Source organism: Euleptes europaea, chromosome 17 (assembly GCF_029931775.1).
Source record: "Euleptes europaea isolate rEulEur1 chromosome 17, rEulEur1.hap1, whole genome shotgun sequence".
NCBI lineage: Eukaryota > Metazoa > Chordata > Lepidosauria > Squamata > Sphaerodactylidae > Euleptes > Euleptes europaea.
The window spans coordinates 48,639,820-48,779,880 of NC_079328.1; the positions used below are offsets into that span (position 1 = coordinate 48,639,820).

At 47.6% G+C, this 140,061-nt stretch overlaps 4 protein-coding genes and 2 non-coding genes across 8 annotated transcripts; 1 reads left to right on the plus strand and 5 right to left on the minus strand.

The window, feature by feature from the left end:
- Positions 1-3,965: 3,965 nt before the first annotated feature.
- On the minus strand, positions 3,966-27,550 carry KIAA0513 (KIAA0513 ortholog). Of its 2 annotated transcripts, XM_056862212.1 has the most exons (12): positions 27,153-27,550; positions 20,237-20,336; positions 17,949-18,022; positions 16,890-16,960; positions 15,675-15,876; positions 14,877-14,917; positions 14,387-14,471; positions 13,221-13,298; positions 12,709-12,738; positions 6,894-6,974; positions 5,329-5,423; positions 3,966-4,067 (listed from the first exon to the last, which is right to left on the minus strand). In XM_056862212.1, exons 1-12 carry the CDS (start codon positions 27,506-27,508, stop codon positions 4,018-4,020), a joined length of 1,263 nt encoding a protein of 420 aa, XP_056718190.1. In that variant the 5' UTR covers positions 27,509-27,550; the 3' UTR covers positions 3,966-4,017. The 2 variants fall into 2 exon arrangements, with proteins under 2 accessions (XP_056718190.1, XP_056718191.1); XM_056862213.1 differs by lacking the exon at positions 12,709-12,738.
- On the minus strand, positions 15,228-15,299 carry TRNAA-AGC (transfer RNA alanine (anticodon AGC)). Its single transcript has one exon. It is a non-coding gene; the product is annotated as a tRNA-Ala (tRNA).
- Positions 27,551-66,107: 38,557 nt separating the features above from the next.
- On the minus strand, positions 66,108-85,474 carry FBXO31 (F-box protein 31). Of its 2 annotated transcripts, XM_056862207.1 has the most exons (10): positions 85,117-85,474; positions 79,634-79,705; positions 78,909-78,995; positions 75,850-75,926; positions 73,951-74,118; positions 73,299-73,373; positions 70,955-71,064; positions 69,286-69,439; positions 67,982-68,343; positions 66,108-66,330 (listed from the first exon to the last, which is right to left on the minus strand). In XM_056862207.1, exons 1-10 carry the CDS (start codon positions 85,457-85,459, stop codon positions 66,108-66,110), a joined length of 1,671 nt encoding a protein of 556 aa, XP_056718185.1. In that variant the 5' UTR covers positions 85,460-85,474. The 2 variants fall into 2 exon arrangements, with proteins under 2 accessions (XP_056718185.1, XP_056718187.1); XM_056862209.1 differs by lacking the exon at positions 78,909-78,995.
- Positions 85,475-89,831: 4,357 nt separating this feature from the next.
- On the minus strand, positions 89,832-89,904 carry TRNAM-CAU (transfer RNA methionine (anticodon CAU)). The gene has a single exon. It is a non-coding gene; the product is annotated as a tRNA-Met (tRNA).
- Positions 89,905-94,763: 4,859 nt separating this feature from the next.
- On the plus strand, positions 94,764-100,059 carry MAP1LC3B (microtubule associated protein 1 light chain 3 beta). Its single transcript, XM_056862214.1, has 4 exons — positions 94,764-94,916; positions 97,585-97,640; positions 98,284-98,390; positions 99,591-100,059. Exons 1-4 carry the CDS (start codon positions 94,877-94,879, stop codon positions 99,763-99,765), a joined length of 378 nt encoding a protein of 125 aa, XP_056718192.1. The 5' UTR covers positions 94,764-94,876; the 3' UTR covers positions 99,766-100,059.
- A 4,749-nt stretch (positions 100,060-104,808) lies between these two features.
- ZCCHC14 (zinc finger CCHC-type containing 14) lies at positions 104,809-139,384 on the minus strand. Its single transcript, XM_056862204.1, has 13 exons — positions 138,798-139,384; positions 131,595-131,718; positions 119,437-119,510; positions 116,180-116,251; positions 115,828-115,937; positions 113,083-113,177; positions 112,921-112,975; positions 111,696-111,978; positions 109,884-109,975; positions 108,414-108,541; positions 107,660-107,800; positions 106,143-107,585; positions 104,809-105,221 (listed from the first exon to the last, which is right to left on the minus strand). Exons 1-13 carry the CDS (start codon positions 139,359-139,361, stop codon positions 105,166-105,168), a joined length of 3,237 nt encoding a protein of 1,078 aa, XP_056718182.1. The 5' UTR covers positions 139,362-139,384; the 3' UTR covers positions 104,809-105,165.
- Between the last annotated feature and the right edge of the window lie 677 nt (positions 139,385-140,061).

A 140,061-nucleotide genomic window follows, 5' to 3' on the forward strand; every position in this document is an offset into this window, starting at 1 on the left:
AGGGACCATAGCGGAGTACAAAGAGTCCACCCTCCAAAAATAGCCATTTTCTACAGAGGAACTGATCTCTGTAGTCTGGAGATCAGAAGTAATTCCAGGAGATCTCCAGGCCCCACCTGGAGGTTGGCAACCCTGTGCTCTGGTCATATATCAGTTAGATTACTATAATGTGCTTTAGGTGGGACTGCCTTTGAAAACTGTAGGGAAACCTCAGCTGGGCCGGTCCAGAATGCAGCAGCCAGATTATCATCGGGGTGGGATACAGGGATTGTATGTGCTGAATGATCTGTATTTGCTCATCCATTTCTGGGCACAATTCACTCCGAGGCCCTAAATGGCTTGAGGCTGGGATCTTTTCCTACTGCCCAGCTCACCAGAAAAGAGATCCTTCTCCTAAATCTTCCTCTCTATGCTCACATCTGCAGAGGTGAGCTGGACGGCAACCAGGCAAGGGGCTTTTTCAGCGGTGGCCCCATGCCTTTGGAAAGCCTGCCTTTTGCCAGGCATCAACCTTAGTGTCCTTTAGGCACCACACCGAAATATTTCTCTTTTCCCAGGCTTTAAACTGAGATCAGCTTACGGGGTTTGCTGTCTACACAGACAGATACCCTGGCTTCCTTCTCTTCCCCCCTCTGCCTCCCACCAGGTTTTGGGTGAGACAGAACCGAATTCAAGTTTGTCTGCTCAAGTCAGAAGATCTTAATTGTGCTGTTGAGACACAAACATTGGCCTCCAGGAGATAAAAGATTGCTGCTTCATGCAATAATGTTCAACCAAGCCTGAAACGTCGTTTTTTCAAATGAAAAGCATCTCTGGAAGGCGGCACTTTTGAAGAGAAAAGCAGGTGGAAGGGGAAACGTCTAACCCTTTCCCCTGTCAGCTACTTCTCCATTATAAAACCAAAACACAGAATTCAGGTGGGGTTTTAGAAAAGGTTTTTATTTCACATCTTCATTTCCCAGTTCCTTTCGTCACCAAACCTCCACGTGCTCTCAAAGCACGTTTTCAAACAGCAATATTCGACAAAAGGGTACAATCGCACAGCCTCAGTACAACACATCAGTCGCTGAACAACCGCACCTGACGCACCAGAACGTGGCAACACACAGTATCAAACAACGGAACTTGGATGAAGAGAGATATATCGATCATCATATATAATATGCATATATAAAAATGTCAAATAGAGCATTTTGAACTCCAGTGAGAGCCACAAAACGGATGGTAACACTGAAACACTTGGTCTGCAATTATATTAGAAGGGTTCAAGACTTTCAAGAAACCATGGACATTTTTCACTGCTAGATACTGCTAAGAAGAGAAACAGCATGGGGAGGAAGGAGAAACATACACAAGATGACACATTAACAAAAATCCAGCAGAAGAAAAGGAACAAATGGATATGCAGCTGGAGATGCCTGCCTTTCGATCCCAAACAATAAGGTTGCTTGAAGAACGAGAAAAACAGCGGACTTCCCCCTTTCCTGTCCCCTGCAAGAAATGCAATACTATACCAAAAAAAAAAAAAAAAAAAGCATCTCAAACCAGCAGTTCTTGGAGATGCAATAAATACGTCCACTTCCACGCAGACAAAATTCATTCTTGCTCAGTGACCCAGTTCGGAACAGAGACCGTGGTCCCCGTTCCCATGTGGCTCAGAGTTTTCTCCCTCCAAATTAAATAATGGAAGTAGGGAGAGGAAAGTTCACATCGGCACACGTTACAAGAGTCCTGGAAGGAATAAGGTTATCACCACGTGACGATATGCATAGAGTTTAAAATATAGCCCTGGAGCCTTCAACAGGGTGGAGACAGAGAAAGTTTTCCCCAACGGGCAGTCAACTTCCAGATGGGAATTCAACTCCTATTAAGCCACACGTTCACGCTATTTTGGCTGCTGCTTCTGTGTATTTGTTTTGCTTTGCAACTTGAAAGGGAATGGGCATTAATCCTGCCCTGCTCTGCAACAGCTAAAAGATCCTGGCAGGATCTCTGGGGATCCCAGAGATGATTAAGGGTTGCCAATCAAGTTTTCCAGTGCTAAACCTGGCAAAGGTGTTTGTGTGCCTTTAACAGCAGCACCAAAAGGAGAATATCAGCAGATACTGCTTCTCCCATTCCTGGAACTCCTAAAAGTATAACCCACTCTTTGTTTCGGAATTTGTCATATCAAGGCAGGTTTACGGAGCTGGGATTCTGTAAGCTCATCCTGTCGGATACATCCAAATTTTTGTTGTGATTCCTCTGGCCAATCAGGTCTCTTAGATAATCCTTTCCATGGCACACAGAGACGAGCTTCAAATGAGATGCCCTTTTCCCCCTACCATGTCCATCAGTTGGCTATCAGTTGGGAAAATATAACAAGCACCTTATATATAGTTTAACTTTAGACCAACCACAGCAGAATCTTTCACGCCCCATGGAGTGGAGAAGAATTTCTAAACCTGCTCTTGGGTACCCTCTACTGGACAGAAGGGAAGTTACGGGTGTATGACAACAGAACCAGTCCAGAGTTCCTCAACACACACACACACACACACACACACACACAAACACGAGCAAAACAGCCCCTTTTTCACTACCACTCCCTCCAAGGAGCCAAGCAGTATACAGTAGGTAGCTACATATTTGCATTGTACAAGAAGTCACTGAATAACTCTGGATTCACACACACCAGCATACTTTGAAACAGTATCCAAGACTAAGTTCAAACCACCTTTTTTTTGGGAAGTACAGTGAAAGAGGATTAAGTTGCCACAAACTAGAGTTGAGGCAGAGGGCATAATTAACCACATCCTTTAGGATGCCTTGGCAAAGTGGGTTCTAGCAGGATGGGCCAAGAGGTGATCCTTAAATGCCCACATGGCTAGGAAAGACCTCCGCTCATGTTTAAAAATGGGTCACGTGAGCACTGGTTGGATTCCTGCGAAGGTGGTCACAGGCCAGCATACTTAGGGAGAAAGCTACCAAGGGCACCCCTGAATTGCCTTGCCTTTGCTTCTGTTTAACCCAGGCTCAAAACATGGCAACACCTCACGGTTATTTTTTCCCCACAGGTTAACCTCTCCAAAAACACCACGGCAAAGACACCAGAAGATTTACATATACAGAGAGAAATGTAATACAGCTCTGAACGAACACTGTCAGAGATATGGAGTTGGGCGCTCCAGAATCAGACCCTCCCTCTGCTTCTAGCACAGATCCACCTGATCCTTTGGAAAGAAAAAGAGCTCCAGACACTCTCAACAGCTCTGTCGGGGCTTTTCAGAAACTTTTTCACAGCAAGGGACCGGGCAGGAGAAAGGTCCTTAGCCAAAGGGGCCTTAAAATATCCCTGCAAACAGACACACACGTTTACTCTGTAGGAAGGATATGAAAACAGTTGCAAGTGGGGCCACCCTTTGGACTCGCCCCACAGAGTCTCCAAACCCAGGGCACATAACAATCCCCACTGCCTTCTTCTACCAGGAAGAACTGCACCAGCTCACCTTGTCTTCTGAAGCCCTGGCTTTCTCCAGAGGAGATGGCTACCCTTTCTCCCCGTCCCTCGCACACATTTTCAGGCTAACCAGCTGTTTGCTATTGAAAAGGGAGCAGCACAAGCCAGTGAGAAAAGTTTGGCCACAACGCCAGGGGAGGTGGACTCAAAATCCCAGCCTCCCCCCTCTACACAATCTCCTGCAGTTACTTGCTCTGTCTGCCTCCCGGACAGAAGATTCCCCCGGAATACTATTCAGATAGTTCGATGTGAGGAGGCTTTAAGGAAAGGAGGCGGCAACAAAACCAGGCGGGAGTCTTGGATGGCCGAGCTCCTAACATCTATGGGCTGCCCAGTGCAGCTCTACACAGTTGGATGATGATCATGCAGGTTTATTGCAGTAGGTTGGTTATTTTTTTTGTTTGTTTGTTTAAAAGCCCATCTTTGCTTTCCAGCAGTCCCAGGCGGGCTTCTTCCACCCGTCCACCCTCGCTGGCTTCCGCGCTCAATTCCCAGACGCAGCAGGCCAGCTTGCGTTGCTACTCGGTGGCCATTTGTTCGATGTGGTCGCTCAGGAGCTTGTACTGCTCTGTAAAGGGAAGACACAATGGGGGTTGCGGATGGATATATCTACAGTTTAGGAGAGATGTGATGGGAGGGTCTCCCGAGGACAGGAAACACTCAACAAGCTGCATGCAATAAGGGTCAGGCTGACTGTTAGGGGAAGCAACAGATTCTGAATAACAAATAAAACACAGAAATCTGGTGCAGAGTGGTAAGCTGCAGTACTGCAGTCAAAAGCTCTGCTCACGACGTGAGTTTGATCCCAACGGAAGTTGGCTTCAGGTAGCTGGCTCAAGGTTGACTCAGCCTTCCATCCTTCCAAGGTCGGTAAAATGAGGACCCAGCTTGCTGGGGGTAAAGGGAAGATGACTGGGGAAGGCACTGGCAAACCACCCTGTAAACAAAGTCGGCCTAGTAAACGTCAGGATGTGACTTCACCCCATGGGTCAGGAATGACTCGGTGCTTGCACAGGGGACCTTTACCTTAGATACGTTTTACCACCAGGGGGTGCCATTGAGTGTTTGCTGTTTTACTTTCATCCTTTATTGAGATAAGAAAATATTCCTTTTATTGAGCAAGGCAGAAAAAAATACAGGCATGAAAAAGTTAACCCTACAATTACTGTGAGGATAAATACGAAAATGATCAAAGTTCCTAGCATTGCTTAATTATATTATAGCCATTTAGGAAGTCCGGCACGAAAATGATTTGAGCTGCCACTGCAAAAAGTACATTGCTGCTAAAAGGGCACCAGGCTGCAAACTTTTCAAAAAACTTTGTGGGAAGATCTTTTTTATCCATAAGTAGTACCAAAAAAGAACAACTCCTCCCAAACTTTACAGGCGGGTGGCAAATCAGGATTGCTAACATGATATAAACCTTGCAGGTTTAGAGCAGTTGGGAATCTGGACCTCAATGTGGAAGTACACGTGCAGTGGTTCAGACAGCAGGAAACGCAACGCTGAAAAATGCATTAAAATGACTAACTTGGGTGGCCATATGTTGCCTTGCCAATGTAAGTACTTGTGAGCAGGCAGATGTACACAGAGAGAGAGAGAGAGTATTTTGCTTGCACGGTAGTGCCACAGAATCCCTCACTTCTTGGACTCCTTTGGACCACCTGGTTCCGCCAGAAGTCTACAGCAAAGCCAAGTAACCCAGAATGCCGCTCCCAGGTCCCCAAACCTCTGTCCCTCTTTCCTCTTCCTTCCTTTCGCCTCCACCTCCTGGAGCTGACTCAGCATGAAATACACACACAGAGAGGATCTCCCATCCCTACTCCTACCTTCATCCAGATTGCCAATGACCGCCTGCTTCTTCAAGAAGTCATTACAAAGCTTCTTGTTCAGCCCAAAGGCCAGCATGTTATGGGTGAAGGTGCTGCAGCAGAGAAACACACACAAAATGACCATAAGAAAGGCTTTGCTGGATCAGGCCCAAAGGTCTGCTCAGACCAGCGTTCTGCTTTGAATAAGACTGTTTCTGGTGGGTAGCCCTGTTGGTCTGCAGTAGTTAGAAGAAGAGTTGGTTCTTATATGCTCATTTTCTCTACCCTTTTAAAGAGACTCAAACTGGCTTACAATCATCTTCCCTTCCTCTCCCCACAACAGACACCGTGTGAGGCAGGTGGGGCTGAGAGTTTGGAGAGAACTGTGACTGGCCCAAGGTCACCCAACTGGCCTCATGTGGAGGAGTGGGGAAACCAACCCCGTTCACCAGATTAGTGTCTGCTGCTCATGTGGAGGAGTGGGGAATCAAACCTGGTTCTCCAGATTAGAGTCCGCTGCTCCTAACCACAGCTCTTAACCACTACACCACGCTGGCTCTCTAGGTAGGGTGAGAGGGTTCAGAGAGAACTGTGACTGGCCCAAGATCACTCAGCTGGCCTCATGTGGAGGGGTGGGGAATCGAACCCGGTTAGATTAGATTCCACTGCTCTTAACCATTATGCCACTCTGCAAGTCCAGAAACACCGTAAAGACCAACAAGGTTTCCAGGGTATAATTTTCAAGGGTCAAGGCTCCCTTCGTCAGATACAGAGAGCTTTGACTCTTGAAAGCTTATATCCTGGAAACTGTGTTGGTCTTTAAGGTGTTAAGGGACTCAGATCTTGCCTCCAAGAGTGAAATTTCAGAAGTTCCTTTTAAAATCCTAATATGTAAAGAATGCATTAAGAATTCAAAGTGTGGTATTAACTCAGTGACTCTTCCACCAATGCTGTAAGGCGCAGCAGTGTTCATAAGACTCTACTGGCTTACCCGAGGCCGTCCAAGACGGAGGCCGTTTATGGAGTCCCAGCTAGTGACAACTTCTCTACTGTTTGCCTCTCTGCTGGTAACTTTTGTGTTTCAATGCTGACTTTTTTTTTTGTCTCCGTAGATTGTTTTGCTTGGTATAATATTTTTCTCCAATTTAGATTTTTTGTAGTAATAGGGGTATGGAGCAACACCTGTTTTGTTATTTCAAATGACTATACGTTTAAGTTATTTGTAGTCTGCCTTTCTTGCTGAGTCTCAAGGCAGATTATGTAGCATCAGTCAATGTAGCCAGCAGGGTGGGGCATCCAATGAAGGACCGTTGCTCAGTGGTAGAGCATCCACTTGGCCTGCAGAAGGTCCCAGGTTCAAGCCCCGGCATCTCCAGTTAAAGGGACTAGGCAAGTAGGTGATGTGAAGGACCCCTGCCTGAGACCCTGGAGAGCTGCTGCTGGTCTGAGTAGACAATACTGACTTGGATGGACCAAGGGTCTGATTCAGTCTAAGGCAGCTTCATGTGTTCATGTGACCAGAGGTGGTTTGAAAAAGGTGCTCTTTGCAAGCGAGTGTGCTCTCCTGTTCCTTCCGAGCTTACCCCAGCTGTCCAAAGGTGATATTCTCATTGAATCGCAAGCTGTCGTCCCGCTCTTCCTGAGTCATGTGGCACCATTTCTCCCTGAAAATAGATGAAGCCGGAAATCAACACACAACACACATGTATGTGTGTGTGTGTGTGTGTGTGTGTGGTGTGTGTGTTTATTCAGTCTCAGCCAAGATAGTAGACATTGCTGAGAATAGGAAAGAGTTGGGGTAACAGTATGCACAATGTTGGTCAGTACCCTCTTGTTCCAAACTGGACAGCAGACCACGAATGGCAGGTGCCCCCAGGCCAGGTTTGTTGCGTGGGCTTTCTGTTGCCAACTGCAGATTATATGCAGGAACTTCTCTCATTACAGCCACAAAGAATTAAAAAGCCAAAACCCTAAATCTGCCTTGCATTTATTTGCTTGATTTTATGAGCTGAATGCATTGCATCTGCGGCGTCTTTCAGATCTTGCAAAGCAGCCAAAATCTCTAAATGGATTTCTCTTTTTCTCTCCAAATAGGACATGTATCTGTGAACCTCAGCCATCAACATAATCCTTCTACACACAATCTATCTATAAATTCAGACAGGCTTTGCAAAAAGGGAGGGAAGCATTCATGCAGCCAGGGAGGCAGTGGCGGGGGGTGGGGGGAAGGAAAGAAAAGAAGTCTTACTGATCGCCTGTTCCGATTCTGCTTGCTCTCTCTCTAATAACCTGATCGTGATTTTTTGGTTTGTAAAACTGAGCAAACCCCCTACTATTTAAATAGCAGTTTTGTAATTTGCAAGTGGTTTGGCGTCTCTCTTTTTCTGGCCACGCCAGTCCTGTGAGGTAGGCCACACCTACTCCCATTTCAAAGAAGGCGGCTGAGTGACTGTGGCTTTCCAAAGACCACAGAAGCTGTGTTCAGAGTAGAGCGGGGATACATAAAAATATCAGAAGACCCCTGCTGGATCAGACCAGTGGTCTATTGAGTCTAGCATCCCGTCTCACACAGTGGCCAATCAGTTCCTCTGAAGGGTCAAGAAACAGCGCATAGAGGCTGAGGCCTTTTCCGACATTGCCTCCTGGCACTGGGATTCAGAGGTTGACTGCCTCTGAACATGGAGGTTCCCTTTAGTCACCGTGGCTAGTAGCCACTGAAAGACTTCTCCTCCATGAATCTGGCCAATCTCCTTTTAAAGCCGTCTATGCCTGTGGCCATCGCTACATCTTCGGGCAGCAAATTCCATATTTTAATTACTCATTGTATAAAGAAGTTATTTCATTTTGTCTGAATCTACTGCCCATCAGCTTCGTTGGATGCCCTCGAGTTCTAGTATTTTGGGAGAGGGAGAAAACACACACACACACAAGACTCCTCAGTGCCCCAGCTCACAACTTCTTTAGAAGCAAAACTTATAAGAACCCAAATTTGAAGAAGCTGCTCAACCCTGAACTGAGCAGTTCTGGTCCAGATTTTACATGCTGTGATCAAAACCTCTGGGCAAGCCGGTTCATACTCTGGCACCAGGCCTGGCCACGAGCAAGTAGCCAGAGACCAAATTCCTTCAACCACCATAGCAGCAGAAAGCAGACGGTAAAAGCAGACAGCAGAGGGTTTCCCCAAACATGGAGCAGTTCCGTGATGCATGCAAATAGGTTTAATTATTTTAATTTGATGCACAATTGCGACTAACAAGGAGAAAATTGCACTTTGACCAGCATCCGGATTGCCCTGTTCCTCTGAGGTTTTCATATTTTCATTAGGTCCCCTGACCGTCTGACTGTTCTTTAATGAAAACTGGCCTACGAGCTGCATTGAGATATAAAGAAAGCACAACTGTCCATGAACACCCATTCAACAGTCAGAGGAAATCTTGCAACAGCTGCACTTCCCCTATTGAACTCGAACCAACTGACTATCTGGGCTATGCGTCCCAGTTGTGACAGGGGGGCAGACATCTGGATTCCTATGGAGTTACCGCTACAGGGCTATTAACTCTACACTCTGCTCCCACAGCCTCCAGGCATTTCTTATAGCAGCCTGGCACTATGTGTTAGAGATACAGGAAGCACCCTATCAGCTACTGATAGTTCTCATGTTAGGTGTTTACTCTTTCTGGTAGCAGGGAGTTCCACAGGTCAGCCGAACACCAAGACTTATAACATCCTCCCTGTTTTCGTTAAGAAGTTAGGGTTGCCTTCCAACACATGCCGGCCCCTCACCTATTATTTCATTACAGATAGATAAGTGCCTTCTGTTTCTGTTTCTCCATCCTCTTGCACCTGTATAATGCAATCCCCGGCATCTCCAGTTAAAGGGACTAGGCAGGTAGGTAATGTGAAAGACCTCTGCCTGAGACCCTGGAGATCTGCTGCCAGCCTGAGTAGACAATACTGACTGATGGACCAAGGGTCTGATTCAGTATAAGGCAGCTTCATGCGTTCATGAGTTCATGTTTTCTCTCCCCCTTTCGGATGGCGTTTCCTGGTATTTTCTCAGCCACTCTTGAAGTGGACGGCAGCCCACAACACTCAACATTCTTCTTGCTCTTCTTTGAACTCTCTCCTCACGCCGGACTTGAAGGGGGAAGGAATTAGAAGTCCATGTACCCTCAATGCTGCTGCTGCTTTGTTTCCGAGAGTCCCCCCCAACCCATGGGGAGGGGATATGGCTCAGTGGTAGAGAAACTGCTTGGCCTGCAGAAGGTCCCAGGTTCAATCCCTGACATCTCCAGTTAAAGGGGCTAGGCGAGTAGGTGATGTGAAAGACCTCAGCCTGAGACCCTGGAGAGCCGCTGTTGGTCTCAGTAGACAATACTGACTTTGATGGACCGAGGGTCTGATTCAGTATAAGGCAGCTTCATGTGTTAGGGGAGGGGCTGTGGCTCAGTGGGAGAGCATCTGCTTGGCATGCAGAAGGCCCCAGGTTCAGTCCCCAGCATCTCCAGTTCAAGGGACCAGGCAAGTAGGTGATGTGAAAGACCCCTGCCTGAGACCCTGGAGAGCCGCTGTTGGTCTCAGTAGACAATACTGACTTTGATGGACCAGGGGTCTGATTCAGTATAAGGCAGCTTCATATGTACTTGTAGAAGTTTCCAAACACTGGGCCCTCTACTCGAGAATTGCACTGGAGGGTCTTGAGAGAGGAGCAATTCAAGAAAGGGGCTAAAGACCTTTAAACCCAACTAGAATTATGTGGATTTGTGTTAAGTGTAACCAAGAACGGAGGTCTAGAGTCCAGCAGCATGTTCAGCAAAATCAGTTGACGGCGCCCGTCATGGGCTACTGCAAACGGCGTTTACCCAGAGGGGAGACAGAGGCAGCATTTCTGAATGCCCCAGAAGCTTAAAAAAAAATTCCCTTCATACATCACAGTAGCACATCAAGGCAACAACGAGGTTCTAATGCACTGCTTTTCTAAAGGCAAGAACTGCGCGTGCGCACAAGCGTTAGGAAATACCATCTTCCGCCTGTACGATCTCAGTTCGGGAAGGACTCTACCATTTTGCTGAGGATCACATCTCAGACACTTGAACTTTTTGTTTAAGCACGTTAAGAGGAGGAAAAGGAAAAAGAAGGGAAGGACAGGAAGAAGGAAGTCAGTGGAGGAGAAGCAGCCAGAGGAAAGGAAAGGCAGGCGAGAGGAATGGCAAAGAAGGAGTTGCCCCGGGTGGGAAATCGGAGGGTGGCAGGAAATTCATGGGGGCCAACTTGAACATAGAATCATAGAGTTGGAAGGGACCACCAGGGTTATCTAGTCCTACCCCATGCACAATGCAGGAATTACACAACTACCTCCCACACACAGTTCCAGTGACTCCTACTCCATGCCCACTAGATGGCCAAGATGCCCTCCCTTGCATGATCTGCCTAAGGTCATAGAATCAGCATTGCTGACAGATGGCCCTCTAGCCTCTGCTTAAAAACCTAGAGGCAAGGAGAGCTCACCAACTCCCGAGGAAGTCTGTTCCACTGCAGAACCACTCTAACTGTTAGAAAATTCTTCCTGATGCATAGACGGAAACTCTTTTGATTTAATTTCAACCCGTTGGTTCTGGTCCAACCTTCTGGGGGAACAGAAAACAACTCGGCACCCTCATATGACAGCCCTTCAAGTACTTGAAGATGGTTATTATATCCCCTCTCAGTCTTCTCCTCTTCAGGTGAGGTTGCAGGTGGGCCCAGGTGAGGCTGCACATGCTCGGAGCCTAATCCCTCTGTTGCCCAGATGAATGCATAAAACCTGACCTGGAAATCTTTATAAGAGGTCAGGGAATACCAGCTGATCCACCCTGGTCTATTACGGTAAGGCGGCTTCCTTGGCTGGTGTAGCTGACCTTCCCTTTCGCCACATGGAGGTAACGTCCTGCAGTGCCATCCTTTGCAACCTGGGCAGGTCCAGAAACAATCCAATGCCCTGCAGGGGTTTTTCTCCGCCTGCCCCTTTGGAGCTGCTGCTTGAAGTGCATGCAAAGAGCAGCCTTCCGTCAGACAGCATCAAAAGAGAAATTCATCCGCACGGGAGGACAGGGAAACAAAACACGAAGCCAAGCAGATAGTCACAAGGGGAAGGGGAGCGGGAGAGCCAGACAGCAGATATAGTTAAGTTCAGATGGTCAGACAGAAATGGAAAGGGGGGGAGGAGAGGGGGGGTTCGGCAGGGCCATTGAGCAAAAAGGAAAATCCGGGAAGGGACAAGAGAGGACAGAAGAACCGGGGGGAGTATAGCATCTAGAACCTTTTATAAGTTGGAAAAAGCCTCTTTGCGTCCAAAAACGTACCATGCTTGATGAGACCAAATTCTCTAAGGACTTTTACCCAAGATTTTGCAGGGTTTAGACAGCGCTTAAGCAAACTTTAATACAACCTGCGTAGCATCCAGAAGGTGGGATTGGCTGTTGTCAGCAAGGCAGATTTCGGCTGAAGCCAGACAATAATGTTTAAGAGGGCTGGGAGCAAGCAAAGAGAGGCTTTGAGTGCCACAGGGCATACTTAGACACAAATGCACACCTTACAGCTTACATCTCAGTAAGGTTCACTCATTGCAGCAAATGCAGACACATCCTGCCTTTACATGCGTACGTCTTGTTTGTAATAAAGAGTCAACCTGCGTTCAGTGCCCAGATAAGTGTGGGGTTTGTATCAGCTGTACACGCACTGACTGTAACATGATAATTGCTCAACGCACAAAGATCCAAGTGTACACTGTCGGTGAACCTTATGTGCGTTCACTGTAACTTGTGAATAGGGCTGGCGTCTCATCTGTTCAAATACGTTTTGCAGGTTTTGAAGCAGCAACCGAAGACGCTGCAAAATCTGATTCTGATGACTGTTTTATGTGTAAGAAAGAGCTTATAGTTAAACTATCACACTGTAATCTGTTTTATCTGATAAGTTTTTATATTTTATTTTATATGATATTATGTTGTGTGTTGGTTACTACATACAATATGTATTCATTAGTCTTTGACCGCAAATAAATTTATATATATATTCATATTCATAGTCTGGGATCCAGCCCTGTACATGTGAGCAAAATGCAGACAATGACTTTTCTCAGCAGTTCTGTAGCTGGATGATGTACGCATTTGGATCCACTTTTCCATTCATCTTCCTCCAGCCTCTTTTTGTTTGGCTCTAGCTGAAAACGAGGCCCTGGGTTCAGATCCTGACTTCGACCAGAGCGCTTTCCCTCTAATGGGGTTTTTGTCATGCAGGAGACACATTGCTTTGCAACTGCAGAGTCACATTTTTGGACCCAAAGCAGGCTGGCAGAGTTACCATTAAGGAGGAGAAGGAGAAGAAGAAAAGTAACCAAGAAAATGCGGACAGACACACCTGGTTTCCTCTTCCTCTCCAGCATTCCCTCTGGAGCGGCAGCAGAAAGAGCCAACAGGAGGTGACATGTTAAAGATCATGCAAGAAAGATGGGTGGAGAGAAAGACAGCATGGGAGAAGAGAAAAAGAGAAGAAACCGGAAGAGAAAGAAAGAGAGAGAAATTAGTTTCCGCCCACCCCTCTCCACCAAAACACCACAGAGTGCGAGGGGGGGAAGGCCTCCCTCCCCTCACCTGTGCTCACCCCATCTCCCTCTTGGATGTCCCTATCAAAACAAACCGCTGCGTGCAAAATCAACCTTTGGCCAAGCCTTCTCTGGAGTGCCTGGAAAGTTCCAAATTCTCGGCTCAGGGAGCTTTTCCTGCCAATCAGCAGATGTGAAACCCAAAGCGCTGGCTGACATCTCAGCGGGTCAAAAGGAAGCTTTGACAGATATAACGGGCAGGCAGTTTATCCGACCGCCTTCTCCTGACCCACCCCTCCAGGCCCCCAAAAGGAAGCGAGACTCCTACCTGGTGGTAGGAGACCGTTTCCGCCTCTCGCAGTGGACTGCATCAAAGAAAGCCGCGTTCCAAAATCTCAGAGTATGCCTGCAAAACGAGGAAGAAGAACGGGTGCTGGGGATTTGTCAGCCGAAATCTAGTACGCTTCTATCCCGCCGTTTCTCCAAGGAGCTCTGGCCAGAACACATGAGTCTCCCTTCCCGATTTTATCCCAACAACCACCCCGTGGATTAGATCAGACGGAAAGCGTGTGTCTGGCCCAAGGTCACCCAGTGAGCTTTGTACCAGCGGGACTTTGAACCCCGGAATCCAAGATCCTTGTCCAACATACAGGCAACGCAGGTTTGTGTTTAGCATATTTTAGGTAACTATTTTTAATGCTTGGAAAAGTTGGAATGGACCAGGAAAAGAGAAAGAGCCAACATGAGATGGATTGACTCTATTAAGGAAGTCACAGCCCTAAGTTTGCAAGAGTTGAGCCAAGCTGTTAATGACGGGACATTTTGGAGAACATTGAGAACATAAGAAAGGCTGGATCAGACCCAGACCCATCAAGTCCAGCAGTCTGTTCACACAGTGGCCAACCAGGGGCCTCTAGGAAGCCCACGAGCAAGACGACTGCAGCAGCACCATCCTGCCTGTGTTCCACACCACCTAATATAACAGGCACGCTCCTCTGATCCTGGAGAGAATAGGTATGCATCATGATTACTATCCATGGATAGCCCTCTCCTCCATGAACATGTCCACTCCCCTCTTAAAGCCCTCCAAATTGGCAGACATCACCACATCCTGGGGTAGGGAGTTCCACAATTTAACTATGCGTTGTGTGAAGAAATACATTAATTCATAGGGTTCAGAAGTGACTTGATGGCAAATAACACATTATAAGACTGCTGTTTTTAGTCAACGCTTGCTGCGCTTGGGGCTTTATTGCCTTTCCTTGGTTAAAACATGCCCCAAGAACTCTGTTGACCGCACTCTATTTTTTATACAATAACTATAGCTGAAAATCTATACCCAGGACCTTGACCAGGTGTGCAAATATTGCCTAAAGGGAATAATGGGCTAGAAAGGCCCAGGTGCTGCCAAGCCCCACAGATGAGGGGGACCCACAGATGAGGGGGTCCTGGGCTCTTGCCCAGATGTGCCAGATGTGAGCAGCCGGGCCTTACCAGATGGGCTGCTGCTTCAGGTGCATGTACAGGTAGATCTTCTCCCCCATCTTTTCTTCCTCCTCCTCAGGAGTGTACAGAGAAACTGCAAGGGAAGGTAAGAATAGGTCAAGGAGACTTTTGTACACACACATCAACAAAACAAGCAGCCCCCCCCCCAACACACACACACAGACACACAAAGCTGCCTTATACTTAATCAGACCCTTGGTCCATCGAAGTCAGTATCATCTACTCAGACCGGCAGCGGCTCTCCAGGGTCTCAGGCAGAGGTCTTTCACATCACCTTTTAACTGGAGATGCTGCTGTGGATTGAACCTGGGACCTTCTGTATGCCAAGCAGAGGCTCTACCACTGAGCCACAGCCTTTCATCTCAGCATGACAGCCAGGATTTACCCTGCACCGATCTCCAGAAGCCTGAACCATTGAGAATATTTTGAATACACACTTTTAAACACCCTCACACAGGGCCTCAGCAGCTGCGCTTACCTGATTTCTGGATTTTCTCTTTTGGCTTCTCCTCACCATCCCTAGAAAACATACAAACAGATGCCAATTAGGCAGGGAAAGCACGGGCCAAATGTGGAACAGCCCTCCCCACCCCACCCAGACTCAACTCTTTTCACAATCCTGGTGGAAAAGAGCAGATTCTCTGCCTCTCTGACCAGACAGGAATTAGTGGCGGGAGTCATTCTGGATCACATGGACACATGCAGCTGCCTGATACTGAATCAGACCCTTGGTCCATTAGGGTCAGTGTTGTCTACTCAGACTGGCAGCAGCTCTCCAGGGTCTCAGGCTGAGGTCTTTCACATCACTTACTGCCTGGTCCTTTTTAACTGGAGATGCTGGGGATTGAACCCAGGACCTTCTGCATGCTGAGCAGATGCTCTACCACTGAGCCACAGCTCCTCCCCTTCAGTGAGATAGAGGTGTGATCTAGCACAAGCTGCCCCAGACAGCTGGGAAAAGGAGGTGTCCTGGCTGCCACCCAAGCAACTTGCCAGCCGTTGCTGTGGGATAAACAGGGGGTGCCATGCTGAACTCCAAGGGTGAGTTCAGGGGAGGGGCTGTGGCTCAGTTGTAGAGCCTTGGCTTGGCATGCAGAAGGTCCCAGGTTCAATCCCTGGCATCTCCAGTTAAAGAGACTAGGCAAGGAGGTGATGTGAAAGACCCTTGCCTGAGACCCTGGAGAGATGCTGCCAGTCTGAGTAGACAATGCTGACTTGGATGGACCAAGGGTCTGTTTCAGTGGAAGGCAGCTTCATGTGTCCATGTAAGACTCACTCGTTTTTCTTGGCCATGGGAGATTTCAGCTTGGACTCGAAGCTTCCAAAAAAGCCTTTCATGTTCTCAGACTTGGTGTTCTTCAGGAGCCGCTCTGCAATGTCCTTCTTCTCCACCAGCCAGCTGTTTGCGGACTTCAGGTAGGAATCGATGCTGCCGGCGGGCTTCTCTTTGGCCTCGGAGGGCAGGGCTTGCAGCTTGCCTACCAGAAGACGACAGCACAGAAAGGATCAGAAACAGAAGCCTTGAACGTAGGATGCTGCCTCACACCAGGCCATCTGTCCTTCTGACTCCGAATGGTCTACTCTGAGCAGCAACAGCTCTCCAGGGCCTCAGGCAGAGCAAGATCTCTCACAACACCTGGTATTGGAGGTCCTTTAACTGGAGAATGAATCTGAAATCTTCGGTATGAACTACATCCTCTAACAGCAAGATAAAGAAGAGTTGGTTTTTATACCCCAATGTTCTCTACTGAAAGGAGTCACAAACCAGCTTACAATCTCCTTCCCTTCCTCTCCCCACAACAGACACCCTGTGAGGTAGTGGGGCTGAGAGAGTGTGACTAGCCCAAGGCCACCCAGCAGGCTTCATGTGTAGGAGTGGGGAAACTAACCCGGTTCACCAGATTAGAATCCACCGCTCTTAACCACTAACAATACCAATTACCAATAATTGGTATTGGTATTGGTCTTAACCACTAAGCCACGCTGGTTCTGCCTTTTAACAAATGTTCATATCTCCTAAAGATCAATACCATACAGATCCTAATTTTAACTCCTTTTTATTGCCAGTTTCCAGTCCTCATAATTGAAACTGAGATTTAAAAACAAGAAATGGTTAAAAACAGGGAAGTCAAAGCTACATCTCATTCATGACCATTCTGATATTTCATCAGCTTCCAAGAACTTGTATAGGTCCCCCCCACAAATAAATCCTTTCAACAAAACTGGAGGTGTTTACTACCATATTCTCTAACACTGCAGAACAAAAACGTCAGTCTGGCCAGCAACTGAATACCCTTTTCCTAGAGGCCATTCCGAGGTTCCTTTTTCTCCTCCGAAGATCCTAGGCCTCAAGATAAGCGCCACCCTTTTGCAGACAAAAGTATTTTCCTGACACATCAGGTGGTGAGATGGGGGAAGGTTAATCCAGAGGGGAAGGTGTGTTATGAACAAAGATGAGGTACTCAAAAGGCTGAAGGAATCGGTCTCTTACCAATATAGTAGTAGGTGAAGCACATGGTCATCAGGTTCTTCGCAGGGCTGAAGTCATCCATTTGATAACACCTGAATGGGTAAAAGGTGCAGAATAATAATATGAAAAGAGATGGTGTTATAAAACAGCATCAACTCTGACCTGGACAGATCAGGCTAGCCTGATCTTGTGAGATCTCAGAAGCTAAGCAGGGTCGGCCCTGGTTTGTACTTGGATGGGAGACCACCAAGGAAGCCCAGGGTTGCTATGCAGAGGCAGGCAATGGCAAGCCACTTTTGTTTGTCTCTACCCTGACCTGGATGGCCCAGGCTAGCCTGATCTTGTCGGGTCTCGGAAGCTGAACACGGTCAGCCCACAGAGGCAGGCAATGGCAAACCACTTCTGTTCATCTCTTGCCCTGACCTGGATGGTGAAGGGCTAGCCTGATATCATCAGATCTCAGAAGCCAAGCAGGGTCAGCCCTGGTTAGCACTTGGACGGGACACCACAAGGGAAGTCCAGGGTTGCTATGCAGAGGCAGGCAATGGCAAGCCACTTTTGTTTGTCTCTGCCCTGACCTGGATGGCCCAGGTTAGCCTGATCTTGTCGAGTCTCGGAAGCTGAACACGGTCAGCCCTGGTTGGTATTTGGATGGGAGACCACCAAAGAAGTCCAGGGTTGCTGTGCAGAGGCAGGCAATGGCAAACCACCTTTGCCCATCTCTTGCCTTGAAAACCCTATGGATCTTGGATGCTAAGCAGGGTCACTCCTGGTTAGTCCTTGGATGGGAGACCTCCAAGAAAATCCAGGGTTGCCACGCAAAGACAGGCAATGGCAAACCCCCTCTGAATGTCTCTTGCCTTGAAAACCCTATGAGGCTGCCATAAGTCAGCTGTGTCTCGACGGCAATTTCCACCACCACCATCAACCACCACCATCAGCACCTCAGCGCTGCAGAGATGTCCATTGCTCAGCATAAGCCAAAGCAAGTAAGAACCAGCAGGCAGGACCAGTTTGTACTGCAGGATTCTCCGGGTTGCTGCTACAACTGAGCCCTTTTTCATGTCTGGAGTTACTCACTCAAAGAGCACCACGGCAAAAGACTGCACCAGCCGGTAGAAGGTCTGCTCCGAGACACACTTGGAGTTGCAGCGCTGTGAAAACACAGATGGCAGAGAGCGTTTTTTTCCCTGACTGGTACCAAAAATATCCTGCACAGAACATGATGCTATCTCTTGCGCAAGGACTTCCCCACAGAGCACAAGAAGGAATCTCAGGGCCCATGCGTTTGTTCCGCAGAAAAGCGGTAAAGGTTTTCCTGGACTGAAAACTTCAGGATGCAGGTTGTAAGGCTGCCTGTCTGAATGCTACCCCTTGCAGGGGTGGTGTGTGGGAAAACTCTTCACGTGGAAGACTATCACGGCAGGGAACGGCTCACGTGGAGAAGCTGCTCTTTCTCTTGTGAAGGAAATTCAAACACGGTAAGAGGTACACATGAAGCTGCCTTTACTGAGTCAGACCCTTGGCCATCAAGGTCAGTATTGTCTACTCAGACTGGCAGCAGCTCTTGCATCTGTGCGAGTGAGTCATGAAGAAGAAGAGTTGGTTTTTATATGCCGACTTTCTCTACCACTTAAGGGAGAATCAAACCGGCTTACAATCACCTTCCCCTCCCCACAACAGACACCCTGTGAGGTAGGTGGGGCTGAAAGAGCTGTGACTAGCCCAAGGTCACCCAGCTGGCTTCATGTGTACGAGTGGGGAAACAAATCCAGTTCATCAGATTAGCCTCTGCCGCTCATGTGGAGGAGTGGGGAATCAAACCCAGTTCTCCTGATCAGAGTCCACCGCTCCAAACCACCACTCTTAACCCCTACGCCACGCTGGCTCATGAGAGTCAGAGCATTTATTTATGGATTTGGTTTATACCTTACCCGTCACTCAGAGCTGAACTACATGTTACAATTTCTAAAAGTTTGGGTCTGGGTTCCCTGAACCCAACTCATATTTCTTGCAACCACACAGCAGTTGCAGGGGATATCTTCTTTAAAAAATCTTTTCCAAGGGCTGGAAAAGGAACTGCAGGGGGAACGGGGTGGCAGAAGCCATTTTCCTGCATGAAAATTCCATGCGGCGGTGGTATTTTACCGATGTTGCCACTCTGTGTGCACAGATATTTCACATGGAACAGCAAAATTGGGGAGATAACTCCCCCCAGTATGATTTTCATGTAGGAAAATGGCTTGGGGGGGGGGGAAGCCTTTTCTCCGCCCAAGGTGCCATTCTGAGCCCATTTGGGCTGTCCTTTTTAAATTTAAAGAAGTCATTCCCCATAGTTGCTGTGTGGCTAAGGGGAACATGGGTTGGGTTGGGGGAACTCATACCCAACTCTTTAAAAATCGTGATGTACAGTTTGGCTCTCAGAGTGACTTACAATAAGGGGAAAAAACAGTTTCAGGAGGGTAGTCGTGTTGGTCTGCAGTGGAAGAGCAAGATTTAAGTCCAGCAGTATCTTAGAGACCAACAAGATTTGGGGGGGTATCAGCTTTCGTGAAAGGCCATTTATGCAGGGTCGATTTTGTTGCTCACTCAAAGCTCCTTTTTAAAAATCCGACCTTTAAAATGACTATTCACGGTTCCGATGCACGAGAAGAAAGTCCCCCCCCCCACACTCGCCTTCTCCTTCATTTGCATAGCCATTAGCCATAGACGTTTGCATAGCTAAACCAAGGCTGTGATTCTTCATGTGAATGCTTCGATGCGGGGGCGGAGCAAAGACAAAAGGTCGCGTTAAAGGGGCTCTTAAGAAATGCGAAGCAGGTATGCCCCGGCTTCACAGTGACGTCCGGAATGAGGGTTCAGCGTGAAGAAATTAAAAGAAATATGTGGGGCACTTCAGCCTGGAACGCGCTGCTATTTACCAAGCATAAACGGCCAAAGTTCCCTTCATCAGATATTTAAAAAACCAATTAACATTTACATAAAACTTAACTGTAATTAAGCCATACAATCAAAAGCAAGACAATTAAAACAAACAACAATTAAAAAGGCACCCGAGGGCACAACCCACACTAACGAAAATTTTTAATGAGCAACGGAAGTACCAAAGACACCCCCCCAATACAGCATTAATGCACTAGAAACCCGGGGGGGGGGGTGAATCCTGGCACATATTAAGTAAACCTTCGGGGATAATTTAGTCCCCCCCTTTAAGGCCCTCCAGAAAATAATTGTTTTAACAGATCTTCAAACGGCCACCTGGGTCTCCAGGGGGATAATATTCTAGAGCCCTTTCCCCGGTTTCATGAGGGGCCTTCAGAGAACATGACCCCCACCACCTGGCGATTCTGCTCCACGCATCTCCTTACCTGAGCACTCACGTATCTTGCAAACCATTCCCTGCCCTTTGCATTCTCCCCGCTGCAGAGTTCCCCAAACTTTGCCTTTTCCTCTTGGTCAAACTCCTCTCTGGAATCATAAAACAAAACAAAACAAAAAGATTCAGACGCATAAAGCTGAATGCCAGTGCAACGAAGAAAAGGAGAAAATGAGCCAGGAAGCTCCCTGTTCAAATCTTGCTACAACTACGACTCCGCTAGATGACCTTAAGGAAGATCTTGTTCCCTCTCATCCTCACTTCTGACAAATTCACCAAGCAATAGGATTATACAGCATTTTTGTTTTATTAGCAGCTTATTATTACAACAGAATATTAATAACTATTCCTATTATTATCAACAACACAGGGAGGGAAGGTGACATGGTATAGTCAGATCTCGGAAGCTAAGCAGGGTCGGTACTTGGATGGGAGACCATCAAGGAAAACTCTGCAGAGGAAGGCAATGGCAAACCACCTCTGTGACTGTGTGTGTCAGCTAGGCTGGGGGGGGGTTGTCTTTTCGCCTTGAGACAAGAGCTCTGCAGTCAATGGGGAGAGGGACTTGGAGAAGACCCTTGGCACTTTCCTCTTTGTGCAGCAGAACCAGCTGTTTCAAGCAAGGTGATATCTGCAGGGTGTCCTGCTTAGCAGGAAAAGAGCTGACCAAACTACCTAAGGAGTTCTGGTGAACTTGAAAGCGTGCCCTGTTCAGTCGTTTATTCATTTATACCCCCACCTATCTCCTCAACCGGGAACCCAAAGTGGCTGACATAGTTCTCCTGTCCTCCATTTTATCCTTACAACAAACACCCTGCAATGTAGGTTAGGCTGAGAGCGTGTGACTGGCCCAAGTTCACTCAGCAAGCTTAAATGGCAGGGTAGGGATCTGAACCTGGGTCTCCGGGATCCTAGTCCAACACCCAAACAACTACACTGGATCTCATTTTGGTTGGTCCTAACAAGAGATATGATGTGGAGAGCCAGCGTGGTGTAGTGGTTAAGAGCGGTGGTTTGGAGCGGTGGACTCTGATCTGGAGAACCGGGTTTGATTCCCCCACTCCTCCACATGAACATAAGAACATAAGAAAGGCCCTGCTGGATCAGACCGAGACCCATCAAGTCCAGCAGTCTGTTCACACGGTGGCCAACCAGGTGCCTCTAGGAAGCCCACAAACAAGACAACCGCAGCAGCACCAGCCTGCCTGTGTTCCACAGCACCTAATATATTCGGCATGCTCCTCTGATCATGGAGAGAATAGGTATGCATCATGACTAGTATCAATTTTGACTAGTAGTCATGAATAGCCCTCTCCTCCATGACTATGTCAACTCCCCTCTTAAAGCCCTCCAAGCTGGCAGCCATCACCACATCCTGGGGCAGGGAGTTCCACAATTTAACTATGCGTTGTGTGAAAAAATACTTCCTTTTATCTGTTTTGAATCTCTCAACAGCGGAGGCTTATCTGGTGAACTGGATTTGTTTCCCCCACTCGTACACATGAAGCCAGCTGGGTGACCTTGGGCTAGTCACAGCTCTTTCAGCCCCACCTACCTCACAAGGTGTCTGTTGTGGGGAGGGGAAGGGAAGGAGATTGTAAACTGGTTTGATTCTTCCTTACGTGGTAGAGAAAGTCGGCATATAAAAACCAACTCTTCCTCTTCTTCTTCTTTTGTACCAATAGGGCAACAAAGACACCCGAACTGCCGTTTTAGTGCTGACCTTAACGTGGGAAGGGCTGGAACTCCTTGCTTGGGAAACAGGCCAAGGCAGAATTAAAAGGAAGACAGAAAGAAGCATATTCCTGTGCTCGCTTCGGCAGCACATATACTAGAAAGAAGCATATTCCCAGGAGAAATAATCCCACGCAAGCTGTTCCAGCTGCCTTTCGAGATCAAGGCGCACACCGAGGTACTTCACAGAGAGCGTACACAATAAAGCCTTCTTTTCGAGAGCGGTTTCGCCCTGCCTGCTGTTTTCCCCACTCGGCCCGGCTTTCTTTTTGCAGGCAGAATTCCCGTCATCCCTCCCTTGTGGCAGCTTCAAGCCATTAAAGGGAGGTTGTGCAAAGTGCGAGAAGGCAGGGAACGTTCCCTAACCCAAATGGGCCCATGCTGCAGTGCGGGGAGGAAGGAAACGCAACGCGCTGGGCCAGCGTTGACATTCGATCATGTTAATTGGGGCCCGGGTGACTCATGGCTGAATTGCCAAATTTAGATGAATTATAAGAGCGCCGAGCAGCCTCTGCGCTGCGTCTGGGTGATGCAGCCTCAAAGTCCCCCGCGGCCACAACTGTTCACTCCAAGGAGATGGATGACTCACGGAGAAGCCGTGCACAGCGGAGGAAGGTTTTTTCCCTCAACCAACTGACGGCACTCAGGTGGTTTGCGGGGATTCGCGGGGATGGAGATGGAGGAAAGATCAACTCTGCATTCTCAGGGTTTACCCAGAACGACAGACTTTTACGCCTCTGAGCTTGCTATGAATGTTTTCCTGCAAACTCCATGCCCCCTCCCACCCCCAGCCCTTCTGTGGCACGGCACAGGTATTTCCAGTGGAGTAGCCGTGATAGCTATTGTTATTGTAAAGCCACACAAGGGGATAAAAATGCTGGGTTACATCAGTACAACAAAAAAATACAGCAAAATTAGGCTAACATTCAGGTAAGTGCAATAAGTGCAAATTGAATATATTCTCAGGTAAGAGAAAGAAGGATGGACTTAACTACCACTTAAGGAAGAATCAAACTGCTTACAATCACTTTCCCCTCCCCTAAACAGACACCCTGTGAGGGAGGTGGGGCTGAGACAGCTCTAAAAGAGCTGTGCCTAGCCCAAGATCACCCAGCTGGTTTCATGTGTAGGAATGGGGAAACCAACCCGGTTCACCAGATTAGAGTCCACCGCTCCAAAAAGGGCCCTCCCCTTCTGTAATTTTCTCTTTAAAAAGGGGGCAAGAGCGTTTCTTTCTTCCCACTGCATCAGAAGAAGTGAGCTCCGTCTCATGGAAGCTCATACTGGAATGAATGTTGTCAGTCTTGAAGGCGCCACTGGACTCCTGTTTTGTTCAGCACAGAGATCCCCGTTCCACAAGCAGGAAACAAGATGAGAATCAGCAGTTTGTGAAAGCCAGAGATTAAAATAGAAGCGCTGAACTCCTAGAAGGTTGCCTAGAAGGCTTATCTGGAAAGCTTGGCCCCCTCATCCCAGAAAGGAATGGGCTGGAAATGATTCTCTGATGGGAAGAAAATGCACTCTGCACATGTTCCAAACAGTCACACCTTGAACTCTGTCTCAAATTAGCGAAGTCCTGCCTTAAGGTCTTCCTGCACCTACTTACCTATTGACTTCACAGCTCAAAGTACAATTTCAACCTGTTTTGCTGAGCCTGGGTTAAACCCTCTAGCTGCTACTGCTTTTTCACAATATTCTGCTTTATTTATCTCTCGCACGGACTTCTGGATTGGTCCTGGGGGCAGGCAAACGAGAGTGGCCGTCCAGAACAATTTAAGCAACTGCTCTGGATTTGCCAAGCTCTCCCTTTAGATGCCAAGAAATCAGCTTAGGGCAAATCTGTGGCTTTGAAAAAGGACCGGTTTACACAGACCCCACCCCAGACCCCCCACCCCAGCCTGCTCTTTGGAGTCAGTCGAGGTTTTTGTAACCCTTGTGCACACAGTAAAGCTCTGCCCACCCCCACCCCCCAATACAGAATCAGAGAATGATAGAATCAAAGAGTTGGAAGGGACCACCAGGCTCATCTAGTCCAACCCCCTGCACAATGCAGGAAATTCACAACTACCTCCCCCCACACCCCCAGTGACCCCTACTCCATGCCCAGAAGATGGCCAAGGTGCCCTCCCTCTGATGAACTGGCTAAGGTAATAAAATCAGCATTTATTTATTTATTTATTAGGGGACTCAATGGATAGATCCAATCTTCTTGCTGAAGAACTCTGAAGTAATTTCCGCATAAGACCTGACATGATACCGGCCCTGTGCTCTGGCTTATGCCAGGTCACCACTCTTCCAGCCTCGACCTAGCCTCATAAAGATGCCCACCTGGACTTTGCAGTCAAATTCCAGACATATTATGACCCCCACCCGCACCCCTGGCAAAGGAAGGACCACAAATAGAATCATAGAGTTGGAGGGGACCACCAGGGTCATCTAGTCCAACCCTCTGCACAATGCAGGAAATTCACAACTACCTCCCCTCCACACCCCCAGTGACCCCTACTCCATGCCCAGAAGATGGCCAAGATGCCCTCCCTCTCATGAAGTGCCTAAGGTCATAGAATCAGCATTGCAGACAGATGGCCATCTAGCCTCTTCTTAAAAACCTCCAGGGAAGGAGAGCTCACCACCTCCCGAGGAAGCCTGTTCCACTGAGGAACCGTTCTAACTGTTAGAAAATTTTTATATATATTATTTTCAAAAATACATTATTTTTAAAATGAAAATTGAAGAATTCTGCACAGCCAGCGTCACACTTTCTGCCCTGAAAACCATGGGAGGGGGCATAAAGCAGCCCTGGCTAAATGAAGCACTCGATCTATTTGTGGCTCATGACTCTATCTCAAAGGAGTCCTGATATTGGGGGTGGGGGGAGAGATGCAGGCTACTCCGTGGCTTCTGGCTGGTGTGTTGCTCTATCCTTCTAATGTGGCTTTTGTGCCTGGCACTAGAAAGAAGTACCTGCTGCACTGCCAACCAGGGAGGGGGTTATAAATCCCCCCCGCAGCCTTAGTTGGCCCTCCCTGAGGAAAGCAGAGGATTTCTCCCCCCCCCCCCCCGCCGTTCCCCCATCAGACTCAATCCCATCTTCCGTGCTGCGGAGAAGCACGGCCGAGATCAAAACAAGCCGCCTGGCTCCCGGGTTCACGTGACTTGCAGCCTGATGGAGAGCTGCCCCCCCCCCAAGAGAAAAAGATCTTGTGCTGGTAAACAAGGGGAACTGCAGAGCCAGAGGAGGAGGAGTGGGCACCAAGTAGTTGCCCCCTCCCCCCCTTAACCTATCTGGCAGCCCCCGTTTCCTAAACACAGGATGCCCTGAAAAAAAGGAAAGAAAAGGCAAGGGAAAGCAAAGCTCCTCTGCAAAGTGTTGCGGTGCGGCTCTCCAGTTGCTTCCACCTCAGACAGACAGACGATGCCGGGGGCAGGGAGTCAGAAGGGGACGTACTGTGCCAGGCATCCCAGCTGGAGAGGAAACGGCACGTGCAGGTACACTTGAGGGGGAGGCCGGGGACTCAGATTCGGCTACTCAAAGGGAGACGATGCGCCACCAGAGACGGCCCCTCTTGCGACTTCCCCTCCTTGACAGGAAAGAAAGTCAAGACTGCCGGGTGGAAATCATCGGCTACGCTCTGGGCTTTGCAACCTCCAGTCGCTCAGTGAAGACCCTTGTGGTGTGGTGGCAGCGGCTGCCAAAGCAATATTCTTTTAAAAAAATCTGCACAGCCACTCCAAATCCCCAATGGCCAGTCAGAAGTCCAGCTGGGCAAAAGCACCCCCTCGCCACCTCTCAGTTTCTAAAAACACTTGGCCGGCACCAGAAAAATGTCGGTAGGTGCCAAGATGCCCACAGGCACTACGTCAGGGAAACCTGCTCTATCGATTAAAGACAATAGACCACCTGTCCTCCAAGAAGATCACTGGCTAAAATAAGGGGGAAAGCAAAGGGCAGGAAAGGGGAGGCCAGATTAAACAGGGATAAGAATCAGGGTCCATGCCAGCTTCAGTAGGAAAAAGGGACGAAGGGGAAGCGCCAAAGGCCTTATGGAAAAAGTGGATATTGAGGGAAGAGATGTGAAATCTTGCAAGTGTTCGTGACAGCAGTTCCAAATACAGGAGGCAGCAAAGGAGAAAAGGAAGAGTCATTTGAAGGGGGCACATAGGGACCTGAACCCAGTTCTCATCAGTCCCAGCATCCTGGCTCCAGTGATACGTACCAGCAAGACCTAGCTGGATAATACCAACATGGTGTTTCTGGCCTGGCATCAGCCCTGGGTTCGTAGCCAGGTAGAGGCATGTGTGACTTTCTGAAGGTGTGTAGTGCAGACCACCTCAAACTCTCAATGAGTCCAAGGACTGGGTATTCCATTCTGGAACCAGTAAGCCTGCCTAGAAGATATCCTGGAGCTAAAAGAGGCAGTCTGGGATCTGGTATTAAGGTCCCCTAAACCGAGATTGTTGGAAAGTCAATTTTAAAGATGCCTATGCCACTTTCCGCCCAGACCAAATCAGATCTTGGAAGCTAAGCAGGGTCGGCCCTAGTTAGTACTTGGATGGGAGACCACCAAGGAAGTCCAGGGGTGTGACATGGAGGCAGGCAGTGGCAAACCACCTCTGTTCATCTCTGCCCTGATCTGGATGGCCCAGGCTAAGCCTATCTCACCCGATCTCAGAAGCTAAGAAGGGTCAGCCCTGGTTAGTGTTTGGACAGGAGACCACCGAAGAAGTCCAAGGTCACTACACAGAGGCAGACCATGGCAAACCACTTCTCAACGTCTCTTGCCTTGAAAACCCTACAGGGTCACCATAAGTAGCCTGTCACTTGACAACACTTGCCACCATCCCACACAGGAGATATTTGGGGTCACTAATTTGCAAGATGCGAGTTAGAGGGTTACAGCACCCTCCACAATCCCAGAATGCACCTGAACACCTGAACACATGAAGCTGCCTTATACTGAATCAGACCCTTGGTCCATCGAAGTCAGTATTGTCTACTCAGACCAGGCTCTCCAGGGTCTCAGGCAGAGGTCTTTCACATCACCTGCTCGCCTAGTCTCTTTAACTGGAGATGCCGGGGATTGAACCTGGGACCTTCTGCATGCCAAGGAGAGGCTCTACCATTGAGCCACGGCCCCTCCCCTGTAAGTCAATGCCGTTGCTCAAACACTCACCCGCCGGTGAAGATCTTTTCCACATATTGCCGAATGAACTCCCGGTTTTCGGCCGTCACCTCGTCCTTGGCGGACTCTGTGCTCTGATTGGATGAGTAGGACTCCGAGGAGGACCGGCGGTGGTTGTTCCAGCTGTGGTGGGTGGGGGAGTCCGTGGTGTCATTCTCGCTGTCCGCAGACTCCGTGGCATCGCTCTCCTCGGCCACGGCACTCGCGTCGTCCATCAGGTGGTCCAGCAACCCGTTGCCGTCAGGGGCAGGGAGAGAAGACAGGGGGACGGATTCAGACGTGTCGGTGGTGGAAGGTTCGGAGTCAAAGTCAATGAGGTTGCCCACGGGTACGTCCATGGCCTCCATGGTTCCAAGGAAACGGGTGGTGGTGTGGCATCAATTGGCACTGCGGACTGTGGCTTGGTTTCCCTGTCAGGGGACTTTGGAGGCCATCTAGTCAAGCAGCAAAGAGGATTCTGGGATTGGGGCAGCTATGGAGCAGCCATGCTTCTTCGTCCTGTATTTCTCAAGGTAGCTGAAAAACAGAAACACATGAGGCATCGTGATTCAATAACATGCATGAATAACTCTTTCAAGGGAGGGTTCAAATGCCCACGCTTGCCACGATGCTCAGAGGGTGACCTTGGGCCAGTCAAACTCCCTCAGCCTAATACCTCACAGGGCTGTTGTGATAAAGGATGGCAGGAAACCACCTCCCAGCCTTGAGGAAAGGAGAGATAAAAACCTAATATAAAAATAAGTCCTGCAATTTCACTGCACAATTTAATACTGGGCATCCACAAAGGCCCTGACCTGGACGGCCCAGGCTAGGATGACCTCGTCAGATCTTGGAAGCTAAGCAGGGTCGGCCCTGGTTAGTACTTGGATGGGAGACCGCCAAGGAAGTCCAGGGGCGTGACGTGGAGGCAGGCAGTGGCAAAGCACCTTTGAACTTCTCTTGCCTTGAAGACTCTACAGGGTCGGGTTGCCAGCTCTGGGTTGGGAAATACCTGGAGATTTTGGGGGTGGAGCCTGAGGAGGGTGGGGTTTGGGGAGGGGCTTCAATGCCATACAGTCCAGTTGCCAGAGCGGCCCTTTTCTCCAGGTGAACGGATCTCTATCTGCCGGAGATCAGTTGTAATAGAAGAGATCTCCAGCTAGTACCTGGAGGTAGTGGAGGTTGGCAACCCCACTATGGGGTCACCATAGGTCAGCTGCAACCTGAGGGCACTTTCTGCCACCACCACTATTTATCATGGCAGACATGGTTCCAATTCATCTGATGAAACAAGATTCTCAGCTGTAAATCCAGACTGGGAACCCCATGGGAAATACCAGGTGGTATTCAAGCAGGGTTTCCCTCTCAGAGACTTTTCTCTCTCTCTAGGGCCAGCAGAGGCAGAACACATTCCAGGAAATACAATGCATCCTCACTTTATTTGATTATGTTTCCTTTCTTGATGGAGAATTTAAGTTAACTTTGAAACCATGGTCTTCCTTATTTTAGCAACAGGGTCACTGTTTAGAAAGTAGGTGAAGATACCTTCACCAACCTTTTTTGGCGGGGGGGGATGAGGTTTGAGAACAGAATGCAGGGGGCATTTGCACACAGACGCATGCCGACACTGTGGGAGACACAGAAATGCCACAGGGATTATTCCAGGTCCAAGAACATCTTCCCAGAAGAGATGAGAAACACAACTGGGCATCCAGCCACTCAGAAGAGCCATTAACTTATGAGTTAAGTTTAATACAGATCGAAACCTCCCTCCGGGGACCAGCAAAACTCATTTGTTTAACACAATTAAGCCAAGAAAGAGACCAAATGGACTGCTACAGGGTACTTAGAAACAACTTCTTCAAGATGGCATCTCCCATGACTAGGATCCATCAGACCACTTTTAAAAAATAAGGACGGATTGCAGTTATACATTTAGACTTCTTTTTTTCAAAGGCGGGTATTGCTCCTGCTTCTTGAACAGTACCTCCTGGGTCTGTTTTCAAAAAGCCTTTACGTTCCCCTGTCATTTAGCGCCAAAGTGGATTAATTAGTTCTGGGCAAGATCCCAGGATCTGGAGATATTCCAACCCAAGTGAAACTTTACAGATGAGCACAGAATTATTGGCATCCAAAGGCTGAGCTTTGAAACATGTAGGGCGTGCTAATACTAGTCCACCTTCTAGTGCTGTTGTTAAGGATGACTGTGATACCATAATATACATGAAATGCGGAAAGTGCTATACAAATGTATATTCATGAAATGCAGAAAGCGCTATACAAATGTTGAAACTATTATTATTATTATTATTATTATTATTATTATTATTATTATTATTATTATTATTCAGGGGTCCAGATAAAGATGCCCTACCTGTCTACTCCAACAGAAGTGTTGCCAACATCCAGGTGGGCTAAGGAAACTGAGGTGGGGCCTGTTTCCTGGAATTACAGCTGCTCTCCAGGCAACAGAGATCAGTTCCCCTGGAGGAAACAACAGCTCTGGAGGGTGGACTCTACGGCATAACATCCTTGCTGAGGTCCCTCCACTCCCCAAACTCTGCTTTGCCACCAGGTCTCCAGGAATTTCCTAACCCGAAGTTGGCAACAGGCCTCACACCCACCCTTCCTGCTCTGCCAGCCAAGATCCTTTAACTGGACATGGAGGAGACGGACTCTGGGTCCTCCCAAGCGCCATACTGGCTCCTAAAATATAGCCCCTCCCTCTCTCCGAAAAGGGGAGAACCCCTCGGATTCAGACCCAGGAGAAGATTCTTTCGGCTGCTTTCTGCAACCACATTTGAAAGGGGATGCAAACTTCAAGGGGTAGCCGTATCAGCCCATCATGGTAAAACTGAAACGGGGGTCTAGTTTTCAATGGAATTTATCTTATGATTTATAGTCTGCCTTTCTCTTGGAAAGGAAAAGTGGATTACACACCTCAAATCAAGGCATTCGGTAGGGTGTGACTTTTAGAAGCAATGCCACTGGACGAGGATTACAGAAATTTGAATCGAAGCAAAAAAAAAGTAGAAGACGTGATATCTTAAACAGTGCAGGAAATGGTTATTACATAAGCAGAAGGCAATGCGGTGGAGGCTGGGAAATACATACCGCAAACAGATAACGTCTACTATATAAGCAGTGGTCTAGTCCCCAGTCTCATTCTTCATAAAAAGCACATTCCTGAACCATTCCATTGTGAGTAGAAAAGGGTAGGAGTCCAGTAGCACCTTAAAGACTAACAAAATTTCTGGCAGAGTAGGAGCTTTCGTGCTACTGGACTCCTACTCTTTTCTACTGCTAATGACAGACTAACACTGCTGCCCATCATGATCCATCCTATTGTGAGATAGCCATTTATACAAAAGCTCTCCTTGATGGTTTAAAGATGAACACCCATCCACCCCACACGCTACTGGCATTAAAACAGGGAATGGTCTGTGCACTTTTCTTGATCAGCTTTGGTACATAATTAAATTTCACCCTGTATATTTCCTGGCCCCTTTGACCCTACTGTTGATTCTTACCACATACCGCCCCCACACATACTAGCTGCTTCTGAAAAAGGGGGGGCTCTAATTCCCCCAAAAAACTGATAGTGGAATAAAATTCTGTTGGTCTTTAAGGTACCAGAAATCTCCTCTTTAACATTGCAAATTCAGGCTTTCAACACAGAGAGGATTAACCCCCACTGGGTTTTCCCGTCTCCTCATTCATTCCTACCCTGCAGTTTTCCTGACTACCCCCCACCGCTGCCCCCCAAGAAAGCCCCAGTGTGCATCAACTTCTATTCACGCTGGTTTTGCAAACTGCACCAACACTGCAGGAAAGATCCCATCTTAACGCATATCTTTGGTCTATGGCAGAAAAGCCCATAAAAGCCATTTACCCCATTACAGCAAAGACAGACTTGGGAACTACACGGGGCGCTTGAAACCATTAAGCGCGAAGAGGGGCCGCAGGAGTAAACCGGGCGCCGCTGAATGCCATGCTAATGAGCCAAGCACCACTAATCAATGGCATTTCTTGGGTGGGGGGAGAATGCCCAGCTCGAGACTTGCTTTATACTGCTCCCGCCTGGCACAGAGAAAACACAGGCTAGGGGGAAGATACCCGCAGGGGGTTCTGACAACAGGAATTCTAAGGAAGGGCATGCACAGAGCTCTTTTAACCTTATGTACCCTACCAGTAATTATGGTATTTTTTTCACACTGCCCCTCCAAGGAGCTCATGTGGCACACTCCGTTCCCCCTCTTTTTATCCCACATCAGCCCTATGAGTTAGGTTGTGCTGAAAAAGAACAACTGGGGAGGAGCTGTGGCTCATTGGTAGAGCATCTACTAGGCATGCAGATGGTCCCAGGTTCAATCCCCGGCATCTCCACTTGGAAGGACCAGGCAAGTAGGTGATGCGAAAGACCTCAGCCTGAGACCCTGGAGAGCCACTGCCAATCTGAATGGGCAATACTGAGCCTGATGGACCAAAGGTCTGATTCAGTATAAGGCAGCTTCATGTGTCCAACTGGCCCACAATCACCCAGAGAGCATCACTGAGCAAGTAGGGATTTGAACTCAGGGTCACACCCGGCACTGCAACCACTGTGCTACACTGGATCTCTGTAATCCACCTGTCCATGCATTTTTATTTCCTCCAGGAAGCATATGCAAACATCCCTCCACACACATACACACACACACACACACAGCCATTAAACTAACACAGCGACTGGTCCTAAGGCACCCAGTGAGTGAATTTGAACCTGGATCTGAGACTGTAACTGCTGCACCATGCTGGCATCTGATGAAGGGCTGGAAGAGAAAGTAAACAGCCTGTAAGCACAGCACAGAAGCAACAGAACAGGCAGCCTTCCTAATCAAGCCCAACGGGAAAATCCACAGCCGCTCTTGTCAGCACCAGCTCTCGTGATAAAGACGCAAACTTGCTAACCAGGAAAGGCCGGCCTGGGATTAATCCTGCCGCCAAAACAGCGCAAACAGAAGCAGTCGGAGACTCCAAAGGATTAGTCAAGGAAATCGATCCAGTTACAAAAACCCACGGCTATGCACAGCCCGGGCTTTAAAAACAAAAACTCAAATTCTGTGTCAGGAAAGGACGCCTCCTCCAAATGTACATATTTGTGCAAACTAGAAGAAGAGTTGGTTTTCATACCCCGCTTTTCTCTACCTTTAAGGAGTCTCAAAGCAGCTTACAATCACCTTCCCTGCCCCACAACAGACACCTTGTGAGGTAGGTGGGGCTGAGAGAGTTCGGAGGGAACTGTGACTAGCCCAAGGTCACCCAGCTGGCTTCGTGTGGAGGAGTGGGGAAACCAACCTGGTTATTCAGATTAGAGTCCAAGGCTCTTAACCACTATACCACGCTGGCCTTGTATCTACGCAGTTGCCTATTTTGCATAACCAATTTTTCTCCTGCAGGTGGGCAGGGGCAGAAGCACTCAGAGTTATGCCATGTATGGCAGTTCTGAGGCTTGAAATCCTACAGAACCATCTTCCACCTCTTCCTTTGAATCCCCCCCCCCCATTCTGGAGGGCTAGAAACTTGGGCCTTATTTAGGGTGGGGTTGTGAATTTGAGGAGCTTCTAGTGATGCCGCATGTTGCAAAGGCAGTGCAGAGATATTCCCTTGGGGAATTATTCCAAAGTACAAATGTCGTGACCAGCAGCCAAGAGATACCTAAGGGCATTTCTTGCACAGGGAAACGACTTGTGTTAGAGCTCACGAAGAAAACACACACATTTTTCTAGGAATATTGTGGGGAGCGTGTGTAGGAATAATGTCTCTAAAAGGAAAAATGACAGCTGGGGGGAGGGGGAGTTAACAAAAGGAGACACCGTGCCCAGCGAATTTGCATGGATTCTGCAAACTGTCTCTCACCTGGTCATCTATGGCGAATAAAAATCTCCTGCAGGTGACCAGGCTGGGAAACTTTACAGAAATGGATTATTTCCCTCCCCCATTCTTTTAGAAGAAGAGTTGGTTTTTATATGCTGACTTTCTCTACCACTTAAGGAAGAATCAAACTGGCTTCCAATCACCTTCCCTTCCCCTCCCCACAACAGACAGACACCCTGTGAGGTAGGTGGAGCTGAAAGAGCTGTGACTAGCCCAAGAACACCCAGCTGGCTTCATGTGTAGGAGTGGAGAAACAAATGCAGTTCACCAGGACAATGATTAGCACATTACCTTTAATACTTTGCAGGACAATGACTCAGCTCAAACCCAACCCCTTCTGACTATATATTACTCTTCCTAACCCCTTCTGACTATATATTACTCTTCCTACACACTTGACACTGAGAGACACTGTCCTTCAGTGTTACTCCTCTGAAGATGCCGGCCACAGCTGCTGGCGAAACGTCAGGAAAGAAAATACCAAGACCACGGTCACACAGCCCGGATAGCCTACAAGAACCGACAGTTCACCAGGTTAGCCTCCGCCGCTCATGTGGAGGAGTGAGGAATCGAACTCGGTTCTCCAGATCAGAGTCCACAGCTCCAAACCACCGCTCTTAACCACTACACCAGGCTGGCTCTCTTTCAGGACAGCAATGACTTAAGAGAGGCTCAGGGAGGCAAGAGGGCTTTTCTAGGCTTAAGTGCAAGGTGGAGCTGACCCCTGGAACCTACCGACACAGGATGCCATGACCATAAGAACATAAGAAAAGCCCTGCTGAATCAGACCAAGGCCTGTCAAGTGCAGCAGTCTGTTCACACAGCGACCAACCAGGTGCCTCCAGAAAGCCCGCAAACGGCTGCCTGTGTTCCAAGACACCTAACATAATAGGCAAGCTACCATAAATGACTGTTTAAAGAATTAAGTACACAGAACGTGGAGAGAGGGAGTCTTCCTTTTTCAAAAAGCAGGCAGCCTTGCAATTGAGGAGGCCTCTCTACAAGCATGAGGAGATGGGCAACGGAAATGCAGCAGAGCAGAGAGAAAAATGGATTGCAAAGAGCTGTAATTTAAACTGTCCCTCCCGCTCCCAAACCTGCATTTAAGAAAGCTCCCCCCGCCCTGCATCTCCTCCCTTACGATGACACTTTTGAACAGGAATCGCAAGTGGAACTAATGCCCTCCGCTCAGCTCACGCTGTGGGGGCGCTTGCATAATTATGGTGTCCAAACACACTGACATGCTACACGGAGACAAAGGAGCCATGGATGGAGCAAGAGGCCAGTGCATGGCGCGGCTAAGCTAAGCCCACCGGGGCGGGGGGGCAAACACCGTCTTGCAGAGTTGGCCCAAGCCAGCCAGCAGGCGGGTCACCTCCCAACAGGCAACCCTCGACCCAGAAGCCGCCATCTCAGAACAATCCCGGCTGAGCAATTCTCTCTCCCCCTCCTCCTGTCACTTCCTGCTGGGAACTTTGGTTGGGAAGGCTTCTAAGTTTAGCTTCTCAAGTTCACAGTTTGTCATCAGCAGATGCTCGTACAGAGAAGTGCCAAACACATTAACAATCACACAGAGCTACAAGAGCTGGGGGAATGACCCAGCCCCTTCCCATAGAAAGACGACAAGGCCCTCTGCATCTGCAAAAGCCCTGGGTTCGAGTCCTGTCTCCGGGACAGACAAGTCAGACCAATCTGAAAAAAATGGGAGCAGCAGCTAAGATGACCATGCTCTTTGGTGGGGGAGGCAGAGAGAAGATTCAGAGAAGAGCAGACTCTCAGCAAAATGCAGCCAGAAATTATACATGCTGCCAGCCCCCTGACCTAGAACATAAGAAAGGCCATGCTGGATCAGACCAAGGCCCATCAGGTCCAGCAGTCTCTGTTCACACAGTGGCAAACCAGGTGCCTCTAGGAAGCCCACAAACAATACGCCTGCAGTAGCATTTATCCTGCCTGTGTTCCCCAGCACCTAATATATTCGGCATGCTCCTCTGATCCTGGACCTATTCCGATCTCATCCATCTGCTGCAGAATCTTAGCCTACCAGGTGGTGCCTGGACCAAAATCAGTACTGAAAAAGAAAAGAGCAGCCATTTTATTCAGCCTACCTGCTGGACTGAAGGGTGGGAGTGACGGGGAAACTCAATTTGCAGCTGTTCAAATGCTGAAGTAAAGAAAGTGCTCCTCTGTCACCTAAAACTTAACAAGCTGGGTGACGAATGAACCTCCGGGGTCTCAGCGTTCCATAGCCGGTTGCTACCTACATCCCTGCAGAAGGCTGGAGCGCGTGGAAGCAGGATCGCAAACGAGGAAAATCTGGTTGTATGAATGAAAACGTTAGGATGTGGGATGCACTAGTTTAGAATCACAAGTTGCAAGGGGTCATACAGGCCATCTCGTCCAACCCCCTGCTCAATGCTGGATCAGCTTAAAGCATCCTTGACAAGGGTTCATCCTGGTTAGAGTGTCACACTAGGAACTGGGGAACCCAAGTTCGAATCCCCACTCTGCCTTGGAAGATGGCTGGGTGACCCTGGGCCAGTCACATGAACACATGAAGCTGCCTTATACTGAATCAGACCCTTGGTCCATCAAAGTCAGTACTGTCTACTCAGACCGGCAGCGGCTCTCCAGGGTCTCGGGCAGAGATCTTTCACATCACCTCCTTGCCTAGTCCCTTTAACTGGAGATGCCGGGGACTGAACCCGGGACCTTCTGCATGCCAAGCAGAGGCTCTACCACTGAACCACAGCCCTTCTCAGTCACACACCCCTCAGTCTAACCTACCTCGCAGGGTTGTTGTGAGGATAAAATAGAGGCGAGGAAAATGATACAAGCTGCTTCGGCTTCCCATTGGGGAAAAAGGAGGGATATAAATAAAGTAGATAAATAAATTCCCCAGCTGGACACGGCCTCTTGCCTCCCTCAGATCGGTCTCCCGTTTTCTGCCACATGCCCTTATTAACAATAATTACAGCCTTTCATGCCAGAGGAGGGGAGAAACGGCAGTGACTTTGGAGAGACATTTTTCATGCAGCAGCTGTTTGCGTCAGGGACCCGGTTATTTGCCCTTGACAAGACCAGCCTTTCAGGCCTCCCCCAATCTGCCAAGCTGCAAGGAGGAAGGATGGATCAAAGAATCACGGACACCATGAGTAGAGAGTCTGGGAACTATGCTTCTTTTGCCATCACCCAGAGGAATGATTCAAGAAAGCCACATGCAACCTTCCACACCATTCACCTTGCCCAGAAAAGCATGCTGGCAGGGAGTTGGTGGGGAACAGACCAGGGAAAAGCAATGCCGGTCCAGGAATCCCAGTTCCTACGGCCCAAGAAGAGGGCCCATACCCTCACTGTATCAAAGACACACACGCAAATCTACCAACATCAGTAGAAACTAGCCTTATGCCATAAAGAACAGGAATGGGGAAATACCCCACACACTCACAGGCCAGTGGCCAGAAAGTAAGACTGTGGGTCATGTATAAAAGAGAGGAAGGAAGAAGGAGAAAAGAAAGAAGAATGACAAAGGGGGAGGAAGGAATAAAACCAGAAACGGCGAGAGAGAAAAAGAATTCACAGACATTCAGCAGGTGATTGTTTTATCAATTTACATCATCATCAGAAGAAAGGAGATTACCACCTTCATGTTCTATAATCCCAAAACTCTTCCGTACCCTCCCCAATGACCCAAGAGATGCTACCGGGTGAATTCTGTTGGCAAAGACAGGCTGAAGTCTGTCAAGGACATTATACGGTATATTAAAACCATCCCCCAATCAGAGTTCTTCACTTTTAATCTACTTCCATTAATAAAATAAAACATGTGCCTCTCTTGGATCTCCAGCACCTATCAAGGCAGCCTGAAATGCACACAGCTCAAAACACAAGACCGGTACAAAGAATTAAGCTTGCAACTTTACAGAAACTTACAACACACCCAGGTAACCCAACCCCTCCCATAACCCACACGAAAGCGGTACCATTAGAGCTGACTCTGCCAATGTTATCTGCTTGTCCCACTTACCTTGAACAAAATGAGCTGAGATGATATTTGCACACAAAGATCTTTCAACTCCAAAACCTGACAGGCAGAGAAGGGAGGGGGGAGAATTTCAGGGCAGCTTGCCGAGAAATCCAACCAACATAATTCGTTCGCCGCTGGAGCATGCTGCACATCTCAATCCTCGTGCGCTTCGTTCCAAGGGAGCCACGCACATGCCCTCCCCGAGCCCGATAGGGCAGCTGCTTCCCCGCCTCCTGGCTTCCCAGTGAAGCCTCCTGGCTTCCCAGTGAAGCACGCCATGTCCAGGGACTCTGCTCAGGGGGTTTTTTCATCCCTCCCTAGCAGAAAAAAATCAAGCCCCTTTACTTCCTCTGTGCAAGAGGTGCATCGTGAAAAGTTATTCTTAGAAGACTTGGGAGGTTCTAGCCTGTCAGAGGAGCAAGCTTGTGGGCCTGATTGTGCTTCCGTCCACCTCTAGATCAAGGGTCTGCCTAGAAACACTCTCCAAGTATACAATACCAGAAGGGGAGTGGTACCTGGAACACACATATACATAAAGTACCACTGATGCACTGAATATAATGGTTTATGTGAACACACATGAACACATGAAGCTGCCTTATACTGAATCAGACCCTTGGTCCATCAACGTCAGTATTGTCTACTCAGACTGGCAGCATTGGACCTCTGCATCCTTTACACCACGGGGCCCAAGGGCCGGATCCGGCCCCTTGAGAGCTCTTATCTGGCCCACAAGCCACCCAAGGCAGCAACCCCCACACACTCTCAATCTGGGTTGGTGAACCCACTGCAGACTCGCTAGCTGAGGCGATCACACACGCACGCTTCCGAACTAGGCTGCTGAGGCACGGCCCGATCAGGTGACATTTATGCCATATCCCGGCCTTCATAAGAACATAAGAAAAGCCCTGCTGGATCAGACCCAGACCCATCAAGTCCAGCAGTCTGTTCACACAGTGGACAACCAGGTGCCTCCAGGAAGCCCCCAAACAAGACAAATGCAGCAGCAGCACCCTGCCTGTGTTCCACAGCACCTAAGATAATGGGCATGCTCCTCTGATCCTGGAGAGAACAGGTATGCATCATGACTAGTATCCATTTTTACTAGTAGCCATGAATACCTCTCTCCTCCATGAACATGTCCACTCCCCTCTTCAAGCCTTCCCTCTTCAAGCCTTCCAAGTTGGCAGCCATCACCACATCCTGGGGCAGGGAGTCCCACAATTTAACTATGTGTTGCATGAAGAAATACTTCCTTTTATCAGTTTTGAATCTCTCACCCTCCAGCTTCAACAGATGACCCAGCGTTCTGGGTCCCTCATGAGAGAGGGAGAAAAGTTTCTCCCTGTCCACTCGTAACAGCTGAGTTCAACACCATTGCTTTACAAGCATTCTTTACAACACCCCTTCCACCTTCTGACTAGGATAAAAGGACTCGGAGATCTCCATTTCTACTCATGTGTGACGAGAAAGATTTGGATCTCGAAAGCGTATACTCTGAAAATCTTGTTGGTCTCTAAGGTGCTGCTGGACTCGAATCTAGCTCTTCTACTGCGGACCAACAAGGCTCCCCTCTGAAACTTTTCAAACCCTGCGCCCACAAAGAGCAATGAAGCGATGGATGAAAAGCTCTACATACTGTTAGACAGACACACAAACACAACAATCAGGGGGGTTCAAGAAAGCCCCAAACTTGGGTAGTGGTTAAGAGTGGTGGTTTGGAGCAGTGGACTCTAATCTGGAGAGCCGAGTTTGATTCCCCACTCCTCCACATGAGCGGCGGAGGCTAACCTGGTGAACTGGATTTGTTTCCCCACTCCTCCACACAAAGCCAGCTGGGTGACCTTGGGCTAGTCACAGCTCTCTCAGCCCCATCCACCTCACAGGGTGTACGTTGTGGGGAGGGGAAGGGAAGGTGACTGTAAGCTGGTTTGATTCCTCCTTAAGTGGTAAACAAAGTCGGCATATGAAAACCAACTCTTCTTCCCCTCCTCCCCAGATGAGCAAAATGTAAGGGCCACCCTGACCCAGCACAGATCTCTCTGCAGTCTGCTCAGCACAGCTGGCCAGCGGCCTTCCCGGTTTTTCCCGCAAGGCAACCGTGCCCTGAGCCCAGGGTCAACCACGCATGAGCGTACCCGCTCCGAATGCAAATACGACAGGAGGGAGACTCTGCAGAGAAATCCGGCGCAGCCACGTCAGAGGAGGAAAATTATACTCCCGGTGACTAACGTTCAGTGACATTTACACAGAAAAGAAAAACCTTATCAGGGCTTAACGGCGCTGCGCCCGCTTCCTCCTTCCGGGTGGAATGCGAGAGGTTGCCTTTGATCTGCCTCACAGGCAGGATTGTTCCCACCGGCCAGAGGGACCCACATCTCACCTGTGTGTTCTGCTGCGGGGGGAGGAGGGAGGGTATGCTGGATAGAAGAACCAGAGATGCTGAGGACCTGCGGAGACACGCGCCAGCGGATGAGCCAAAATGACGACGAAGTATTCCGGGGGCCACTCAGCATCAGCTAAAAAGCAAAAAGGCAGCGAGGGCTGGAAAGGGCGAGACACCACTTCTCCCAAACAAAGCACAGCACTAGTAGCTAGCAGAGAGGCAGCATGGTGCAGTGGTTAGAGTGTTGGACTAGGATCTGGGAGACCCGGGATCGAACACCCACTCTGCCGTGAGTGACCTTGGGCCAGAAGCATGCTCTCAGCCTAACCCACCTCCCAGGGTTGTTGTGAGGATAAAATGGAGGAGACAGAGAATTATGTAAGTTATCTTGGGTGTATCTTGGGGAAAGGTGGGGTATAAATGAAGTTAATAAATAAATAAAATTAAAAAGCAGAGAGCAAGTTCAAAGGCAGGCCATTTGCAACTCCCCGGTCCCAGAATCATTCCTGCCGGCACTTAGGAGACTGCAGCTGTCTGTTAGATTCGAGTCCGGCAGCACCTTAGAGACCCAACAAGATAGCCAGGGGACCAGCTTTCAAGAGTCAAAGGCTCCACTCCTGCTCATGTCTGATGAAGGGAGCTTTGACTCTCAAAAGCTCATGCACCTTGAAAATCTTGTTGGTCTCTCAGGTGTGGTAGGGACTCGAATCTGACAGTTCTACCGCAGACCAACACGGCTACGCTCTGAGGGCAGCTCTCTGTGTCTCTTTGCACACCGCATTCCCCGCTGGCGGCAAGCTAATTCCGTTTTGGCAGCAGGAAGCTGTGGTGGAACTAACAGTTGGTTTAGGGGAGGAGGAGGAGAGTTGGTTTTTTATATGCCGACTTTCTCTACCACTGAAGGGAGAATCAAACCAGCTTACAATCAATCGCCTTCCTTTCCCTTCCCCACAACAGACCCCCTGTGAGGTAGGTGGGGCTGAGAGAGCTCCAAGAGAGTTGTGAGTAGTCCCAAGGTCACCCAGCTGGCTTCGTGTGGAGGAGTGGGGAAACCAACCCGGTTCACCAGATTAGCCTCCGCCGCTCATGTGGAGGAGTGGGGAATTAAACCCGGTTCTCCAGATCAGAGTCCACTGCTCCAAACCTCCGCTCTTAACCACTACACACAGATTCACACACCTTCTGCTTGTCTATGGGCAAAGTGGTTTTTTTTTTTTTTAAATGGCTATTAATTAAAAGAAAGAGGGACCACCTCCAGCCCAGGTTTGAAATGTAAACACGAGCAACGATAAGTAACACAACACAACCTGAGATCCCCGAGACATCCTAAAGAGTGCTAGTTGCCATTTCTCCAGCACATAACTTTTGAACACCAGTGGCTCCGGAGTGCTAGAAATCCTATGCTCCATAGAGGTTCGCCAGAGCTCTAACCTAAGCATATTTCAGAAACAACGAAGGACCCATATATCCAAATCAGCTATTTGATGGCCGCAGTTAGTTGGAAGGTTCATTTTGGTACAGATAGAGTATCCCTTATCCGGACATCCCATATCTGGACTGATCCAAAAACAAGATCATTTGAGCCAGCATGCAGGCAGATCCATGCTGCCTGATTTCAACGTTTCCTTTCACCTTAAAAAAACAAAATACAGTGTACCCTGCGTTGTAGGAGGAGACTGAAAGCCCGACGTTGTTAGTTTGTTTGTGGTTGCTCTTGTTTAACAACTGATACAGGTATTCTGATGAGACAGGTATACCTTTGCTTTCTGATGGTTCAGTGTACACAAATTATTAAAAATATTGTTTAAAATTACAGTCAGGGTAGTGTATATAAAGCATAAATCAATTTGGGTCCTGTCCCCAAGATATCTCATTACGTATATGCAAAAATTCCAAAATATTCAAATATACAGAAAGATCTGAAATACGGACCACTTCTGTTCCCAAGCAGTCCAGATAAGGGATACTCAGTGGTAGAGCCTCTGCTTGGCATGCAGAAGGTCCCAGGTTCAATCCTTGGCACCTCCAGTTAAAGGGACCAGGCAAGCAGGTGATGTGAAAGACCTCTGCCTGAGAAACTGGAGAGCCGCGGCCGGTAAGAGTAGACAATACTGACCCTAATGGACCAAGGGTCTGATTCAGTATAAGACAGCTTCATGTGTTCAAACATATTTTTTTTTAAAAATCTGGAACAAGATACTATTTCAGATATATGCAAAAACACTGTACTGGACACATGACATGAGGCCACACAAACAACACAAAATTTGACAGGTGGCACGATGAAATATTTTCCCCTGGGAATCTGAAGTACTTTGCCAGCCCAATAAAAGAGAGAAATATAGAATAACTCCTTCAATGTTTGCTCCAGATATCCCCCCCCCCGATCACAAGCGAGAGCAGAATCTGCTTTCACAGCTTCCAGCCCCGCTCACCTAGCCGGGGGGAGGGTGGCATCCCCATCGCTCCGCGCATCAACCTTTGTTTTACCTCTGGGAAATTAACAAAGCTACAGTGAGCCGGAAGAGCGGTCCGGCCCGTGTGCCATTTCCATCGCTCCTTGAAACTTTACAGGCTAATAAAAATAATTATGTGCAATCAGACGAAATGAAGAGGCAGCCAGTCAAGGCTTAACGTCATTTGCGCACGCCCTGATGCAACCCAGCGCGGCCCTGAACGCACAGACCACGCTAAGACATAATGTTTCCATGCGGCACCTGGATCGCTTGGTTTCTGCCCGCGGCGGAAGCGCCCCCTTGTCTAAAGTCACATCTGCGCAGCCTGGATTTTGTCAGTGCTCAGACCCCTACATTACAAAGCGAATTTCATATCCCAAGTTTTAATTATTCAGACACGTTTGGAGATTTTTCTGGCAACTGGCGAGCGGCGGCCATGACTCTTCAGCTTTCTGTATGATCTGTGGGGTCACAATTGGGGGGCACAATTTGGAACCCCACATTTTGAGGGCGAATGCACGTGTAGAGGGAGAGGCAATCTAGCAGAAATAAGGGTTCAAGGCCATGAAGGGCTTTGTATGTGAATAAATAAGGAAATAAATCAGGAAAGGAGACCTTAGAGAACTGCTTTGGGTCAGAGGACAGCTAGATGGAGGAGCGAGCAGGCGCCAGGGGGCAATTTAATTATATGATAAAACACATTGACTGCACTTAGCCGCATTGTTAGAGTATTTCCTGCTGAGTGAGATCCGTGCCATTCCCCAAATTGTTTCTATGGATTGCAACAAATCTGAGCAAGGGACATTCTCTGCTGCGGCCCCCATCTTACGGAATGGTCTGCCAGATGCAGACAGGAAGGCTCCCGCCCTCCTGGCACTCCGCAAGCTACGCAAAACTGAATTATTCAAGAGGGCTTTTTGCAGAAGAAATAGGGCTGCACTGTAACAATGGTCATTTATGCATGGGAGTTTTACCTAAGGTTCGTTGCTCGCTGGACCCACACTTTCCTGTTGGGAATCTATGCACCAGCAGTCTCCAAGCCCTCTTGAATAATTCAGTTTTGCATAGCTTGCGGAATGCCAGGAGGGCGGGAGCCTTCCTGTCTGCATCTGTTTGTAGGCTTCCTAGAGGAGCTTGGTTGGCCAGTGTAAACAGTGTGCTGGACTTGATTTGCCTTGATCTGATCCAGCAGGGCTTTTCTTGTGTTCTTATGGAGGAGAGGGCTATCCATGGCTACTAGCCATGATGCATACCTATTCTCTCCAGGATCAGAGGAACATGCCTATTATATTAGGTGGTGTGGAACAGAGGCCGGATGCTGCCGCTGCAGTCGTCTTGCCTGTGGGCTTCCTAGAGGCACCTGGTTGGCCACTGTGTGAACAGGCAGCTGGACTTGATGGGCCTTGGTCTGATCCAGCAGGGCTTTTCTTATGTACTTATGTTCTAAGGTTTCAGTCAGCCTGAACTTCCTTTCAAACGGAGAGGTGGGGATGAAACAGAAGGTCTTCTGTTTGCAACAGGGTGGCTCTGAGCCACAGCCTCACCTTCAAAGGGAGTTTCCGGAAGAAAGTCACAGCAAGGAGCATTCCGGTCCCTTTCTCCTAACCCAAGAGGCTCTCCAAAGAGCTATCTGCCAAGAAGAGAAACAGACCCTGCAGAGGCTGCTCTGGTATCCACCGCCAAGTCAGACCTGACTCCCAGGCAGTTCCACCTCACCCAGGAAGAGAGAGAGCAAACCTGATTTTATGTTTGCTGGCATTCCCCTTCCACCCGATGCGGGGGCTGGAACAGCCTTGGGACCAAGAGGCGGCTCGCAGCTACCAGGCTGTGAAACCATGTGAGAAATTTCAAGCCTTCCACTGTGCTGGATGTGTCAAGATGAACTCGCCCCATCAAGAAGGATGTGCCGACTTCCTAACCGAAGGTTGAGGGGAAACAGAGACTTAGGGGGGAGGTGGCTTCCGATCAAAAGCACATCCGTTCTCCCTTTGGAGAAGTGAGCCTCCTTACCCAGAAATGTTGCAAGACATTTCCAGTGTTCCTCCTTTTGTGTTCAGTGCCCAGAGCACAAAACTCACAATAACACTTACAAAAAGTTGGGGGGGGGGGGTGGTACTAGATATATTCTATTTCCAACCAGATTCAAGTTTACTTCACACAATGCATAGTTAAATTGTGGAACTCCCTGCCCCAGGATGTGGTAATGGCTGCCAACTTGGAAGGCTTTAAGAGGGGAGTGGACATGTTTATGGAGGAGAAGGCTATCCATGGATACTAGTTAAAATGAATACTAGTCACGATGCATACCTGTTCTCTCCAGGATCAGAGGAGAAGGCCTATTATAGTAGGTGCTGTGGAACACAGGCAGGACAGTGCTGCTGTGGTTGTCTTGTTTGTGAGCTTCCTAGAGGTACCTGGTTGGCCACTGTGTGAACAGACAGCTGAACTTGATGGACCTTGGTCTGATCCAGTAGGTCCTTTCTTATGTTCTTAAGTCCAGTGCCTGGCACCTTAGAGACCAACAAGATTTTCAGGGCATAAGCTTCTGAGAGTCCAAACTCCCTTCATCAGATACAAGTCAGAATGGGAGGTCTCTGAGTACTTATACCCCAGTCATAACATGGGAAGGGTGTTGCTCAGAAGGGACTCAGAATGCAGAGGTACAACACAGAGTGTAATCAGTTTGATTAAAGCATAGGCCAAACTTGTAGAGGTAGAGACTCAAATCTAGCTGTTCTACTGCAGACCAATTCAGCTACCTTCTGTAACTATATTTATATTTCCAGCTAATTCCCATCATAGCAGCCTATGCAAAGAGTTCTAAAGGGATTGATCTTCGGCCACCGGACATCCCCAGATCTATTTTAAATATTTATAGTCCATCTCTCTATATAACTATTTTTAAGGCAGCTTATGATGGGAAACAACATAATAAAAATCAATAAAGCCTCAAAGGAAAGAACGGATTAAAAACAGCCACACCACCACACATCAGTTTAAAACACGCTAAGTTCTGACATTCAATGTCAAGAGTGTCTTCAAAACCACAGCCTGAACACAGTAACCACTGGACGAGGTAGCTGAGAATGCGTACAGGCAGAACACATAGGCCATTTATGCTTGGTAATTAGCAGCGCGTTCCAGGCTGAAGTGCCCCGCATATTTTTTTGAGTCTTTCACGCTGAACCGTCATTCAGGAAGTGACTGCGAAGATCTATTTGAGAATTTCAGGAAAAAAATGGAAGCTGAATACGCCCAATTGAATCTTTGTTTATAGTAGATTATAGTGGAGTATACCGAATGGGAACATTAATCCTGACTACAGTAGTAATAAAATGCAGGGTAGACTTAGAAGCAAGTTTTATAAACTGGAATTAACAACGTATAATCTGACCAATCATGTAAATTAAGTTATGGCTTAAATCTATAGGCAGGGATCTATTATATAGAATTCCAAAAATCAGTTAAGAATATCGTTTTTTTTGTGATAGCAGCTATGTCATTTTATAAGAATAATCCTTGTTATGCAGTTAGAACACCACAAATATCTGGCATCCTTTGGAAAGTTCAATATACTGTATGTATGGTTAGTATGTATGTTATATCTTTTCCTTTAATAATATATATTCCTCGTCTAGCTTGTTGGGCTTTGGTTGGAATACTTCTGGGTTCAAATCCCCCCTCAGTCACGAAGTTCACTGCTGAGCCAGTCGCCATCTCTCAACCTGACCTACCTCACAGGGTTAGCGCAAATAGGGAAGGGAAACTTACGCAGGCCATCCTGAGATCAAGGAGAAAATGCTGTGTCTGTGTCTGTGTATCAGGAGGCCACCAGGAAAAAGGGCTCTAACTTCAGAAGGCAGAAGAAAGCACAAAGCTTCTAGACTTGGAAGGGTCAAAACAGTATGAAATAGTATTTTTCCTTTTGTGTTTTTCCAAGTATTTTTCCAAGTTTGCTTACAATCCAAGGGATTTTCAAATGGGCTAGAAACCTCATGTTTTGTTTTTAAAGTAAAATTCTCAGGATACTGAAACCTGTACCCAATAGGAAATCATGTGTTTCCTTTTGTGTTTCATTCTGCACAAACACACCCAGGAGGAATCTGCTGAAAACAGCGGCGTTCCTGTGGCTTAAAGGCTACCTCTAGCCAGTGCAACCAGTTATTCAACTCTGCCAGCTGAGCACCTTTTATTAGCAGGTAACACATTTTCTACCAAAGCAAGAACATGTTGTAATACGCATATTGCAATTGACATGGAAGGACTTCCCCTACGGTTAAACTCTCTAGATCCAAGACAATGAGGTGGAACCTATCTTGCGGTTTTCTCCAAAATCCTCCCAATAGAAGAATCTCATTTCACCTACTGTTGACACCTGCCAAACCGCAGCCTCCACATTCTTGTGGTCACAGGTGTGTTGCAACTGTGTGTTCTGGAAGGTATGGAGAGAAAAGGGACCGTCTTCTCCAACACATTCCTGCCCAGGAATTAAGATCACAGGGAGCAGTCCTCCTGACTGTCCCACCAATCAAAGAAGCTCATCTGGTGGGCACACGAGAGAGGGCCTTTTCGGTGGCAGCCCCACAATTATGGAACAACTTCTCCAGGGAGGTGTGCCTGGCCCGCTCACTTTTGATCTTCACATGGTGGTTGAATTGCATTTGACTAATGTATTATTTATTGGCAGTCCTAACTAGACATTTAAAATTGTGGCCTTCTATGTGTTGAGATCATTGTTTTATTTACATTGTAAGCCACCTTGAGTTCCACAAGGTAGAAAAGCAGTTAACAAACGTATTAAATTCATTCAAAATATTGTCGAAGGCTTTCACGGTCAGAGTTCATTGGTTCTTGTAGGTTATCCGGGCTGTGTAAAAAAAAATTCCAAGACCACGGTTACACAGCCCGGATAACCTACAACAACCAATAAATTCATTCAATTTAAAAAATAAATAAAGCACATAGAACCTGGGGCAAAGCGAAGTCTCGATACCGTCACACACAAAATTTCAAAGCATTCAACATAGTGCCGCCAGTTCGCTGGGAGACACTGCATCCTAATTTTGGCATGACAGGAGTCTAATGTATTAAAAACAACACAAAAGAGAAAAGGATTTGCATGCTGCGCCTTTTGGAACAAAGAGCTCGGCTGAGTTTTGCTGTTTGCATAATGACTTGCCGAAGGCATTAAACATTCCCTTCTGCTAGATTTTGCCTCCATCCACACGGGGACAGAGACCTCCTCTATCAAATTAGTATGAGACCTAGGGTTGCCAACCTCCAGGTACAAGCTGGAGATCTCCCGCTATTACAACTGATCTCCAGCTGATAGAGATCAGTTCCCCTGGAGAAAATGGCCACTTTGGTAATTGGACTCTATGGCATTAAAGTCCCTCCCCTCCCCAAACCCTGCCCTCCTTAGGCTCCGCCCTGAAAATCTCCCGCCAATACTGAAGAGGGACCTGGCAATCCTAATGAGACCCTCTAAAGAAGTGGTTCTCAACCTTTTTTGCTCCATTCCCCCCTTTCACCATTGTTCAGAACATAATTCCCCCCTTCCCAAGATAGTCTAACTCAAAAAAACAAACAAAAAACCCCCTACAATTTTACAGATTGTACATAATCTACAGGACATCACACTTTGCTGCACAGTGGTCCAAATCTTCCCCCCCCCTAACCCTAAAATTCCCCCCTGGGGGGGAATTCCCCCCTTGTTGAGAACCCCTGCTTTAAAGGGTAAAATGCATCCTGGCAGACCAGGGGGGAAAGGAGGATGTTTGCTCTCGAGTAGCAGTAGAAGAGGGATCCGCTCCGTACGGATCCATTGCTTCAGGAAGCAGGAAAGGGGCCAGAATCCCTCTGTTTCAGGCTTGGCCCCCCTGCAGGGAGCAGAGAGAAGAGGTTCTTTCTCCAAAAGGCTTCCTGGAGAGAGAGAGAGAGTTCATACTGTCAAAGCAGGAACCCCGTGGTGAGCTCCGACAGTGAATGTCCCTGCACATAATTGAATGAGCACGGCTCCAAGCGATAAGCCATGATGTTCCCAGAGCAGAATGCCAACTGATCTTGCTTGCTGTTCTGGCACAAGGCAGGTCTCACAAAGATGGGCAGCAAATCATCCATTCCCCCCTCTCTCTCTCTCTCTCTGTTAGCCTTCCAGCTGCCCAAGGAGAGATCCACATGAGTGCTTACTTATTTCTTTTCCCTAGATTTAACAGCCATTGGTTACTCATCTGCCGTTTCACACTTTGAAAAAAGGGGGAAATGAAGATTAATTTTTTCTTGATGCTATAAAAAGTTGCCACATCTCTCACGCAATTCATCGATCTACTTGATAGCCGATAACACAGTATCCGCTTCTCAGAAAGTGTCATTAGCTGTTTTATCCAGGGAGTGATATATTTATTTCGTGCAATATTATTTTGCGGACACGCTAAAACAACGTGAGCTAAGGAGTCCGAACAAAATGGGCATTTGCGTTCTTCTTCAGTAATGTTATTGTATCTCCCCTGCATCTCGGCTAAGTCTAAGGCATTATTACATCTTGCCAATAATAAAGCTTGCCTAAAGGTGTGGATTTCTAACCAGTGGAAATAATCTGGCAAGAAAAAAGTTCTGTTCATGGGTATCTGGAAAATTACCTCTGCAGGTGCTAATGGATCGTGCATTTTTGTTAACAGATCTAGTAAATGTAGGGCAAAGGAGGTTTTCTGCCCGTTACATTTGGGGTGGGAATTTGTTCCCTTCCTGAACTCTGCAGACGAGGATCCATGCTGCTGCAGCCTTGAGGCTAGATTGCTGCCATGCGCTCTGTGTTATGCCTTAGGCTGTTTTCAGCTTGAATTATTTTCTGATTTTGTGATCCCGGTCTGACTGCATTATTTATTAGACGCTGTCTGATTACACTGTTCCTAAATTTTGTCATTCGCCTGGAGTCTCAGCATGAAAGAGGGGCTCTGATGTCAACCAACAAAAACAAGCCAGAAAACCATACAACATGACGAGCAGAAAGATTACTCACAAGTTACAGTTGGTGCAAAATAGGGCGGTTCAGCTAATGGTTAGGGTATGCTGATGGGAGTATATTTACTCTCAAGGTGGTCTTGACCTTTAAAGCCTGATGCAATCTGGGACCAACGGACTTGAAGAACTCTCTCATTAGGAGGGTTTGCCACCTGAGATCTTCCCATGAAACACACACCTGGAAACACATACCTGTGATTGGTGTAGTTTTTAAAGTGCCCATCAAATTACACGCAAAGCCCTTAGGACCTGGCCAATTGGCTATTACGGTGGTGCTTTCTGAAGGCCTCGAATCAGAGAGCCAGCAAGGTGTAGTGGTTAGGAGCGGTTGTTTGGAGCGGTGGACTCTGATCTGGAGAACCGGGTTTGATTCCCCACTCCTCCACATGAGCAGCGGAGGCTAATCTGGTGAACTGAATTTGTTTCCCCACTCCTACACATGAAGCCAGCTGGGTGACCTTGGGCTAGTCACAGCTCTTTTAGAGCTCTTTCAGCCCCAACTACCTCACAAGGTGTCTGCTGTGGGGAGGGAAAGGGAAGGTGATTGTAAGCCGGTTTGAGTCTTCCTTAAGTGGTAGAGAAAGTCGGCATACAAAAACCAACTCTTCTTCTTCTTTATCAGGGCTACATTAATCACGTGAACAATCGCTACCTGTGCAGTAAGGATGGATCCACATCAACAGCAAGACTCAAGGATTAGCAACTTCAGCTGCTGCAGCTTCTCAGTGTGGACCCAACAAAGAGATTGGCACACTACTTTGGATGCAAGCACATGAACCTGATAGAAGAGAAGAGCCCGCAGTTTGCTCTTGAGCTGATTCCCTATCAGCTGATTCCCTATCAGTCTACAGTGGAGCAACGTTTAAAACAAAACAAACATTAAAAACAAAATAAAAGCAGTGCAAATAAAAATATTCACAAAATAATCTTTGAAATGGAAGGAGGAGGAGGAGGAGTTGGAGATGGTTTTTATATGCCAACTTTCTCTCCCACTTAAGCAACAATCAAACCAGCTTACAATCAACGTCCCTTCCCCTCCCCACAACAGACACCCTGTGAGGTCCGTGGGGCTGAGAGAGCTGTGACTAGCCCAAGGTCACCCAGCTGGCTTCATGTGTAGGAGTGGGGAAACAAATCCAGTTCACCCCTCATCTCAAAACCAGGAGCAGCGGTCGCATCCAGAGACCGTGCTGTGGTGCAGTCTACCATGTTCTGCACCAGATGCAACTTGCAGCCGATCAAGTCAGCCTCAACAAAAAATGGAGCCAAGTCGCTTGCAGGACCGTGGCCCTAAAAAGGCTTGTTTTATCTTCCGCTGGCAGCTTCCAGAAATCTATGCAAGGATCTCTCAAGAGTTCACCTAGAGAAACAATGAGGGAGTCTCACGTCCCTCTGACCTCTCCTGACCATAACTGGACACGACCCACAACTCGGCATTCCAGGCTGCCAGAAGGAGCAAAAGGAACATTTGTTATACAGGTCACTCCAACATCTTTTGCATTCAAACCAGGCTTGGGCAGAGGAGAGTTCAGATGCCCTGGTGTTGCCTTATCTCTGAATTACTTCTGCTGCTATTTTTAAGTACATGCCTGCTTCAAATTGAGAGCAAGCCCTGGCCTTTGGCCCAGCTAGCAATTTCGATTCTTCTTCTTTTAAATAAAAAAAAAAAAAAGTTTGGAGCCAGTACGGCTCCAGCTATGCAGTTAACCACCAAGGTTGAGAAGGTGCCACACTGCAGCGCTTGCCAGGCTGACCTCCCTTGCGTAAACCCCCGTGCGCGCCTCACTCCGGCCGCTAAGCCTACCCTCTGGCGCCCCACGCGCTGCCCCAGTTCTCTTCTGGCTTGCCACACATGCTCATCTCCAGCAAAATGACGACAAACTGCAGCAGCCGCGCATTCTAATCTCCATTGGCCTGCTTCGTTACTAGGCTAACGCTGGAACCAGTGGCAACAGATTGGGGGGCGGAGAGAGAAGGAGGGAGAAGGAGAAAGAACGAACAAACAGTGGTGCCTGTATCTTTAATAAGACCGCTCCAGCCCCTTGTTGGCTCTAGAGTGTTTAATTGGTTCGAGGACCAATAACAAGCACTTCAGAATCTTCCCCTATCTCTGCAAAAGGAGAAGGCTAAAGCCGATGGAAAAGCCCACGTCATCCGCACCACAGGATGGAGAATTTAACACTCGTGCAAAAAGATCCTCCAGGATCAGAGGAGCATGCCTATTATACTGGGTGCGGTGGAACACAGGCAGGATGGTGCTGCTGCAGTCGTCTTGCTCGTGGGCTTCCTAGAGGCACCTGGTTGGCCACAGTATGAACAGACTGCTGGACTTGATGGGCCTGGGTCTGATCCAGCAGGGCTTCTCTTATGATGCATACCTATTGTCTCCAGGAGGAGCATGCCTGCTACAGAGGAGCATGCCTACTACATTAGGTGATCTGGAACAGAGGCAGGATAATGCTGCTGCAGTCGTCTTGCTTGTGGGTTTCCTAGAGGCACCTGGTTGGCCACAGTGTGAACAGACTGCTGGACTTGATGGGCCTGGGTCTGATCCAGCAGGGCTTCTCTTATGTTCTTATGATGCATACCTATTGTCTCCAGGAGGAGCATGCCTGCTACAGAGGAGCATGCCTACTACATTAGGTGATCTGGAACAGAGGCAGGATAATGCTGCTGCAGTCATTTCGCTTGTGGGCTTCCTAGAGGCACCTGGTTGGCCACTGTGTGAACAGACTGCTGGACTTGATGGACCTTGGTCTGATCCAGCAGGGCCTTTCTTATGTACTTACGTTCTTATGTTCTCTCTGCTTTTACAATTGACTTGGCTTTTCAAGACCCTCCCTCAGCAGAGCACTGGATGTTCTTTTTTCTAGTAGAGTTACTCTGCTTGCTGTCCTAGGAGGAAGCGAACATGTTGTGCAGAGCTTGACAGGGTGAGAGTCAGGATAAGATTCACTAAACGCACTACGGAACCTCAGCAACTAGCCCAGCTGCCTCGGGGCTGTCTCTTTCCCACCAGATCTTAGAGGGCTCCTACCCCGCCCCCCTCCCTCCGTTTCCTCTGCCCGCGTCATGGACAAACCCACACAAAACAAACAACTGTTGCATGCTGCAACGCTGCCCTGTGTATTTTACAACTTCCCTGTTCCTCTCCTGACTGCTCCACAAATATGCAGAAAAAGCTGTCAGGCCGTCACCTCCCCAGCCTGAGCGGAGAAAAGCAGAGGTTGACCCTTGACTTTCTCTCTCTCTCCTTACAGTCAATAAAGCCAATACTGTTATATCAGCATCTCTAAGAGGAAAATGGCCAAGGTGCAGTGACAGAGAGATTAGGCAAACAGGAAGAAGTCATTCTCTCCAGATGTCATGCAAACAACCTGCAGAACTCACTGCTGCATGATAAAGTGATGGTCAGGGTGGAGTTTGGTTTGATAAAAGAGCTGGAAGGGGCAGGCAGAGCCGTGGAAAACACGCTTGGGCACAGAGGAAAGAATCTCTGTGCAGGAGAAGCATTATCTTGCAAGATCTGACTAAAGATTCAGCGCTGCTCTAGCACACTTTCTCCAGCAGTGACAAAGCAAATGCCCTGGGAAGTCCCCAAATGGGATAGTGCAGAAGCCATCTCTTCTATCTTCTGCCCCCAACGTGCATTACACACAGGTCTTCTGCTCTGGACCATGGAGGTTCTACTGTCACTTCTTAAGCTCAACCTCATAGGGTGTCTGTTGTGGGGAGGGGAAGGTGATTGTCAGCCGGTTTTATTCTGCCTTAAGAGGTAGAGAAAGTCAGCATACAAAAACCAACCCTTCTTCTTCTTCTAGTCTCAAATCAGAGACCTTTTTTCCAGTTCTATCCATTCCCACAGTCCTGATCAGGCCTCAAGGTGCTGCACCCCCACCCCCCGGGTCCAATACTTGAAAACTGAGTTGAGAACAAAATGCAAAGGGAAAAGAAACCCCCCAAGCCTTTTTCCGGGGAACATTTCCTTCCAGATTTACACACACACTTGACAGGGTGAATTGTGTTATTGCTGTGATCTCCCTCAGGCGGGGGGGGGGGGACGACACTCGGAGCTCAACCTCAGAACACGCCGTCTCGAACTTCTGTCGCCTCGAAAAAGGAACCCGTTGTCCCAGAAGTGACCAAAAGCATCAGTCCAAAAGGATCGCTTCTGAGAGCTCTGGGAACAGAGCACATGCGCGGGAGAAACAGGGGTGCGAAGTCCCTCGAGCAAGGTGGCACTGCAATGCTCAGCGTCATAATGGGCTCACCATCACACAGCAGTGAGATGCGGCATTTGCCAGTCGCCCAGGCTAAGCTACACACACATGGAAACAGCCATGTTTGGAGGAGCACAAACTAAGCTTCTGGGCCCCCTTTACAGTCATGGACACGCACACGAAATTGCCTTCTACTGAATCAGACCACTGGTCCATCAAAGTCGATCCCGTCTACACAGACTGGCAGCAGCTCTCCAGGGTCTCAGGCTGAGTACTTTCATATCACCTACTACCTGATCATTAAAAAAAAAAAAAAAAAACTGGAGATGCTGGGGATCGAACGCTGGGACCTTCTGCATGCAAAGAAGATGCTCTTTACTGAGCCACAGCCCCTCCCCCCATGAGATGCAGCCTCCAGCCGCCGCAAAGCTCTCTCGTTCTCAGGTATACGCACGCGCACTAGTCTTCTGTATCAGTTTATAGGGTTGCCAGCTATGGGTTGGGAAATTCCTGAAGATTTGGGGGGGTGGAGCCTGAGGAAGGTGGGATTTGGGGAGGGACTTCAGCAGGGTAAAATGTCCTAGAGCCCACCCTCCAGAGCAGTCATTTTCTCCAGGGGAACTGATCTGTCACCTGGAGATCAGCTGTAACCCCAGGAGAACCCCACCACCTGGAGGTTGGCAACCCAAGTTTTATATTGTTTAACCAGCATTTTGTTTAACCCAGAAACTCTCCCCCTATCACAGAGCTTCTGCTCCCAGGCAATGCAGATCTGAAGTGTGAAATAGATCCGTTGGGAAAAGGGACACCAATCCATCCATCCTCAGTCCCTCCCTCTTCCAGTCTCCGCGTGGCCTTCCGGTCGGCCACTGTGTGAAACCGGACGCTGCACTAGAGAGATGGGGCTTCAGTTGGGTCCAGCAGGGCTGTCTTATATTCTTAGCCAGGAGCAACTGCAGGAATTGAAACTGCTGATCACGGAAAAGATCCATCACGTGACGGGCTTGGAATTCAGGAGATGCGAAAGCCAACTTAGAACTCTTTTCGTCTGCTTCCTAAGCCTCAAGGATTTGTTGGTACTGAGGCTTAGACATTCTCTTTGCTACCTTGAAAATTATATGCTTTGTATGAACATTAAGGTTTCCATTTTTGGTTTTGGGGGGTTTATTGAAGGGAGCAAATTCGGCAGGCGAAACATGGAGATTTCAAGAAGTCAGGGTGGGCGCACTCGGCTTCCCCTAATTCTGTTTCAAGCTTCAAGAGATGCAGGATGCAAACCCTCATTAATACAATACATTATTATGTGGGTTGAGCATTTTTAATGGCTCCGGGCTGCAGTGAGTGGGTAAGCAGACAAGCGCACACAGTTTCCCGATCTAAACCTCCGCCACTGCGACCCCTTCTCCCTAAATAACGGTTATTGGCCCTCCTCCCTGGTTTTGGAATTGTGCATTCATATGCTTTTATCAAATTATTTTATATATTATTGTAAATGCTATTTTAATGTTCAAATATTCTCACGTTTGCTGCCTTGGGGACCCTATTTGGGTGGAAAGGCAGCATAAAAATGAAACGAATGAATGAATAAACATGGCTCCTACTGCCTGTCTTGCCAAACAATAGCATTCCTGATGTTCAAACATTGCTGAAGCTGACAGGTATAGACTTGACCCCCAATTTGGAGCAGCGGAGTCTGATCTGGAGAACCGGGTTTGATTCCCCATTCCTCCACATGAGTGGCGGAGGCTAATCTGGTTGGTTTCCCCACTCCAACATATGAAGCCAGCTGGGTGACCTTGGGCAAGTCACACTCTCTCAGTCCCACCTACCTCACAGGGTGTCTGTTGTGGGGAGGGGAGGGGAGGGAAGGGACGGTGATTGTAAGCCGGTTTGACTCTCCCTTAAATGATAGAGAAAGCATATAAAAACCAACTCTTCTACTAGCAGCCCCATACAAGAAGCAATAAATGAGTACATAAATATATTTAAAATACAATATGCTGCATTGTATCAAAGCAATGGCATTGGGGGGTGGGGGGGTCTGTAGACATCTTGCAGAAACAGGTCCCAATCCTCATGAAAACTACAATTTCATCAAAATAATATGGTGTTCCTCTTCAGCCTGAGCACTCAATCCCAGCCCATCTACAGCAAAAGATTTCTCTTTGGTCTCAGGACTCTGACCTAGCGCAAATGCAGCTTTCTAAGACTCAGACAGTACCCGGGTCCCTTACTGCCTGAAACACACATTTTCCAGGATTTTTCTGTGCCAGTTGCCAGCTCTGGCATTCCTTTTTTCTACAAGTCCTGCTCCCAGCCAAGTTAAAGAACAGCCAGGGCTCAGAAAGGACTTTACCGGGATCAAAGGCAATTTGCACTTATTAAGAGTAATCAGGGGCAAAAGGTGAACCAGAGAACAAAGCCTTCGCCATTCTGGGGAAACCATTTTAATCTGAGAGAGGCTTTGCTTCTGGAGTAATTTATTCTAGGATTAGGAAAGCATGGCACTGTACTGAATAAACCATAATGGTCCGGGTGCACCACAGCAAATGGAACCTCCATTTTAAGAAGCAGTATACCTCGCAGAACCAGATACCAGCAATGAACAGCTACAAGGAGGCCATCACTGTATATGAAGCGTACTGAGCACTCTAAAAGCATTGCAGATATATTATGATTATGTCCTTTGTGTTGTTTCCTAGAATCGTGACAGGCGGTAACAAACTGGATTCTGGTCTAGAGGAGCCCTTCTAACTCGTGAGTTCTGTCCCTAACAAGAAGGTGAATCAAATCAATCAGGTAGATGTCTCTCACGAATCTCCAGCTGCTGAAGTACGCAGAGGTTATGGATATTCAAGGTCACTGCAGCTAAAACTAAAGATTTTCACCATTCAGGTAGACTGCTCCTACTCAAGGAGCTCTTGCACACCAAGCCTCAAAAGGAAGTGGGTATCAAACTTGCTATCCACCCCTGAAAGACATTCTTAATTATGCCCTACTGAAAAGGGAAAGGGTTCTAGCCCACAAAAGCTTATGCTAAAATAAAAACCTGCTAGCCCTGAGGAGCCCCATGGCGCAGAGTGGTAAGCTGCAGTATTGCAGGCAAAAGCTCTGCTCACGACCTGAGTTCGATCCCAACGGAAGTCAGTTTCAGGTAGCCGGCTCAAGGTTGACTCAGCCTTCCATCCTTCTGAGGTCGGTAAAATGAGTACCCAGCTTGCTGGGGGTAAAGGGAAGATGCCTGGGGAAGGCACTGGCAAACCACACCGCAAACAAAGTCTGCCTAGTAAATGTCGGGATGTGATGTCACCCCATGGGTCAGGAATGACCCGGTGCTTGCACAGGGGAATACCTTTACCTTTACCCCTGACCTGGATAGCCCAGCCTAGCCTGATTTCATCAGATCTCAAAAGCAGGGTTGGCTCTGGTTAGTACTTGGATGGGAGACCACCAAGGAAGTCTATGGTCACAATGCAGAGGCAGGCAATGGCAAACCACCTCTGCTAGTCTTTTGTCTTGAAATCTCTACAGGGTAGCCATAAGTTCACTGTGACTTGACAGCACTTGACACATACACACACAGTCTTTTAAGATAACAACACACCTGCTATTTTCCCTACACAACTGAACATTAATAGATGTCATTATAGTGCATGGTGTTTCCCAAACACTTTGCACGTCCGGTCAAACTGCACTGAAGCAGATTTTTGCACAAGCGTCCACAGCTGCCCTGTTACGCTGCTAACTTCCAAACTGCCCACCAAGAAAAAGCCCTTCTCTGTGACAGAACAGCTTCCTGTGAAACTGTGCCAGGTTTGGGGGACTTCCTTCAGGGTTAACACCGATACAGGATTTCCTCTGCAGGAGCACTTCCGGGACTGTTAGGCAGAATAGATGCACACGCCTCTGTGACACCCACCAAAATTTAACTGTGTAACTGCCACAGTATTACTGGCTCCTCTTAACTCTCTGCCAGGTGAATATGATTCTTCAGAGACACAGTTTGTTTCAGAACGTTTGCACTCTCTAAAATTGCTGCCTCTGGTACCATTACAGTTCTGGAGGCAAGCGAGTCAGCATGCACATGGAGTCCCAGCTTGCTAACAGACCACACAGGTGTGCACTTTATGTAGTGGTCCAGGACACTTTGCAGATCATGCCCCCACCCCAATCTTGCTGGTCTCTAAGGTGCTACTGGATTCGAATCCTTTGAGGGCCATTTCGGAGTTCTATCCTTGAAGGGACCTCAAAGCACCAGAGATGCGACTGGCACAGAAGACAAAACAGCCAACGCTTGATGTCTTTTTGCAGAAGCAATCACAACCTTCTGCGTTACCTAGGGTTGCCAGGTACCCTTTGGGCACTGGCAGGGTATGGTTGCCAGATTCAGGTTGGGAAACTCCTGGAGATTTGGGGATGGAGCCTGGGGAAGTCGAGGACCTCAGTGGGGGACAATGCCGTAGAGACTACCCTTCAAAGCAACCGTTTTCTCCAGGGGAACTGATCTCTGTAGTCAGGGGGATCCCCAGGTCCCACCTGGAGGCTGGCCTCCCTAGCATTACCCCGTTTTGTGCTCATCGATATTTCACATAAACACATGAAGCTGCCTTCTACTGAATCGGACCTTCGGTCCATCAAAGTCAGTATTGTCTACTCAGACCGGCAGCGGCTCTCCAGGGTCTCAGGCAGAGGTCTTTCCCATCACCTACTTGCCTGGTCCCTTTACCTGGAGATGCCGGGGATTGAACCTGAGGCCTTCTGCTGAGCATGCCAAGCAGATGCTCTACCCCTGAGCCACAGCCCTTCTCCTCGCCTCGCTGCTGGAGGTGTGGGTTCCTCCGTCGTTCTTTGCGCACGGGGAAATCATTTTTAAGAGAAAGCCCTGGAGTTATTTTTAAGAGCGACCAGCGCAACCGGACCCTTTCCTCGCAACCGCGCCATTCCCACGTTCACGCCAGACTCGACCCACAGGACAGCCAGAGGCCGAGAACCCCAACGGGGCTCGAGCTCCGGGAACGCTTCTGCCGTCTCCTCGGAGCAGAACACGCCGCCAGACCCAAGCCAAGCCCCTTCTCTGAGCGCGTGCAGAGGGCCTTTCCCCTGCAGGAGAGGAGGGGGCGTGCCGCGGCGGCCCGCGCCTCCTGCCCAGGACGGCGGCAGGGCTCCCCCCGCCCTAGCAGCCCAGCGGCGACAGGGCAGGGAGGCGCTCTGCACGCGCTCAGAGGCGCCTTCGCTTCCCGACGCCACCTTACCTGGGCTGCGGGGAGGCGCCGGCTCTGCGGGCTGCGCGCACCTGCCCGGCTGCCAGCGGTCCAGGGCAGCTCCTTCCACCGGGGCGGCGGCGCGCAGGCTCCGAGCCGGGCGGGGGGGGGGAGAGGGAGGCAGCACACCGGCTGCCACGTGAGAACGGGAGGGGGCGGGACTGACCGGCGGGGGCCTTTTGCAGCCGCCTCGCCGGCTTGCAAAGAGGCAGGCGCGGGCGGGCAGGCAGGCGCGGGCGGGCGGGCGGGCGGGCGGGCGGGCGGCCCTTCGTGGGCCGCTCCTGCAGAGCAGCTCGTGCAGAAAGAGGCGGACCCAGAGCGTCAAGGGGCCCGGGGGGGACACCAGCTGGGGCAGAAGGCCAGAAGGACACCTGCCTCTCCGCAATGCAGGGGACTCCCCTTCTGCAGACGCTCCGTTGGCCGGCCGCTTACTACCGGGCTCCATGCTGACCATCACGTACAAAGACTCTCCCCGTGAGGAGGGGCCGTGGCTCAGTGGGAGAGCATCTGCTGGGCATGCAGAAGGTCCCAGGTTCAGTCCCTGGCATCTCCAGTTAGAGGGACTAGGCAAGTGGGTGAAGTGAAAGGCCTCCGCCTGAGACCCTGGAGAGCCATGGAGAGGGGCTGTGGCTCAGTGGGAGAGCATCTGCTTGGCATGCAGAAGGTCCCAGGTTCAATCCCCAGCATCTCCAGTTCAAGGGACCAGGCAAGTAGGTGATGTGAAAGACCTCTGCCTCAGACCCTGGAGAGCCGTTGCCTGTCGGAGAAGATGATACTGACTTGGATGGACCCAGAAGGCAGCTTCATGTGTTCATGTGCTCCGTCTGCCACGACAGCCTCGTTCATCTCAGCAGGGCCTTTGCGGGTGCCAACCTGCAACTGGGCAACATCAGCAACTGCCAGGGTGGCCAACCTCAAGGTGGTCGCTGGAGATGTCCTGCTATTAGCCAGTGTGGTGTAGTGGACTACATGAGCAGCGGACTCTAATCTGGTGAACCAGGTTGGTTTCCCCACTCCTCCACATGAAGCTAGCTGGGTGACCTTGGGCTAGTCACTGCTCTCTTAGAGCTCACTGTATGAACAGACTGCTGGACTTGATGGGCCTTGGTCTGATCCAGCATGGCTTCTTATGTTCTTATGGAACCTACCGAGGGGGAAAACAGATTTCTGGGAGGGGGGAGTGGAATCCCTCCCTATTTAGCTTAGGGGGAGGGGCTGTGGCTTAGTGGTAGAGAACCTGCTTGGCATGCAGAAGGTCCCAGGTTCAATCCCCGGCAACTCCAGCTAAAGGAGCCAGGCAAGTAGGTGAAGTGAAAGACCTCTGCCTGAGACCCTGGAGAGCTGCTGCCAGTCTGACAATGCTGACCTTGATGGACCCAGGGTCTGATTCAGTATAAGGCAGCTTCATGTGTTCATACCAAGGGAGAGCTTCCGCTTGCAGTTCTCAGTATTAGAGCGCCCCCTGCTGAATGCCATTGTGGCTGCAGAGCATAATAAGAGGGGAAATGACAGAGGTTGACCTGGGACGCTGCAAATCAGCATCTAGACCCCCTAGTAACCCAGAAACAGCTCCTTGCCACTCAGTCCCTGTTAGAAGAGTTTTGCGTGAAGAAGAGTTGGTATTTATATGCCAACCTTCTCTACCTTTTTAAGGAGCATCAAACCGGCTTACAATCACCTTCCCCTCCCCAAAACAGACACCCTGGGAGATAGGTGTCGCCCAGCTGGCTTCATGTGTAGGAAACAAATCCAGTTCACCAGATAAGAGTCCACCGCTCATGAGTGGAGAATCGAACCCGGTTCTCCAGATCAGAGTCCACTGCTCTAAACCACTACACTACACCACACTGGCTCTCATAATTATAGCCTGGGTCGTACCTGTAGCCTGTTAATTTCAAGGGGAGCCAAGCCCTACCTAGCTTTGGACTTGCCCAAAACCAGAAGGAAAGCCTAAAACACGAGTGGATTGATGATGTTCTCTGCAGAACCTTCCATCCAGAAAGAACCTTTCCTCTGCTTTGAAAGGAAGCCCAGCTCTCCAAGGCAAGGTGAAGCTTGGTTCATTTCCTTTTCCTCGAAAAGAAGCATGGTAAGGGTGACCCTAATATGGTTGGAGCTGAACACATATGAAGCTGCCTTATCCTGAATCAAACCATCAGTCCATCGAGGTCAGCATTGTCTGGCAGGAGCTCTCCAGGGACTGAGGTGGAGATCTTCCCCATCACCTGCTACCTGGTCCTTTTAGTTGAAGATGCTGCCAGGAACTGAGCCTGGGACCTTCTGAACACCAAGCTGATGCTCTGTCACTGGGCCTCAGCTCAGGCGGAAGAGAAATCACCACACTTCGGAAGGTCTAGAATGATTCCTTTGAAATGCGATGTTGGAGGAGTGTTGCGGATACCGTGGACTGCCAAAAAACAAATCAGTGGGTTATAGATCAAATCAAGCCTAAAATGACTAAACTGAGGCTGTCGTACTTTGGGCACATTATGAGAAGACAAAGAGTCACTGGAAAAGACAATCATGCTAGGAAAAGTTGAAGGCAGCAGGAAAAGAGGAAGACCCAACAGGAGTTGGATGGACTCTATAAAGGAAGCCACAGCCCTCGATTTGCAAGACCTGAGCAAGACGTTTTGGAGGACACTGATTCATAGGGTTGCCGTGAGTCGGAAGCAACTTGACGGCACTGAACATGCACACTGAATGATAAAAAGTCTAATGTTCTCAAAATCTTTTTTTATTTTTTTATCACTGTAAATCAGAAAAGGGTTCTTGGGCAACAATAAGCAAACAGGAAAGATGTAGGTGGAAGCTCACTCATCTAACATCCAGAATGCAGCCCCAATCTTTGCTTCCTGAAACAGACCCCGACCTTTGCCCCGACAGCGCAGCCCACAGGCAAGGTGGCAGGAATGCCTGGGGGAGGGGATAGAACACAAGGCATCTTCATTCGTCACCCCCAAGGATCAGCCCCATGGAATTCACGCTGCATCATGCTTCAGGTGGCTTGACTGAGAAGCACCATTCCAATAGGTATTCGAACAGATGGGTCTATCCCGGGATCTCCTGCAAACTGTATCACACACACATACAGGAAAATGCAAAAGGAATTCCCACACCCAAATCCATCACAGCAACATGGGCATTTGGAAGGCCGATGAAACTGTGTTGCTAAAGAGTGCTGCCATCCCCACAGAGGGAAAGACCGCACACCTCCTGGTATGCGCAGCCAAAGGCTGACCACACGGAAAGTGCTCGATGCAAGATCTGGGCCACCTTCCTGAAAGAAAGCTCAAGTATATGACATTGTGTTTGCATGTATTCATCCACCGTTACACTTGCCTCTCCCATTTACGCACACACACACAATCCAAATCTAGGTTGCAAGCTCCTCCAAGTGGGAAAATGGCACTTCACAGCATCACACAGGAACGAAAGACCCCACCTCTCTCCCTTGAATCGTGTTCCTCTGCCAAGGGCCACACGCACTGATGCCATTAATCTTGTAGAGCCAGTTCTTCATGCTGGCACGGTTGAAACAGAAGCATGGGATGCGGCAAGACTGATAAAGAGGTGTGGTTTGCAGAGAGGAATGGACGGGATTCTCAGTGGCTGAGATCATAGGGGTGGGGGTCTAAAGGTTGACACTCCACCCATACGGTCTCCCCCAACCGCGCCCCTTCATTTCCCCCTACAGGTGCTTTTCTCTGCACCGGTGGAGGCAGAACAACAGGCAGAGCAAAATAAACTTTCCTCCTCTCCGGGAATATTACAAAGAATCGCATCTCATCTTGCTGGGATTCCCACAGTGGAAAAGCCGCCACTCCTCCCTGTCACACGGATGGATATTAAATATTCTTAATATTTAAGAATAGCAAACAAGTAAATATAACTGGCTAAGCCGAGGTGATGTTTTCCAGTGTTATCCTTAAATGAGTCGTCAAGCAAACTCAATTCTGCACTTGGCTGGTACAGGCAGGGCCTACAGCAGTGGTCCAGATCCCAGCCGGGCAGCGGAGTGAGAGCTTGTCAAGAGCTAACACGAGCCCCCCAACGGAGCTCCCCACTGGCCTCTCCCTCACACCCAAGCCTACAAAGTCACAGGATTCAGCTGGATCCTTGTCCCCCTCCCCCACCTAGGGATCAGGACCTCTGGAATGTTGTCCACTGCCCTGTTGGTGGAGTCTAAAATCAGTGCAGCTCCCTTTCTTCTGACACATGAAGCTGCCTTCTACTGAATCAGACCCTCGGTCCATCAAAGTCAGTATTGTCTATTCAGACCGGCAGCGGCTCTCCAGGATCTCAGGCAGAGGTCTTTCACATCACCTGCTTGCCAAGTCCCTTTAACTGGAGATGCTGGGAGTTGAATCTGGGACCTTCTGCATGCTAAGCAGATGCTCTGCCACCGAGCCATGGCCTTTCTTCACAAGTTCCCTGCCCCGAAAACCAGTACAGGGATTATGCGCGAGTCCATTTTCAGGAGATCGGCGCTGCCTTGTCTTTGTGCCATTTTCTGCCGGATAACCTACTGCACAGAACCTGCCGGGCCAGCCTGCTGGGACAAACGGGCAAAGCAAGCAACAGGGAGTGGGGCAAGAAGGGTCAGACTGACAGATGTCCCCTCCCACCTCCCACCCCACAGACTGTGGATTTCAGCGCCACGTGTCACGTCCTACCGATTCTGTAAATGCTCGGTTTGGGAAAGGTTCCAGCCAACCTAATGCTGCTGTGCAGGCGCTCTCTCTGAACAAATCTGAAGTGGCCGGGAACATCTCAGTCGCTGTGTCCTGTTGGATCAACTTCAGTGAATGAAATGTTTTTAAACATTCATGATCTCCACTCAGCAGCAGAGCTGAGCTATAGTGTGAACAGATGAGCCATCACCAGAAGGCCAAGCTGGCACCCAGACTGGCATGCCCCGCAAAGGAACAAGCAACACTGAATTCAACACATGCCCATTCATTCGGGTCTGCTACCTCCCCCCCCCCAAAAAGCGCCATCACAAAAATCCACCTGGCTTTAAAACAGAACCACTTCCACACTTACAGAGGCCATCAGCCTGTGACTGCATCTTCCACACTAAGTCCCCTGGCCCTATGATGAGTACACACGAACACATGAAGCTGCCTTATACTGAATCAGACCCTTGGTCTATCAAAGTCAGTATTGTCTAATTAGACTGGCAGTGGCTCTCCAGGGTCTCAGGCAGAGGTCTTTCCCATTACCTACTTGCCTAGTCCCTTTAGCTGGAGATGCCGGGGATTGAACCTGGGACCTTTTGCATTCCAAGCAGATGCTCTACCACTGAGCCATGGCCCCTCCAGTAGGTAAAGCCTACTGGACCAGCCACAGAGAGCAGCTAAAAACCTCTTTCCAGCAAACTGAGAAGCCCCGCCACCTCCAATACAACCAGCCTGCAGTAGCTCCACTTGGGTTACTTAGGATATAAGAACTGCAAGTGGGGGGACATTGAGTGAAAGGTTTTCTTCTGCATTGCCCTTGAGACCCCACTCCTGAACCGAGAAGAGTGACTCTCTCCCCTTCCCTCAGTCAGCTTCATCCTCCCATTCGCTCTGCTTCCTGTGAACTTCAAAGCTTCGGAATTCCACCATTTCTATTATCCCCTCTTGTCTCTGACTATTGTTATTATTTATTAGATATATAGGCCGCCCTTTCCTGGCCAAGGCCATGCGCAGAGAGGTTAGCCCCCTCCTTTCTTCCCACTCAGCCTACCCCTGCCCTCGATTTCCCTCTCACCCGCTTATTTGATTGAGCTTATGAGTTGCAAACTGTCACGTACTACTGATTTGGCTGCAGGGTACATTTTGCACCCCACTCCTGCACAGGACGGATTTTCTGCTGCTGGTGCTATAAGACACAAACTTGACCGAGGCCTACGCTGGATCTGCCAGACTGTGCTACTCTTTCATACAAACAACAGTTCTTCTCACTTGACACAATTATAGCTAAATGTACATTGCATGACAGTGACAATATTACAATGGAGGAAAGGACAGGGTCTTCTTCTTCCCTAAGCCCAGGAAAAGAAAAATGGTTCACTTCAGGAAGGGAAATTGCATTCTGGTTTGCTCCTACAAGCCTGTGCTTTGGGGGGTGGGGAGGATTCTCAATGGGGTGTCCAACCAAACACTGCAAAAGAAAGCTGCGTAACATCGCAAGGCACAAGAAGAGACAAGAACGGCAGTGGAAGTACTGCTCTGGCAGGGAGTGGGTTGGTTGATTCAGGCGGTCACTTACGGGCACAGGCCAGTCAGAACTTGGCCCTCCTTCCCTTCCCAATTCCCCCATCTGGGAACTGTTGGACTTGAGCATATTTGCAGAGGGTGGGTGACTTACTACAGGCTTCAAGATGAGCTGGCAAGCATTCCAAAACCATAGCAGTGACAACAGGGTGCAAAAAACCGCGGAGGAGAAGAAAAAGTATTCCAAGAAGATCCTACAAATCAGACAGGCGTCTGTCAGCTCCAAGAGCTTAAAAGAGGAGACGTGACTAAATGGGAACCCAAGCGGGGCGAGAGGTCCAAGCTGCCTGCAATAAGCTGTTTGCAGGGGGTCTGCTCTGAGACAAGCCCCCCAGGCACTGGTTGCATTTCACAGTGTCCGCACGGGAAGAGAGAGGCTACAGCTACAGAGACCGCGTGGTTTGGGTGGGAGCAGAACATGACCGGACCTGCTGAAAGCTGTCCAACACCGCTGCCTTTAAAAGTTCCACAGCACCTGGCTGCTTGTACGAGTGAGTGTTACAGCCCGTGACTGAGCAGCGCTCTTGCTCCCAACAGATGGGAGGGAGCAACGAGGGAGCCTGGGTTCAAGAGGCACGTGTGGCTGGTTTGGAAGGGAGAGGAAAAGCGGGTGACATTTCCCGAGAGAAAGAGTCGGCCAAGCCTCATCATGTTGCTGGGCTCTGACCCGTGTTGCAGGCGCAGAGCCGGGGGGAGGGAGCCCTTCATGCCCAGTGTCCCAAGAGTCTCTTTGCTCACCTCCATCTTCCTCCTGAGATAGCAGGCAGAAGACAGAGAGGGCAAAAGGGCCCCCAGAGCAGGGAAAGAGACCCCTGCTCACTCTCACCCCCTGCCAGCCCTTAAAGCAGCATATAGTGTCTCCCACTCTGGCCCTGGGAAGTGCTACAGCCATGCAAGGTTTTATTCTCCTGTTTAGGTTGTGGGGGAGGGGGCAGAGTTAGTTTCAACTCTCTTTACAGATAGTGGCAGCTCAGCCTTTGTAAAAGCGTTTACAATTCTAAAGCGACAGGCGTATGTTCAGAAAAGCCCGAGGCTACAACATCGCCCAAACCGCAACTTGCTTGCCCAGGGAGAACACCAGCGGACTGTTAGTTTTAATATACACTCTCAAAAAAACTACCATTCAATTATTTACACGCCTGCCAAGCAGCTGGTCTTGTTCTCCCCACTCAAACACCATCCTCCAAAAAAAGAAAAATAAAGACAATTCACAAACATGCTCAGGAGCCCTTGGATGGGCAGCCTTCCAAATATACAGAGCTATATTACAAACTATACATAACAGGCTGAGGAAATATAGTTAATGCTCTAAGGGATGTGTCGGCAAAAAGGCCTTAAGGACAAGGAAGTGCATGCTGCCTGCCATCCAGAGGGCGGATGGGGAAGCGGCCTCTTCCTCCAGCACCCGGGCAGCCCCATCACGAGGTCAGCAACTGAATGTTCTTTAGCATCTCGTCAAAAGCCTCCCGGGAGGGCGCCTCCGCGTTCTGGAAGGCCACCTTGATGCGGCTGTAGAGGCTGAAGGACTGCAGCTCCAGCCAGATGAAGCCAAAGCGGTCGTCGTCGAACAAGACGAAGACGCCGGGGGTCCTCTCGGGACTGGTGAAGCCGTGGCCCGCAATAAGTCCGGTGCCGTAGAAGCTGAGTAGACAAAGCACACCGAGGCGGCAGTGAAAGATCCTTCCCTGTGGAACTGCAGCCTCCACGTGACAAACGGGAGTAAGCCGATAACCTGCCCTTCGCTAGCGAGGCTTAGAAAGACAGAAATTATTCACAGGAGACCCACAGGGCTCTCTCTCCACCATGTCTCACCAGCTCTGCTGTTCTTACCCCACTCTATGCTAAATCTACTGCTTTTGGCTTCCCATCAGTTTTAAGAAGACTCTTGCATTCATATGTGTCGTAGTAGGTGAACATGTCAGGTTGTTAATGGAGGAGGAGAAGGAGAGTTGGTGTTTATATGCCGACTTTCTCTACCACTTAAGAGAGACTCAAACAGGCTTACAATCACCTTCCCTTCCCCTCCCCACAACAGACACCCTGTGAGGCAGGTGGGGCTGAGAAAGCTCTAAGAGAGCTGTGACTAGCCCCAGGTCACCCAGCTGGCTTCATGTGTAGGAGTGGGGAAACAAATCTAGTTCATCAGATTAGCCTCTGCCGCTCATGTGTAGGAGTGGAGAATCAAACCCGGTTCTCCAGATCAGAGTCCACCGCTCCAAACCACCGCTCTTAACCACTACACCACGCTGGCTCTCAGGACCCCCCCCCCAAAAAATTAGCAGGTAGAGTCCCACCTGGCCACTGCACTTTTCTCAGAAGAGCAATAAAACATTCTTGCCTCACATGAACATAATGAGATAGATCACAATGGGTAGCCGTGTTAGTCTGTCTGTAGCAGTAGAAAAGAGCAAGAGTCCAGAAGCACTGGACTAACAAAATTTCTGGCAGGGTACGGGCTTTTGTGAGCAACGGCTCACTTCTTCAGATATGAACACATGAAGCTGCCTTAAACTGAAACAGACCCTCAGTCCATCAATGTCAGTGTTGTATACTCAGACCGGCAGCGGCCCTCCAGGGTCTCAGGCAGAGGTCTTTCACATCCCCTACTTGCCTAGTCCCTTTAACTGGAGATGCCGGGGACTGAACCTGGGACCTTCTGCATGCCCAGCAGATGCTCTCCCACTGAGCCACAGCCCCCTCCCCTAATGCCTCAAAATGCCTCATTTTGCATTTATTCCATAATACTCATAAGGAGAAACAGTGTTTTATAACGGTTTGTGCCGGCTTCTTCTTCCTCTCCCCGATTTTCACTTGCTTAATGTGCATCTCACAGCTTTGCCACAAAAAGAGCCCAGGCTGATTATCTCTTTGCCCATCCGCAAGAGCCCGCCTCCTCTCCTTGAAAACAAAGCAAGCGCTGATCTGGGCCTCTAAATGAATAAGACTCCTGGAAAATACTTCCGTGGCTCAGTGGTAGAGCATCTGCTTGACATGCAGAAGGTCCCAGGTTCAGTCACCGGCATCTCCAGTTAAAGGGACCAGGCAAGTAGGTGATGTGAAAGACCTCTCTGCCTGAGACCCTGGAGAGCCACTGCCAGTCTGAGTAGACAATACTGACTTTGATGGACCGTCTGATTCAGTAGAAAGCAGCTTTGTGTGTTCAAGCATGTGTACAGAGACTGGGGGGTGGGGGAAGCTGGGCTAGACCAGACAGTTCAGTCCGAAGCAAGGGATGTTTACAGAGAACACCAACTCAGGCCAAAGTGCACAACAGCTGGCTAGGGGCACTCACCAGGCTCGGCAGGTCCGAGGGTAGTCTTCCTTCCTGGATGCAATGCCCCCCGGCAGGACAAAAGGCTGTGCAGGCTGTGGGGGGTCTTGGGCCGCTCCCCCTTCTCCCGACATGGAGGCCTCTGCCCCATCTTCCTCCCTTGGGGAGGGCCCCGGCTGAGGCTGGTCCTCTTCTTCTGGTTCCTTGCCCTCCGGGGCGCCCTCCTCTTGCCACTGCTGTTCTCGCCTCACCTGCTCTTGCACTTCCAGGACGATGCGGGAGAGCTCGCTGAGGTTGCTCAGGCTCTCCAGGTCTGGCAGGCGGATGGGGTGAGCCAGCTCTATCTCCACGGTCTGCTGGCCGGCCGGGATGTTGGGGTCGCCCTGGAGAAAGCAGAGCAAGGAAGAAAGCAGAGCAACTGTGCTGTGAAGGGGAGGCGTTCGTACCAACGGCTGCCCTTTCTGGCATTCGACCGGATTTGCTGCACTCTAGTAAGGCAGACGATTCCTGCGTCTCTCTTCTCTTCTGCTTTTGCCCCTTCTATTATGTTGATCGTTGGGCAGTTTCCTCACCCTCCTCTGCTTCCCTTCTCAGTCCTTATTTAGCCAACATCGCAAATTACAATCCCAGAGAGTCCTTTACATCATTACGCTTCCAATCTATAGCAAGAGCTATATTGACAGGGCATTACTCTTGAATACCAAGGGATTAACATGTTTGTATTGTGGATCCTCAACTCTAGAGGACTTACCTCATTACATCCTATTTTGCCCATTGTATGCAGGCCCCAGGGCTAAATCTTTGGCGGGAATATTATCCGGTATCAATACACACTCGGATGTAGAGAAAATTATATTTCTGTTATCAGAAATTGAGGCATGTGCATCATATAGAGTCTCTTTGTTTGCTCTTGCAGCAAAGAAAATAAGGTCTAACGTGGTATCAGAATAAGCAGCTACTTTTCTTTTAAAATGAAATGTTTTAGTATATCTCATTATCTATTTAATATTTTACTTGCTAATCTATTGTATTTGTATTTTATTTATTTGTTTAAGCAAATTGTGATGGCCAATGGCTATATACAATAAAATTTTCATTCATTCCCTTCTCAGAGGAAGCCCACCTTGACCCAGAAAGGCCTTTTCTAGACCTTCCGCTACCTGTACATGCTTTTCTCTCCAATGTTCACACCTTTCCCCTTGTCCTCTTCCTCCAGTCCCTCCTCTGGGCCACACAACCCATCCAGTTTGACCCGTTCTTCCCTCCCGGTGAGCAATCAGCCTGTAACCCCAGCAAGCAGGGGACTACGGAGACGAGACACTCACTGTTATTTTCGTCCCCTTGGCCTTTTTCCCATGGAAACTCAGCATGACTATTTCCAGGCCGTGGCTCCCGTAGGTCCCCTTGAAAAGCCCTGGCTTGATTAGGTCATCGGGACTACACGGAGGGAGGTAGATTCGCCTGTATGTCAAACAGTTGCTGAAACATAAGACAAAACCACAGCTCCATGTATACAGGCTCTCTCGGAATCATCTGTCTTCCATTCTTTAAAACAATACAGACATACGCCCCGAAGCTCATGCTTCTCTTATTAAACAAACTACGTAAAACTGAGCTGTTCAGCAGGGCATTTCTATAAGGTAATAGGGAGCCCCGTGGTGCAGAGTGGTAAGCTGCAGTACTGCGGTCCAAGCTCTGCTCACGACCTGAGTTCGATCCCAACAGAAGTTGCTTTCAGGTAGCCGGCTCAAGGTTGACTCAGCCTTCCATCCTTCCGAGGTGGGTCAAATGAGTACCCAGCTTGCTGGGGGTAAAGGGAAGATGACTGGGGAAGGCAATGGCAAACTACCCCATAAACAAAGTCTGCCTAGTAAACGTCAGGATTTGACGCCACCCCATGGGTCAGGAATGACCCGGCGCTTGCACAGGGAACCTTTACCTTATAATAGGTCTGTACTGTAACAGAATGGTTCAGGAAGGTTCTTCATGAAGGGAAAAGAACTGTGTACTGTACCATGGAGTACAGGATGTATTATCTGTTTGCTGCCGTAGCATTATTTTCTACTGACATACCACCATTTTTCTGCATCGTATCTGCACTCTGTGTCATGTGTAATAGTATATGGTTAGGAAGTTCTGTAATCCTAGTACAGCACCTATGAGACATCTTACGATAATTATTGTACCTACTCACATCGCGTAATCTGCTTTGAGTCTCAGTGAGGAAGGCGGACTATAAATATAGTAAATAAAGTTTCTTCCCCTCCTGCTTGGGGAAAGTAGCTTCACCGTGTAAGAGCAGGATCTGGGATCGAGGATTCAGACCTCAAATGCGCCTGATAACCATCACACCGCACTATCATGGCTAAGAGTAGTATCTGGGAGACCCAGGTTCAAATCCCCACTCATGCCATGGAAGCTTGCTGGGTGGCCTTGGGCCGGTCACATCCTCTCAGCCTCACCTACCTCACAGGGTTGTTGTGAGGATAAAATGGAGGAGAGGAGAATGATGCAAACCACTTTGTGTCCCCGCTGGGGAAAAAGGGGCTGTGGACTGTATCGTGGAGTATAGGATGTATTATCTATTTGCTGAATGTACTTAACCTGCTGCCATAGCATTATGAATGCATTAAACACATAAATAAAGGAGCAAGGATAATGCACACCACCAGGAATTCAGTATTAATTCATAGTAATTCCTCCACAACCTCAATTTCTAACCAGCACGTCTTTACTTCACCATAACCACTATAACCGCTCCAGTTCTTGCCCAAAAATCCCAAGCCACTGGAACTTTTGACTGCTGGGAATAGAATGTTGTAATAAACAGGTGTGTGTGTGTGTGGATAGACAGATATAAAATAAACAAGCAAATACATGCATGAGTGTGTGTGTTTTCTGCTTTCTTGCATAATTTCTTCTGACCTCAGCCTTAATTCTCTCTCATCGTCATCAGATACGGGATCCCCAAAACCGTCCCTCTCACCCGCTTACTCATATTGACTGGTGTAGATGAACTTCATCAGGATGAGCTCCTGCATGTGCTCGTGGAAGATGTCTTCCAGAGTCCGCCCCCATTCCTCTCTCAGCCACGTCCGAAATTCCTGTGGGTGCCAAATTGCAAGAAGCACAGCCGATCAATCACAGCTGCCCCGGCGCCGACAGCCCACAGATGGGGCCCAAAGAACACGTTGGTGCACCGTCTTACTCTTTTGGTAATTATCGGGCTCCCACCTCCATCCCAGTCTTGCTCACAGAACTATACACCCCAGGATTCTGTGGGGGAAGATGGGCCTTAAACTGGCCTGTTTACAAAGCAGGCATGCCCCATCACCAATCTGTGTGTGTGAGAGAGATGCTGTCAAGTCGCAGCTGACGTACGGTGACCCTGCAGGGTTTTCAAGGCAAGGGATGTTCAGAGGTGGTTTGTCGTTGACTGCCTCTGCAGAACAACCCTGGGCTTCCTTAGTAGCCTCCCATCCAAGGACCAACAAGGGCCCCCTGCTTTGCTTCCAAGATCGGGTTAGTATGAGCTATCCGGGTCAGGGCAATCACCAATTCACTCTCTTTTTAAAGAATCACTCTCTCACTCACAGGCCAGGAATTTCCGAAGTCTTAAGATGGAGTAATATAAACGAAACTGCTTTAAGGACACTAAGTTGTAGCTCCAGCACTACAACTCGCCCTGAGCACTTTGAGATGAGAGTTGTCTATTTTATTCCAATGAGCTTTTCCCCAGTAACCACAATCGCCTGGCTCAGTCACTAGAGGACTGTTCTTCCTCCTCCTCCTGCCTCTCGACAATGAGCAACTCCATCAGCAGGCATCTGCCCGCCTAAGCACAGCAGCACTGTAGTCTGAATTCTGCAGGACTTCAGTCCTTCTCTGCCTCCCTCCCAAGCCGAGCCTTCAGACACAGGTGGTAGGAATTTCCCTTTCCCCCTGTACTGAGCACATGTTTGTTTCACTGGGCAGAGGAAGGCAGCTGTCTGGTATGAGCCAGGAGGGTGGAGGAGGGTGGGGACGGATCCAGAAATGCATTTTCAAACACAGCATGGGCGCCAGGGTGGGGTGGGTGGGAGAAATACCTTAAAAAGAGAAGGCATATAGAAGTGAACTCAGAAGTGATTTGCTAGACAGCACAGGGGACCAAAGCTCACAAGGAGACTAGGTGGGTGGTTCTCTCATTTCTGGCCAAAGAAAGAATAGCTTTCCCACCCTTTTCAATCCACTTTCAAGAGGAGCTGCAAGCCACCCCCTGTTTAGCCACGTTTCTGCCTGCCTTGCAATTCAGAGAGCAGCTTACATTGTAGAGAGCACCTGGAAAGCAGCCAAGCCCTGAGTATAGAATCTGCAAATGACGTTTGACTTGCACATGCCAGTGCAGGGAAAGTCAAAGCACTGGAAACTTAGCACCACAACTAAACTCTAGCCTGCAAGTACTTCCTACTCAGAGATAAAAAGTGGTGGTCATTCCTAAGCATGCATTCAATATGTGATTCCAGAGAGCTGGTATGACACCCCATTATGTCCCCCTGGCATCCAGAAGGCTACAGTGCTCTGAAAGATATTTTCCCCAAACCACATTTACAAATACTTGGGAATTATTACAAAAGCCATCTGACGGTCTGATGGCGGGGCCCCGTTTTACCTAAGAACATAAGAAGGGCCCTGCTGGATAAGACCAAGGTCCATCAAGTCCAGCAGTCTGTTCGCACAGTGGCCAACTAGGTGCCTCTAGGAAGCCCACGAACAAGACAATTGCAGCAGCATTTATCCTGCCTGTGATCCACAGCACCTAATACAACAGGCAAGCTTCTCTGATCCTGGAGAGAATAGGTAGGCATCATGACTAGTATCCATTTTAACTAGTAGCCATGAATAGCCCTCTCCTCCATGAACATGTCCACTCCCCTCTTAAAGCCTTCTAAGTTGGCAACCACAACCACATCCTGGGGCAGGGAGTTCCACAATTTAACTATGTGTTGTGTGAAGAAACACTTCCTTTAATCTGTTTTGAATCTCTCACTCTCCAGCTTCAGCAGATGACCCCGAGTTCTAGTATTATGAGAGAGGAAGAAAAGCTTCTCCCTGTCCACTCTCTCCAAACCATGCATAATTTTATAGACCTCTATCATGTCTCCCCTTAACCGCCTTCTTTCCAAGCTAAACAGCCTTAAGCGCATTAACTGCTCCTCATAGGGCAGTTGCTCTAGTCTTTTCTTCAACTCTGAACAACCCTAAATGCTTCCAAATAGTCTGAACCCATAACCATCACAGGATGTATTGTGTGGCTCTCAGCATTTATTGCACAAACTCCGGACAGGACCAGGTTTACCTCTTGCCTTCCTCCTGCCATACGGTGATGATCCGTCTGATTGCACTTTGTCGAAAACTCATCTTTTTTCACAATCTGTAAAACAACGAAGAACAAGGGAGCCACGTCGACAGCCCCCAGGGAACACAGAAAGAGGGAACTTGTGGGTGCTGTGATAGGTTCCACCCAACCCCCCTTGAAATTTATTGCTGACACCTATAAATCTGAAAATGTTTCAGACATCCAAACTACTGGATTTCCACTCAGACAAATGATCTCCAAGCTGGTAGGACCTTCGGAAGAACACTGGATTTATACAGCTCGATTTGAGCCCAGTAGCACCTTAGAGACCCAACAAAATTTTCAGGGTATGAGCTTTCAAGACTCGAAGCTCTCTCATCCTTTCTTGAAAGCTCCAACCCCAAAAATCTTGTTGAGTCTCTAAGGTCTTGGTCTCTAAGGTGCTACTGGATTCAGATCTAGCTGTTCTACTGCAGACCAAGATGGCTACTCTCTAAAACTGTCTGGATTTACACAGCTTCTCAGATCAACACTGGAAGAGCCTCCAATCGGCAAACTGGGTAAAAGTAACGAGAGCGCAGGTAAGAAGACAAATATTCTTTTGGCGCCTATGGCCACCCAGGCAGGCAGTCAGACGACCAGGGCAGCTCACCTGAATATGTCCATTGTGGGGGCCCTTGTGGCCATACATACACTCCACCGTGGCGCTCTTCCTCTCCATCAAGTGAATCCTGAAAAGGGGCTTGAACCTCATCGGGTCATCCACATGAGGGTCATGGGGAGGCAGATACATCCAACCAATGATGAACAAGCCGTCTACCTGTCGAGAGCACAATCAGAATCATCACTTTAAGCTAAGCATCTCCATTCCCAGGCACGTGTGCCTCCCCCTCTCAGTGTTCTCTGTCTCCGGGGGTGGATAATTACCCTCCAATAATATGGTTCCTGCTCAGCCGTTCACTGCACATTCTTTGTGGGAAGGGAAGGTCATTCAGAGGGCTTTCGAGTTCTCAGCGATTCCCACAAAGCAATCGGCCCCCAGACTCCTTACGCTCTGGAGAGCAGCCGCGCTGATGTGAGTGCCTCCAACTAACTCGGTGGAAGGCACCTCAAGCTGGCAGCTCTTGAGTCAGGAGGAGGAAGATCTGTTCCCTCGCCAGCTGTGAGCAACACAGAGCTCTCTGAAGTCAGGGCAGGACCGAGTTGTCCTCCTCTCCTCTTTGAAAGGAAGGGCAAAGGAAGAGATTCTGAAGTCTGAGGCAGGAAACCCAAATGCTATTTAATGTGGGGTGGAATCAGTGGGGGGGGGAGTTCTCCTGCAGAGGCTCAGTTTAAACCAATGGGAGCTGAACGAGAATGAACTCTGCTGTGCAGTTTGTTCCTTTTAACGGGGACTGGGCAGGAGAGCATCTCTGTGGCCCTGCAGTGGACCACACCCATGTTCTTCTCGCTGAGCCACCCTTATTAGGGTCCCCAATCCACCACCTCAGGCAGCACACGAAGCTGCCTTCTACTGAATCAGACCCTTGGTCCATCAAGGTCAGTATTGCTTACTCAGACCAGCAGTGGCTCTCCAGGGTCTCAGGCTCAGGACTTGCCCATCACCTTCTGCCTGGTCCTTTTTAATTGGAGATGCCAGGGATTGAACATGGGACCTTCAGCATGCCAAGCAGATGTTCTACCACTGAGCCATGGCTTCTCCCCAATAAGAACACACAAAGCTGCCTTCTACTGAATCAGGCTCTTGGTCCATCATGGTCAATATTGTCTACTAGACAGGCAGTGGCTCTCCAGGGTCTCAGGCCTTTCATATCCCCTACAGCCTGGCCCTTTTTAACCTGAGATACTGGGTACTGAACCTGGGACCTTCAGCATGTCAAGCAGATGCTCTACCACCAAGCCCCACCCCCTCCCCAGCAGCAACACTTTTCCTCAAGTGGGCCATTTCTGCCACTTCCTGATTTACAAGACTGAAGTGGTTCCTGACGCTCTCCCCCCATCTAAACTGCCCAAGGCCTTCTATCATGCGCCCAGTTGTTCCTCCTCACTGCTGCCTCTTCTTCAAGGAAGAAGAAGAGTTGGTCTTTATACCCCTATTTTTTCTACCTTTAAGCAGTCTCAAACCAGCTTACAATCACCTTCCCTTCCCCTCCCCACAACAGACACCTTGTGAGGTAGCTGGGGCTGAGAGAGTTTGGAGAGAACTGCGACTAGCCCAAGGTCACCCAGCAGGCTTTATGTGGGTGAGTGGGGAAACCAACCCAGTTCACCAGATTAGAGTCTGCCACTCAGGTGGAGAAGTGGGGAATCAAACCCGGTTCTCTAGATTAGAGTCCACTGCTCTTAACCACTACACTGCACTGGCTGAAGTTTGCAACTAACCCACATGAGCATACAGGGAAAAGGCCCTGCTTGAAGCCAGATCTGGTGCCAAGCCTTGGCCCAAGCTCCTCCTGGCGTGAAGGAGAATTGGCTGCTTTCGCACAAGCAAGACAGGGGGGACCATCTCTGAGTCACGGCAACCCAACATTCAGGATCCTCTTATACTCACCACCACATTCAGCAGTCCCCCGTAGGGTCCGATGTCTGGTTGCCACAGCCCTAAGATGTGTCGGTATCTGTGCAGCACTACAGAATTGGGGGAAGAAAGCAGAAGATCTCTAATGGGATGAGGAAGCACCAAAGGAATGGGAATTCCAAAGCAGCAAGGAAAGAGAGGAGCACAGAACGTGTTCTAAAGCTACAGTGAAGCGGGCCTGGGTGTATTCTGTGCTCAAAGTGACAACGCTGTGTGGTGGGATTTGAACACCTGCATGAATTACACAAATCAACAACTTGCATAATTAATTGTGTTGCATCAGGACTGTGGGTTATTCCATGCACAGGTGCAGCCACACCTTGCAAATTTAGTCACATTCTCCTCTGGCTTCAGAAGCTTCCTTCAGCATTCATTGCTTGAACCCATCTTCCAAGCCATAAGGGCTAGAAGCCTGCTTTTAAAAGCAAAGACATCCTGTATTCTCAAGACTTTGAATTCTGCACCTAACACAGGATTTTGCACCGCTTGCGTAGGATATACCCAGCTCCCTTGAAAAGAGTTAACACTCTACAGCACACCCGGAAAGATCCGTTTGGCCTTACTGGGGATGGAGGTGGATGTTACCGAGAACAGCTGGAACACAACTTTAGTCACCGTCAAATAAAAACCACATCCCATTGTGAGTATTTCATTGAAGTACAGCTTAGCTCACTGGCAGTAACAGAGAAATGAGAGATAGGGTGGAACGACAGATTGTGTGTAGTTTTCCCTTTCCACACTGATTTTTATTAGTAAACTTAGAATGCAGCCACCAGAACAATTATTTAGAGGGAGGAGAAGGACAAGACAGCTTTCCTGCAAGCCGAGTTTACCTACACAGGAGAAATACTATGAGCATCTGAACATCTTCACCAGTGGGGGCAAAAGCAGCTTCGGGGCAGCGATTCCCAGCACAAGAATGACACAGCGGGAGAGAGTGAAGTAGCTCCTCTCCCTCTGTGTTCATCTCTACCGCTGAACTGAAGTCCCAGCAACTATGCATACTGAGTTAGAATTCCAAAGGTGCCTGCTGTGCTTTAAAAAAAGAAACACCACTTGGAAGACAAAAACTAGGAACAGAACTAATATGTAGTTCCACCATAGCTGTTCCGCTGTACGGAGAGCCAGGATGAAAAGGAGAAGAATCCTGGGTGTCCTGGCAGGTCGAGCTGTTTCTGCTCCGGCAGAGGGAGTCTTTCATTTGATTGTGCAAGCCTTAATTCAAATAGAACGAAGCCCCCAAGAGAGGGGGAAAATGACAGCAAACCAAGCAGCAGCTGAAAACGCCCCCTGAGAAACCAAAGACTCCTCCCCCCCCCGATCTCCCTTCTAGCTACACAGTTAACAAAGCCTAGCAGTTGCTCTTTATAGATCTAATACGGAATTTTAAAGATGGGGAAGTCTCCCTTAGCCTGCTGGCAGTGACCAGAAACGTCTTCTTGTGGTACAGGTGCTAGACTACCAGCAAACAAAACATCAAAACAACAGACATGTGACATCCCAATACCCATGGTGCATTTCATTCCTTCCAGAGGCACCGCTGACCTAAGATGGCCCCAGAAGAGCTTCCTTGAAAAGGCTCAGCTCAGTCCTCTCCCCAGGCTGTTGCCAAGCCAAGAGACAGGTCCCTGTTCTAAAGGTATTAGTTGCTCTCAGCTACCACTCAGCAGTTTAGTACGTGCCGTGAAGTGAGAATCCCAAGCAATTCAGCCCTCTGCTAAGCACCACCATCCCAGAGAAACAGCCACAAATGCCTCCACACACCAGGTGACCTCAAGAGGCAGCTTTGTAGGAACTATGCTAGGGGAGGCAGAGACAATAAAGGACATGATCCATGGAAGTTTGTGCAAATCCCCCCTTCGTTGCACTGTGCCTCGCACACCAGTCCCCTTGCATGGCTTTCTGTATGGCTTTGTGACATACAGATGCCGCTGCCGCCATCTCTGCATTTCTTTACTGGGGAAAGTCGTGCAAGTTGATGTTTGCCCATCACACAGCTCTTAAGAGGCTCAGAGTTAGTGCCTAGGAAGACGGCAACCACCGCAACACCAAGGTGCAGGTTTCCAGCAAACCATTTACAACCCTATCGCTGACACCTTTCGTAATACCTAAGTGTTTTTAGAAAGTAGGCAGGACCAGGGATGCTCTAGGCTGATCCTGCATTAAGCAGGGGGTTGGACTAGATGGCATGTATGGCCCCTTCCAACTCTATGATTCTAGGTAAGTCTTTTGTCCAGCAAGACTTCTGATTGGCCATTAGAGATTTGACTGGCTGTGTCGATTTTAAAAAATGGTGTTTTGGCAGCAGCTGCCACCACAGCAGAAGGATCTTCACTACCTGACTGAAGGTAAGCTGCAGCAGCCATTTTGTGGCCAGCTCTGCTTCCTATGTCAGCTGTTGTATGGCAGCCATTTTATGGCTGTGCCCACCATACTGAGTTAGAATTCCAAAGGTGCCTGCAGGCCCAAAAAGGTTGGGGACCCCTGCTCTAAATGTACTTTGCCCTTGCCTAATCCCATACGCATAGCTCCACAGCTCTGTGTGTGTGTGGTCAAGTCACAGCTGACTTATGGTGACCCTGCAGAGTTTTCAAGGCAAGACATTCAGAGGTGGTTTGCCATAGTCTGCTTCTGCATGGATTGAGACAGTTCCAAGAGAACTGTGACTGGCCCAAGGTCACCCAGCAGGCTTCATGGGAAGGAAGGGGGAATCGAACCCAGTTCTCCATATTAGAGTCCATTGCTCTTAACCACTATACCACGCTAGCTGTGGCTACCCGTCTTATTCGCTTCCAGCAATTCACACTCCCAACTCCCAGAACAAAAGAATCAAGCACCTGAGAAAGGGGTATACAGAAGCGTTACTCGGCTGCAGCCGATTCCCTCTAACATGACCCCGATGTTGAGATAATGATATTCAGCACCCCCAAAGGGGGCAGGAAAGCTTTGCTTGCCAGTTCAGTGGTCAGGACACACTCCATGCAGGCTCTTGTACTCGTGCAGGGCAGAAAGCATTCACAGAAGGTACATACGGCAGGTGTAAACATCTCTGTACTCCATGTGCTCGTAGTCGGGAAGGATTTTCATAAAACGCCCCGACTTCACTCGCGGGTTTATACCTGAGCAGATACAGCAGGGCGGGTGTGAGAACTGTGGTCTCCTTCTTACCCTCACACACCAGCCGCTTCCGCCTGGCAACACTGCTGCAGGGACTGAATGCCTGTTGCGGGCAGTTCAGCGGAACGGCTATGCTCTGAAATGACGGGAAATCCTTTACAAGCTTCCATTTACATCTGACAAAGTCTATTGGCCACCCTGATCCCTTTAGACACAGAACTGAACTTGCGGAGTCCTACACAAGCTGAAATGTACTAATTCTAGACCTCATTTTCAGCCCTTGCTTGTTAGTTTCATCTCAGCAGGAAGTCTACCAGAAATCCTCAAAATCCTACTGGAATCACCAAAGCAAGGGGCAGTTGCCTGCTGCTAAACCTCCTATCTGTAATGGATGCTCTTATGTTTTTCCTGCCTGCTTGAAAATAGGGGAACGGCAGAACGGCTCCTCATCTTGACATTGCCGGGGTGCCCTGAAGTGCTAAAACGAATCAAGCTCATTATGACTTCAGCTAAAAAGTCACGGCTGTTAAGCAGAGCAGGGCTGCAAATCAAGACTTTTGAGTCACTCGAGTTAAAGATTCAGTGCAAATTCGTTTTCTACCACAGAACTAGGACAGAACATAAAAAGCCTGGCACATACGTTTGGCATACACGTCCCGGCAGGACACTCCCGTGATCTCCAGCTTCCGCAGGTTCTCGCAGACGCCATATTCTGCAATAAAACAGAGAACTTTACCACCAAGTCATAACAGCACCTCTTGATCTTTTACCAGTATGTAATAGCATCTGCGGTCCAGAGACTTTGAGGTTACAGGATAACAATTTTTACATTGCCTTTCAATAAAAACTCCCCATCCATATTGTAATGAAGGGCTTTGGGGGCATGGATGCCAGCTGCCTTTACCCCTGTATCTGCCAGCCCATCGGACGATAGCAATGGGAACCCACATAAGCCGACTGCAGAAACTTCTGCTCAAGTTTCCAAACACACACACAGCAAAACTGTTTTGTGTTTTAGTTTTGAAAAGAAACGATCAGTAAAAATGCTGCAACGTCAAGGTGTGTGTGTGCGTGCTGAGGAAATCAATGACAATGGAATATATGCAACTCAAAACAGATCAGACAGTTGCCTTCCAGTGCCAGAAGCCAGCCAGCCGTGTTTGTCCCAACCTTTGGCGTACCAGCTAAGGCAAGAGTACAAGATTAAAGTGGCAGCTTTATGCTTCGAGCACCTGCCAGATATCAGACACCAAAGAATCATCTGACATGAAGCTCAAGCACACACGCAAAAGGGGGATTTGACTACAGCCTGCTGAATTCAAAGTGAGTTCTTACTGGCTCTTCCCTGGCATGTCTTAGGTTCGAAGTCTGACTGAGCGACATATGTGTCTGCTCATACGTGAAGGAGACCAGTCCATTAAAAAACAACAACCATATAGCTGCTTGCAAGATAATTCTGCTTCGGGAAAGGAAAGCACATCTATGTGCGGGCTGTGGCTCACACTCTGAGCAGCGATGGGGTGGATTCGTTTATTCAGTACATTCTTATCCTGCCCTTCAGCCAAGGAAGGAGCTCAGGGCAGCAGGGGCGGTTCTTCTCCCCTCCGTTTTATCCTCACGACAGCCCCGTGAGGTTAGGCTGGCAAGGAATGACTGGTCTCAAGCCACCCAGTGAGGAAGGATTTGAACCCAGATCTCATTCTCTTGGGCACGTTCAGAGTTTGAACCGCAGCTCCCTCCAAGTAACTCCTCCTTGTGCTGGGGGAGCATACAGCGCCTTCCCACATGCAGGGCAATGTGTGCTAGTGCACACAGTTCCCAAAAAACGAAGTGCATTCCTTGGCTTGCAAAATTGACCATGCAGAGAAAAGTTATTTATCCTAAAGCATCTGAGCAACAAAAAGGCATTAGCCACAAGGTGGGCAGCTCCCAGGGTTATTACTCAGCTAGCTACTGCTTACCCACACCTGAACTCCGAACCAGAATCAGCAAATCAGGAAATGACCTGAGAGGTCCAGCACAGGGCAGTCACCAAAATATGACGACTTTGACCTTTCAGGACTTGAACTCACTCAGGCAAACCAGTCTTTTGCAGACTCTGCCCTCAAAGCGTAAATATTAACAGGCTCTCTAACAAGAACACACGGGTTAAGGACTGGCCAAACACTCCAAATACTATAGAACAGCGGTTCCCAAACTTTTTGAATCATGGAGCATTTTTCAGGAGCTAAATTCATCACGGAGCACTAATTTTCACCTAGCACCTGTAGGGCTGATAAGATGGGCGACAGATGGCAAACTTTGAGTTTGGCACAACCAACACTGTGGTGGCAGCTGCCACTGAAACCATGTTATTTTACTCTGCCCAGCCACTCAAGTCTCCAGTGGCCAGTCAGAAGCCCTGCTGGGTAACAGCCCTACTTGGTCCCACCCACTTCCTAAAAACACGGTGGGCACCACCGTAGAGACCCCTGCCCTAGACTGAACTAGTAGATTCCTTCGAATAGTGTATAAAACTTTGGAAAAAACAGAGCTTGCTATGCAACCAAGAACACTTAAGAGGGTTGCTGGTACAATTACTGTGAATTCAAGAGCCTGTTTAGGGACACTCTCTGGACTTAAGAAGATGGCATTTGTCCAAAAGCCAAGGACAAACTGCAGCAGGTAGAGGAGACTTATGAAACAAAACCCACTCAGAGTGTTCCGAGCATCATCCTGTCTATAAGGATGAGTCAATCCTGGCAAATATCCCCCAAACAGAACCGATTTATATGATGGAAATCAGACCTCACAGCTGCAGACCGGGCCCTCAAGTCACCCAGAGAGCGGATCTCAGCCAAATGCAGTCGCTGGCTGCACTTGAGCACCGAACGTCAAAGCTTTCTCTGGAATATCCAAAACGTATGACTTCATAGCTGGCGGCAGATGCAGCTGGCGTGGGCTAGTAGGGGAGAACGCAAAGGGCCCTCACTGACGAGCCACGGAGTCATGTCTCACACAAGGGACAACAGAACAGCATGCAGCAGAACACACTGATATTAGGAAATGTTCAATAGTCGCAGACTGCCACAGAGAGGTGCCCCGAAGTATCTCACGTACATATTGGAGATGGTTCCTAATTTGGCAGCAGGGGTACAAGTTGGAGGAATGAGACCTACAGATATTAGTCATCAATATGCAATGTTTTCCTCCATCATTTGCTTCACTCCAATGCTTGCACTCAAGTTTACAACTTGGGTATAATCAGGTCTTGGATGCATCCCCACAGATGTTTCTGACAATTCCCTGTCAGTGACCTCAGCACCCTTTTATGCCCAAGGACAGCTGCCTCCAACCATCCCAAGCATTGATGTGAGGAAGCCACCTGAAGTTGTCAAAGGAGAAACTCACCATGCCAGGGACACTCTGCCTCATATAACTGGGAAAGGAAGGGTGTTATATAACCAAGTGGTAAGTAAAATGCACACTGGATGGAAACTCAACACACACCTGCACAATGCACCAAGCCCTATGCAGCTCCCCCAAGAGCGCTGTGGGCCACTGTTGCTACCTGGGATTGCAAAAATTGCAGGGGAGTTTTAATGCAAACCTCAGCACCTGCCTGCTGGGTTGCACTTGGCCAGAGGGGTCAAGGCGCAGAGGCACACTTTATGGATTGAATGTAATTGTACCTCATTATTTGATTGGCTATGTAACCACAGTAGTGCTCTTCTTTGCTGGCATTATCAGGCGAATAACTGGAAAAAAAACTGTTTATAAAAGGGTAGCTGAGAGCAACTGCACTGAACTTAGACTAGCCTCCGAACACTTTATTCCTACATCAAGTGCTATCCATTCCCAGCATCCTCTGACCAACAGCTGCACGCTACAGTTTGTTTGTTTTTCTGCTTCTCATATTACAAGCTGGACACAGCTACGCCCTCACTGAAGGACCTCTTCCTTGTTCCTGAGCTGGGAACGTAAAGTTGACAGACTGTTGTTCCCCTCTGGAAATTCATCTTTGCAAAGTCCACCTTGCTGAATCACCTCGGCCTGGCACCTTCACTGCCGTTCTTACCTCGCCTCATTTGTCTGTTCCTGACTTCTCTCCTCCTGTCTAATGTAAGTCATCAGCTATTGGGGCAGGAAGTAAACAGTTTCATTCTCTTGGTGTGCTGATAGAATTGAATGTATAGTAATAACACTATTATAGCACTGAAAGGGACTTGGAGATTACCAAGTCCGACCTTCTGTTTCACAGCACAAGCCTCCACACATCACCACCACAATGAAACCCACCTCTGAAACAGGCTATCCGTACAGGTTTCCCATACAGGGATCATAAGAAAGTCTGATTACGAACGGCTATCTCTGAAGCTTCAACTGGTACAGAATGCAGCTACAAGATTATTATGTGATACCAACTACAAACACCAGGCCTTGCTTGTGTTAGCAATTCTACTTCCCCAGCTTCTGGGCCCAATTCAAAGTACTCGTTAATGCCTTTAAAGCCCTAAATGCCTTGGGACCAAGATACCTAAAAGGGATTATCTTTCTCCATACACTCCTACTCACACATTGAGGCTCGATTCCATCTCCCTTCCTTTTTTGGAAGAAAGGCTGCCGGTAACTAGATAGTGTTGTTTCAGTTGTGACACCTTGACTTTGGAATTCTTGGCGTGTGGAAACTCACCAGTCGCCTGAGTTATTACCTTCTTGTCTCAAGCAAATAATTGTTTATTCTCACAAGCTTTTAGGTACATTTTTATTTTTTCCTCTTCCCGCCACCTTGGAATTCTGAAATGTTTCACCTAATGATTGGTTCTCATTTTAAGTTTCGAAGTTGCCATGTTGCTGATTTAAGCACTAATGGATGGGATTAGAACAGCCAACGTTTCTTGCAGCCCAAAACTGGTTTTTGGCAGGGCAAAGTCCTATTCTGCAGTTTGTGTGTGCCTTAGGAATCAGACTTCAAGTTTGGTTCTTATCATTTTAGCTGTTTGCAGTGATCATGTTGATCAGCCTAAGAACCCACTTTTAGCAGCAGGTGCATGTAAGTAGAAACACAACCAACATTTAAAATACATTTTTAAAAACCTGCATGGCAGAGCTAGGAAGGCAATCAAATAAATCAAGAGTTCGCCCACCCCAGCCTTCTAGTAACGCCCTGTACCTGTCTGGAGCCATCCCACACCTCAACTTTTTTTGCACTCCCCTTCATCCCGACCCTTATATAAATCCTTCTGTATCTGAAGAAACAAACTCCTGCTTACGGGCACACCACGCACACCACCCTCACAGTGCAATGAGGGTTAGCTTCCCACCAGAACCTACCCCTTGCAGGTGATGGGGGAATTAAAAGTTTTAGTTGGGTTCAAAGACCAGGGTTTCTACAAAAGCAGGCCCAGGGCAGACTGGGGTGCTCAGCTTCTAGCTTGCAGGTGAAGAGGAAGAAGAAACAGAAGAGCTGGTTTTTATATGCTGACTTTACCACTTAAGGGAGACTCAAATCGGCTTACAATCACCTTCCCTTCCCCTCCCCACAACAGGCACCCTGTGAGGTAGGCGAGACTGAGAGAGCTCTAAGAGAGCGGTGACTGGCCCAAGGTCACCCAGCTGGCTTCAAACGTCCAAAGTGCTCCATATGCATGTGTGTGTGTGTGTGTTAAGTGCCGGCAAGTCGCTTCCGACCCTATGAATGAAAGTCCTCCAAAATGTCCTATCTTTGACAGCCTTTTCAGATCCTGCAAATTGAAGGCTGTGGCTTCCTTTATTGAGTCCATCCATCTCTTGTTGGGCCTTCCTCTTTTCCTGCTGCCCTCCACTTTTCCTAGCAGGACCTCCTTGCAATCCTTACAAACAGCCCTGTGAGGTCGGCCGGTGTTGTTATCCCTCTTGTCAGGAGATGGTCGGTTCCGTTCCAGGTTGTTAAGAGTTCCTTTTCCGGGGAAGGGGAAGGGGAAGGGGAGGTCCTCACACATCCAAAGGGCTCCCCCTTCCACCACCCCCGCCTGTCTTTGCCCCCCCGAAGCCTCCCCCCCCCCCGCATCCCGTTGGCCCTCCGGGTCAACGAAGCCTCCCCTCCCAGAGAGGGGAGGGGGGCGATCCGGAGTGACCCCGGCGTGACCCCGGATCGCGGCCTACCTTCCCTGCACCGCCGCCGCCAGATGGTGTCGGTGCGGAGGATGCGCCGGAAGGCGCTGCAGACCAGGGCCAGGCTGGGCAGGTCGGCGCCGGGCAGCGAGCCGAAGATCTGGACCAGGAGCTCGGGGGGCAGCTCGAGGAGGGAGAGGGGCGCGCGGGGTGGCAGCGGGGGGCCGGCCACCGCCTGGGCCGCCGCCTGGGCCGCCTCCTCCTCCGCGCCGCCGCCCTCCTCCGGGTCGGTGTCCGGCTCGCTGCTGTCGCCGGCCGCCCCCTTCCGCTGCGCCCCGCGCCGCCGGCAGCCCCGCGCCGGGCCCACCCCGCAGAGCCGCGCGCACACCGCCATGGCCGCCCCTCCGCTCCCCTCAGACGCCGCCTCACGGAGCCTCCAACGGCGGCCGCCCCGGCCACGCCCACCTCGCCCGCGCCGCGCCCAATCGCCGGGGAGCTCCCGCCCCCCGCGCTCGGCCCCTGGCCAATCGCGGCCCGGCCTCCGCTCCCCGCGCCTCGGCACCTGCTCCTGCCCTCGCCCCGCTTCTCACGTGGTCGGCTGTCACTTTCCTCGCGCCGCGATTGGGCGGCGCGCTTGGCCACGCCCCCCCCGCGCTCGCCCTGGCTACATTGTCCTAAAGAGGAGGGGTGAAAACCACGCCCTTTCTCCAGCCCCGCCTTCGAAAGGAGCCTTGCCCCGAGGAGCATAAGAACAAAAGAAAAGCCCGGCTGGATCAGACCCAGGCCCATCTAGTCCAGCAGTCTGTTCACACAGTGGCCAACCAGGGGCCTCTAGGAAGCCCACAAGCAAGACGACTGCAGCAGCATTATCCTGCCTCTGTTCCAGATCACCTAATGTAGTAGGCATGCTCCTCTGTAGCAGGCATGCTCCTCCTGGAGAGAATAGGTATGCATCATAAGAACATAAGAGACGCCCTGCTGGATCAGACCCAGGCCCATCTAGTCCAGCAGTCTGTTCACACAGTGGCCAACCAGGTCCCTCTAGGAAGCCCATAAGCAAGACAACTGCAGCAGCACCATCCTGCCTGTGATCCACAGCACCCAATATAATAGGCCTGCTCCTCTGAACCTGGAGGGAATAGGCATGCATCATGACTAGTAGCCATGGATAGCCTTATCCTCCATAAGAACATAAGAAAAGCCCTGCTGGATCAGACCAAGGCCCATCAAGTCCAGCAGTCTGTTCAGACAGTGGCCAACCAGGGGCCTCTAGGAAGCCCACAAGCAAGACAACCACAGCAGCATTATCCTGCCTGTGTTCCACAGCACCTAATATAATATAATCCTCTGATCCTGGAGAGAATAGGTCTGCATCATGACTAGTATTCCTCTTGACTAGTAGCCGTGGATAGCCCTCTCCTCCATGAACATGCCCACTCCCCTCTTCAAGCCTTCCAAGTTGGCAGCCATTCACCGCATCCTGGGGCAGGGAGTTCCACAGTTTAACTATGTGTTAAATTGGCTGCGGGGACCCGAAAATAGTTCGCCTCCTGGCCAAAGCACACGCCGGGGGCCAGAAAAGAGCAACCAAAATGATAAGGGGACTAGAGCAACTGCCCTATGAGGAGTGGTTAAAACGCTTAGGGCTTTTTAGCTTGGAAAGAAGGCAGCTAAGGGGAGACATAGAGGTCTATAAAATTATGCATGGTTTGGAGAGAGTGGACAGGCAGAAGGTTTTCTCCCTCTCTCATAATACTAGAACGCGGGGTCATCTGCTGAAGCTGGAGGGTGAGAGATTCAAAACCGGTAAAAGGAAGTATTTCTTCACACAACACAATAGTTAAATTGTGGAACTCCCTGCCCCAGGATGTGGTGATGGCTGCCCACTTGGAAGGCTTTAAGAGGGGAGTGGACATGTTCATGGAAGAGAGGGCTATCCATGGCTGCTAGTCAAAATGGATACTAGAAGAAGAAGAAGAGTTGGTTTTTATATGCCGACTTTCTCTACCACTTAAGGCAGAGTCAAACCGGCTTACAAATCATCTTCCCTCCCCCTCCCCACAACAGACACCCTGTGAGGTAGGTGAGACTGAGAGAGCATGACTTGCCCAAGATCAAAATAATACTTCTTACACACTTCTCACGTGGTCGGCTGTCACTTTCATCGCGCCCCCTTCTTACTAGTCATGATGCATACCTATTATCCAAGATCAGAGGAGCATGCCGAATATATTAGGTGCTGTGAAACACAGGCAGGATAAATGCTGCTGCAGTCGTCTTGCTTGTGGGCTTCCCGGAGGCACCTTGTTGGCCACTGTGTGAACAGACTGCTGGACTTGATGGGCCTTCTTGGTCTGATCCAGCAGGGATTTTCTGATGTTCTTATGACCCCGAGGGAAGCCCAGAATAGATTGCCTCCTGGCTGAAGAACACGTGAGGGGGGGGGGCTAATGGCATTGGCCTACCTCACAGAGCTGTTTGTAAGGATTGCAATGAATTAATGAAGGGCTTTGAACGTTGGACTGGCTCACTCAGTGGAACAGTCTCTAGCTTGGCATGCAGAAAGTCCCAGACTCAGTCCCAGCTGTTTCCAGTTTAAAAAGGACTAGGCAGTAGGTGATGGAAAGACCCTTCCTCTGCCTTGAGACCCTGGAGAGCTGCTGCCAGTCTGGGTAGACGAGACTGACCTTGATGGAGCTTGACTCAGTATAAGGCAGTTTCAGGTGACTGCATAAGGGAGGGTATGTGGCTAGGTGGCAAAGCCTCTGCTCGGTGTGCAGAACATCCCAGTTGCAATCCCCAGTATCTCCAGTTAAAAGGTGGTGTGAAAAACCTCAGCACGAGATCCTGGAGAGCTGCTGCCAGTCTGAGTAGACAATACTGACTTTGATGGACTGATGCACTAGTTCAATGCAAGGCAGCTTCCAGTGTGTAAGAAGTATTATTTTGTACTGGTGATTAACGTTTGACTTTCATCTGCCCTTTGTCTTTCATAAATAATGAGTGGCTAAGTCTTTCCCCGTCTTTTGGAGTGGCAGTATGGGCAAATAATTGGGGGGGGGGTGTCGATGCCAGGGTCCAGTGGATGCCACCGGCAGTTAATACCGTGCAGCTCGTTGCTGCCAAAGGATCTGCAATCTGAGGTCCCTTTTGCGGGGACCAAAATGCCGCCGCCGAAAGTCTGTGCAATATCTGAAGGCGCTGCTGCATCGTGCGCTGTAATAGCAGCGATTTGTCCTCTGCCCCCAAAACACTATGGCCATTTATGTTTGGTAATTAGCAGCGCGTTCCAGGCTGAATTGCCCCACATATTTTTTTTAATTTTTCCTGCTGAACCATCATTCCGGAAGTGACTGTGAAGCTGGTGCATACCTGCTTCGCATTTCTTAAGAGCCCCTTTAACGCAACCTTTGGTGTTTGTTCTGCCCCTGCCACAAAGAATCCCCTGAAGGAACCATGCAAATTAACAGTTGTGCGTTAGCTATGCCCATGCTAATGGCTATGCAAACAGGAACGAAGGAGCAGGCGAGTGGTGGGGGTGGAATTTCTCCTTTTGCATCCAGACCATGAATAGGCATTTTTAAAGTCGCATTTTAAAAAAGAGCTTTGAGCAAGCATCAAAATTGACCATGCATAAATGGCCACACAGTCAGTGAGATTGTCTCTTACACACCTACCATTTACGCATGGGAGGTTTTGCCTTGGATTTGCTGCTGGATAGATGCACATTTCCCCCATCCGAATTCTCAAAACTCTGCATGGGAGTTTATTCACAAAGGCGTCTTAGCTATGCAAACGACCATTGCCAATGGCTATGCAAACACAGGAAAGAAGAAGCAGGCATGTGTGGGGGGTGGAATTTCTCCTTTTGCATTGGGAACGTGAATAGGCATTTCAAAGGTCGCATTTAAAAAAACAGCTTTGAGTGAGCATCAAAACTGACCCTTCATAAATGGCCCAGAATAACCCCCCATGCAGTGTTTTGAGAATTCGATGGGGGAAATGTGCATTTATCGAGCGGCAAATCTAAGGCAAAACCTCCTATGCATAAATGGCTTTTTTAAAGGCAGCTGCGGACTTTACATGGAGAGCTAATTTTGGCCTTGCAATTGCTCCTTGCAAGGAGTAGACAAATGCACGCGCCCCACAGGCGGTGGGGCCACAGGCCGTGGGTCGTAGCACAGGTTATGGATCTCCTTCAGTGGCCATTTATGGATGGGTGGTTTTGCCTTGGATTTCCTGCCTTCTAGATGCACATTTTTCCCATCTGAATTCTCAGAACTCTGCATGGGGTGGGGGGGGGGCTTATTGTTGAGTTTTGAGAATTTGGATGGGGAAAATGTGTATCTGTGTGTGTTAAGTGCCATCAAGTCGCTTCCGACTCATGGCGACCCTATGAATGAAAGTCCTCCAAAATGTCCTATCTTTGACAGCCTTGTTCAATCTTGCAAATTGAAGGCTGTGGCTTCCTTTATTCAGTCCATCTCTTGTTGGGTCTTCCTCTTTTCCTGCTGCCCTCCACTTTTCCTAGCATGACTGTCTTTTCCAGTGACTCTTGTCGTCTCATGACATGACCCTAGAGAGTGGCAAATCCAAGGCAAAACCTCCCATGCATAAATGGCCAGTGTCTCTCTCTCTGCTTTGCAAAGACTGTCTGGGGTGCGATGCAAAACATCACGTCTCCCTCGGCTCCCACCCCCTCGGGGTTTACGGAGCAGAAGAAGGGAACAGCAAATTGCAGAGCGCTGCACAAAAAAATTGAGCCATGCCCCGTGTGAGGCTCGAACTCACGACCTTCAGATTATGAGACTGACGCGCTGCCTACTGCGCCAACGAGGCTCCTGGCTAGGCTGCCTCCGCAGAGCTTTCTTCACAGCCGTCCGTTCAAAACGTACTTTAAGAAACCAGATTTTTTCCCTTCTTTTGTCAACCTCTTGCTTTTCATCCGAGCAGTTTCCTGCCAAGTAAAAAGAAGACAAGCTCCAGATTTCATAGCTCTACCGTGAAGAGAAGTTGCTATTAGGAAGATCCTCGTTATTTAACTGCAAAATCCGGAAACGATCTTGTTTTAAATAGTCCTCCCCCCCTTTCTTTAAAGGGAAAGGGGTTATGATCTGAGAGTAAATGTAACAGACATATTTTATGCACACATACAAAACCCCAACCTTTCTAGCTTTAGGAAGATTTCGTTTTTTAAAAATTAAAAAAAAATTACCAATTACATTGTCTGGTGCAATTTAGTGCAAAATCATTATAAAATCGAAGTGTGTGAAAATGAAGAATGAATGCTTGTGAAACAAAAGGATGGGTTTGCATTCAAGCAAGCAAGGACACCAAATTCACAAAAATGGCAAATGAAGTAGAGCTATATCATTGGATATTGAAAATGACCTCCCCCGGCCCGCCCAGTGTCTGTCAATTACTTAGCACCAGATCATGCAGCTCAGGCCAACGCCTGCCTCCTTGGAAGGAAGTCCCACTGCATTCTGTGAGGCTTACTCCTACTCAAGAGTAAGTGCCTAGGACTGGGAGCCAGGAAAGGCTGCGGGTGACTCAGTGGAGCTGTGATGCCAGCTCTTTTGGAAGTCACTCAGCATCACAGGTTTACTCCAGGGGAGAAAGCAATTACATCACCTTCATCCTCTCGAGGGATGCTGCTTCCTTCACCATCTGCTCAGGGCCAGTTCTCCAGCCAAACCACCCCTGTTGGGGCTGCACGGTGGGATTTTTTTAAATCTAGCCTTAATGGAGCTGGGAAGTAGGCTTTTAGCCCAGGTCTTCGGTCCACTCTGAAGTGGGGTGTGTTGTGTTGCTGTCAAGTCGCTTCCAACTCATGGCGACCCTATGAATCAATGTCCTCCAAAACATCCTGTCTTTAACAGCTCCGGTCTTGCAAACTGAGGGCTGTGGCTTCTTTTATAGAGTCAATCCATCTCTTGTTGGGTCTTCCTCTTTTCCTGCTGCCCTCAACTTTTCCTAGCATGACTGTCTTTTCCAGTGACTCTTGTCTTCGCATAATGTGGCCAAAGTACGACAGCCTCAGTTTAGTCATTTTAGCTTCTAGGGAAAGTTCAAGCTTGATTTGATCTAGAACCCACTGATTTGTTGTTGTTTTTTGGCAGTCCATGCTATCCGTAACAGTCTCCTCCAACACCACATTTCAAAGGAATCTACTTTCTTCCCATCAGCTTTCTTCATTGTCCAGCTTTCACACCCATACATAGTAATAGGGAATACAGTGGCATGAAATAAATTGATCTTGGTTGCCAAGGTGGGGTACAACTGAAGTAAATTAATAAAGTGGAAAGTCGCTGTGTTTATATATGGATAAAATGAAGGGGAAGGATGTCAGCAGCTTTGGGTCCTTGCTGGGGAGAAAGGTGGGGTATAAACGAATTACATAAATAAATACAAATAATTAATTAATTGCAGGACTATACCATCTTCATAAGCTTCCAGTTTGTTTCTGGGCCTAAGGATGCTGGTGGTGACCCCAATGGCTTTTTAAAATCATTCTGATGCCATTGTTTTGGTCGTTTTAGAACACGGCTGCCCGTGGTTTTGTTGCTTTGGGACTTTGTACATTTTATTGTAATTCCTTCCATTCCTTTCTTCTTGACTGCTTTTAGCGTTTTTAATATTTTCTTAGCTGCCTTGGTTACTATATACACAGTAGAAAGGTAGGATGGAAATATTCCAAATAAATAACCTCTCATCTTTGCTTCACCAGACAGGTGATTGACAGGCACTTCCTCTTAAAATGTGGTGACAGGCTTACCCTTTGATAACACCTCCTGAGGATTTACTGGGGTCTTGGGATTCCTCAGCTACTACCGGCGTGAACTAGCTCCCCAAAACTCAGGAAAATGATGTTATCACCAAATTGATTGTTATCACTGTTGTGAACAATCATCACATCTGAATCTTACCTAGTTGTATCTCACCATGTGGCTCCTTCATTTCATGGCCTTTTGACCAAGCTGCTAACAATTCTTTTTCTTCCTCTATGTGTGTGTGTTTGTACCTGGTGGGGACACCATCAAATGTGTCTGATCAGGTGGGCTCTAGATAACAAAAGCTTATACTGGAATAACACTTTGTCTTTAAACCATGTTGAGTCATGTTTTTTGGAAACAGGTACCATATAAATACCATAAATCAATACAATATAAATATAATAGTAGTAAAACGTATTGCAAATGGCCAAATGGTTAGTCTTAAACTAAAAAATAATACACAAGATGCCAATATCAACCATAAAATAGTAACAAAAATGGTAACAGCAGATTAAAAAGAGTGAGGCTAAAATTTCCAAGCCCTAGAAACATTCCTGTTCAGTCATGCCTACCGAAAATCCAGTGTCCATCACAGGGTTAAACTACCTCTGGCTTGTGCACCACCTAACATATTATAGTTGGTGTGCAAGCAAAACTTCAAACACAGTGTTCATCATCATTTGGTGGGTGTTTCGTAGAGATGACCAGACTTTGAAACCTGCTTGCAGTCTTACATTTATTCAGAAGTAACCTCCGCTTTTTCCAGTGGAACTTGCATTTTATCTCAAACAACCATGTCAAGGATGTCCTTCCTTTTCTAATTTCGGATTTAGCAAACCCGGCAACTATGGAATCCACATTACAGGAGAAAACAGGTTCTGCTGGTGATGAAATGGATGGCAGGACAGACCTTATTAAACATCGAGGATGTCTGTCTCTCTCACACACAGTGACTATATAATTCTATGATTATACAATGACCGGAAATACTTGGCTATGACTAATCAGTAATTAAATGTCTGGTGATCTGTCACTGGAGATTGTGACCAGAGCATTCTGCAATAAGACTCACGTTCTCTTCTTGACTGGAAATACAATCCTGTAACAGTTAATGCCAGGAAGCCTAGCAGGCTGAAATTGAGGATTCCCCAAGGTACATTAGCGGGTGCTCATCTCAGGAATGCACAATGCACAGCTGTTTTTATGTTGATTCGTCTCTTCTAACAAACGCAGAATTACTTCATCAAAGGTTCTCGAGACAGAATGTCCAGCCCAGGGCCACCCGGGCCTTTCTACACCTGGGGGTACCGTTGGAATTCTGGCACGGGGTGGTGGGCACAATTACAAAGTGGCTGCTGCAGGAGGCAAGGCCAACCACAAAATGTCAGGGAGCGAGGTTATATGTAACTCTAATAGTAACTCTTCACCATTCCAAGCAGAAGTTACGTTGAGCAGGATGCTTTTAAAATCCGCACCGCCGATCAGAAGCCCTGCTGAACAAAAGTCCCACCTTTATTTATTTACGCTATTTATAGTCCATCTTTTTCACTGGGACTCAAAGCAGATTATACCGAGTGTGTCAGTGCAATCAACAGGATAGGGCATTCAAGAAACAATGAAGTAGGATCTGGGTTGTAGAGCCAACCCGAAATCTGTAAAAACAGAATTGAAGCAAAGCATAAGTGCTGACACATGAAATGATGAAAACTTACATAATATGAACCAACTTACAGCAAACTATACACATGTAGGACACAGTTCCTAATAATTTGTCCAGGTAAGTTTGTGAATCGTTTTGTACAGTGCTATCCCATCGCCCGCGTAGAAAAGCCCTATTGAATGATTCAGTTTTGCATATTTTCCAGAAAGCCAGGAGAGTGGAAGCCTTCCTGGCCTCCTCAGGCAGGCCGTTCCATAAGGCGGGGGCCACGACGGAGAAGGCACGGGTACGGGCAGCTGCTGATTTTGCCCATTTGCAGGTCGGTTCAGATGAGCGAAGCTGTCATGGTGGAGAAGAGGGGCACAGGCGGTCTTGCAGATATGAGGGTCCAAGGCCATGAAGGGCGATAGCCAATGCCTTAATACCACCTGGCCATGCCCACTTTCTAAAAGTACTTGGTGGGCCCCGTGGTGGACCCCTAGCCTAGGGGTTGCCTGTGGGGGTGGAAATTATTATTATTTATCCATACAGCACAGGGTTATTATTTTGTACCACCCGGGGGTTGGTAACCGTAGCTCCAAGGTCATCAATGCAGGATCAGAGGAGCATGCCTTTTATATTGGGTGCGGTGGAACACAGGAAGGGCAATGTTGCTGCAGCCGTCTTTTTTGTGGGCTTCCTAGTGCTCCCTGGTTGGCCACCGTGGGAACAGACTGCTGGACTTGATGGGCCTCGGCCTGATCCAGCATGGCTGTTCTTATGTTCTTATGAAGGACAGGGCTTGCAGTTGTCCTGTTTGGGGGCTTCGTAGAGGCCCCTGCTTGGCCACTGTGGGAACAGACTGCTGGACTCGATGGGCCTGGGTCTGATCCAGCAGGGCCTTTCGGATGTTCTTATGAGACTCGTGACATTTTCAGGCATTCACACAAACGAAGGACGTGGGGGTGGGTGGGTGGGGGGCGAAGGCCCCAACCAAGGCCTGCGCCTGCGGGTCACCATGGCGACGGGCACGGCGCCGTTTGTGCGCCTGCGCCCGCTCATGGCTCAGCACGCTCCGCGGCGCTACAAGGCCTCCCCTTTTCCGCCCGCGCTGGAGGCCTGCCTGCGCAGGCGCGCTTCCCTCCCTCCTGGGGCTCCCTCCCCCCTCCCTTCCTCGCGGCCGCTCGGCTTCCGCCGCGCAGGCGCAGTGGCGCGCGGCGAAGCCTCGGAGCGGCGGGCGGCGAAGGCACGCCCCCTTCCTCTCTCTCTCTCCCCCCGGTGTGACGCAAGGGTCCCGGCGAAGGCGGGGCCTCGGCGGGTCAGCTGATCGCCGACGGGGCTCCGGGGTGGATGGTCCGCGCCGCCGAGGAAGGAGAGACTCGCAGGAGCCGCCGAGATGCCGTCGGAGAAGAGCTTCAAGCAGCGGCGCACCTTCGGTGGGGGAGGGGCGCAGGTCTGGGGGGGGGTCTGTGAGGCCGAAGGGGAGGGGGGTTTCCTGAGGGGGAGGAGCGGTCGTTGGAGACGTGAGTCTGGGGGGGGTGTCTGTGAGGCCGAAGGGGAGGGGGATTTCCTGAGGGGGCAGGTGGGCTTGAGGAGGGGGGGGCTGTTTCCCGGGGGGGGGTCCTCATGAGCGAGGTGGGGGGGAATTGGGGCTGGGGGGACGGTGGGCTCGAGGGGGCGGCGGCTGTCTCCCTGGGGGGGGGGGCTCGTTATCAGTGGGGAGGGGACATGATGATGGTGGTGGTGGAAAAATGGGGCCGGGGGGGGGACTTCGACCCAGGAGAGGAGTGCTGGAAGTGCCTTTGAGGTGTTTTATTTTGGGGTGGGGGGAGAGGCTGAGAAGGGCCCTTGCTGGGGAGAAAGATGGGGGGGGCGTGAGGCTTCCTCCCCATTTCCAGGGCCAGAGGCCTCCTCCCCAGGGCCAGGGCCCTCCTTTCCTGCCTGCCTGGGCTGCTCTTCTCTCCTTCGGTGCCCCAGTGCTTTTTTTTGGGGTGGGGGGCATGGCACGCTCGTACCCCCTGCCTGGGTTGGGATTCTCGATGCTGACGACGGCGGTGAGTTGCATTGTGATTCCTCCCTCTGCAAAGGCCAGCCTGGAGACCTGCCACCTAAGGGGCCAAGTGCAAGGTTGGGGGGGGGCATTCAGCCCTCTCCTGGCCATCGTGGGGTCCTGGAGCAAACCGACCCTACGGGGCCCGGCCTTTCCTCCCTGGTTGGGAACGTAGGTGCTTGGCAATGGTGGCCTGTCCTCCGGGCCCTCAGGGGTGTCGGGTTGACGACAGACCGGTGCCATGTTTATCCCAGGCCAGGCTCTTGTGTTTTCATCTCTGTTGAACATCATGGTGGGGGGTGGGGAAGACACCTGCCCCTTCACCCCCAACTACTGGGCTCCGTCTCCCTTCTCTGCCTGTACCCTGATCGTTCCTTTTAAGCCAAATGCTTCCTGAGCATGTTAAAGAGGAATCCGGAGACTCGCTTGCCTGTGATCTGCTGTGTCAGTTTGAATCACCGGGATACCATTTTCCCAGTGTCCTTTAATGAGCAGACATTCTCCGGAGGGTGACTTCTACATCTGAGCAGGAAGAGCTGAAGAAAACATTGACGGCCCGATTGCACACATTTAGTGACAAGGGAGCAAAAACATTTAGTTTTGCAGAAGGGGACAGATAGCTTGAGCTGTGTAACGTGATCCAGGAAGCCAGATGTCACAGGTCCTGGTGGAGTTTAAATGTGAAGTTGTCTTTGTGGGCCTCGACATCCCTTTAAAAGAGCACAGAAAACCTTCGGCCGACGGTTTTGTTGCTGTTTCTGTGTGGCCTAAACTGGTTCTCCGGCTTGGGTGCCGGAGAGGAACAAGAATCGTGGCTTTGTTGGGCTGCAGAAAATGAAAGTAAAGGTCAGGGTTGCTGGTTGTTTTGCTTCACAAAGCCGCGCTGGGCGCTGTGATTCGCCTGAGCTCAGCTAGGGGGAAATCCTCAAACAAAGCACAGCCTGCCTTTGAAAACGCAAGTAAACCTTGTGAGATGCTTACGTGAATTCTGTGAAGGGACTGTTGGGTTTTTGCATGCGCTGCTGCTGACCACAAACAGACTCACATGCACACACACCCGGAACTCAGGGTGATGTTCTGCGATAGGTTTCTTGGGCTGTCTCCCATCAAGGTTTTGCCTGGACACTGAACATAGTTGGCTTCTGTGAGATTCTGCCTTCAGGCTTTGCGATCTTTCTTGATTGTTAAGTCTGAATCCAAGCACGCAAGTTCCTGTGCTGTTTGTTTAGCTCCTCACTTCCCAGGTGCCTGGGGGTATATGGTTTCAAGGTTCCCAATGCCAAGCAGGACTCGGTCTGATCTGTGCTTGGACAGGAGGTCTCGTGGAACTTCCCACACACACACACACCTACCTCGAATTCCATAGTGGAAGAAAAGTGGGATACACCTGTAATAATAGGTACAGTAGGTACAGGAGCTAGGAAATTCCTTCTTTGCCTTGTTTTCAACATTTAAAGGATAGCAAGTGGAAGAGAGGCATTTTTAAATGGGAGATGGCATCGCTTGGGTTTTATACTTGAATTTCTGTCAGTGGAAAATGCAAACATTGATTTGTCTCATGTGAAAACAGTGTAAGGCTTGGCAGGCCCAGCTGTTTAATGAGAAGTATCAAATCCTCTTTCTGAAGCAGAGGCAAATAGCTTCCATTAGCTAAGAAGGCAGCAGAGGATGTCTAGATGAATGATGCTTTTTTGCTTTGCCTACATATGTTACTGTGGATTACAGTTGTGCTCCAGCATGCCAGCCCCAGATAGATCCCTGTTTGTTTGTTAGCCCCAGATATCAGCATTATTTTATCTTCTCAGTGGGCTCCTTTCTCATGTTTCTGCCCCCACCCAGTCTGTTAACAAACTTTGCCGCAGGTATTGTTCTGCGGAAGGTCACCAGTGAGTTATACAGATGCAAAGGCTATCTGACCCCACCTTCGGTGTCTGTAGAGTAACTTGAGCATCTCCCATTCCTGGCTGATTAAGGCTAAGGAAAATATGTACCGGTAAGGGACAATCGTATTCTCCAAGCTCTCAGCTATACAATTTCCTTTTTCTCTTCTACAGAACAAAGAGTAGAAGATGTCCGACTTATTCGGGAGCAGCATCCAACAAAGATACCGGTGAGTAGATTTCCAAAAGTTTGTCTTTTCATGCAGGGATTAAAACAAGGAAACCTGCTGGCAGATAAACACAAAGGCTCTTTCAAGAGCAGCTGTCAATTGGACTTGTTTATATGGTCGATATTGGCACAATATTTCTTTTGCCGCTCCCTTGGTTCCTCTTCTACCCTCAGCTCCTTTCAACACCCCCCCCTGAAATTAAGGGATGGGAGGGGTGGGGGGAAAACACTCCCTATTTTCTGCTGTTGTTGCCACTGGACTGGGAGCAGGGGAGGGATTGTAATTCTCCCCAAACAGGGGTGGAATTCAGGGCAGGTTCAGGCGGGCCCTGCCTGTATTTTTGTTTTAAAGGTGGGCTCAGGCTGCATAATTGTCATCACCTCAGGTGTCTCATTTAATCATTAACTTGTGTGAGGTTAACAGAAAACAGTAGAAATGCTCAGGAAATTAAATTTCTAAAATCTTATTTTAATCCCCACCTTCCTGTTTTATGCTTGTGCCACACTGGACTAGTTTGTATTAGTGTAGTTTGGTAGCGGTGGCCGCATCTGCAGAGGCATGCCTTCTTCTGGAGCCGGAATGCCACCCTGTCCTGTCTTGTGTGAAAAGTGCTAGATTCAATCTAGAGTTTATCTTTTTCTAGGTAATTATTGAAAGGTATAAAGGAGAGAAGCAACTTCCTGTTCTGGATAAGACCAAGTTCCTGGTTCCAGATCATGTCAACATGAGTGAGCTGATCAAAATTATCAGGTATCTAATCTATATGCAATGTGAAAGTCTTTAATTCAGATATTATAGTTTATTTTGAATATGTATTGTCTGCTCTCTCCATTTAAACAATAGAAAAATATTATACATCATAAAATGCTGGTACTGAAAAAAAATTAACCAAACAGGGACTGGACAAACTGGAAGGTGGGCATTATGTTGTTACGTTGCCACCACTGAGAAGGCCCCGTCTGTGCTTGATACCCATCTCAAGCTGGAAGGTAGAGATACTTACTGAGCAGTCTCCAGTGCTGATCTGAACTGCTGGGGCATGTTCATACGACAGTAGGCAGTTGTCTTTCAGCAAAAAATTGGCCTCCCAGAGCAGCTTACAGCAGTTTAAACTGCCAATATAAATAAAATATCATGCAGCAAGCCTGAATCAGCTCAGCCCAAGTTCAGTTCCCCCCTCTGCCCCAGATCTGTGACCTGGCTGCTTCCTCTGGCCAGGACAGTACTTTGTCAGGTAGATGGAAAATGTTTCTGAGTGAGCAACAATGAGGGACATTAAGGCACGCAGTGCAACCTACCACAACTGCTAGTACTTGGTGGTGGAAAGTGCTGTCCAGTTGCAGCCAACTTCTGTTGACCCCATAGGGTTGTCAAAGCAACAGATGTTCAGAGGTGGTTTGCTATTGCCTGCCTCTGAGTAGCAACTGTGGATTTCCTTGGTGGTCTCCCATCCAAGTGCTAACCAGGATTGACCTTTGCTTAGCTTCTGAGATCTGATGAGATCGGACTAGCCTGGGCCATCCCGGACAGGGCCAGTATTTACTGGCTGCTTTTTGCAGCTCCTCTGGAGCATGATTATTTGGGATGCATAAAAACTGAGGCAAGAGGTAGGAAACCGAGTAAAGCAAGGCTAACACACAGGTTAACATCCTTCCGCCATAAGACCAGATGCCCAAGGTCAATATGCACGTAGCCTCCAGCTTTCGTTGTTTTCTTTTGTCCCATTTATTTTTACCCCATATAGAGGGCACCAACATATTGGCTGAGTGTTCAGAAGATCAACTGAGCTGCCCTCGCCTCTCTCCATCTTTGCTTGGGTAAAGGGAGGGGAGCCCTTAATCACACACTTTCCTGAGCTTGTGTCATTTGGGGACGTGGTACAGGGGATGAGGCCGTTGCTAAGCCTGGACCTTCCAAGGCACTTTTATGTCTGAAGACTTTATCTTACAGACGCCGTCTGCAGCTGAATTCCAACCAAGCTTTCTTCTTACTGGTGAACGGACACAGCATGGTGAGCGTTTCGACGCCGATCTCAGAGGTGTACGAAAGCGAGAAGGATGAGGACGGCTTCCTGTACATGGTGTATGCCTCCCAGGAAACATTTGGCACGCAACCCTCCGTGTAAATCATGACCAGTGGCTTGTAGCCTAGGATAGTTTTTACCCCTCCCTCCCACAGGAAAAAAGAAAGGGATGTCACCCACCTGCTCACAGTAGCCGTGCTTAGCGGGTGTTCTCAGCGTACCTTGTTTTGTTTGTGAATATTGGAACGGAGGCCTGCCAGGAGGGACAGACGGGCCAGCTTCGTAATCCGGCTGTCAATACGCACAGGCATGCTTTCTTTGTAGTCTCTGGAATCTGACTGAAACCATACCATGTGTGTTAAAAGTTGCCAATAAAAGGGAATTTTAAGTTACTGTAATCCTAGGAGCTGGGCTAACGCTTAATAGCAAATTGAAATGCTTCAGTGTGACATCTCCTTCTGTCAAGTTCTCCTCAGACCTCCCCACAATGTTCCCTTTACCCCAGAAAGGGAATGAGTCCGGGTCTCTGTGCCTGGCCTCCTTGGCCAAGAGCTTTCGCCTTGGTGTTTGTCAGGTCACAGCATGTGGTGGGGGGATTTTATTCTATAGTACTGCTACTTTTAGAGGGTAAAGTATCAGTTTACTAAATATTATATATATATATATAACATACACCACAGCTTTAAGTCTAGTTTGAGGGGCTGTATATTTTAAAACTAGATTGTGCACTTAAACAGAAATCATCTGAAGGGAAACGTCAAGGATCTTCAGCAGTTGGTCAGCTCTACCATCCAAGCTGTACATCTGCCCTCGCAAAGTGGGCTGGCTTTAATCTTCCCAACAACGTTGGCGTTTCCATTCAGAGAAGCTGCCGTGGAGACCGTGAGGCTCTGGAGGAGCAGCCAGGCCACTGGGAGCCCCCTGGTAATCCTTAAAAGTGTCTCTTGGTATCTTGACCTTTCTTCGTGCTGCTTTGTTCTCCACCTTTATGGGAACAGAACAAAAAGGGAGGCTAGCATCGCACCCTTACTGAAAACGCTGCTTTCCTGCAGCATGAATCCCGAGCTTTGAGCCAAGAGTTCTTCCTAATTAGTTGCATGACATTTGATTTCAGAGGGAGGGTGAGTTTTCCCTTGCCTAATCCTGAGGAATACCTAAACTTGCAAAGAGCAGGTGAGCAGTCTGTCACACGGGAGTAGCTGTTAATGTTGCTGCAAGCAGGATTATGTCCTATGCAAAAGGAAGATACTTCAACTAAATGTCCTGCTGCAAGCTGATTGTACAGTGAAATGTAGCAGGCTGACTAAAAGTTAACTCTTGTATATTACTGTGTGTGAATTTAAATGCATCTGTTATAGAAAGCTAATTTTTGCTAAGTGGGCGGAGGGGGGGAGAGCAGTGCTATATCTTAGCACACTGTTAGACATCAGTTGTCTACAGTTTGTACCACTTGCATGCATCTGTTTAGTGCTTGCTTCTGATTTTTAAAGTGTTCATTGTGAGCTTTCCACTTAACTGTAAAATTTTACCAATTGCCTGTCTTCTGTTCAGTTAAAGGTCTTTCTTGATAGACAAACATGCATATATGATCAATGACTGATTTCTGTACAAATGGTGTTTTTTTTAAAAAGTACCGATCTGGATTATTCCATTCCGATTTGATTCAAAGTTGTGGTTATTCACAAACCTATCTTTAGAAAGTTTCTACTGCTGCTTAGCCAGAATTGCAGCCACACACGCCAGCCTGCCACTACTCTAGTTCAATTCTGTTCATTGTGGCAGCAAGGAGGTCCTAATTAGGATTTAATGTGGCCACAACTAAAACCACCAGCATGAAGGCTGGAGGAGAACCCAGGTATTACCTTGCGGGGCATTAAAGAACATCTTGGCAGAAGAGGCTGGTTGGATTCTGTTCCTGGCAGCAGGATAGTCCCTGTTGAGGCTCCACTATTTACATGAGAGGAAGCACAGGCTTTTGAATATCCCTGCAGCCACAGCCGTCTCCACCACTTTTTGAGGAAATGTGCATTGACTGTTAGTCTTTGGTTTTATTTTATTTCTTGGTTGACTCTGCTGAAAGTTTAATTTTGACCTCTGGGGGAAATTAAACAGTGAGGATGTCTGAAAAGACACTACAATGGTCTTTAATTACTTTTTTCAGTACATTAAATTTTACTCAGATAAAAACATCCTAAAAATGTACAATTTTACCTTTAACAAAGTATAATAAAACATAAAAATCCCAATACCAGAATACTTGACATTTACAATTCCAAATCAAATTAGCTGAATATTAAATATTTACAAAACTTTTTAATATTTATAAAGTTACATGCACATTTTTTCCATAATACTAGATGTAAAAAGAAATGGCTCAAAATGGGCTGAGGAGTTTCCTTCATTCCTAGAGAGAAGTTACATCCTAAAAGAAACACGCTCACCTGCCCGGTGAGAGGCAGGCTTTTCTTTCTACATGTGTAAGAAATGCAGAAATAGTCCCAAGGGTTGGTTACAACACTGACAATTATTTGGATGTCAGTAGCATTCTGAATTAGTGCTGCTTTTACTCCTACCTTTGGCCACATCCAGCAAAGCAGTTTAGGTTGGTATAAATATGTTCTACTTTTTTTTAAAAAAGGCCTTTACCAGCTTGACAGCAAACTGGAGATGAGAGCTGCAGCATATCGTATCTGTGGGTATGCTCTGGGATGGCATGAAATACTGGGGGGGGGGGAGGTATTGACAGATACTTCAGACAGATCCTGATTTATCAGGCACTGACCCAAGATAGCCTGTAGAGGAGTTGTAACGTTTTCCATTAGCTAAGACCTAGCAGGAGTTGCACAGTGCACCCACATACATCTATATCACTACTACTAGTAGGCTCTGAACTACTTCTAATGAAGTTTGCCATGCCACATTACGGTTAATAAGTAGAAGCTGCTTTTTGCTCCATTGAGACCAGGACTGCTGGTGGTTCTGCATGATGCTTCATCCCTTTCAAAAGAGAAGCCAAGTTGCATCTTTCCAGATCTTTTTCATACACAGAGATTCAAATCTGATAGTGTCATTTTTTAAAAAAAAATGTCCATTTCCTTATATGCTTGAGGTCTGATGTATGTTCTTTCTTGATAAGGTAATTGTGTTTTTAACAGCTCTTAGGCATACTTTGTTCACTCCAAAAAGTATTTGTTTGAAGCTGTACAAAGTGTTTTTAAAATTTCCCTGTGGTTCCTTCACTTGCCTAAGACAATTTCTTGTGAAAGGAGAAGGGGCAGTTAAGAGACGAATCATTTTTAGATGAAGGAAAAATCTCAAATTTCTAAAGCCCTCATTGTAAGACATTTTAGCCAGCTTTTCCAGTCAAGTGCATGATGAATATTCATACCCCAGTTTCCAACCAAGTGCCATGGAGGAAGGCTTTTTGCTGTTCCAGAAAAAAATGTGTGCTAAATTTGTTTTCAAATGGGAACTTTTGGCTTTCAGCACATTCGCCATGCCTTTCAAAGAGGCTAACCCTTAAGTGAAAGGTGAAAAACAGTGTGGCAAAATGTTCCTACTATTAAGGCCAAGCAAATTACTCCGTCACTTCTCATCACCCTGTGAAACCATTTTACATGTCATCTCATGGCTGCCGATATACACTTTTACATTTTCTGCCATTCATGACAAACAATTGCTTAGACAGATTTTGCTCAAGCCAGACTCTGGGTGCAGATTGCATAGAAGTGACTGAAATTGTATTGTGGGCTACTAGAAACCAGATGTTACAGCTTTGGACTTGGTTTCCGTTAAGCCAAGAAACTGCATGAATCTCATGCTGAGCTTCATCCCAGAGATTTTTTTAAAAAAAAACCCAACTTCATCAGATGCCTCTGAGCAAAGGAATACACCAGATTGTTCATTTGTTTTTCAAAGGCAACAAGGTAATACATGCTGCCCTGAAGAATATGCTAGAGCTCACCCCGGCATTACAGAAGAAAACAAAAAAAAATCATGGCCTTTGCTGCTACACAACCACATTTTCTGCCATTCCCATTGCCATGTCCAGAGTTATGATCACCCATGCCAGACCTGGCCACAGCAAAGGAGCATTTATTACTACATCTACCTGCAGAATGGAGGTATGGCCAATGCCCTGGTACCTGCAGCTGCCATCAGCAATATCCATTTGCCATAACCACCCCGGCTTATGTGACATGACCTGTGGGCACAGCAGTTTCAGGTTTCAGCCCTATCGCTGAAACAACGCAGCGCATGGCATTCGTACAAAAGATTTTCCTCCTTTCTGTGAGGAAGGTCCGTATTGTTTCTAGGCTGCCGTATGCACTGGGCTGGCTTCAGCCGAAGCTAATTTGAAGTCCGTGGCGATGCACACGCGATAGCTAACGTCAAAGCTAATACTCTATAGAGTGTATTTCGATAAAAGAGGCTGCTGGGTGGGAACCCTTCATGATAATGACAGCAGTACAGCTGCCACCGCTTTCCTGTAGTGACTTCTGCTTCTTGTAGTGAAAGGCTATGCAATTTTTGCTATGTTCAGTAAAGTAACAGATTGCAAACTGCAGCTACTGTCTGAAAGCTTAAAATTTGTTACTAAGGCAGAGTACTGTTTCCTGCAAAGGAAACCAAGATATGGGCAACACGATTTTACAAGTCAGAGAGGAAGAATAATTTTTGAAAAGGAAAAAAAAAACCTGTTTACAATCTTCAGCACTGGCCTTAGACCCTTGGAAACTACATTTAAGCCGCTGCTGGTAACTGAGTTCTGTTTAGGGATAAGTGCTGACAAGCACATCATAACCATTTCCAGCGTTATCTGAAACCTCCACCACTGTTCCTTTGGAAGAGAGAGGAGAGAGGATTAAGATTTCTTTATTAGAAGTTCACATCGTCTGCTGGTGCCTGTTTTTCAACTGTTGGAAATTTGTCTCTCCTGCACTGGTCTCAGCGTATCCATCTGCTAAAAATGCAGACAATTCAGAACAGAATTATACATTCTCCTGTAGTGCAATCCTTTAAAATCCCAGAGTTTAGTGCCTGATTTATTTCGAGAAAAAGTAGACATTGTGACCTATCCTTGGCCTGTCAAGAGTTCAGCCCGCAAATGGGCCATGTCCTATCAAACTCTCGCTCTCACTCCAGATTCCAACATAGCTGCCCAGGAGTTTTGAGTGTTCAGCCCCGTAGGCCCAAGTATGGCAACATTCTTCAGCAAAAAGTGCAGGAGCTTGTTTGCAACAGAAAAGGGTAATTGGCCAGTTTCACCTGTCATCTGGAAGGCCCAACATTAAGATCCATGTTATAATTTGGCAATCAGTAAAAATGGGTTGGATAAGCCCCTAAACTTCAGTTCCTTCCTATTGTAGTGATGTAGAGCACCTTTGGATTAAAAAAAAATACATTAAGCTCAACAAGTGGACTTTTCAGATTCCAATATGAAGCTTCCTAATCAGTCCAGGGCTTTTGCCATCACAAAATATCAAGTCTGTGGAGTTAACATCAGTCTGTGGAATCTAGACTTTCAGCCGGCGGAGCATATTTTAACCTAAATGTACCTGCAGGGAGGAGAAAGAGAAGTCAGCATCATTCATTTTTCACATCAGCTATATCACACAGCAATTCAGACCCAACTAAAACATAAGAACAGCCATGCTGGATCAGACCAAGGTCCATCAAGTCAAACCGTCTGTTCACACAGTGGTGCCTCCAGGAAGCCCAGAAACAAGACAACTGCAGCAGCATTATCCTGCCTGTGTTCCACAGCACCTAACAGAATAGGCATGCTCCTCTGATACTACAGAGAATAGGTGTGCATCATGACTAGTCGCCATGGATAGCACTATCCTCCATAAGAACATAAGAAAGGCCATGCTGGATCAGACCAAGACCAATCAAGTCCAGCAGTCTGTTCACACAGTGGCCAACCAGGGGCCTCTAGGAAGCCCACAAACAAGACGACTGCAGCAGCATTATCCTGCCTGTGTTCCAAAGCACCTAATATAGTAGGCATGCTCATCTGATCCTGGAGAGAATAGGTATGCATCATGACTAGTGCCCATTTTGACTAGTAGCCATGAATACCCCTAGGAGACAGCGATCACTGTCATTTTAGATACAGGCATTCTTGAAAAAAGATGAAGAAGGTGTTTTATTGGTTTTGAAGCATATAATCTCCAACCCAACATCTATGAGCTAAAATTAACCCCACAAGGCTATCTGGTCCGCGGGTCCTCTCCTGCCATTTAGAATGCTTTGATTTGCTTCCAGGCTCTTGCTGCTCACGCTCAGGAAAGACAAGAGTACAAATGACGGGAAGCCGTTTGCAAGACTACAGTGAATGCCAGAGGGGCATCCTCAGGCCTGTCCTGTGTTTAATGCCCTGGCAGATGCTCTCATGGCCGCCTCTCCCTTCCTCAAATGGAGAGGCGAGCATGCGTTCCGAGCTGCCCCCCAGTTCCACCAAGCATACACCTCACCTTGTCTGTTGAAGTCCATTGGCGGCTGTTTGCAATCTTGAGCTCTGTGACCGCTGGCTCCACAGTTATAACAGGAGAGATGCCCGCTTTTTTTGTGGCCCATGCCGCTGCTGTTGCTCATCATCCCCTGCGCCTGATACACCCCTGCCGTACCCGCCATGAAGCTCTGCATGGGCGGCACTGCAAACGTGGACTGCCCGCTCATGACAGAATCCGGCGCAATGCCGCCATTGTAAGGAGAGGGGGTCATGGGAAAAGCCGAGCTGCTGTTGTACTGCTGCGTGTTGACGTAGCCGTTGCTGCACAGAGGGTTGAAGGGCAGAAAGGGGAAAGGAAACATGGACGGCCCAGGAAAGGGGTGCTGGAAGTAGTTGGCGTAACTGACCGTCAGGCCGCTGGAGCCGCAGTTGCCGCTACAGCCGCAGGAGCTGCACACCATGCAACTGGGAGGCTGCTGCTGCTGATGGTGGTGGTGATGGTGGTGCGTCTGGCTAGGCACCGGGATGCTCCCGGGCGAGCCCCCGCCGCCGTTGTAGAAACTGTTCTCAGCAGCAGTGGAAAGCGTGGGGCTGGAACTGGGGGCGGGGCAACTGGGCAGGCTGGTCATGTTGGGGAAGGCTGTGGAGGGGTGGCTGCCGGCAGAGGCAGTGTTGCTGTTTGCACAGAAGCTGCTGCTGCTGGGCAGCGGGGCGACCGGCAGGCTGCTCACGGCAGAGAAGGCCACTTTGGTGTTGGCTGTGTAGAGAGCAGTCCGGGGAGTGATTATTGCTGGGGACACGCTGAATTGCATATTACTGGAGCAGGAGCTTTGCCCCACAATCGTCGAATCGGTCGGAACAGAAGAAGACACCAGGAGCTTAATGGGCGGCCGTGCCACATGGAAGACTGTGCTGGAGGTGGCCGTGGCCGTGGTGCTTGTTTCCATGATCATTCCCGGCTGCTGGGCTGTTTTCACCACTCTGTCGAGGGTGGAAGCATGAACCACTTTGGTGCGTGGGCCAAAGTGAATGGAAGGGGTTGATGAACCGTTTTCCGGAACTCCCGAGGGCACTTGCAGGGGCTGATGGGGAGATGGTGACATCCCATCCATGATTGTGTTTCCAAAGCTCTTCTCCATCTTGATGCTGCTTCGGGGGGGTCCAGGCGAGAACTTTGTCCTGTCATCCAAAGACAGAAGCGAGTGCATAGAGGACGAAAGGAGCTTCATGTCTGTATTCCCTCGCTCTGGCTTGTGCAAAGAGTTTAGTATACGAATGGGGGTGATGTGCGGGGAGCATGCAGCCATCATCTGCACCGGCAAGGGGTGGTGCGCGGACGGACTGGACCCAGCATCATTCTGCACTGGTAAGACCTGTGCAGTCGGCCTGGCTGAGCCTGAATTGAAGTGATTCAGAATCATAACTGGCTTCTCCTTCTCCGAGGCTTCCAAGTGGATCTCTAAACCTGTGGGACAGACAGAGGTGAGACATGGCGAATGGAGGCGCATGCCACAACCCCCAAGAGACAGCTTTACGTACGTCTCTCATTCTCCTCAGCGCTGTCTGAGCTCTCTTCCCGGGTCTGGATCCCCATTGGGCTAGAGGAGGAACTGGAGTATTCAGAAGAGCTTCCCTCACGGGGGATTGCAGTGGACGGCTGATCCACATCTACCCGCAGCTCTAGGAAAGGAGGAGAGAAGAGTGCCATAGAGATCAGAAAATACATACACTGCTGTTGCTGCCACTAAAAACATTCTCTGGGTAGTCACAATCACTGCAAAGTATGCCCATAAAACAACACATGACTGAAAATACTGCAGACAAGTAAAACCCTGCTCTCTTGGATCACCCAATCCTATTCACACTCATTTAGAGTCAATGTACTCAGCCACAAGCAGCTCAAAAGACAGGAATCATAAAGTTGGAAGGGACCACCAGGGTCATCTAGTTCAACCCCCAGCACAATGCAGGACATTCACAACTACCTCCCCCCCAACACCCCCAGTGACCCCTACTCCATGCCCAGAAGATGCCCTCCCTCTCATGATCTGCCCAAGGTCATAGAATCAGCACTGCTGACAGATGGCCATCTAGCCTCTGCTTAAAAACCTCAAGGGAAGGAGAGCTTACCACCTCCTGAGGAAGCCTGTTCCACTGAGGAACCGCTCTGTTAGAAAATTATTCCTAAGGATCAACCTGTCCGGCTACAAGTAAGTGAAAAAGCCAAACTGCAGGAGGTTCAAATCTCCTCTGTGTGAGACACATGCTGGCCCTTGCCTGGCAGCACACGTACCTGCTGCATGGTTTCCACGGATGCTCTGAATCGGTCCAATGTGAGTAGTAGGAGGGACTCTGGCCACTCCACTGCTGCTCACAGAAGGGGATGCTGCTGGGTTCAGTGTCCTTTTCTCAGATTTTTCCCTAAAGTGAAAAGGAAGTCATTGGTAAAAAGAAGCTTCCATCTACACCAGCACTCTTAGGACTACTATTTTCAGATATTGCCAAGCTACATACACAAATGTTTAACAGCTGTATCCCCTCATTCATCCAAAAAGGAGTTCAGAGCACGGTTTTAGCTTTATGGCAGTTCTGCAAAATATGTTACTAGGACAGAATCAACCATGCTGCACACCCTGCAAACCCCTATCATGCAATTAACTTCCACACATACTCAGGCAATCCTAGAGATCTGACTCAGGAGGATTCTACATTTAACTCACTCACACCCTGCCTTTCTCCCCAATGGGGACTCAAGGTGGCTTACATCATTTCCCTCTATTTTATCCTCACAAAAACCCTGTGAGGTAGGCCAGGCTGATAGTGTGACTAGCCCAAGGTCACCCAGCAAGCTTCCATGGCAGAGTGGGGATTCAAACCTGGGTTTCCCAGATCCTAGACCGACACTGTAACCACCACACCATGCTGGCACACCAAGGAGCATGTCTATTACCACAGGAATGTCTTTAGCTACTGAAGGACTTATAAAGCAAAGTTTCCATTTCAGCATCTAAACAATTTTACCTTGCTGATCAGGCTCCAATGCAGTCCAACCCAATTCTGAAAGAGCATCGTTCTCTGCAAAATTATTTCTGCCGGTGATGACACTGTGGAAGGGGAGGTTTGATGGTTCCCCTTTTATTGATCAAAGTCTGCAGAGGACTTGAGCTACTGATGCTACAATATCCAACACCAAACTAGCATTGGCCCCGACAGCAAGTCAGTCTTCTAGTTACAGACCGGCAATGAAGCACAAGACCTTGCCACTTCTGACAGCAGTGAGCACAGACAGCTCAAATCTTCTCCCTGCCGCCCTTCCACTAAGCTTCTCTGCTTGGCTGGTTCTGAAGCCTTGACAAAAGATCACAACTTGACATGCTGATAGTACATCTGAAGCCCCTCTGCCTCAACAGAGGAGACCAAACAGAGGACTTGACACCTGGCAGCTCTGCTAGAACTGAAAAGCGGGCTTCTGTGCCAAAATTTCCTCCAAGTACTCCTTCCCTAAAGAAGCATAAGAACACAAGAAAGGCAATGCTGGTTCAGACCAAGGCCCATCAAGTCCAGCAGTCTGTTCACACAGCGGCCAACCAGGTGCCTCTAGGAAGGCCACAAACAACTGCAGCAGCATTTATCCAGCCTGTGTTCCACAGCACCGAATCCTGATCATTCTGGAGAGGCCTTCTAATTCCTGCTCACATCTGGAATGAGGAAGAACTGAGAAGGGAAGAGAGCCAATTTCCCTATGTTTTCTTTTAACACCTACTTTTCCAACTCCAGCTGGGTCTTCAACTTCTTCTTAGCGCCCATGGTGAGGGACTCAAATTTGTTCAGGTCTTCCTCAGTGAGGCTCAGGAACTTATCCATGAGAAAAGAAATATATGTCATGCTATGCATTACCAACCTCTATGAAAGTTGCTATGAAACTCTGAAACAGTTTATGGTTTTAAATAAAAGATACGAGCTGAGGACAAAGTTAAATGTACTCAACCAAGCCTAGAACGTTGATGATGCTCAACAGAGCTTACCTATTTGCCCCTGTCCTTTGCAAAGATGACACATTTACGAAAAGCAAGTGATGGAATTGTGAAAGGAGAGAGGATTGTTCAAGACAAGACAGGGCCCCTTAGCATATATTACAGGCTTGGCTTTAGTTACATACAAATTGTGGCTTTCAAAATAGTGACGTATTGTCTACCTCGACCTCTCATATGAACACTTATGGCGATGTACCCCCCCTTCCCCACGGAAACAAAAGCAACATGATAATGCTAGCTAAGCAGTCTCCAATACAGGCAAGGAATGCAAAGGGACTCAAGCTTACTTAGCTGCATAGCAGCTTCCCTTGCTTCAAGGATTGTCACAGAATACATCAAGCTGGAGGAGTGGTGTTGACGGTACCATGTGAAGAACCAGCCCAGCAAAGACAGAAGTCTGTGTTTGCCATACATAGTCGGCTTTTAAAATTGGTTTTGTCACACAGTTACTATAGATGTATGCCCTGGATCTTTCCCACATCGATCCTGCCACATTAACTCGTCCCGCCCACAGGTGAATCCACCTCTGTCTCACATTTCCTGGTTCTTCACATCGGATTATTCCATCACTATGTACCAAACAGCACACTAACATACTTGTAAAAAAGCTGAGAACATGAATGTTATTGCTTCTTAATGCTAACTGCTTCATTTTATTGCTTCTTAACATAAAGAAAAATATCAGAAAGTTAAACTTTGGCGTATTCAATCTGTCACAATTTGGGAGATAAGGGGTTTAAGCAGAAAAGAATTAATCCAGCAGAGGGCACCCCAGATTTTTTTGAAAACACCAACTAAAGTGGCAATTAGCTTTGCAACACACTGAAGTATAGTTATGAATAAAGCCACTTAACCAGAGAATCATGTGTGGCCACTGGAACGTTTTCCCAGATCATACAAGGGACTTTGCTTTGTAGGGACCAGTTTTTATGCACCCTCACAAGCTTGTAACTGGGAAGCTTGTAAAATTGCTGCAGTACAAGTCAGTCATGAACACATGAAGCTGCCTTACACTGAACCAGACCCTTGATCCATCAAGGTCAGTACTGTCTACTCAGACTGACAGTGCCTCTCCAGGGTCTCAGGCACAGGTCTTTCACATCACCTACTGCCTAGTCCTTTAATTGGTGATGCCGGGGATTGAACCTGGGACCTTCTGCATGCCAAGCAGACGCTCTGCCACTGAGTCCCAGCCCCTCCACCCAAATGTCACCTTTTAGAAATGAGAGAAACCAGCAAGGAAGAGAAATGCCAGTAGTGCACAGAAGGTGGCAACACGCACCAACCAGCTTCTCCTAAATGAGCCACTAGGTAAAAGACACAGAACTCAAAATAGTTTGTAGAAGGATTCAGACACTCTTAGGGGGAAAGAGCAGCAACTTAATGTATTACTTCAAACAATGGATTAATCCAAAACTAGATACCCGAGAGCATCAGCACATCCACTCAGTGTCACAAGTCTTTTCTGCTGTTTGCACGCTCTGTGCAAGCTACAAGACAAAGAAAACCCATTCCTTTTCCTAGCGAGGACAGCACTCTACCTTCTCCATTGTGAGCTGTTTGAAAACTGGGTAGTACTTGTGCAAGCGCAGCTTCCGTAACCAGTCCAAAATCCCGTTTTGCTCCTGGGCCTGGGGGATCTGAGGACTGGGAGTCATTAACACAGGTGAGGAGTTCTCCAGCTGGGAGCGGCAGGCTAGCGAGGATCCAGCCCCACCTGAATGTGAGCAGTGAGGGAGTGCAACTGGGGTAGAGTTCGGATGCTGGACGTGATGCTGGAGGTTGTTCTGCGAAGACTGGATCCCAGCTACGCCACAGACAGGTCTGCAAAGAGAGGAAGAGGGACAGTTATCGTTCTCATTCACCAAACAGAATCCACATCCGTGATTAGTTACTGTTTGTTCCCCTAAGGAAACAGAACGGTTTCATCCCCACAAGTGCCCCTGGATCTAGAGTGACATCTTTCTGAAGCACCAGTGTAGCTGTGAACGTTCAGACAGTTGGCCAGCATGGAGCCGACACTCGCCCTAATTGCTCAATTTAAGATTTACTCACCCAATCAAAGAGATGCAAGAAAAAGGAGGGCAAGAGAATTATGTAGCTATAGTGAATAACCAACCATCCACAGTTCTTCCAACCTCACACTTATCTATGGAAATGCAGGGCCTGCATTTCTCTCCCCCACCACATACATTCCCCAATCAAAGCAATTCATAAGTTTATTTACAGCAGCGTATGTGGAAAATGCAATATCTGAATGGTAAATCCATGTGGATTTTCAATGGCATTTTACCTCTTTCCACTTGAATTCCTTCTACAGATTTTCTTCCCAAAGCACCACTATGAAGGAAATTGGCACACTGCAACCAAGTATTTGATTTTGCCTATTGTGTGTGGTGTTAAGAGCCATCAAGTCGCTTCCGACTCATGGCGACCCTATGAATCAAAGTCCTCCAAAATGTCCTATCTTTGACAGCCTTGCTCAGATCTTGTAAATTGAGAGCTGTGGCTTCCTTTATTGAGTCCATCCACCTCTTGTTGGGTCTTCCTCTTTTCCTGATGCCCTCAACTTTTCCTAGCATGATGGTCTATTGGGTAACCTAGTTTTGCTTAGTATGTTAGCAATGGGAAGAACCAGCAGGTAATTTGCAAGATTGCTTTAAGTTTCACAATGACAATGAGACACTTTCCACACAATTACCCAGACATTTGAACAACATTCTATAGCTTTCTCTACAGCACACACACACACCAAACATCTCTTACCTTCCAGAAGCGCCCAGGGTAGTGCTTGCTTTATAAAGGGAAGTGCTGCTGGGACCTAAAAACAAGGAGATCAGGAATTTGGACAGGCATTGACTTGGCTAAAGCTGACAGGGTGTGTGTGTATTTGGTGGGTGGGGAGAAAAAGGTAATCTTTACACTCACTTGAACTCTGAAGCTGTTGGGAGTGAGATGAAGAGCTGAAAAATTTCTTTACGTGATCATTTTTCCAGACATGGGAAGGTAATGACGCCAAATACCTGAAAAATGATTTCAACTATGTAATATTTTCTTTGCATTTGGACCATAACGATCAAGTCAGGGTCTTTTAGCTGAAGAAAGCCAAAACGGAACTTTCAGCACATTCAGAGGTGAATACAGAACTACTTCATGCATTATAGAAACAGCAAGTAAATGCCTATGCACCACTGCTGCCCTTGTAGTGAACAATAGATACTGTGATTTTTTTTAACGTTACATGTATATGTCACAAGAATCCCCATAGCACATAATGCAGTTGTGACGGATAAGGGGTTAATCTGCAGCAAGAGCTGACAGACCAAGAGTGGGTGGAGCCAGAGAGCTGACACTCTGAGCTCTGAGAGACAGAAAGCATTCGAAGCTTGGGACCCAGCCTGGATAGGAGGCTGTGAAAGGATTTGAAGATTGGAACCAGCCAGAGAAGGCTGTGATAGATTCAGAGCTGGGTGAAGAGACGCAGAAGAGGCGAGATTGTACTCTGTGAACCTGAGGGTTCTGTAAAGCCAAAGCTATTGACACACACAACCTGTGGTAGTGATAGGAGTGAGAATCGGGTTAGAGAGGGCCCATTCTCAGGTCACAAGGGAAATTAGTCTCTGAGGTGGTTGCCACCAATTTATAACGCGCACCCCCCTTTCAACCACTTCAATATCCCACCGCTACCACCAATTTATAACGCACACACCCTCTTTCAACCACTTCAATATCCCACCGCTGCCACCAATTTATAACGCGCACTCCCCCTTTCAACCACTTCAATATCCCACTCTCTCAGCCTGGCCGTATATGCTGAGGGAAAAGCGTTGGCCTGAGTGTATTTGTGAGGAGATTATTTTCCTTCTCCTCCAGTCCCACACCAGTATTTACCTCAGTGAGAAATAGGAGACAAGAGGCTTTTTAACTCAAACAGACAAAACAGGAAAGTTTATTGAACAGAACTCACAGAGATTGGTTTTCAAAGGAAAGGCAGAAATTGGAGGGAATACTCAAAGTCAGGTTTATCTACGTAAGATTACTTCAGAGATACCTTAGATGTTTTCTTCGTTCTTAGTTTCAAGCTTAGCTCTATCCCTCAGAACTGTTATTCAGATGCAGACTCTTAGACTCTGTCCCCAGCCTAGCTCTCTCTGACTACCCCACCTCAGTGGCTGTAATCCTCCACACCTCCCTGGTACTGGAATAGCTCTACCTCAGAGCCTTCTCTGGCTGGTTCCAATCTTCGAATCCTATCACAGCCCTCCTGTCAGGCTGGGTCCCAAACTTTGAATGCTTTCTGTCTCTCAGAGCGTCAGCTCTCTGGCTCCGGCCACTCTTGGTCTGTCAGCTCTTGCTGCAGATTAACCCCTTATCCATCACAGCAGTCAACAAGAATTTGGCACTTTCTCGTTCCAGAGAACACAAGTACGCACCATGCAGTCATCAGGGCCATGTGAAAGTCATAAATATGAAAAATGGAGGTGCTACTACAATTGGAGTCTCAACACATGTACTGAGTTCAGTTTTTTAAGAAGTCTGGATTCTATTTCTGTCATGAAGCAGCAGGTGCTGTATGAATACACCAGTTGATCCAACAACACTGAGCCAATTAAAACTGGTCCTACAATCCCAGAAGCCTCTCTACCTTTCCAATTACTAGTAAGTCGGTAAGAGGCAAAGATCCAAGTGATTTCTTCCATTACACTATTCCTGTCCATACAAATTCCAAAGCTTAGACGAAATTACCTAAGCATTCATCTATTGTTTGGTTTGGTAACCAAAAGCACCCACTCTCCACTTCAGCCATGGCAAACCAATTACACAGTTCTGCCAATTCTAGCAAAAGCTGATGAAAAATTTGGACTAGGGCCTCTCTTGAGACCACTGCCTTACTCATTTATTAGGCTAGAGTTCTCTGTTCATAAGGGCCCAAATGTTATTCATGTCCAGCAGGGGTCTAAAAAGGCACAACCCAAGAATGGAGACAGGCTGTGTGTGTGTGTGTGTGTAAATGTAAAGTGCCATCAAGTTACAGCCAACCTATGGCAACCACATAAGGTTTTCAAGGCAAGAGACTAAAAGAAGTGGTTTGCCATTAGCTGCCGCATCATAAGCAACAGCCTGTTCTCCTGGAGTCAGAATGCGATTCCATGTTTCCACACTCAACGCTGCTGGCCAGGAAACCCACCCCATTGTTACTTTGGCAACTACGGCTTGCAAAGTGCTGGCCATACAATAAACAGGCCCATCAGGCACCACACAAAGAACCAAAAGGGACCACAGAACAACTGAGCAGAATAACTGTTAGGGATTACTCAAGGGCGTGCGACAGCAACACAAGGCAGTCACTGCTGGTGATGTGGGAGAGGCTGAGTCTGGAAGATGCTAGGTACGCTATTCCCCAGGGGCCAAAACACAGTCAGTCATGGTCTGGCTGAGTAACAAAATAAGAACAATGCCACAATGAAATATTTATATTTTTAAAAGGTTAAATTTTATTACAACAACAGCTCATTTGTGGGGGGGGGGGGGTTGTGGACTTACATGCAAACACAATTGTGGCAACAGTAAAGTCCAGGAGCAGGTATTTGACCAGAACAGGCCATTTCCTATTCCTCTCATCACTCTTTTTTTGGGGGGTGGAATAGGCTTTTAAAAGTTTGCAATGCTTACCTAAGGTCCGATTCTAGGTCCATGTGGTTCCTTTCCAAGTAAAATGAATCGGGACCGGCTAGGCAAGGAATGAATTTCTCCAAATTTTCTTCTGGATACAGCTGACATAACTAAGGCAGAAGAAATCAGAGGTGACATTGAAATGCAAAGACTGAAAAGGACAAAAAGGAAAGAAGAGACAATGACGATGCACTTACTATGTGTACACCATTTATCTAGAAGAAGGATCTTGCAGTTGTACACTGTTTGCATGAATTCCATCTACTCCCAACGGGATCAGAGTGCTTTTGAAAAATCACTTATACAAAAAAAAAAATCACACTCAAGGAACATCATCTCTTTATTATTTTACCTTTGAAACAAATTCAGTCACTTCTGCAGAAGACTTTGTTACCAATGTCACTGTAGAATCAGACCAGAAGACCTTAAGGAAACAAGAAGAGCTATTTTAATGAACTGCATCATGAACATCTGGAGCTGGTTTTGCTAATATGGATTTTCAATAACGTCCTCTGACTAACTATGTGAGAAAAAGGATTCAGGGCCATCTTTGCTGTGGTTCATTCCAAAACACACTGTTCTCAGCCTTCTCCCAAGGGTGGTCTCAGGGAAGGGCAAAAGCTAAGCAATGGAGCTCATGCTTCATGCGCTGAAGGTTCCCATTCAGCCCCTGGCATCTTCCACTAAGGGTCTCAGAAACCAGGTGCCCAGAAAGAGCCTTCTCTGTGCTAAGACCCTGGAGAGTGCCACTGCCAGTCTGCTGGACCAATAAACTGGCTGGGTATAAGGGCAGTTTCGTATACCTAAGGATAAACTGCTACTCTGTAATGTTCCACCTACACAGCAGTGCAACAGAAGGAACTTTTTTTCCTTCCCCTACTGTCACATGAAACAAATCCTTGGTTGAATTTTAGAAGAAAAAGGGATCACAAACCACCGTGCATCCCAAGCACTCATCACAAACTCTATGCAATGCAACAGGAGAGCTGGAGGAACACAGAGGAAAAACACAGACATACCAGCAGGCAATTTCTATAATTACAATTAGTAGGTATTTAAATGGTGGCTATACTTTTTTAGTTTCCTCATGTCCTATGCATTAAAGGGTCACCAGACAAACTCTAAGTGAATAGACACAATCCGCTAAAGGTGGTGCAGACCCACAACGCAATGTAGACCCTATGAATCAAATCTGTTAGTCTGTAAGGACACAGGCAATTGACTTGTGGGTTTGTACAAAACAGACTTAACTATGCCAAGAGCATTTGCATGCCTTTTTCTGCACTTTCAATAAGTTATTAAATGCTTTTATCATGAGTTGGTGGATGATCGAACTGTAAATGAATCTCAAGACAATACACAAGAGAAGAGACTATCCAGCATTTGAATATTATTAAGGGCTGGATCCAAAGGTGCCATTCCATGGTGGTGTAACGTTATTGAGGGTTGGGGGTGGATTTTTGCTGATTCCATTCTCCAATTGCAGACTCCTGCTTCAGCCCTCAATATTCGCCAGGGACCTGTGATCAGCAGGAGCAGAATTTTGGGCCCCATCTTATTTTATTAATTCAGGGTTTATGGGCACATACTGCATTTATGTTTAATAAAAGAGTGGGGAATGGGGAAGCCAATCTTTTCACATGACACTAGTATCAATGACAACCAAACACACACATTTTTCCAGCCCTGAGGATGCTGCCAAAAGTATTGGTGAGTGGAGAGAGTTTCAAAATATATTACATAATTGAGGAATTTCCTCTTCCCCGTTCTGGTTACTCCAAACCCAAGAAACAAACCAGACAGGCAGTTTCTAGCTCTGCTTCTGACTTTGTTGATCATTTTCTTCCCACTCAAATCAGAAGTGAATGATGCAATGGGAAGAACAAACATGACTTGCAGAATTATAACTCCAAAGCCTCAAGAACTGCCGTGGGACAGTTCAGTTAACTCATACTCTTCTTGCACTTCCAGACACTGAAAATCACACGCCAAGAAGCCAACCCAGTGCACACTACAGGGATACACATCAATATCCACAGCAGTATTCATTATGGCCATCTTACATTTTGCATACAGCACCTGCAGCTACAGTTCCCACTGTCATGCTAACAAAAACCCCATGTGTCAGTCATGTGACATTCTGCTGGGGAAAGATGTTCATGGGAGGGGCTGGGGCTCAGCAGTAGAGCATCTGCTTGGCATACAGAAGGTCCCAGGTTCAAACCCCGGCATCTCCAGTTAAAGGGACCAGGCAAGTAGGTGATGTGAAAGACCCCTGCCTGAGACCCTGGAGAGCTGCTGCCAGTCTGAGTAGACAATACTGACTTTGATGGACTTTGATGGCCTGATTCAGTATAAAGCAGCTTCATGTGTTCATGCATGCAGCTATCTCTTCTGCGATGCTCCTGTGAGGCAGCCGACTAACAGCAGCCAAGCCTATGTATTAAGCCAAGTGAATAGCAGGAGATGCATACTGATGGACAGGGGCTGCTTCTTTACAGGACAATCCAAGGTCATGGAATTGCATCCTTCCCTTATCCCATGTGAGTAGTGCTAAGAAAGACTCATTTTGCAGCTGTAGCTTACGCTGAAAATAAAGTGTATTCAATATATCTGAAAGAGTATCTAGAGGGCAAGTCATTTAATACCTCCACACGTGTCCCATTTTCCCTGCCTTTGTGCTACACACATTCCATCCCAAGTAACAAGACATACTTGAAGAGCCAAACACAACAGAACCATGGGAAACAGTTACCTTCTCTGTGTCCTCAAAGTCATAAAACAGGGGTCCCTAGGTGGGGGTCCCAGGTATGCCACAGTGACATCTTTCCTGGCACTCACCATATGTTTTTAGAAAGTGGGCAGGGCCAGGTAGGGTTTTTGTCCAGCACAGTCTCTGATTGGCTGTGCAGTTTTTAAAAACTCAATGGCAGCAGCTGCCGCTACCGCACAGGGATCTTCACTATGTGACTGAAGCTGAGCTGCATGTAAGCAAGAAAATATTTTTAAACAATGTGTACATTTTACAAAGGCAGAATGTCTACCTGAAATGTTAAAGAGTTACTACGGCTACAAGGCATAACCTCACAGCTTGACATTTTGTGGTTGGCTCCGCCTCCTGCAACAGCCATTATATGGCTGCACCCACCCACCATGTCGGAATTCCAAAGGTGCCCACAGGCTCAGAAAGATTTGGGACCCTGGGCAGAAAAGGATACACAATCCTATAATATACTTTAATCACGGTCTTGGACACACAAGCTGTAGGGGTGGGCGTCTGTCCACTCTTTCAACACATTTTCAATACAAATCACATTAGTGCTGGCAAGTGTATCAGCGCCATGACTGTAAATGGCATCAACAGTCTAAAAAGAGGAACAACTTTCTACAAAGGCTCCAAGGCTCTGACGAACAGGGAATGAGACTGAAGCAGGAACTGTAACTTGCTTTGGAAAAAAAAATCATGTGAGGACTTCCCACTTGTTATGACAAAGTACTTTAGGAGGCAAACGTCTCAGCCACTTCGTTTTCTTGTAATCAAAATTAACTAGCTAAACAGAACTCCTCAATCCCTTCCACACACACACATAGCAAATCCTTGCAACTTACCTCAAAGGAATATTCCATGTTCCTATCATTCTTCTTGTGCAATAATCCCTTTAGTTCCACTTTTTCAACACTCACTGTCGGAAATGAAAAGAACAAGATGTGTTACATGCCCACAGGCCGACAGCGCATCAATAGCACAGCAATGGTTCCTTAGAGGTGAGGCAGCAATTACAGTGGAAGCCCTGCGGTTCTATGCTGCATGTGATCTGGTGCGTGTTTGGTGGCTTCAAATCAAGCATGCCCAAAAAGCAGTTAACAAAGGGTCAGGAGCAGCTAACTAGAAGGCAAATGTCATACCAGAAATAAAATCCATCACCTCCTTGATCATAGGACTACTGATTTCCTTTCAGACTTCAAAAGCCTGGAAATACTACACATCATTAAGAACAAATGTCCTCACTCCTGGACACTACACAGAAGAATTATTGCCCTTACCAAAAGGCCTTATCATCCTAAATTGCACCGGGTTGGATTCATCCAGTTTCCCCCCTAACCCCAACCCTTTGACTATTCCAAAAAGGTTATTCTGGTGATCTGGGGACCTGCATGGATGAAAGGATTGCTTAAAACTTCATGAGCACCTCTACTACCAGCTCCACAGCACAACTGCGGATCATGTGGAAAAAAATTGTACAATTTTATTTGGGGGATTGCAAAGTGGCAAGCTGCAGTACTGCAGTCAAAAGCTCTGCTCACGACCTGAGTTTGATCCCGATGGAAGTCGGTTTCAGGTAGCCGGCTCAAGGGTGACTCAGCCTTCCATCTTTCCGAGGTCGGTCAAATGAGTACCCAGCTTGCTGGGAGTAAAGGGAAGACGACTGGGGAAGGCACTGGCAAACCACCCCGTAAACAAAATCTGCCTAACAAACGTCAGCATGTGACGTCACCCCATGGGTCAGGAATGACCCAGTGCTTGCACAGGGGACCTTTACCTTTAACCATGAGGAACTGAGTTTCACAGGGAGTGAAGACAAAAAATTTATCGCTTCATACCATCTTTGCCATCCAACTATATCTTTGAGCAGTCTTAAGTGATCAGATTGTATGTATGATTGAACCACCACTTCTAACTTCAGCTGATCCTGGGAAGAGGCATTGCCTGGTTCAGTGTTCTGTTCCTTAAAGCATCAGTTGTCGGTTGGTCTAGCACTAGAATTGTGAGCACCTTGGAGCAAGGGTGGCAGAGTTCTAAGTGGTTTGGAAGATGCTCAGGCCAGCACTGGCATGGAAACATAAGAACATAAGAAAGGCCCTGCTGGATCAGACCAAGGCCTATCAAGTCCAGCCGTCTGTTCACACAGTGGCCAACCAGGTGCCTTTAGGAAGCCACAAACAAGACGACTGCAGCAGCACCATCCTGCCTGTGTTCCAACGCACCCAAAATAATAGGCATGCTCCTCTGATACTAGAGAGAATAGGTATGCAGTATGACCAGTATCCATTCTAACTAATAGCCATGAATACCCCTCTCATCCATGAATATGTCCATTCCCCTCTTAAAGCCCTCCAAGCTGGCAGCTTCCGAGCTCAGAAGTGTTCCAAGCAGACTTTCCAAAAGGGAAACATCACTCACCATGGATTGTTCCCTTTTGCAGGAACATTTAAAGACCTACACAGCCGGTCAAAGCCCTGACCTAACCAGCTCTTAGTCGTGGCTAACCCCCTTTACAAATGACTATTGAGGGAGGAGAAAGGCAAGTTGGGTAACATAGACAATCAACACCTCCATCTATTCTAAAGGTTTTGAATGTATGTAAAACACTTGGCTTTAAAAACAAGAAAGCAACAGTAAATGGCACCTTCCTAGAACGCAAGAGTTCTTAACATGTTTGAAGCATGCCAACAGGCAAAATAAAAAAGCAGTGTTTAAAAATACCCATGTTTGCACAATTGCATATTAACTTGCTGGATAATACACATTTTGCTTTTTTTTAAAGCATGGGCTATATTAAGGCTTTCTCCTTCTCTCTGTTTCTTTTCATAACACACTATTTCTTCCTACCTGGTAAATACCACATTCTAAAGTCCCAGAAATAGGAAATGCCTTTTTTGTTAATCTGATCTATACACAAAGACTGGCCAAACACTCATAGCTGTCTCCAAAGCAGTGTCCAGGCCTGCCCAGCAGGCAAGATTACGGCAGTGAAGTGAGAACTCAACAACAGTAGTGCCTGGAGCCATCGACAGACATTTACCTTCCTTTAAAACCCAAACAGAAGCTGAGCCTGTAAGGATTCACTCACATGCCTGGATGTACAGCAAGCAGATTTTTTTTAAGAACATGCATAGCTGGCATGGTCATCTACAGAAACAAAGGCTAAGGTAGTTTTATTTACTGTATTTTATCCCAACTTTCCCTATTAACAGGCTTATAGCCTACCAACAATTCCATAAAAATACACTATTTTGTAATAAAACCCAGAATCCCTGAACTCCCAGGAGTCATAAACCAACCTTTAGTTAAAAAAGGCCTGGTAAACAACACTGCCTTACAGCTCCTCCTCAAAACAATGAAAGAAATGACAACAACAGAAGCCTCCTAATGGAAGAGGAGACCTTTCTTTGCATCTAACCAAGAGGTCCTTCTACTGCAAAGTAGGTATCTAAGTTTGGGTGTCCTGGTGCTGCCACAAAACAGCCTACTCAGGGTTTAGAAACATTCCTGGCACTACCGAGCCATCCACAAAACCTCAGGGAACACTCCATCTGAAAAGAACACTCACAAGATGGCATCCCCCGAACCCCCATTTATAAATGCTCAACTGAACTTTCTATCATATAGCCAACTTTTTTCTAAATCATTAAATAATAAGCGGATGGCACAGAAACCTTTAGACTTAAACTTTACTCCATTTGAGGCTCAGCATGCAAGTGACACAAGATTCTTCTGACACACATTAACTCACTCCACACACAGCCCTGTGAGCTCTTCAAAGCAGAAGCAATTCTGTCTCCTTGGAGATGTTTCAGAACCAGGTGAGGAAGGAGGCTTATAATTAGACTCACTTTGGGAAGAGAAAGGCGTGTCCCTGACAAGTTCACAAGGTTGGAAGAGACCACAGGGGCCTCTGCTTAAAGACCTCCAAAGACGGGGACTCCACCACCCTCTGAGGCAGCGCATTCCACCGTCGAACAGCCCTCACCGTCAGAAAGTTCTTCCTAATGTTTAGGTGGAAGACCCTCCTTTTCTGTCTGCTTCCATTCTAGTAATCGTACAAAGCTTGCATTTGTCAAAAAGAGATGCCAAGTTTCTACAGTGGTTGCAAAACCCAAAAATCTTTGAAGTGGAAGGTTGTAACATGCTCTGCTCATTCAGATTCCGGTAACTCTAGTCCTAGTACATTGCTCATTAGATGTCTCCTCCTGGTGATTGTTATTGGCCTACAATGTGCTTATTAGATGGTCTTTTTATGGACTGTTCTTGACATAGACTCAAAGCAGATTACACAGTGTAAGTGAGAAAGGCGGACCTGTAAATACAGTAATTAATTTTTTAAAATAATTAAAAAATTTAAAAACATGGTCAGGTACAGCAGAAACAGCAACAGCTAACCAAGCCAGGGAAAAGAACGCATACGAGTTACCACTGAACAGCTTCTTGTAGACTGGGCTGGAGGCAAAGGTGTCCCTCTTCTCACAAAATGACACCCCTGGATCCATTAAGGCTTTTCCTCTTTTTAAACAGAATGATAGCAATACTCAGAGGGAAAGCATATGGAAAGCTCAGCAACTTTAGGTGCATTCCCCACTTCCAACTCATATTATTACTATTCTTTATTTTCCTGATTGTTTCCCCAACTTGAATCATTTTATTTTCAGACTGTGAATAACACTTTCATGTGCTTCCAAAAGCAGGATCTAAATTAAAAGAAAAGCTTGGTTTCATTTCCTTTCATTCTTAAAAAAAGTTGAAATAAAAACAAAAGTATGAATTCAGTGACCAAGGAGTAGAGTACTCAGCATTTTAGTTAGCCACAACGCCTGTTAATAACTATTCCAGAGCTGTATTTGTATATTAAGGGGGAGGGGGAAACCCTGCCATTTAAAATGGAAATGACTCATATCCGGAACAGGAAACCCTAAAAACTAGATTAATATTCTTTTTGCTTAAAACAGCTGAATAAAACATACCATGTTTTGATGCTAGATGCTAAAGATATGAAGCTTCTTACCAAGTTTCCTGAATAATAGTGCTGTCTCATGCAAGCAGTAAAACAACCTGGCCTGTCTGTTTTAAAGAAAACTTTTTAAAAAGCAGAGTTTAACAAACTAATGAGACAACAAAATATGCAGTGCTGTGTGACAATTCTAGGCATTAATGAAAAGTCTGGGGGAAACAACATGCTGACTGTTATGTTCAACAGATGTTATTCAAAGGTTTTCTACAGATGCATGACCTAGAGCTATGAAATATATGCAGAAAGAAACTGTGGGGGTTAAAAAAAGCGAGGTCAAACGACAGAGCTGATGATGGAGGTCTAAGCAAGCACCTTTAAATGTACTGATAACACTGATAACAACTTTAAAGAGTTTTTTTTTTAAGGTTTCATGTCTGCACAAAACAAAAACCAAATCCTGAAAAAGTATGAACAGTAGCTCAGATGTCAATTCAACATCATGAAAGTTTAAAAAAGACATTTTGGATAGTGGTGAAGTTTAGGAACTGATCCTTTGGCAGAGCAAGCTGCAACCAAAAAGACTATGGCTAACTATGAAAATAATATTTTGCATATGTTTCCCACAAAAACATTTTTGCCTTCATTGTTACATGAAGCCTACAAGCACAACATGTCGGCCTGTTAGGTTTACGCTTAAACTGTGTAAAGCAAGGAAATTCTCTATGGAGTGGGGGTGGGGAGAGAGAAATCACAACAACTGAGGATCGTTTGTGGTTTATGGCCATCTGCTGCCGTTTGCATGTATCCAATCATTTGATGCGGCCATATTTAGGATGTGATGTACAGTTCTAGACAACAGCCCATCTCAGGACAAATGTCACCAGCACTATAAATGGTGCACACAAGAGGCAACTATAACGATAAAAGGATGCAAGAATGACGGGGGCTGCTTAGCTTAGGAAAAGATAAGAGGTTATAGTGCAGAGCATAACTAAGGTCTATAAAGTTATGAATAGGGAAGAGAAATTCATAGAATCATAGAGTTGGACCACCAGGGTCATCTAGTCCAACCCCCTGCACAATGCAGGAAATTCACAACTACCTCCCCCACACACATTCTTCATATACAAAATGTCAGATGTCTAACTAAACAAGGATGTGGGGCAGAAAATTTTCTACCCCACATATGTAAATATAGGCTATCTATAGCTGTAAGGGCTGTTGTTTTGCACACTGGTCATGCTTAGGTGAGCTAAATGAGGGATATGTGATGCATGGGAAAAAAACCAGTCCTTGTACATGGTGTATTTTCCTTCTTTTGCCAACATTATTTAAATTGGAAAATTCTCCTGGAAAATCCACTACCAGAAAATCCGCATGACTGAAACAAAAGGGTCTCAGTTGAGTCTGACACATTTGGTGTCCATGCGTAGGGATTCCCCCCACCACCACCCATTGGGAGCGCCACTTGTGTATCCAGTCCAGCCGAAAAACCACCAGCCAGAGAGTGTAGTGACAGCCTTCGCTTGAGATGTCTTTAAAAGCAGACTGGGCCAATTCATGAAGGAAGAAGCAGGCCAGGTTTCATCAACGTGGACTTCACACAAACAGGCCCATGACAGAATTCATCAGTTCAGGACCTGAAGTAGCAGCAGAATGCGGTAAGTTTGTAGGCAAGCGCCTGACACCACATGGGAGCATACCTGGAAACATGTCAGCGGGATTACAATGTGTCGGCAGCTGCTGGGGCGGCGTGCCTTGGACAACTGTCTGGTGATGGAACGGGAGATCAGATGGCCAGACTGAGAAAGCTCTGTGCAGAGTACTGCCTGTGGCTCAAGCTGGAGCCTCGTAACTCCAGAAACAAGACGGTACAAGAGCCACACTAAGATCACCACAATGGGCATGTACTTCCCTGCCTGGGGGTTATTACAACTGTGACGTTTGGGAAGCATTCAGGTGACACCCTGGGATTCTTCCCTGTGTTCTGCATCGAGAGCAAGAATAGGAATGCAAACACAAGGAGCCTCTTTTAAACACAGTGTTTGAATGCTCCACGTGAGTATCCAGCAAGACCTCCCCAGCAAGATTTCAGAGTGTGCATCAAATCATGAACTCTGGCAAGTCTGAGAAGTGTTGGAAGACCTACCATTTGGAGCTCATACAGAAGATGATAATTTATTAACTGTTACAGGAAATTCCAGTTACAACTAAAAAGTAATATTACATGAGCGTGTTTTAATCTTTGAAATGAGACAGATGAACATTGGAAATACTCAAGATTTCAGAAAATAACAGTAAAGGTCCACATTTCTAAAAATCCCCAAATTTAGTCAGCCGAAATTTTTTTTCCCCAGGATTCTGTTACATTTCTTCTGGAAAGTATCCTCTAACAGTTATTTGAACACCTGCACAAACAAATTTGGTGCTTAGCAAAAAGGATTTATCACTCATGCTCAGCTTTAAATAAAAAGTCCAAGGAAAAAGAGGCAGGATTTACAGTCAGAACAGCCAATACCATTGAAAAGCCTAAGATATCTATGTCCCTCATGTCTTTCAAGCTTCCAAGAACTAGGACCACACACAACTGCAAGCAAGTCCACACAAGTCACCAGCCCGTAAAGCCTGATCACCGACACATTAAGTATTTGTGGCAATCAACAACCCGAAAGAACAAGCCATCTTTTCCCACTTTACAAAGCTTTCCGGCCCAATTGCCTCAAGATGGTCACCTACTGGTTGAATGGGCTACTTTGAAAGGCTGTTCTAAGCAGAGAAATGTCGCCTTCCAGAAACCAAATGGATGCCAAACCACTCTGGATTCCAGCCCGCTGCATTGGTCTTTCCCTCGCCAAGACTCCTTCCCAAGAACTTTAAAAAGCAAACAATTATAAGCCAGGTTCAAGCTGAAAGTCAAATGAACGTCAGCAACATATCTTTCACAGATCACTGAGTACCCATTTCACAGACTACCAGTCCTAAGCCAATATACAGAGATTAGCTCCCTACAAGAAGCATCTGCCTACACGTTACCCAGGTATGGGCCATCCTATGCCACCGCCATATTGGGGCAGTGTGCAAACGTGAATCATCTGAGAGCACAACACAGGAGCAGTCTCTTGAAATGATCTTTAGGATTTATATGACTGTCTTTCAGCTGTGCATGTAAATGATGTAATTTCATCAGTGCTGCCCCTTCAAGTTATTGTTAAAAATAGCACAGGCATGATACACTGATGAAATGGATCCACTCAGTGCAGTGAGGTAATGCAATAAATCAATGGTCTTTCCTACGGAGGGTAACACAAGGAAGGAAGGAAAGCAGCTCTACATTTTCTACTTGGTCTGGATGTTTTTCTGTTGAGAGGGTTACTTGTTCACAGAAAACAATGATGCCTATTCTAGCTCAAACTACATTATAAAAAGATGATCCCAGTTGGGGAGAGAGGTAAATTACAACTGGTGTTTAGTCATTTTCATACTATTAAGTAAGTTGTTTTGCGGTCTTCACCCAACTAACTGCACGGATTGGTAAATTTCACCTCAAAGGCCTTCAATCAGGAAAAGAGTTAGCAGTATCCCCTGCCATTTCCTAAACCAACTTGGCTTTTGACCTCTTCTGTTCCATGACGCCATGCTCTTGGAGTAGATCATAACTCTACATTAACTTTTAAAAGATCTACATTAATAACTTTCCTTATCAACACAAATACGTTATTAAAATAAAATATACCACTACTTCTTGCTTACATATTAGCTTTGCACTGTTTCTTCCTTTGCCATAATTCAGGTTTTCAGAGTCGAGAATTTAATTCCCCCCCTCACCCAAGACTGAACATCCTTCTTAAGCCCTTTGCTTTGTTTACAGCTTTCTCAGTCAGAGCACATAGGTCCCAGTTTGTGCTTTATGGACTGCCATTTTAGAGGTCTGCTGTATTCTTTGCTGCATTTACCTGCTGCATTCTTTGCTGCATTTACCTGGTGTGTAGCCCTCTCAGGCTTGGACCTACATATCAGAAAGACTTGACGTCTTCTCTGTAATGCTCCTCACCCTCCTCTTCATCTCATTTTTGGTGCTATGCAATAAGTGACTGACTGACTGACTAATGAAAGCCTTGAAGTCCAAGCTGGAACCAGAAAGCTGTAAAATACTTTCCCAATTTATGACTGACAGGTATGTGCTCCTACAACTACCATCACCAAACCAACTCAAGACTTCCTGACATAAAATCAAACTTTCCACTTCCCTCCATGCGAATGTGTAATAAGTTACTTCTGCTGTTTGCATTTTGCCATCACTTATCTCCTCCTGTTTTTAAAGTAAGTCTTGTAGGGAAACAGATGCCCATACAACAAAGAGTATTAAGTGGACGAATGAAAGGAGAATTCTTGTAACGGCCTTTGGCCATATGCAATAAAACTGAACCTATGTATGTAGTGAAAGGGGGAGAGACTGTCTAGGAAGTCACTGGAAACATTATTTATTTCAAACATTTATACCCTGCCTTATCTCCGCAGACGCAAGTCAGCTAACAATGCAACACTGGTAAGGTTTGAATATTGATCAGTTAAAAATGTTCAGTCATTTCAAGAAAATAAGCGACAAGAAAAAAAAACTAACTCTGTTTGCCTCTAAAAACCAAGGCACAGATCCCAAATCCATCTTACCAAAACAAGACTTTTGTGTACTCTCCGGGAACATAAGAGAATCCCTACAGCTATCTCATGCTACATGAGAAACCTTCCTCCAGAACTAGAGTCATAGAACCCAACCCCAAATGTTGTAAAATCTGCTAAGGATATGTGTGGAGAGGATGCCACACACACACACACACACAAAATGCTATGAACCTATTTTGTCATGATTCCAAGAGTTTGGAAGCTGTCACGATTTTCACATGACAAGCACAAATTTTCTACATGCTCCTAGGCAAACATTTAAAAATGCCATTTGTGAAGGAGTCCCATGTGCCAAGAATACAGGTAGTTTTAATAGTCTGTGCATTCTAGAGTTTGCCACTCTATGGTAAGAGTTTACTGAATGCTGACTGCATTTTGACATCTGTTTTAATGTACTTTATCCCACACTATGTTTTTGGGAAAATATGCTGTGGTCTAGACCACAGCTGGCGCAATGCTAAGACAACAGGCTACAGTCAAAGCGCAGTGCTACTTGCTGATCATCTGATTTTGTCCTAACAAGATGAATCATTTTGTTTTGTTTTTGTCTTCAAGGATATTAATCAGATATTTCCCAATAGCAAGACTTACATTTATTTACCAAATACTGAGCAAATGAATATTTACTGTTTTTTATCATCAGGACAAGGTCTAAGACTAGACCATTTATAGTTATGATATTCCATCATTCTTTGTATTATTGTCAGAAAGAGATCCATTCTACTTGATTTTGTCTTGAGCATGTATTCCCATGGGAATAAAAAGATCATTTTCAATTCTTATGGAAGTTCACTCAGTTTCCTATGCACAGAAAAACACAGAAGATGAACTTCAGCTCCAACTAAACGTCTTGGAATCATTTAACGTGGTCAAAATCAACTCTTATGCTTTAAAAGCAAACTCAGGAAGTTTAATGCCCACATATATGACATAGTCAAACAACAATATTAACAAGGAGAGCTATGCCTACAATGAGGACTGTAAGATTTTCCATTACAAAGCAACAGCTGTGTCAAATATGAAATGCAAGTTATTTTAATTAGATTCTGCAGTGTTCCTTCTCCATTCTCTTTACTTTTGTAAAGGTCTTGTGTTTCTTAGACTGTAAGGCTGCAGGCAAGGTTGTTTGTTTTCAATTTAATTTCTATACTGTGCACCTTGTTTTTAAAGAGGTTTATCAATAATATGACCATTATTATTCAGGAAGTGGAAATATCAAAAACATTCTATCGTTATGGAAAGGCTTTTGCAATTTGCCATTTTAAAACCAAATACTGAAAGCACTGATGCCTTTCCAAGAGCCAGACAAGTTAAATGTTTGTTTGGCCAAATGCTAGGTTATAAAATTCCAATGCAAATAGGAAGGAGCTTCTCTATACAAATGCTGCACTGATGTAGGAAGGAAAAATGCCCTAGGCTGACATGTTCAAGGGGGAATCAGACACTGGGACACTTCACTTCCCAGTTACAGTGGGAAATTCTAGACTGACAAGGACTGGAAAACACCGAAGGGGTTAAAGCGGAAGCTCATTTAGACCCTGACAACTCAATAGAACAGGGCTCTGGGACAAGTTTAGCAGTTGTCAATGCAAGGCTTTTCTTGTGCTGCAGCAACTAAATCAGGGGATACTGACTTAGAATCATGGAAGGGGCCATACAGGCCATCTAGTCCATCTCCCTGCCCAATGCAGATCAGCCTAGAGCATCCCTTACAAGTGTTTGTCAGCTGCTGCTTGAAGACTGCCAGCGAGGGGGAGCACATCACCTCTCTAGGCAGCCAATTCCACTGCTGAACAACTCTTACTGCAAAAAAAAAAAAAAAATTCCTAATATCCAGCTGCTACTTTCTGCCCGTAATTTAAACCCATTATTGCAAGTCCTATCCTCTGCTGTCAACAGGAAAAGCTCCCTGCCCTCCTCTAAGTAACAGCCCTTCAAATACTTAAAAGGAAGCAATTATGTCCCCCCCTCAACCTCCTTTTCTCCAGACTAAACATTCCCAAATCCTTCAAGCCTTTCCTCATAGGGCTTGGTCTCCAGGCCCTGATCATCCTCATCGCTCTCCTTTGCACCCACTCCATTCTGTCCACATCCTTTCTGAAGCAATGGACCTGAGGAACCTGGCTATAGCTCTATTTGCATGAACAAGAAACAATAATGGCAGATCTGCACTTGGCCAAGAAATAAAACAGCATAGCCTCATACCACACTCCCGTGTTTTGCTCACCCAACTACTGTGTAGATAGTTCCAATTTAGGTCTTCTGAAAGTCAACGAATGCAAGACAGACTGTGGAAAACAGACCCTTACATGTTAACACACCTACTGCTAGTTACTCGAAAGCTGTGAGCACTAGGATTACTTTAAGTCTATTTATGACTTTAGAACTGGAGAAACTAAAGTTAGTATTAACTGACTTATTGAAATGTAAAAATAATGGGATAAAGTAAAACAGTAAAGGAAAGATACATTATCACTCTATACTGATACCTTGGTGAAAAGACCAAAAAGAAGACTTCTAGAAGTAACAATTTCCTGTTTTTATCAGAACTGACTTAACAACGCAAAATGTAAACAGGGATCAAACAGCACCTTAATGACTTATGATGGAGTAAGATCGTTAATTTTCATAGATAATTTAGAGCCCATTTTACCAGATGTAAATATTGGAGTCTTACCTTATTTATATATAAGTTTGCGAAAAAAGTTACACTAGAGTCAAGGGACTCCTGTTTATTTTTGCTACAACAGACTAACAACATCCACCCCTTTTAATTATCATAGGGATAGTTTTGCTCAGTTATACATTTTAGGATGGATCTCACAGATCTGTTTTTTCAGCCACATGCGTCAAGGGAAGTTTTCTTCCACTGCAGGAAAGTGTAACTACTAGTGGAACAGATATACAGGATTCCTGACAGTATTTACAAATTAATAAACTGAAGTTTCAGTATGAACGTTATGCCTGCTTATAACAGTAGAAATTTCATGGTCTGTGTTACAAGTACAAACAGTCAAAGAAGGAGGGCAAAAGGTATTGATTTCAGACTTAAAACAAAACAGAATTTTAGACTGGAGTTCTTTCCAGGAAACTATCAGCCCGGCCGAGCATCCGCTGGATGTCTAGCTGCTATTTGAGAGTTTACGTGCAGAAGCATAAAGCACTCCTGAGCAGTAACAAACTTCGCGGACCAACAAAATTCACAGGCATGAATTTTCCTACAAACAGCAGGTATTACTTCATTTAGTAATCAACGCCATTACCACAGTTTCCATCTAGCATCGGTTAAATGTTTTAAAGCAGTCAGAAATGTATAATTTGTCTAAAAAACAAAACATTTTGCGAAACCAGTGGATGCACCTTTAGAGTGTTTCCCTGAAGGCCTCTTGGGTAATGACTCCTCAATGGAATGTGCTGATGTATGTAGTGCATTTTCTAAACTGTTACCAACACTGTTTATGGGGGTCTCAGATCGTGGTGTGACCTGGGGGAGAAAGAAAACAAAAGAAACAAACTGGTCAGCTTCATTTTTCTCAGAGATATAATATTCTCAAAGTCCACAGCCTTCGTAAGTTATTTGTTTACAAGAAAGCAGATTTGTTACATTTATAAGCACAGAAAAGTGATGGTGCTTAAGATCAGAGGGGACTGAGTTTTGGGCATCACAGAATGCACGCAACCTGATTATGTTGAAGTCTAGTTTGCATTCAGATTAGGCCTGGTTTTACAGTTCACCTAGCCGCAAAAAGGCACTTCACTTCCCAGTTTAACTCTACTGGGAAAATGTTAAATCCTGCTCTCAGTTCATAACCACCAACAGTTTAACTAATACGCTGTCCAACTCATTCTAAAAACCCCACACACATAATAGAAACAAAAGATCCTGATCAGTTCCAAATGCAGTACTTTAAATAACTTGTGTTTTGGTTGGGGCTTGCTACAACTGCCTAGTAACTTTTTCCACTCATTGCCATATCCTCCAATGCAACATATGTTTGAGATTCCTCAGGATGAAAAGCAAGAGGAGAAAAGTTTACAGCACAGACTGTGTCTTGCCAGGCCCTTCCCTTTTTTAAAGTTACAGAGCACAGAAGTTAGCACATACACTACAATATGCGCTGCTGCCTCTCAAAACAATTCCATATTCCTCAAAGGCTCATTTGTAATACAAAAATGCCACAAAAGGTCTTCTACACCCAACTCTGCCCTGCTCTGACGCAAGCCAACCAGCTCACACTGTGATCCCTGGCTGCCCACTGTGGGAGTGAAACTGGGCCCCAAGATCCAAACAAGCTCTTATTCCACTTCTACCCACACCTGCCAACGAAGAAGGCCTTGGCCATCTCTCTCACTCCTGCTCACATCCTTCACCTGTTGAGAACTTCTGCCTCACTTCCATGTAGCATCAAGCCCTGTTCTTCCCTGTGGCACCAACCATTCCTAAGCCACAAACACAGATGCACCAAAGCAATGCTCAGCAACACAGCCCCATCGTGAGGGGTCTAAGATCGCCACTGTCCGTTCCCCACCTCTACTCAGCTTTCTCAGGCATTTTTTAACTTTTTTCAAACCTGGGATGTGATGGTTTTTTGGGATGGCCACTCTGCCATGAAACATACTGGATGGCTTGGGGCCAGTCACCCTGAGTAACCTACCTCACAAAGTTGTGAGGGTAAAAAGGAGAGGAGAGACTGAGATCCTTGGAGGAAATGTGAAGTAAAAAATGCACTAGAGAGGCTTGTCCGGCATGGAGAGGCAAACCACTGCGTCGGTTGAGGAACGGTATATCAAGCAGTTCACAACATGGCTGGTGAAGCTTTGCCATTCTGGGTCGCACCAAAATGCAAAACAGGCCCCTCTGCCGAGGCATGTAAACACAGAGAGAGTTGTACTCTGATTATTCTCACTTCTATTTTTGGGGAAAGTCAAAGTGCAGCAACACAAATAAGGGCCTGATTTTTGCTCTTGCCATGACCCAGCTGCCTGCAGAGGTCTCACCTGAGCTGCCCTCAACAGTGTCCCTCAGCGTGATGCCTTTCCACAGCACTGAGCAGTTGATATGGCTGCCAGCCATGGTGGTGCTTGCCACGCTCTGCTTTGGACATGGAGACCCCTCCTTCCCTGGGTCTGGAGATTAGAAGGGAGAACCACTGCTGGTTCTTCCTCCTCCTTGCCTCTGCAGAGTTTTTTTGTAGCCACCTCATCTTTACTTCCTCCCCTTCAAACCCCAGCAGGAACTTCTCCAACCCATTCTCAGCACTTCTCACTGCTATAGAGCACCCAGGAGGTGAGCTGTGGTTGGTGCTCACTGGACCACACCCTTGCTCCCATCAGCCAAGGATGGAGGAGTCAGGAATACACCAGTGGAGGGCAATGATAACCCAGGGGCTGAGTGCTAATTAGCGCCAAGAGGTGTTGGATGTTCTAATTCTCTGCAGTGGCACCAGTTATGCACAGTTCAGTGGAATGCTGTGTGATGATGTTCTTCATTCTCACTGTTATACTACTGCACTAATGACAAAGGTAGATATATTTGAAAAGATACAGTGAGGTTTCAGTTTGGAGCAAAGTACTAATCAGAGAAGAGGGAAATGCCAGTTGCTTTCCAGAAGGAAGCAAGTTGTGGCCGATTGGAGGCTGCAATCCTGAGCACTTTTCTAGATACTAAATCCCATTGAACTAAATGGGACTTACCTCTGAGTTAATCTATTTAGGATCATATAGTAATGACACTCTCTCCACTTCTTGCTTTTTAATGGGCCCAGGCTCTGTGGAATCCCATGTTAAATAGAATCAGAGTTGGAAAAGACCACCAGGGTCATATAGTCCAACCCCCTGCACAATGCAGGAAATTCACAACTACCTTCCCCACACGCGCCCAATGCCCAGAAGATGGCCAACATGCCCTCCCTCCCATGAACTGCCTAAGTTCATAGAATCAGCATTGCTGACAGATGGCCATCTAGCCTCTGCTTAAAAACCTCCAGGGAAGGAGAGTTTACCACCTCCCGAGGAAGCCTGTTCCACTGAGGAACCGCTCTGTTAGAAAATTCTTCCTAATGTCTAGATGGAAACTCTTCTGGTTTAATTTCAACCCCTTGGTTCTGGTCCGACCTTCTGGGGCAACAGAAAACAACTCGGCACCATCCTCTATATGACAGGCCTTCAAGTACTTGAAGATGGTTATCATATCTCCTCTCAGTCTTCTCCTCTGCAGGCTAAACATACCCAGCTCCTTCAACCTTTCCTCATAGGACTTGGTCTCCAGACCCCTCACCATCTTTGTTGCCCTCCTCTGGACACATTCCAGCTTGTCTACATCCTTCTTAAATTGTGGTGCCCAAAACTGAACACAGTACTCTAGGTGAGGTCTAACCAGTGCTGCATGGAATTACAGTTATAATCCCATTTCCAGGCAAATGCAGTGCTTCTGGATCATAGGGCAGAAAGGACTCCCAAAACATCCCTGCTAGGGAGGAACCCACTGGCAATCAACAGGCTGAACAGCATGGTCGACATGAAGAATGGTGTTTCCCCCCCACCAATATTTAAAAGATATTTTAAATAAGAAAAAAGGCTAAAATGGACTTTGCTTTGAAACAGAAACAACTAAGTGGCACACACAGCCAAGCCTTAGCTACAAGGGCATTTGGGGTAAAGACTCAGCACTGTGCTGGTTTTCAGAGTTTTAAACAACCTTATCACGGATGGAAAGCAAAGGGCAAAGAAGATGGTATTCCAAAGATCCCTTTAGTGATAGGCTGCCGCAATTTAACAATAATCTACTAGCAGTAGAAAAGAGCAAGAGTCCAGTAGCATCTTAAAGACTAACATTTCTGGCAGGGTATGAACTTTCGTGAGCCACAGCTCACTTCTTCAGGTATCTGAAGGAATGAGAAAGCTCATACCCTGCCAGAAATTTTGTTAGCCTTTAAGGTGCTACTGGATTCTTGTTCTTTTCTACTGCTAATGACAGCCTAACACGGCTACTCATTGTGAATAATCTACTAGCGAGAGATAGACAATCAAGCACAACTTGCAAGGAAATCAGCAGTACTGTGGCACCTTAAAGATCAACATGTTTTTTATGGTGGCATAAACTTATGTGGATCACAGCCCACTTCACCAGGTTTATGACACTTGTTTGCACTGCGACATCAGGTCAGCTAGGGCTACTCCTCAGACTTGCAGAACGTATTAGATTATTCAGAGACCTATTTTAAAAAGCAAATTTCAACAAAAATTTAGTCAAAGCTCATTGCAAACTTCTTAGAACAGTTGGCATCTCCCAGACTAGCAAATCACAGTGCATGGGTAACTGCAATGACTTCGGTCAATCACAGCATATCTTTTTAGACAGCCAGGGCATCATTTTAGGCCCAGACTTACTATTTTCAACTTCTTAACCAGTTAAGAAAACAAGAATATGCTACATGCTTCCCTCCTTCCATTACTTCACTTTAGCCATGGTGCAGCAATATGCCATCTTTTGGTGCTAACCATGATTAACATTAACTAGAATTTCTTCTTGAAAGCCAGGGTCTGCCAGGATTTACAAACTCCAACTACAAATTGTGTGATCTGTAGTATCCATGCTTTGCACCAATACAGATATTTTAGTGCAATTAGAGCAAATTATGAAAGGGATCCACGCAGGAGAAGGATGAGGGAGTGTGCGTGGGCTCCTGCTGCATGCCCATCTCCTGACCATGGCCAGAAAGCTCAAAAAGGAGATGCCTGTGTTAGGTCTTAGCAAGCTGTTTAGATGACTCCATTCCAAACTGAGTGTTCCATTAAGAAGCATTTTCATAGTATCTTAGATAGTTAGAACTCATTATACTATCATTATAGTGCAAGTGCTGCTGCTGACAGATTTTTTTTCAACAGTCAATGATCTGTAGTATTGAATTAGAACACATGAATAAGAATGAAATGTGTTCCTGCGATACACTGCATTTCTTCTCCAGTACTCCCCTAAATTCTGTTGCACTGCTCTCCTATATACCTTATCAATCCTATCTACTTTTCACGGCTTTGGGGAGTACCAGACTTGCAAATTTTTCTTGATACTTCAATTGCTGACATGCAAAGGTTGACAAAAATGCTGAGTGACAAAGCAAAGATTTTTTAATTACAAATATTTATCAGTTATCTAAACAGAAGTCGGCTGACCTAGAGAACGGAAGTGGAAAGGAACCGTCTGCTTAGAAGTATCCTGAAAGGATGGGAGTTATTGACAGGAAGGTGCTTCCAGTTGTGAAGGACATTGTTACGGTAACACAAACGGGACAGCTTCCACTATTTTCTTTTACTAGACTTTTGTTGTTTTTAAAATGCAATTCAAAACATCTTATTTAAAGAGCAGAAATGAATCCAGAGGAACGGTAAACTTTTTATTGCAATTGAATGCGTTACTGCGGCACACCATCTCATTTTTAATACAATCAGGAGGTAAACACCGGCTGAAGACACTAGATCTTCGGTCCTGTGTTATAAAGCCAAATGGAAGCTCTTTGTTCAAACAGTCCCCAGTGCAAGGATTCCCCTTTCAGAGTCCCCAGTTCAACTGAGCATACTTCCTGGCTGTTCCTGCAAGCCCTGGGTAAGGCATGGAATGCACTTCACCTCATGTTTGGCAGTGCTTCAAGCAAAGCTAGGCTTCCATTTTGTCTCTTCTGAAATAAAGATTTTCATAATGAGAGAGAATTCAAACACCTGTGAATACAAAACACTGAGCAGAAGATAACCCGAATGGACCTTTGGGATACTGCAGCGGTATTTAATGGGTGTCTGAGTAATGCAAACTGATTCTCCAGCTACAAGCCATTTTCTAGTCTCAAAAGTAACACACTTAGTTAACCACTGGTATCTGGTCTCAAGAAGTTGGTTCGTTCCAACAAGTGAAGCTCCATTCTTTCTAAAAAGTGCAAAGAAAATATTCACAGTGAAGACAGAATCTCATACCTTATTTCTTTAACTATGAACTAAAGTGTACTGAGCATCTGAGCTATCAGGATTCATCGATGCTATGTGTTTAGTTCTATTCTTATATACCACCTACAACAAGTCTTTGTTTCTCCTCTCTTTGGCACATAGTGGGAAAATGAGTACTCCAGCAAAAGTAAGCGTAAGTACAATCAGGTGGAAGTTTACATTCAAATACTCTCAGTCAGTCTCACTACAAGCTAGACTGTGCTGGACCCCCTGAACTGGAATCACGATTGTACAGTGTAAGTCCAAAAACACAGACATGGGAAAGTCTTGACATTTATTAACCCTATTCAAGGATTTTTGATGTAATTTCCACAGACCTTACATTGAGATGCCCGGTTTACATTAGCAGATCAGAATGACAAAGGAAGAATTAACTTTGTTTTCAGGCCAGTTTTAAAGAAGAGAAGCTGGGAATTTAGTGCACACATATGTTCCATCTCTAATTAAATCCTCCCTGTTTTTTAATCTGCATCTTACCTGCAAATTAAAAACAACTCTAATGCCTCATCCGTACTCATTGACTCCATACATTTTGGCACAAGTAACAAAAACAAAAGAAAATGCCAAAGTGTATACAACGGCCGGAAAATGTACTCAAAGTTTTCAACTGAAGCCAAAACTAAAGGATCACAGTTCTCAGGACATCTGCAGAAACCTGTCACTCCACTTTAGCATGAACAAAGTGCATAGATTTCACCCCATTATCGCAAATCCTTAAGCATTTTCAAGCACAGCTGTGTGTCTGTTTAGCTAAGAAGCTCCTCTTCAAGTCACACCCAACACAACTTCCCAGCCCAGCTTGCTCCTTAATCACTTTAGAAAGACTGATAAGTTATTCCAAGTTCAAAACAAAAGCTTTCATCTCTCCTCTTCGAGAATCTAACCGTTATCTCAGTCCAAGGCAACCATTCTCATTCCGAGCTTACTCCACGAAGGCCAGCAGCAATTGGTTACACATTCCACAGTGCAGCCACTGCTGACCAGCTGCTGATTGTAAGGTATGGAACCCCCAAAGCCCTAAGAGCTTTACCATTTCTATACTGAGGAAACAGCAGGGAGAAGATTAGAAATTACTGCAGCTTCTTTCTTCCTAGTGTTACAGAGATGGGGAAGCTGCACCTGTTGAGCCACAGGAATTGCACATGTTCTTCGAAGCTATGTTCTGGCACACCTAATGTACTTAGACATGTTGTGCACTTGGAATGTTTTTGCTTGAGCTTTGAACACTGTCAGCCAGTGAAGGCTACCAAACCAAACCCGGAGCCCAAAGGAATGCTACTGGCTCTTTCACGCATAACACACCGGTTGTGAATCCTCCTCTCTATTTTTCCACAAAAGTACATATGAGAATGTGGAGGGGACAATTATAGAAAATGGTGAAGCCACTGGCTAACCAAGGAAGGACAAGAGTGAGACCAATGACCAAGCCACCTATCATTCACCGCTCCAAGGCACTTTGCCCATTATAATGTGAAGGGAAGACCCCTCCTCAGAGGTAACATTCATCCTTGGGCTCTCTACAGACTCTGGAGAAAGAGTCGAGGGACACAGTCGTAAAGACACACCCACCTTGTGGCAACTAGGACATGTTCCCATGGGGCTCATGGCAGAAGTGCTGTGGCTCTTGCTGGTACTCGCAACAATGTTCTGGATCTTGGTGAGCTCCTGCCTCAGCACCTGCTTCTGGTGGAAGCTGAAGGCTGGATGATTGGCGGCCATGGTGAAGAGCAGCAAGAACTCGTCCCCAGTCCGGCCCTCGTTGAGCTGCAGCCCGTAGTTGTGGATGACGGAGTCGATGTGGGTGAGCGTCCGGAAGAGGACCCCTGCCGCCTCCCGGTGGGACGACCCCAGGAGGGCCAGCGAAACCAACAGCTTGCTGCGCACCACCTCATCCGTCAGGTTGGTCAGGCTGCCCAGGTCGGCAGGGTTGTTGGCCTTAATCTCCGAGTCCCGCAGCGAGTGGTAGTCCTTGCGAGCCAGGTCTTCGAGACAGGCGCCCAGGAAGCGCAGCTCGAGGGGGATGCACAGGTCCAGCAGGCCACACAGGAACTCCACCCGTTGAGGAGAGGGCAGCTCGGAGAACCAGCGGTACACACTCTCTCTCTGCAGCCGTGGGCACCGCTTCTCTACCATGCTGCTGGCTGTTGCCACCAAAGGCAGGGTTAGAGGGCGACCGGCAAGCGGACGGCGTTGGCGCGGAAGGGAAGGAGGAGAGGAGGATCAGGCCCCAATGGGGAGACCCTGCTACGAAGGGCTGAGGAACAGGCCCAGCTACAGACTGCAGGCAGACCTGACTATTGATGCCAACGAACGGACCAGGCGGAATTAGCTTAGAGGGCCAAAGATCAGAGACCCCTCCCCAGCTATGAGGCCTGATGCTCAAGATCACCCAATATGCAGCAGAGGTCAACGGGGGCACTCCCTATCCAAGCCCCCTCAACATCACTGTCCAAAAAAATGGGGGACTGGGACCAGAAGAAAGTAGAGAAGGGACTGGGGTGGGGGGCAACAAAGGCTAAGTAGTTGTGGTTGGGAGGGGCACACCTGACGAGGGGGGGGCAAGAAGGAAAAGGTTATTAAAAGAGGGGCTAGTTATATTTTGGGTGTGAGGAGGAAACCCCTGGAGGCCATGAGGCTGCAGAAATGGGGGGGGGGGATGGCGGGTGGGGATGGCTGGGGGGGGGCAGAAATGGGGGATGGCTACGGAGGAACAGGCCCGGGAGGTCCTAATGTGGGGGGATCAAGATCCTCCTCCAAGGAGCGATGGCCGAAGGAGGGGAAGGGCCCTCGAAAGCGACACCCCCCCCGCTTTTCCGAGAGGCCCGGCCTGGGG

Coding starts and splice junctions, on each gene's coding strand:
- MAP1LC3B (XM_056862214.1), top strand. CDS start 94,877: ATGCCGTCGGAGAAGAGCTTCAAGCAGCGGCGCACCTTCG. Junction 94,917..97,584: donor CAAGCAGCGGCGCACCTTCG/GTGGGGGAGGGG, acceptor TCTCTTCTACAG/AACAAAGAGTAGAAGATGTC. Junction 97,641..98,283: donor AGCATCCAACAAAGATACCG/GTGAGTAGATTT, acceptor ATCTTTTTCTAG/GTAATTATTGAAAGGTATAA.
- KIAA0513 (XM_056862212.1), bottom strand. CDS start 27,508: ATGGAGGCCATGGACGTACCCGTGGGCAACCTCATTGACTTTGACTCC. Junction 16,961..17,948: donor TTTGCCGTGGTGCTCTTTGA/GTGAGTAACTCC, acceptor TTACCCATTCAG/GTGTTATCAAATGGATGACT. Junction 13,299..14,386: donor CTGAAGCAGCAGCCCATCTG/GTAAGGCCCGGC, acceptor CTCGTTTTGCAG/GCATACTCTGAGATTTTGGA.
- FBXO31 (XM_056862207.1), bottom strand. CDS start 85,459: ATGGCGGTGTGCGCGCGGCTCTGCGGGGTGGGCCCGGCGCGGGGCTGC. Junction 74,119..75,849: donor GGGGACTGCTGAATGTGGTG/GTGAGTATAAGA, acceptor TGCTCTCGACAG/GTAGACGGCTTGTTCATCAT. Junction 68,344..69,285: donor CCAAGGGGACGAAAATAACA/GTGAGTGTCTCG, acceptor TGCTTTCTCCAG/GGCGACCCCAACATCCCGGC.
- ZCCHC14 (XM_056862204.1), bottom strand. CDS start 139,361: ATGGTAGAGAAGCGGTGCCCACGGCTGCAGAGAGAGAGTGTGTACCGC. Junction 116,252..119,436: donor ACATGGAATATTCCTTTGAG/GTAAGTTGCAAG, acceptor TGTTTCCTTAAG/GTCTTCTGGTCTGATTCTAC. Junction 113,178..115,827: donor GACCTAGAATCGGACCTTAG/GTAAGCATTGCA, acceptor ATCATTTTTCAG/GTATTTGGCGTCATTACCTT.